This window comes from Pleurodeles waltl, chromosome 3_1 (assembly GCF_031143425.1).
Source record: "Pleurodeles waltl isolate 20211129_DDA chromosome 3_1, aPleWal1.hap1.20221129, whole genome shotgun sequence".
Classification (NCBI taxonomy): Eukaryota; Metazoa; Chordata; class Amphibia; order Caudata; family Salamandridae; genus Pleurodeles; species Pleurodeles waltl.
The window spans coordinates 711,180,894-711,325,072 of NC_090440.1; the positions used below are offsets into that span (position 1 = coordinate 711,180,894).

Consider the following 144,179-nt stretch of genomic DNA (forward strand, 5'->3'; position numbering starts at 1 on the left):
CCCTAGACAGCGGCAGTAGATGACGCTCAGGGACCGGATAGCGGGACAAGAAGTCAGCGTTCGTCATGTGGTTGCCAGGTGAGTGGCTGATCTGGAAGGAGAAAGGTTGCAATGAAAGAAACCACTGGGGGACCTGGGAATTAGTATCTTTGTGGCGAGCAAGCCATGTGAGTGGCGCGTGATCCGTGACCAGGGTAAATGTCCGACCAGTGAGATAGTACCGGAGCGCTTTCATAGCCCATTTAATTGCTAAGCATTCTTTCTCGATTGTGGGGTAGTGGATTTCCCTAGGGAGGAGCTTCCGACTAATATACAATATCGGATGTATGTGCCCCTCATCTTGAGGCTGGGACAACACCGGCCCAAGCCCCACATCCGAGGCGTCTGTTTGTAACAGGAACGGTTTCTGGAAATTGGGACAGCCTAACACTGTATCTTCAGTCAAGGCATTTCGTAGTTGTTCAAAACTATGTCGTTCAGTCCCAGATAGAGAGGAAAGTGTTTTGGGACAGGAATTCTTAAGCAGGTTTGTAAGGGGTTCTGCTACTGTGGAAAACTGAGGGATAAACCGTCTATAGTACCCTACTAACCAGAGGAATGCTCTTATATCTTTCTTTGTTCGTGGCACAGGTATTTTTGTGATAGCGTCTATTTTTTCAACTTGTGGACGGACCTGGCCTTCACCCAAGGCGTATCCTGGGTACTTGATTTTGGTGTATCCCAACCTACATTTTTCGGGGTTGGCTGTGAGACGGGCTTCTCTTAGTGCTTGAAAAACCTTCCCCAATTGTAAGTGTTCCTCCCAGGTATTACTATATATGACTATATCGTCCAGATATGCAGCCGCATATTGCTGATGGGGCTGCAAAATCCTATCCATAAGTCGTTGGAAAGTGGTGGCAGCCCAGTGAAGCCCGAAAGGGAGGACCGTGAACTGATACAGACCAGATGGGTCTGCAAATGCGTTTTTTTCTCTATCTTCTCTTTTTAATGGGATTTGCCAATACCCTTTTGTAAGGTCTACGGTGGACATAAACCGGGCTTGGCCTAGTATCTCGAGGAGCTCATCAATGCAGGCATTGGGTAGGCATCCAAGTGTGTTAACTCATTAACTCGTCTATAGTCCACACAGAAACGAGTGCTCCCATCGGGTTTCGGTACCAACACCACGGGGGAACATCAAGGGCTGTTGGAGGGTTCAATAATACCAGCCTCAAGCATAGAATGGACCTCTTGTTCAATAATTGCTTTTTTCGCTTCTGAGATACGATAAGGCTGTTGTCTGGAGATTTGGTCTATTTTCGTCCGTATCGGGTGGTCTACTAGCTCTGTTCGACCAGGTTGTTTGGAAAAAACATTATGATACTGCTGTATTACATGTGTGAGTTGTCCCTGATAGGGTTCTGGGAGGGCAGAGTTTGTCTGGGGAAAAGGACATTCCGTAGGGATATTCATGGGAAATGAAAGATGCGGTATTTCATCTGTGGCCACATTTGTAATACAACGAATGGGTTGTTCGCCCGTGGGTTCCTGCCATTTTTTTAGAAGATTTATATGATATATCTGTTCACTACCTTGCCCGAAGGGAATAGCCAATTTATACGTGGTGGGATTAATTTGCGCAATAACCTCATATGGACCTTGCCATCGTGCCAATAGCTTGTTTTCACAACTGGGAAGTAGGATTAGGGCCTTGTCTCCTACTTGTAGACTGCGGAACACACTTTTGGCATCATACCATTGCTTCTGTTTATTTTGGGATTCTCTTAGTGTTTTGTGGGCTTCTTCCCACACGGTGTGAAGATTGTCCCTTAATTCCTGTGTATAGGTCAACAACTCTTTTGTCTCATCCTCTGTTTCCTCCCATTGTTCGGCCAACATCTCGAGAAGAGTCCGGGGTTGTCGCCCGAACAATAATTCGAAGGGGCTATGTCCTAGTGAGGTCTGAACGTGTGTGCGAATAGCATATAGTACGAGAGGCAATTTATTTTCCCAATCCTTACCCCCTTCAGAGATGCTCTTCCTGAGGAGGGATTTGATTGTCCTGTTATACCTCTCCACTAAACCGTCCGTTTGAGGGTGGTACACCGATGTCCTTATCTGCTTTATCCCCAGAGTTTTGCTCACGTCTGCCATTAGTCTGGACATAAAAGGGGTTCCCTGGTCGGTTAGTATTTCTTTGGGACATCCCACCCGGGAAAATACTCAATCAGTGCTTGGGCAATGACTTTGGTGTGCATGCTTGGAAGGGGAATGGCTTCTGGGTATCGGGTGGCATAGTCCACCAATACCAGGACGTATTCACGTCCCAGACTAGAAGGGGTAAGGGGCCCAATGAGATCCATACCCAATCTCGAAAAAGGGGTCTCTATAACTGGTAAGGGATGGAGCGGAGCTGGTGGGTGTGAGGATGGGTTAAACACTTGACATTTAGGACAGTCAGAACAGTGTTTACGTATGTCCCCGAATACTCCGGGCCAATAAAACTGCCGGAGTACTGCCTCCTCTGTTTTTCCCTACCAAGGTGTCCCTCCCCTTTATCCCCATTTACTAGATATAGGACCTGTTGTCGGAGACTTCTGGGAACTACCAACTGTTTCTGTCACTCTCTCTCTGAATTCAGTACTCTGTATAACAGGTGGTTTTGCATTATAAAATGCAGACTTACCGCCTGCTCTTCCAGGTTTAGTGCTTGTTGCCATGCATTTTCAGGGAGGGGTCGTCTCTTTGATTCTGTCGAAACTCCCCTGGAATGGTACATACCCGACTGGCCATTCCTGACGTAGGTTTTGACTCATTAGAGTTCTTTTGGGCATAGTTTTGTCTCTGAATCCTTCTTTGCCGTTTACTGAGGGCTGTCTTTGGGGTCCGACTTACTCCTTCACATGCCCCGAAGGGTACTTCTTCCCACCAAGTCTTGAGGGTGTGTTCCTGCCCTGCTTGGGTTAAAAGGGTGAAGAAGTCTCTGTAATCTGTTCCAATGATGATATCTTCCTCAAGGTGGGGAAGTATTCCCACTTTTAGGGTCTCAGTCACTTCCCTCCACTTCAGGTGGATTATAGCTACTGGGTAGTATCTTTGACCCCCATGCACACACGCTATTAAGACCTGTGCCTGGGGTATCTCTTGCCCATATAATACTAAGTCCTGTCTTATCACACTCTGGCTACACCCAGAATCGACCAACGCGGTTCTTTCAACTCCATTGAGGATGAGAGAGAGAGTATAAGTCGGTTTGTCTCCCCCTGGCTAGAAGACTCTCCCCTTTGCTACCCCAATCTCCATGGGTTCTTCAGTATCCTTTTTATGTGGACAATACCGAGCAATATGCCCCCATTCAGAGCAGTGGAAGCACTGAGGCCCGGTGGTTGGGTAGTTAGTCTTGGATGGTGGGTTAGGCAAGGTACGTACCTGGCCATGCACTAACATCGGTCGTTGGGAAGGTCCTCTCCCGACAGTTGGGCGCACTGGGGAAGGGACTGGATGTCTGCTGGAGGTGGCCCTGAAATCAGGTCCCCTATGGTACGCACAAGCGAGGTCTATAGCGGTTTCATTGGTTAAGCCCGGGTGTTGTCTAACCCAGTTACGGGTGGTACTGGGTAAAGCATCCAAATACTGTTCCAACATTACAGTGTCGAATAATTCTTCCTGAGTTTTCTCGGTAGGTTGTAGCCATCTCCCTGCCGCATGTTGAAACCTATAGTAGAGGGTTCGCGGGTTCTCCTGCTGTTGCCACATGGTTTGGCGGAATCGGGAGCGGTAACTTTCGCTGTCCAGCCCTACCCGTTCCAGGATGGTTTTCTTAATCTCCTTAAAGGGGAGAGTTCCACTGGGGTTGATGGCTTGATAGGTGGCCTGTAAATGCCCTGTAAGTAATGGTGCAATATATTGTCCCCACTTTTCTTCCGGCCAGCTCGCAGTACTAGCGACTCTTTCGAAGTTGGTGAAAAAGGAATCCGGGTCTTCATGTTCCTGGTACCTTTGTATGAGACTGGTAGGTACGTTTGGATGCACTTTCATATGCGCAATAGTGTCTGTGAGCTTCCCCAGGGCGGTTTCGTGCACAAGTTGATTGTTCGCCTTTATCGTGGCTTGGCTTTTGAGAGCGGTCTGTAGAGCTTCCTGTCCTCTCTGGCTTCCTTTATTTGCTGTTCCTACATCAGTTGAAGGTGACGCTGACCTTCTGCCAACTGTGCAATTACGTCAGCCACTGTGGTTTTCTCCTCCATTCCGTTGTGTTTCAAATCCCACTTCTGACACCACTTTTTGCAGGAATGGCGCAAATAAGTACGCAAGGCTGCGTCTGATACTCTGGTAGAGGTTATTTTATTGGTTACATATGGTGATAAGTAAGAAAACGATGGCTTCTTGGGTAGTTCATGCAGTATTTATACGTCTTGTCCTGGTAGTGGTTCATAGTCTTCTCCTTGTTCTCTCTCTCTCTGTTTTCAGGTCTCTCGGGAAGCACATGTGAAAACAAGAAGAAATGTCTCGGTAAGTGCTTGCATTTTCCCTTGGTTTATTGTCTGGCTTTCCCTCTCCAGCTGCTGTCTCTTTTCTTCTTTTCTATCTGCACTTCTCCTGTGCTTTCCCTTTCTAACAGGAGGTTGCCTTTGCTTTTCTTTCCGTTTCTCTTCCTGCTCTTCTCTGGAGGTCTCTAGAGCACTATGTAGGTACTTTTCCTTTTCTATCTTTCTTTGTTCTCCCGATCAATACCTGCTTTTTCGTTAGTGTCCTTTTCTTACTCCTTTCTGCTCGTTTCCTCTCCTCCCACCTCGTTTTGTGTCAATGTGTAGCCCCCTTCCCTGCCCCGTGTCGTTTATTGTTAATGTGCAGCCCCCTTCCCTGCCCCGTGTCGTTTATTGTTAATGTGCAGCCCCCTTCCCTCCAGTCCCTCTTTATTAATTCTCCTCCCGTCCTCCCTACCCCTGTCCCAGCCACTAACACGCACCTGGTGATGCCATGCTTCTCCAGAAGCGTGGCGGGCTAATGGATTCCGCTTCCCGGAGACTGGTTCTTCTTCTGTCCTTGATCGGGACAACTGCCGTCTGGCTCTTCACCCTCCTCTCGTCCCCGATTGGGACACACGGTTCCTCGAGCTCCTGGGTTCCTCCGTCCTCCTGGTCTCTCTCTCCTCTCCGCTCCGTCTTCTTTTTCGATCTCTTCCTCTTTCTGGAAACCCGAGATCAGGTTCTTTAAACGTCCGTCTTCCCGCCATGACCTCCATGCCTTGCCTGGATTGGCGGGCAGGTCGAGGACTTCCGGGTCCTCAGTGGCAGCATCAGCACCAGTAGTGGACTCGTGCGGGCCGGCCTCATCCGGCCCGTCACAGGGCCCTTCACCAGAGCTCCACAAGCATCACCCTTGAGGTGTGTTCTCCCCCCGTCCCTTAACCGCCCTCCCCAACTTTCACGTAGGCTACGGGTCTGTGCCACAAAGACCATTCCTTGTTTAGCCACGCTCCTTCAGCAGTGTGGCATGGCTCTCAGGTCTGGACTCCTCCTCCTTTGGCTCCCCATCCCGCCTCGCGTAGCCGTACTCCTCCGTCCTCTGGTTCTGCCTGGTCGGGCTTTTCCTCTCCTTTCAGCTTGGGTCCCGTGTCTTCTCTCCTGCATGTCCCTGGCTCCTCTCGCTCGGGTCCTGAGTCTTCTTTCCTGCGTGTCCATGTCTCCTCTCGCTCGGGTCCCATGTCTTCTTTCCTGTGTGCCCTGGCTCCTCTCACTCGGGTCCCACGTCTTCTTTCCCCCACGTCTCTTCGTCTCTCTTCCTTTCCTCACTGTCTCCGTTCTCTCCCGCTTCCTGTCCCTGTTCGCCGTTTTCATCAGTCCAGCACCCGAAGCAGTTCTCTCTTCGGGTGGAGTTGCTCTCGGATGTTCCCCCGGGGCATCTCTCAGGGTCCTGCAAGTGACCCGACCAAGTGAACCTTGCCAGAGTCGCCGCTGGAGTCCCGTCACATATATGTTTTAAATTTGTCCACTGCCCAAACACAAACAAGTGCTTCCCTTTTAATTGTGCTGTAATTCACCCCTGATACAGTCAGGCTTCTGGAATCCAAGGCTACTGTCTTTCCTCTCCCTTCAACCCACTGTCCAAAAACAGGTGCTATACTTTCCAAGCTTGCATCTACAATAATGAAAGGTTTAGCATTAGGCTCACATGGTTGTAAACTTTAATATTCTCAAATGCTTGGCTCACTTGCATGGACCATTCAAATTGTGCCCCTTTTTTGAGGCAAGACCGCAATGATTGTACTAAAAGAGCATATCCAGGGATGAAGCAGGTGTAATATTCACATAGACCGAGAAAAGACCTCAGACAGTCCTTCTCCATGGGTGGAGGTGCCTTTCTAATATCTTCAATATTACAGGCCATTGGTTCGATCCCAGTTTCTGGAACTGTGTGATCCAGGTATCCTGCCTGCTGTACCATGAAATTGCATGTATTAAATTTTACTGTCATGCCACACCCTTCCACAATTCGGAATACTCTTTCCAGTATGACAATATGTTCATCCCCAGGCTCAGTAAAAACTAAGATGTCATCCTGGAAAGCCTGCACCTGTGATTCATTACAAAAGAGCTTGTCCATCTGTAACCGGGCGTCCCCGGCAGCTGCGGCTCATCATGACGCATCGGAGCAGGCCGATGCGTCATGTCCGCGTCTCCCCGTTGCCGGGGCGACGCGATCCGACCGAGGCAGAGGGAAGGCCGTTGCCCGGGAAACCGGATGGGTTTCCCGGCGCGGCATAAACAAAAGGGAGGACGGCACCGGAAGAGGAGGAGAGGAGCAGGAGAGGAGAGCCGAGGAGAAGAGACAGGAGACGGAGGAGGAGAGGAGAGCCGAGAAGAGACCAGAGAAGGAGGAGAGGAGAGCCCAGGAGAAGGAGCAGGAGAGGAGAGCCCAGGAGAAGGAGCAGGAGAGGAGAGCCCAGGAGACGGAGCAGGAGAGGAGAGCCCAGGAGAGGAGACCGGAGGAGCAGGAGAGGAGAGCCCAGGAGAGGGAGACCAAACAAAAGACGGCAGGAGAAGAGATCGCAGCAGAGGAACGCCACAACGCCAGCCACGACCCAGGAGGGTTGTGGCTCACCAAGGTACGGTCCTTGTGGACCAAAACAAAGGCCATATCAGACTAAGGGGGGGAGGGAGGGAATATAGAAGTGGAAAGGGAGGGAACCGAAAGGGGCACGATAACGAGCACATATGGTCACCCCACAAAATCTATAATTAGAGAGTGAGAGCACTTATTCCCCCCCCCAACTCCTCACAGACACCCCTCCTTATCGTTCCTACCCATACCCAGACAAGACTACAGAGAAAGAGTGAAATAATCCTTTTGGTTAAACCCCATACTTACCCGGGTGTTGTTTTCCTTTGTTTTCCGGTACCCGGGAATCCACCTGAGGGGATCCGCCAGACGTCTCCCGGGAAAAGAAACATTGAAACTAAATCAACACTACAAGAACTGAACCACAACACCGAAAACCCTAAGGAAACCCCGCCCGCTTGATTACATACTTCAAGTTTTTGTCTTTATTCCACCTAAATCTTAGAATAAAATCCACCATAAACTAAAACGCATATCTCGTCGTCATTTGTATATTGTTCGATCTGTCACAGTGGTGTCAGAAGTGGGATCAGACTCTAGATCCTCCTCGACAATCGAACAGTATACACAATGAGTGACACCCCCTCGCTGGAGGACATGATAAAACAGTTGGCCGAAGGCCAACGACACCTACAACTGGTGTGGGAGGCCCACCAGAGGGAGGCTAAGGAGGACCGTGAAGCCTTACAGTCGGCTTTGAAAAGTCAGGCAACCATACTGGCCAATAATCAACTAGTCCACGAGACGGCCATGAAGAAACTAACGGAGACAATTGCGACCACTAAGGTACACCCCAATGTCCCAAGTTCCGTCCTGCAAAAATATCAAGAAGGGGATGATCCCGACTCCTTTTTCACTAATTTTGAAAGGGTGGCCTCAACCGCACAATGGCCGGAAGATAGATGGGGCCAGTATGTCGCCCCTCTGCTTACAGGAATCCTACAAGCCGCATATCAAGCAGCGAATCCCGGGGGAACAACCCCATATTCCGAAATAAAGACCAGTATATTAGAGCGGGTGGGGCATGACACGGAATATTATAGAATCAAATTCAGGAAAATCAAATGGGGACCGAACGAGGATCCCCGAACCTTCTACTATCGGGTAAACGATTTGGCTTTAAAATGGTTGGGTCCGTCAGGGAATAGCCGGGAAGACGTAATCCAAACCATTGTCCTCGAACAATATTTAGATGCCTTGCCTACGGCCACAAAACACTGGATCCGTCAACATCCCAAGGTGAATACGGAGATGGCAATTGACTTAGCATGTGCATACCATCGTTCGGTGGATGTACGAAATATGCCAACCCGCCCCATCATAAAACCGGGGCTCCCCAACCCAAAAAGCACTCCCAGAGTCCTTCCTGAAGAACCCGTACCTCGCAGAACCTACGAGCATCCACCAGTACCGGGTCCCCAGTGTTATAACTGTGGGGAATGGGGACACATTGCCCGTATGTGTCCCAGGAAACAAGACACTAGTGAACCCATGGAGGTTGGAGTTACCCGACGACGGGTGCTGTGTACAGGCCAGGGCAACCCCAAATTTAAACAGTCCTTAAATGTCAATGGTCGAATGGTTTGCGCCCTTATAGATTCCGGATGCAGTCAATCCGTGATAAGGAAGGATCTCCTAGCCCTAGCAGACCGGGAAGTCGAACATTGGGTGACTATTTGCTGCATTCATGGGGATAAGGAGAGATACCCCTTACAGGCCCTGACAGTAGAGTGGAGGAACTACAGGGACAGCCTTTCTATGGGTATAATCTCAGATCTGATAGAGGAATGTATTATTGGGACGGATTACGAACATTTTCAGGAGATCCTGGATCACGTTCGACAACCAACCCTGACCCAGGACTGGTGGAAGGGTGCCCCTTTTTCGGACAGCGACCTAGAGCCCCCCTCTACCCGTAGGAAACTGTCACGTAGGGAGAAACGTGTTGAAAAAGCAAACCACCGAGAGAAAGAGGCACATAGCACACCCTCAGGTCTGATTGCCGAGACACATGAAGTGCCTGTTGGGTTTCCCCAAAGACAAAGAGAAGATCCTTCTCTCGCTCAAGCTTGGAAGTCGGCCAAATCAGAAGAAACCGAAGAGGTGGGTCCCTACTTCTTAATTAGAAAAAACCTCTTATATCGCATAACCACTAATCGCTCCGGGGACCGTAAGCAACAGTTGTTAGTGCCCGAGCACTATAGAGAACATGTTTTAACCTTAGCCCACTGTCAACCTGGAGGAGGTCATTTCGGAAGGGAAAAAACAGAAGAGTATCTCCTCCGGCGGTTTTATTGTCCGGGGGTTTTTGCCCACATACGAAAATTTTGCTCCCAATGTTCCAGGTGCCAACTTACCGAACCCGGTAGACCTAGAAAAGCGCCTCTCATGCCATTACCCATCATAGACGTTCCGTTTAGTAGGATGGGAATGGACTTGATAGGTCCCATAGTTCCCTCCACGAAAGGACACACATATATCCTAGTCATGGTAGATTATGCCACCCGATACCCAGAGGCCATTCCATTAAAAAGTATGACAACCAAAACAGTAGCCCAAGCAATGATTAATGTATTTTCTAGAGTAGGATTTCCACATGAAATACTCACTGATCAGGGAACTCCTTTCATGTCTACACTCATGAAGCAGGTGTGTAAAACATTAGGCATTTCCCAAATTCGCACCTCGGTGTACCATCCACAGACCGATGGACTGGTAGAACGGTACAACCGTACCATAAAAACCCTGCTAAGAAAAGTAGTAGAGGAGTCAGGTAAAGACTGGGATCAAAAGTTGCCCTTGGTATTGTATGCTATACGTACCCATGAACAGGCATCTACCGGACACAGTCCTTTTGAACTCGTGTTCGGAAGACAGCCCCGATCCCTGCTGGACATGGCCATAGAAGCTTGGGAAGAGGAGGCGGAGGAAGGGGGGAAACCCTTGTTAGAATATGCCCACGACTTACGGTCTCAGTTACAAGGGTTATGGGATACAGTCCGAGTAAATATGGAACATGCCCAACAGAACCAAAAACAATATTACGATCGAGGGAGTAGATTAAGAGTTCTACTACCAGGAGATCAGGTACTTATAATGCGCCCCACGTCTGAACACAAATTGGTAGCAAAATGGCAGGGTCCACATAAAGTACTACGAGCCGTTTCCCCGGTCACTTACCTAATTGAAATCTCGACCACGCCGCAGAAAACCCAGATTTATCACATAAATCTATTAAAAAAATGGGAAGAACCCGAGGGCTCTAACTCGACCGAAGCCGTGGGCCGGTTCCTATGTCCCAATGGGAGGGTTCAAATTGAATTTTGCCCGACCAAGACCACTATTGGGGAGAATCTACCCACAGTGAACGCCTCGTTAACAAAATTAGAGAGGGAACAGGTATTCAGTCTACTGGAACATTTCAGATCGTTTTTTTCCATAGTGCCAGGCAAAACCTCTTTGATTGCCCATAAAATACGGACTGCACCAGGTACAATTGTCCGGTTACGACCATATCGTATACCAGAGGCCAGGAAACAGATTATGGAGGACGAGGTCCAAAAGATGCTAGAATTAGGAGTAATAGAGCCTTCTACTAGTCCCTGGGGCTCCCCAGTTGTCCTGGTACCAAAACCTGATGGTACTATTAGGTTCTGCATCGACTTCAGGAAACTCAACAAACATTCCATGTTCGATACTTATCCGATACCCAGGGTGGATGATGTATTAGAAAAACTAGGAAAAGCAAAATACATGTCCACCCTAGATTTAACTAAAGGATATTGGCAGATTCCACTAGCCGCAGAAGATAAAGAGAAAACGGCCTTTGCCACGCAGTCGGGCCTGTACCACTTCACAGTGTTGCCGTTCGGACTGCATGGAGCCCCAGCAACATTTCAACGGTTAATGGACAGCCTCCTAAACCCCTTTCGACACTTTTCAGCTGCTTACTTAGACGACGTAGTTATTTTCAGTGAAACATGGAATGATCATCTACGACATTTGCAGCAGATATTCCATACTCTGAGACAGGCAGGGTTAACTGCCAATCCAAAAAAATGCGTTATCGGTCAGCCTGACATATTGTACTTAGGATACAAAATCAGTCAAGGGAACCTCCAGCCACAATCTAAAAAGGTAGAAGCTATTCTCAATGCACCTAGCCCTGCAACGAAGAAAGATTTGCGTTCCTTCCTAGGATTGGTCGGCTACTATCGAAGATTCATTCCCAATTATTCCACCCTAGCCGCCCCCCTTACAGATCTTCTGGCTAAATCTCGTCCTAATCAATTAGCCCCTTTTTCGGATCAACAGGAGACTAGTTTTGAACAGCTAAAAGCCTTTCTGACTAGAGAGCCCATCCTACGGTGCCCCGATTTCTCGAAACCGTTCCACCTCTATACAGACGCCTCTGATGTCGGGCTAGGAGGGGTACTGACCCAGCCCGATGGGGACGGTAGGGATCACCCGATAGTGTATATTAGCAGGAAACTGTTTCCTCGGGAACGCCATTACCCCACGATTGAAAAGGAATGTTTGGCCATCAAATGGGCTGTAGACACCTTACAGTATTACCTTTTGGGTCGCCCTTTTATTCTCTATACAGATCATGCTCCCCTCACTTGGTTGTCGGCTCATAAAGATACGAATTCACGGATCTTGAGGTGGTTCCTTGAACTCCAACCCTTTTCGTTTCAGGTCCGTCACATCCCTGGTCCCCAACAGGCCCCGGCTGATTATCTCTCCAGATACCCGGACTCTACCTCGGTCCTCGATCAGGACCGTTCTTGGGAAGGGGTGTGTAACCGGGCGTCCCCGGCAGCCGCGGCTCGTCATGACGCATCGGAGCAGGCCGATGCGTCATGTCCGCGTCTCCCCGTTGCCGGGGCGACGCGATCCGACCGAGGCAGGGGGAAGGCCGTTGCCCGGGAAACCGGATGGGTTTCCCGGCGAGGCATAAACAAAAGGGAGGACGGCACCGGAAGAGGAGGAGAGGAGCAGGAGAGGAGAGCCGAGGAGAAGAGACAGGAGACGGAGGAGGAGAGGAGAGCCGAGGAGAAGAGACCAGAGGAGGAGGAGAGGAGAGCCCAGGAGAAGGAGCAGGAGAGGAAAGCCCAGGAGAAGGAACAGGAGAGGAGAGCCCAGGAGAAGGAGCAGGAGAGGAGAGCCCAGGAGACGGAGCAGGAGAGGAGATCCCAGGAGAGGAGACCGGAGGAGCAGGAGAGGAGAGCCCAGGAGAGGAGACCGGAGGAGCAGGAGAGGAGAGCCCAGGAGAGGGAGACCAAACAAAAGACGGCAGGAGAAGAGATCGCAGCAGAGGAACGCCACAACGCCAGCCACGACCCAGGAGGGTCGTGGCTCACCAAGGTACGGTCCTTGTGGACCAAAACAAAGGCCATATCAGACTAAGGGGGGGGAGGGAGGGAATATAGAAGTGGAAAGGGAGGGAACCGAAAGGGGCACGATAACGAGCACATATGGTCACCCCACAAAATCTATAATTAGAGAGTGAGAGCACTTATTCCCCCCCCCCCAACTCCTCACAGACACCCCTCCTTATCGTTCCTACCCATACCCAGACAAGACTACAGAGAAAGAGTGAAATAATCCTTTTGGTTAAACCCCATACTTACCCGGGTGTTGTTTTCCTTTGTTTTCCGGTACCCGGGAATCCACCTGAGGGGATCCGCCAGACGTCTCCCGGGAAAAGAAACATTGAAACTAAATCAACACTACAAGAACTGAACCACAACACCGAAAACCCTAAGGAAACCCCGCCCGCTTGATTACATACTTCAAGTTTTTGTCTTTATTCCACCTAAATCTTAGAATAAAATCCACCATAAACTAAAACGCATATCTCGTCGTCATTTGTATATTGTTCGATCTGTCACACCATCGTTTTTTGGAAGTCACTTGCTGCTGATGCAAGGTCAAACAGCAGTCTCAGATGTTTAAGTGCACCATAAAGTGTGGCAAAAGTTGTTAATGACTGCAATTCTGGGCTGAGGGCAATTTGGTGGTAGGCTGAATGAAGATCTGTGGTTGAGAAATATTTGGCACCTCCAATATTGGCAACTATTTATTGTATGCTTGGTAGGGCATAACAATCCACAAGTATATTTTGGTTGAACGATCTCAGGTTAACACATCAAATCGCCGGACTGTTTAGTGGTAAGAACAATTGGAGATACCTGTTCTGAGGAGTCTGTAGCAGCAATCATACCCTCAGATAGTTTTCTCCAAACAGTTTTTAAAATGTTCTCTGACACTCATGGAAACAGGTTTTTCTTTAAGTGTAGCACATGCTCAAAACTTTTTACCATATCAATTGTGTTAATGAAAACACTGGGAAATTGTTTCAACATTAATTCTGTCAAATCATCCTTGGTGTTTACATATAAAATAGGCATTTGGCCTAGCACAATTCATACATCATGTCCCGGACGTAAATAGATGCCCAGTTTAGCCAAATCCATCCATCCTATGATACCTTGTCCTTTTACAGCCACACATATCTTGGTGTAAGTTTTCCTACCAAGATACTCAAGTGAAGACATAAAGTATCCTAGCAACTCTACATCCTGCTCACCAAATGCCCTGGAGTTTATATTAGCTGGAATCAGAACTTTATTACTGAGCCACCGTTTAAAGAATGTAGAATCTGCTAATATGTTCCTTAATTTTCGTATAGCCTTGAGTGCTAGACATATGAAGACTAGATTTGTCTATTGTTAAAATCACATTGGGAACCTATTGACACTTGAAAATCTTCTGAGTCATCTGATACACTTACACTGTTAATCTTCACTTTGTATGAACTTCCTGTTAAACCTTTGCATGTTGTTTGAAAGTGGCCAACACTTTGGCAACAGTTACATCTTCTTCCAACAGCAGGACATGAGGGGTGACTACCCATGTGGTTCCTAGATCTGCACCTATGGCAAGTATTATACCACCTCTTGAACTTGCTACCTTTACTAACAGCAAAATTTGAGGAATCCTCTATAATTCAACTAACTGGTGATAGGCCTCCTTGGTTACCACCATGATTGTTACCTTGATTTGACATGACCTGTATTGTTATAATGGATCTCTCAATGCTCTTGACAATGTAAATTTTCTCCAATAAGGAGGGATTCCTTCATGTTAAGAGCCTCGCCTGTTTATTCCCTGCCGCAGCCGTCTCCTCATTCAATTGTCGGCATTAAAAAAAAATGTGTCTCTCAAGGAGAATACTTGGTACCTCTGAATACTGTTTATGCATATGCTCATTTGGTTCTAAGGAGGCGTCCCAGACAGTATTTTCATCAGTAGGCTCAGGGACTATAGATAAGTTGTCAAACACCCTTTAACCTGCAATACCTAAGTTATTGAACAATAAAGCCATTTTCCTAATGAGTGAGTAACTGACAGCATCAATAGCAGTAATGTAATTTTCTAAAGTGCATTGACATTCTTTCAATTTAATGTCAAGTTTGCTAGCCCCCTGTAAAAAGGGAGGCGGTTGAATTGCACCTTGTACTGTAGCCATTGGGTACTCCCACTTGTAAACTGAAGCAAAGATTGGAGGGAAAACCAGCAAAATTGTTCCAAATGTTTCTGAAAGTATGTAGCACATGTCCTTTGGGACATACTTCAGTGACACAAACCACTCAGTGTAAAAGGTCATTTAGTTAGGACAGGATTGTAACAATAATGCATAACCTGAACTTTTCAACGAAAACCCAACTTTAATAAACCTACCCTTTAACATTTCCTCGCTCATCCTTTTACTCAAACCTCACCTTTTTTGCTTCTATTCCCCTTCACACTCCCCTTTCCCTTTCATGCCCTACTTGCTTCGTGCATCCCCCACACTGTGATCCTTCATCTGCTTGTTTTTTCCCCTGGAAGGGTGGCTGAGACCGCATCTGACTCTCCACCCTCTCGCATCTACTGCCATCCAGCAGAAACCCACTTGGTGTTTTGCTGCCCCACCAAAGAAAAAACACTACTGCACCCTTACTGCCTTATTCCTGCTCTCTGAGCCACATCTGCTAACCCCATAAATCCCTGACCAATAACCTAAGGTCTGTCAGGTAATATGCATGCCCCAATTCAGACAGGTGCACGCCATCTGCCCTGAAAAGAGCCTCATCCTGCTCTGTGATGTCCTCATGCTTTCAAATTTTTATACCATGGGCCCAACAGAAAACCCTCATAGCTCGGTTAAGCTTCTTGCGAGCCCGCTCCATGGCTCCGTGTTTCATGGCCCCTCTCCACGTTCATCGAGGCACAAACTCAGTTTAAACCAAGCAGGTACCATGCAACCTCTGCTTGAGTAGCTCCAAGTCTCTCTGCATGTGTTGCAGTACTGTAAGCCCTGACAGTTGGACAAGATCATTCTCACTCAGATGAATCAGTAGCAAATCAGGACAACCCCAGTTCGGCAAGCTTGACGTTATGAAAGGAAGCAGATTTCCCTACCTCATGCCGCTTTTGCCCCACCAAAAAACTTCATGTTGGTTACTAGGGAGTCCCAATGCCCGTCCATAAATCTGCTTCTCTGCAAACTTTGCTGCCCAGTGGATAAAGGAATGGCCGACCAGCCATGTGACCATCTTGTCCTTCCGTGGACCGGACAAACATCCTGCAAAGAAAAAGAACTGTAATAATGGTTTCAAAAACTGTTCCCACACCCCAACAAAATCCCAATGCCATCTCTGACTAACCAAAACAGTTGCAATAACAGACAAGCCCCTGTAAGGCCTCACATAAGGCTCACAGCATCTAGACCTCCATCGTCCTATAGCCCAGATCTTTGCCCAGTCCCAACCCAAGTGTGCCACAGCAGTAGCCGCCCCAATCCGAAATTAATGTGTGCCAAAATCGAGAGCTTGGTGACCCGTTCGCCTTAAAGCCATCCTTAAAACTTGCAGAAACTGGAAGCTTAGCACCAGACCTATGTACAAAAACTCCATTCTCTCTTGAATCACCCCGCACACTTCGGAAGCTCAGCCATTCCAACACCGGACAAGCCCCTTTATTCCCACCTTTCTCCAACCACACCCATTTGCCTTTCCCTAACTGATTAGTCTTGGATCGCCTGAGCCAAATTCCCAAACGTTCCTCATGCAGACAAACCTCCCCGACTTGCACATCTACCTCTTTCCCTACCCCCAATAGCTCGGACACTCTAAATGCGCCAAAGAACATCCACACCATGCATAAACGGAAAATCGCCAACTCGCACTCATCTGCGCAACATACCGGCAAAACGTGCAATAGTTCCAGCAACAAGTCAAATGTAATGGGCTCTCTTGTCGCCCTACCTGATACTGATCTGACCCTACCCCAGCCTTTCAGCATCTTCTCCAACAAATCATCCCTAGCTGGATCATAGCCAAAAAACAACTTGCCGTAAAAAGAAACCACTGCCAATTTACTACCAATGGTAGCGGGCGACAGACCTTTCCGTATCATGAAAAGCACAAAACGCAATGTGCGCAACTCAAGCTCTTTAGCCTTCTGTAACCAGAAATTGCCCAAAAACAACTCGAAGGATTGAAAATCCAACCATGCCAGTCATTAACTCCGCCGAGTGGATTCGGCTAAGGACATCTCCACCAGCCCAGTGATCATCACAGCCTCCCCCCCCCCCATCAAATGTCTGCCAGGACCGTAGTCTTGTTCTGTTCCGCTCCTGGTGCCAGGCTGCAAAATCGTTGCCACTGTGAACGAGACAGGGAATCTGCAACCTCGTTGTATACCCCAGGTATGTGAGCAGCTTTGAAAATAACATTTAATGACAAGCATCGAAGCATGAACTGGCGCAACAAGCGCAACCCTGAGGTTCCTCGCTCTCTGCCTGTTGACTAAATCAACAACTGTCATGTTGTCAACCTGAAAAACCACAGTCCTGTTAGCGAGCTCATGTCCCCTAACAGCCAATGCCACCAGGAGTGGAAAAAATTCTAGAAAAGCAATGCTCCTCCGTTGCTGCAACCATTGTCTGGGCCATGCTTCTGCGCACCACCTTCCGTCCCAAAAAAGCCCAAAACATGTGGCTCCTGCTGCATCTGAAAAAATCTGTACCTGCCAAACTGTATCTTCTTCACAGAAAAACATGGATACACCATTAAAATGCGTCAGAAAGGTTTCCCACACCCTGACATCCTCTCTCAAACCTACCGACACACGTGTCCTGTGGTGTGGCAGTACCGCACCAAGCATAGCTAGACTGAAACGCCTACAGAACGTCCTACCCCCCCCAAATCACCCTGCAAGCGAAGTTAAGGTAACCCAGCAGCTTCTGTGCCATGCACAGATCAATCTTGCGCAATGCCCGCACATTACCCAAAAATTCCAGCGTTTCCTACACCATAGGCACTGGTAATCTGGCAACCAAAGCATTTAAATCCAATTCAATGCCCAAAAAAGTCAGCACAGACTGTGGTCCCTCTGTTTTCTTGGTAGCCAAAGGCACTCCCACCTGTTGCGACAGTTCTTGAAAAGCAAACAGAGCCTTCCCACAAGCCCCGGAACTGGCTGTTCCTACATAAAGAAAATCATCCAAATAGTAAGTCACCACACGATACCCACTCCGTTTTACAAAAACCCATTGTAGAAAAGTACTGAATGCATCAAAGAGCGCACAACAAATGGTGCAACCCATTGGGAGAACTCTGTCAACATAAATTGCCCCATCTAATTGCATACCTAACAAATCATGGGCCAGATGTAGCAAAGGTTTTTCCCCATTCTGTGTCTATGGGAAAAAGTGTTCGTACATATGGCCCCAAAATCCTCCGGGTATATGGGCAGCAGCCTGAAGGCTGATTGGATGTCACATTTTGCCAACTCCGCTCCCTTGCCACACCCCCTGATCAACTTGATGGCATCGTCCACAGATGTGTATACCACTTCAGTATCCTCTGGTGCAATGAAATCATTAACAGAGGCACCCTCCGGCCATGACAAATGATGAATCAGGCGAAACTCACCTGGTGCCTTTTTCGGCACTACTCCCAAAGGAAAGATCATTAGGTCCTTACTTGGCCATTCCTAGAAAGGCCCTAGGATTCTGCCCAAAGACACCTCCTTAGCCACCTTGTCCTTCACCACTTGCAGCATTTCTCTGGCAGACTGCAAATTGTCTGCCCACCACCTCACTAGCGGACCCTGGTAACTGACGTGAAAACCCTCTCGAAAACCCCACGCTAACTTGCAAGCCGTGGCCTTATCTGGGTAGCTATGTAGCCAGGTCAGAAGAGCCTCCAGCCTAATTGGTGTAGGAGCCCTTTGGCGCAGGAGCGCCCTGCATGCCTCTTCCCCTGGATGCTCTCCATTGCTCAGCTGGGCTGGAAAGGGAAAAACATTGTGTAACCGGGTGTCAGCCCCCACACATGGAGCAATCATGTTCAAACTTGCAGGGCTGTCTGGAACAGAAACCCTTATTAAAGTTCCAACAGGTTCCTGTCGTGGGTACCAGGGTTCGTTGACCCACACCCGCCCCCCCTTGGGCGGGACGGGCCTAAAAAGGCTTGTAAACCACTGGCAGACCGATTGCAGTGTGTGTAGACGCCATGGACTGCGACAACTCCATCCACTGCATCCACAGTTCCGGATCTACATCTCCCCAAGGCTTATCAGGATTGACACTCACCCTTGCCCTGAACTCCTCACCATAACTCAGCCAGGCAAAACCCCAGAAGTGCTTTCCTTATAATATCTATATCTTATATATCTAAATAGCGCTATGGCCCTGTCTGGGAACTTCTCACAGTATATACTTGTAAAAATAAAAAATGCTGAAGTCCAGTTATCCATTGTAATTGGAACTCTCGGTCCAGGCACTAACTCCCACTCCTCTTCTTTGGATCCCTCCTTGGCTTGTATGTCCCTATGTAGGAGCTTAAAGACGTCCACATACTCATGCCTCCATATCCTAGCCTTCATTTTATCCGCTATATGCAAACCCAAAGGCATAGCCTGACCCATGTATGGAAGCCGCTTCATGTGCCGCCCCCCATCCTTGTCCTCGGACCTCGTAACCTCCCCAGTCGTCTTGCTTCCAGATTCACTCCCAGCTGTGGTATCAGCGTTTTTATCCTTTGCACTGTCCCCACCCTGAAGGACCACTTCCACAGGTGTGTCATGAACCAAAAAATCGCCTACCCCAATAGACTTACGGGTACTGGCTCCACTGAAACCAGAACCGTCCCCCCAAACCGACCAACATTGCCCCTTACCTCTGCCTTGTGCCCTCAAAGGCCGTGAAACCTTCTGTGACCCGCGACCATGTGCCAGACCTTGCCGCACCTCTTGTGGTTCGCCAACATACATACAATCCTGCAAAATAGAAACAGAAGAAGGGGTTGCGCCGCCCCTGCGTCCTCTCCCCCTCCCTTTCTTGCTGATCACCTATACCTCCCGAATCTCCCTATCCTCCCACTCATCCATTTCCTCATCATAATCGAGCTCCACCACATCCTCCTCATCCATCTCCCACCTGCTGTCAACACCACCACTCATCAGCATAGTATTCGACAAATCTTCCTCCAGACCCTCATGGCACACACCATCTCAGCGTTGACCCCGATCCTGCGGTGTAGAGAAGGCCTCCGAAGACCCTTCTAGTGCTTCAGACCAACATGCAGAAGCCGTATTGCGCCCCGTTGGCATCACCTTCTTTCTGCCAGTCTCAAACACTGACATTGTCCAGCCGCGCCTTTCATGGCCGTGTGCGCCACTGGTGCTCCGCGCGCCGCCCAAACCTCTTGCCGCACAAGCCTCCTGACCCCTCCCCAACTCTACCTGAGGTACCCAAACCCAGCTACCCTGACCTATTGCCTGAGGCGGTGGTCCCATACTCTCCAGCCCTTCAGCTGCCCTCTTTAGCTGCCTGCCTCTTGCCCCTGCCCCATCCCTGCACAGCTGGGCCCACCTCTCTTTAGTCTCCACCACTATATGGCGCTGCTCCTGTATTCTGGCCTCCAGGCCCCATGCCTCACCCAAGTCAAACCTGCCCTGCCTGGACCTTCCCAATTCTGACCCAACTGGCACCGCTCCGGCCCCTCCCCCAGCCTTCCTTGCCTGCCTATTCCCTGCCTTGGCCTTGACTGGGCCACCCCCGTCTTAGCAGAACTCTTGCCCTTCTTTTTCAATGAGGGCCCAGCAATCTTCTCGGTGGCTGTGCCATCTTTTGGTGGAGAAAGATCCAAAGGGGCCATCTCTATACTGGGCCCAGACAGTTCCTGAGCTCCCTCTTCACCAACCAGTACAGACCCAGCAGCAACCAGCTGTACTTGATTGTCCCCAGGGTCACCCTCTGTCTGTTTCCCCACCCCCTTGTCCTCAACTGTCTCTCCCTCCCCCTGTCCTGCTTCCCCTTCATCTAAATTGTTTAATGGGATGGATGCACCTTGTGCCCGCCCCCGCTGTTTTTTTGTGCTTCTTAGCCCTCTCAGGGGACACACACGCGGCTACTACAGCGCTACCCGTCCCGACGCACTGCGTGTCTGCTGCACCATGCCGACCCAGGCCTGGTCAAGTACACCAGGCCTGAGTAAGTCGGCTCGGCCAGCTTCGCCTCATACACAAAGCGCAGCCCTCACTGCCTCAGCTTCGTGGCTTGTTGCCATGGTGCTGAAGCAGCAATGCCCTTGGAAATGCTTGTAAGCTCACGGCAAAGCCAGAGGCCAATGCCAAAGCCGTCAGAAATCTTGAAAAACAAAACTTGCCTCCGCACGGATGTAAAAAAAAACCTCGTCTCCCCAGGGACCGACCAAATTCAGAACCGCGCGATGAGCGGTGCGGAAAGAGGCCGGTCCCTCCCCCCCACACCCTTTTTATCCCCCCTCCCTTAGTCCCATCCCCACCTACCTGCCTCCAATCCCGTCCTTACCTCATCAGTTCCTTTCTCCCGAAGGTACCCGCAGAGAGACTAGAGTGAGTCTCTCTCTCCGTGGGCCCCTCCATTGGAGAGTCAGTCAGTTGAAACTGATAGCCGGTAACACGTTTTTTATAAAACAGCAGGCTGGTCATCCACACACAAGGGAACAAGCCAAGATGGCCACCAAAGTAAGGCTGTCACGCATAGAGGATGCACAGGGGCTCCTGGGACACAAGGAGTGTTCCACAAGGGGTGTTCCACAGTGCGCTTTGGACATGGAGGACAACAGGCACTTGAAGATGACACTAGAGCTCGGAGCTCAAAAACAAACAAAGAGGGTACAGCGGTTGCACGTTAGCTGCACCATATGCAGTGCTGAGCTGTTGCAGAGCTCTGAAGACCAAAAGTCTGCCCCTGAAAAATAATACAAAGTCTCCAACCTGCACCATACAAGGAATCCTGTGGGACAGGAGGGGTTTCAGGGCATGATCGTATTTTCCTGTCAGCAACGCAGACCACAAAGAGTTGTCGGTGGGTTTGCAGTTCAACCAGAACTGGCATGTTGTCAAAGGCCCACCCCACTCCTGGTAACCACTAAAATGTAGCGAGGTACAGCAGGGCCAATAGACAAAATCCAGTGAGGCATAGTCAAGAAAATCAAAGTAGTCTTTTTATGCATGAAAGGAGCAAACTCACGACAGAAGGGACATCACACCAGCTCCAAGGACTGCAGGATAATGACATCCAACAGTTCTAAGACCTCACCAGCTGTTCTAGAGAACAAGTATGACATAAGAGAAATGACATAGGCATAAATACATAAAATGCTACGCTGCAACTGCACAAGGAGCACTTATCAGATCTTGGCCTAAATGCTGCATCTGTATAGGTGGGCATCTGCTGAGTTATCCTGCTGCGCTGCTCTCTAACTACAGCTAGCGTCTCAAGTGAAAATGCTGCAGCTGTCCTGTGTCAGTCAAATGCTGCTGAAAACACCAGCCCAATGAGTGCCCGCCAGCATCAACTGACTACAACAATGTGAGCAGGTACTGTGTTCTGCAGAAATAACAGTGACTGTTGCCTGAACAATCCCTTTAATTTAAATATGAACTCTTCAGCTTAACTAATAACTGCTCTGAGTGGAGATGTAGTAAACTGCACCTGTGTTTGATCTGCATCTCTGACTAGAACCAATGTGCTATACACACTGTACTACCTCCTTGAAAGGGGAGAAGGCACCTTACTAGGCATCCTAGTTGCAATTCCAATCTTGCATCTGAGCCCATCTGAATTGTGTTCTACTACATTTTGCTGTTGTAATAAATGTCATAAATAGGGATGTGGGAAGGGGGCACAGCAGATAACCCCTGTTTTTTAGCAGCCATAGGACCTCCAGCACCCAATACGAACATATAATGGACTAGGAAAGAGATGGCTGCGGGAACACAGGTAAGCAAAATAAGGAGAAAACAACAGGACCAGATGAAACACTCCAGGACACTAGACCACTTTCAGAATAGGCTACAAAAAGTTAATACATTTCAAAAATAAAAAAAACAATATAATAATCACTGAAAAGGCAGTGAATATTAGTCACCTCCTCCAAGGTCTGTGGACTGCTGGCCCAGAGGAAGTGAATAAGACTGGAGAAAGCTAGCAACTGGACTAATCCTAGCAAGGATCAACCTGAGGGATGGTTGTAAGGAATAATAACAAATGTGAGCAAAGAAGAACTTGTGAAAATGGTATCCTCATTTTTATTTTTGGCCCTTGAGTCATGCTAATTGTACGCAGAGTTGTAGGTCTCTGTTAATGTTAAGTTCAGAAATTGTCTGTGACCTCTCATAAACACTGAAATAGAAGGCAGCTGAAATGAACAGAAAGCACACCAACTCACAATGTTGCCATCCACCTTGATCCTCCCATCCTGGCCTTTTATACTGTCACAACCTGGAACAGGAATAAGAAGGTCAGACCAATTGAGTAGGTGCTTCATGGGTTGGGATCAGTCTGGGTCAACACTTTGCATTGTAATAGGGTTAGCTACCACATTGGAACATGTTTCAAAACAGTGCAACCACAAACCCAGACCTGGATGCCCTAACTTCCAACTCCCCAACCCTCTGACCTGGATTTCCTGCCAGGTCAAACCTCATCTTTAACCAACCAAGGCCCTTCTGTGGAGCATGAGTGTAAGGACTGACAATAAAGTTCTTTCTTTTTGCTTAGATCATTTAATTATAGTGTTTGTTGGTTGACTGTTGAATTCTGAGCTCTTGCCCCTCATACTACCACCCCGAGGAGCGTTTGACTGTTTGCTCTTACCACCCTGAGAGTCAAGAGTGGAAAGGGTTGTACTTGGCCCACTTTGCAGAGTCTTAGTGGTTTGGACCCAAGGACATTGGTAGCAAATTATTTCAACTACCTGTGACCTGAAGCGTATGTCATGAAGCATGTAGTTTCATTGTTGCTCGTCTAGTGGCAAAATCCTCCTTGATAGAGGAAATTATTCGGAAGGACCCAACAGAGAAAAAAATTATTCTGCCTCAAAGAAGGTTTGCTCATGATCTCAATTTGCACTTAATTCAGGTATATAGGGAGAATATACATCACAATATTTGATTTTGGACTTCAAAGCTTTATTTAAAGCAGTACAAAATGGTACACAGTGTTCTGATTTGCTAGATGGGATGGCTGTCAGTAATATAAAGGAACATTGTGAGAATGTTGTATATACAGCCATGGCATTGAAAATAGTATGAGAACTACATTTAAAAAAATTACCTTTTCTGCATGGTTACCTCCAGCTTTTTCACCCTTTGCTAGACCCTTTTCCCCTGCTAAGCAGTGGTGATTTGTTTGTACTCCTCCTTTCAATATGGCAAAACTGGCCTACTCCTAACTGGCAAATTTAACATACCTATAGCTTCCTAGTACATGGTACAAAGGGTACCTCGGGCCTGTAAGTTAAATGTCACTAGAAGAGTACATCACCCATTGTGCCATCAACCACAGTGACAGTCCAAACTGCAGGCCTACCATTTGTAGCCTGGTTGTACTGTTTTAATCTTCAAATTCGATCTGTCAAAATAATCTCTTTTGAAAGGCCTACACCTTCCTTTTAAATATTGCCAAGTCACCCCTAAGTAGGCCTTATTTCCAATAAAGCAGGGTGTATAGTAATTCAAAATAGGCCATTGTTGGAAATGGCCCTTTTTGCAGGGTCATCCCCAGTCTTTTTGCCTCCTTCCTCCTATTTTTTCTGACCTGTTTTTGTTGGCTTTAGGACTCTGGGCACTTTACCACTGCTAAACAGTGCTAAAGTGCATATGCTCTCTGTGTAAAGTGTACTGTTCATTGGTTTATCCATGATTGGTGTATGTGATTTATGGGTAAGTCCCTAGTAAAGTGCCCAGGGCCTGTAATTCAAATGCTACTAGTGTGCCTGCAGCACTGGTTGTGCCACACACAGTAGTAGGCCTGTAAACAGGCTCAGACCTGCCACTGCAGTGTCTCGGTGTGCAGTTTTAAACTGCCAATTCAACTTGGCAATTGTTCCCACTTGCCAGGCCTAAATCTTCCCTTTTACTACATGTAAGGCACCCCTAAGGTCGGCCCTAGGTAGCCCCATGGGCAGGGTGCAGTGTATGTTTAAGGTAGGACATATACTAGTGTGTTTTATATGTCCTAATGGTGAAATACTGCCATATTCAGTTTTCACTGTGTAAGGCCTATCTCTCTCATAGGTTAACATGGGGGCTGCCTTTAAATATCCTTAAAGTGCAGATTCCCTTTGAGAGCAGATACAAAAATGGAGTTTAGAGTCACTGAACTCACAATTTAAAAATACATCTTTTAGTGAAGTTAGTTTTTAAATTGTCTGTTTGAAAATGCCAATTTTAGAAAGTAGGCATTTTCTTGCTTATACCATTCTGTGACTCTGCCTGTTTGTGGATTGTCTGTCTGGGTCAGTTTGACAGTTGGGCTGTTTTGCACCTCTCTAGACAGTGACACAAAAGGGGCGGGTGTAGCCTGCATATCCTGATGAGCCATCCGAGCTAGAGAGGAGGGAGGAGTGGTCATTCACACCTGAAAGGACTGTGCCTGCCCTCACACCATGCAGTCTCCGACCCCCTGGTGTGGGTCTGGGACCTGGCCTGGACAAGGAAGGATCTTGCAAACACTTGAGACTTTGCCAACTTCAAAGGCAGAACTGGGTATTAGAAAAAGACCCAAAACTCCAGACTTTTAGAATCTTTCTGGAATCAAGAGGAACTGCCCAGGAGAAGAGCTGAAGAGCTGAAGGAGGAGTACTGTCCCTCCCTTTGCTGTGTTGCCTTGCTGGACTGGCCTGCAGTTGCTGCTTCTGCCTGAAAAGAGTGCAAAGGGTGAACTTTGCTGTGCGTCCTTCTTGAGAAAGTTCTCCAAGGGCTTGGAGTAGAGCTTGCCTCCTGTTGGAAGTCTCAGGGACACCAAATACTTCAGTTTCCTTGACCTGCAACACTGGGAACTGTGTGTTTTGTGCTGCTCAAGAGGAGAAACCACTGCGACACCGCCAATGACCTGCACCGTGACCTGCCGACACCGCACAGAGTTGTTTGCCCCACTTTGCACTGTGACCCTGGTCTCACCGACGCGCCATCGGATGACTTCACCGAGCCGCTGCTCACACTGCGACCTGTGGGCCCCGCACTCGATTGCCTGCTCACACCGCAGCCTGGCCATCCCCGACAATGCCGCTCCTGCTGACACCGGCGCCGCTGCCTGCACCGTGGCCTGTGGGCACCGCTCGTGAGGTACACGAAGCACCGTCCCGTCCCACACCGCAGCCCTGGTCCACTGGCGCCAGCATTATCGACTCCTGTGTCATCACCAGGCATCCTGCCTGCACCGTGGTCACAAAGCACCGTCCCATCCCGCACCGCTGGCTTGGACTTACCGATGACAGCACTTCAGCAACGACGATGCCACTGCCTGCACCGTGACCTGTGGACCCCGCTCATCGCACCGCCCCGCTTCACACCGCAGCCCTGGTCTCACTGACGCTGCTAGACGCCGTCACCGAGCCGCTGCCTGCACCGTGACCTGTGGGCACCGCACGTCGCATCGTCCCTCTTCGCACCGCAGCCCCGACGCCATCGACGCCGGCGCACCTGACTTCATCAGCCCAGAGTTCGATCCGCAACACATGTGAACTTCAAGGGCCCGACGACTCCTGCACCGACTCTGGAACAGACACCGTGACGTCAGTGACGCCACTCTCCGGAGCTCACAGGGAGGATCACAACGCCCTGCAAATTCAAGGTACTGTTTGCTAGTCTTTCCGACACCGTAGCTGGCCTGCGACACCGCGGCTGGCCTGAACTGTTGGTTTTGTTGCTCACGATGCCATGATAGCCCTAGATGGAGCTACTGACTTCAAGGAACTGTATTTTTGAGTAAATCTTGTAGAATTCATATTTTTGTTACTGTATGTTGGGTTTTTATCGTATTTGGTCTTGTTTTAAATATATAAATATTGGCTATTTTTCTAAAACTGGTGTGGTGTCCTTTTGTAGTGTATTCACTGTGTTACTGTGTGTTATGTGCAAATGCTTTACACATTGCTTTTAAGATAAGCCTGACTGCTTGTGCCAAGCTACCAAGGGGTGAGCAGGGGTTGTCTGAGTGGGTATCCCCCTTATCCTTACTAGAGTGAGAGTCCCTACTGGGACAGGGTGCAAACCGACTGCCAACTATAGACCCCATTTCTAACAGCCATGTAAAGGTTTAATGTTACACATGTTATTTCAGTGAAAAGGCCCCAAAAGTTATTTTCACTGTAGCAATACTGGCTGTTCCATAGGAAAACATGAGGATGCAATATTAAATACTAATGCTGTATCTCAAGAATAGGACTAGCTATAAGAATAATTAAACAACTATTTTTAATAGTTATTAAAATTTAAATTAAAAAAGTTACTTTTCCCTGTCTCTTGTTCCTCGAGGCTAATCTGCATTTTGCTCTCCCACTTTTGCCAGCCAGTAACTAGCCTTTAAATAGGTGTAAATGGGTGTGAAATGCCTACCAGGAGCAAATAACAAGCTGACCTTATTGGACCAAAATTACCATCCTAAAACAGAGTATGAAGTGGGACTCTGAGAATCCTTTTTAAACATTAAAGTGTTAAATCCTGGTTGAATCTCAAATGCTGTTTGTCAGGTCTGCTGGGTTTACATATACAATTTGGGGCTCTCTTCAAGGGAGGAAAACAGGATGCCAAAACAATTCTTGTGTATCCACTGTCTGGTTGCTGACAACCCTGCTTACTGATCTACAAGAGGTCTGTCGCAAAGATTATTGTTGGTCCTGTGGTTGCCTCAAACTGGAGTTAGTGCAAGATGTGGGAGAGCGATAGGATTAACATAGTACACTGCCCACACATAACCCCCAAAGCCCTTAGAGCCCCAGTTTAGTGTGGCTGAAGAATTTTGTCATCTTGAAAATGACCAAAGTTGGTAGGATTAGCCCAGGGAACCTCTCTCCCATTGGTCAGGGCATCCCAAAGGGTAATTCGCATCACTAGGCGTGCCTGGCATAAATGTGTCATCTCCAGGCACCCACTTCAGAACATTCCTAGCCCTGTGGAAGATCAGAAAAGGCCTGCTGTCTGTGAACTGAAAAGAGCCCTAAAGAACTGGACCTGCTCTCTCTCTCATAGCCAGGGGGTGGACTCCAAGGGTCAATTCAAGCTACAAGAATACAACAAACTAAAAGTGGACTTTCTTGCACCTGTTTATCTGACCAGTGGCAGTTGGACCTGGACTGGACCGTGCGGTTGGCTGCTGCCTGCCACCGATTGAGTCATTAGCGCCTCCCCTGAGTTCCTGGGGCTGCAGAAGTGTACTCCTGTGTTGCATTGGGTCTTAAAGGACTAAGGGCCTGATTTAGAGTTTGGCCGAGGCGCTACTCCGTCACAACGGTGACGGATAACCTGTCTGCCGAACTCTAAATCCCATAGAACATAACGGAATTTAGATTTTGGTTGACAGGATATCCGTCACTGCTATGACGGAGTAACCCCTCCACCAAACTCTATATCAGGCCCTAAGTCAGAAGGTAAAATCTCTTGCTCAGGATGAATCTAGTTGGTATATCCAAACATTACTCCTTCACGGTCAGTGTCAAATAAAGCCTAGCTCCTATTCTTCTGTGGCCATTGACTATCATTTGCCCTTTGTGCTTCTTGGCACTATTTTCACTTAAACTCAACTACTGAGGTGCGTCCCCCCCCATGTTATCCGCTTCCAAACCCTTGAGCGCTGCACACACGAGTATTGCAACCCCTCAGAAAACACATTGAAGGGAAACGTCCTGAACAACACATTGTAAATAACGTGGACGTTTCCCATGCAAGGGCAACCACGCTTGCCAGGACAACAACTGCCTTTTTCTGTGCCTTAACCACGCTTGTGCTGAACTACACATATCCATGCTTAAGGCACATAAAAAGGCAGAGTGGATCAGGCAAGGACGCAGTGAGGTAAGTGGGGCAGTTTTTAGGGTTGGGGTGGATTAAGGGCTTGAGGTGGGTGGGGGTTTCGGGCTTTTTTTTTAGGGGAGGGTGGGGGAGTTTGGGTGTTTTATTTTTTAATGTGGGGGAGCCGAGCTCTTTTATTTTTTAGGAGCCGGGGTGGGGGTTTTTTTTTTTTTTTTTTTAGGCTTAGGGTGGGGTAGTTTATTTTTAAAGGCGTGTGGGAAAGGTTTAAGGAAGGGCGGGAGGAGAGAGGAGGAGGAAGGATCGGGAGAGAACGCAGTGAGATAGGTGGGGTTGGGGCAGGGGTGGGAGGGTTAGATTTAGGGGTAGGAGTGAATTTAGGGCTTAGGGTGGGTGGGGAGTCAGGGTAGTTTACTTAGGGGGAAGGTTTTGGGCCACTGGGCAGGTGGGGGTGGTCGAGGTAGTTTACTTTGGGGGAGGAGGTTTTAGGGCTCACTGTGGGTGGGGTGTGTTGGGGAAGTTTTGTTCTATGGGGAAGGGATGGGGGGTCAGAGTAGTTTTTTTATTAGGGTTCAGGACGGGTGGGGGTCAGAGTAGTTTACGTGTGGGGAAGGTTTTAGGGCTCACAGCGGGTGGGGGGTTCGGGGTAATTTAGTTTTTGGGGGCGGGTTCGGGGTTGTGATAGTATTTTTTTTTTTTTTAGGGCTTAGGGTGGGTGGGGATCGGGATAGTTTATTTGGGGGGAAGGTTTTAGGCCTCAGGGTTGGTGGAGGGGTCGGAGTAGTTTACTTAGGGGAGGAAGGTTATAGGGCTCAGGGCGGGTGGGGGTGTCAGGGTAGTTTTGTTTTTTTGGGCAGGGGTTGGGGTCAGGGTAGGTTTTTTATTAAGGTTCAGGGCAGGTGGGGGGTCAGGGTAGTTTTGTTTTATGGGGCAGGGGTGGAGGTCAGGGTAGGTTATTTATTAAGGTTAGGCAGGTGGGGTTGGTCGTGGTAGTTTACTTAGGCTGGAAGGTTTTAGGGCTCAGGGCGGGTGGGGGTGTTGGGGTAGTTTTCTTTTATGGGGCAGGGGTGGGTGTCAGGGTAGGTTTTTTTATTAGGGTTCAGGACGGGTGGGGGTTAGGGTAGTTTACTTGGGAGGAAGGTTTTAGGGCTCACGGCGGGTGGGGGCTGCGGGGTAGTTTACATAGGGGAAAAGGTTTTAGGGCTCCGGGCATGTGGAGGAGTCAGGGTAATTTAGTTTTTGGGGGCAGGATAGGGGTGTTGGATTTTTTTTATTTTTAGGGCTCAGGGCGGTTGGGCGGTCAGGTAGTTTATTTAGGGGGGAGATTTTAGGGCTCATGGCGGGTGGGGGTGTTGGGGTAGTTTTATTTAATGGGGCAAGGGTGGGGGTCAGGGTAGGTTTTTTATTAGGGTTCAGGGCAGGTGGGAGTCGGGTCGTTTTCTTTTGTGTGGCAGGGTTGGGGGTCAGTGTAGGTTTTTTATTAGGGTTCAGGGTGGGGTGGTCTGGGTAGTTTACTGGGGGAAGGTTTTAGGGCTCAGGGCGGGTGGGGGGCGGGGTAGTTTACTTAGGGAGAAAGGTTTTAGGACTCAGGGAGGGTGGGGTGTGGGGTAATTTAGTTTTGGAGCGGGGCACGGGGATCGGGATAGTTTTTTTTTTAGGTGGGTGGGTGTGGGGTCGAGATAGTTTACTTAGGGGGAAAGTTTTAGGGCTCAGGGCGGGTGGGGCGGTAGGGGTAGTTTACTTAGAGGGGAAGGATTTAGGGCTCAGTGGGGGTTGTGGGGGTCGCAGTAGTTTTGTTTTAAGGGGCAGGGGTGGGGGTTAAGGTAGGTTTTTTATTAGGGTTCAGGGTGGGTGGGAGTCGGGGTACTTTAGTTTTCAAGGAAGGGTGTGGGTGTTAGGATAGTATTTTTTTAGGGCTCAGGGCAGGTGGGGAGTCGGAGTATTTTAGGTTTTAGGGGGGGGGGGGTTGTTTTGGGCCTTAGGGCAGGTGGGGGGTATATGATAGGGCCACGGATGCCATTTTGTGTGCCGTTTCCACACATGCCTTTACTAGGCATGCTTTTACAACAAAATTTGTTGTAAAGGCATGCACAGTAAAAGCATGCGTGGAAACAACGCAGTCATGGTTTCGACCACGTTGTTAAGGCATGCGTTATTCGTGCATGTGTGGTTCCATCATACACTCCACATTGAATGTTCTAGATTGGTCAGTATTAGTTAGGAGTGGGTGAAATATTCCGTTCTCGCCAAGGAATTTTCAGAATTGTGGCCACTCCATGTTACTCTTCAATGAGGAGTTCTGGCCAAATTCCACCAGAAACAAATTTCCTTTTCCTCTTATTGGATTGTGTCATTTTGATGTCATTTTCTTTATTAAATTTTACTCTATTTTTCTAATTCGTTTTACTGCTTTCATTTCAAGTTCATTACTGCTAAATAAATTACACATAGCCTCTAAGTTTAACCAATCTGCACTGTGCTATAGCTCCCAATGGGTTGAGCTCAAGTTTATTTAGTGACGTTAGTTGTTAACCCTGACAAGGATTGTGATAATTACTTGAGGTGGGTACTTACCCCCCCTCAACTTATAATCCAACTTCTCACATATGTGATCCTCACTTCCTATCATGCACTCACTGAATGTTCCCACAGGAGTGAGATGGACATGTGATGCTAATTCCCAACTCCCCTACTGGGATAAAGTCTCCCATCCACATTATGAATAATTAAGGCAACTGAAGCCCAATGGGGAAAAGGGGGGTGGGAGAGGCAAGACACAGCTTCGGATCCTGGACCTTCCTGGGATGACTGCCGCCTGGAATACATTGGGCGTCACTCCCTTGAGGACGAGATGTAAGATTAGTGTAGTAAAATGCATTTATTGCCTAAATAACACCCCGCCTAGTAATGGCTATACCTAGGTCCTCCCATTTCCCAGCCTATATGAAGATTGTCAAAAAACATTTACGGCAAAGATAAGGTATGTCTATGGGTAAAATAGTGTAAGTGTATCTAAAGCAGATATGGGAACCACACATTTATTATGCTAGCATGAAACAAGGTACATACCACAAGATATATAGACAGCACAGTGTACCTATGTTTCGATATTTTGTAGGAAATAAAAATAGACTGCAAACATAACTAAAACGTATACATGTGCTCTATTTCTCCACAGGCTAAAGCACGCTGAAACCTTCTGCGTTTGGAGAACCAGGATACAGTAACCAGGTAAGGTGGATTCACTCACCAGTCACTTGTTATGCTACACATATAAACAAACATGTAGACGTTCATTCGTGGCAATTACAGTGTTGCCAAAGCTGTTTTAGAATATATATTACATGCAGTAGATATGAGCAAGTATGTACATCTATGCTATGTCAGCAAATCTTTGTATTATGGACACAACTCAAAATGTCACAGTTTCTGTCTTCATTGAGCTGAAGAGCGTATCATCAAATTTGGTACCAGCAGAAAAAACAAAGCTTGCCAGAATTTGCAGAACTGAGAGAATGCTTCTGGATACAGATGTCAAGCTAGTGAGGTCGAGAGCTGCTATTACCTTTGAAGTGTTTAAATATCTTTGTTTCTGCTTTTCTTTTTTTAGCCTGTGAAACAAGTATATGCGACCGATGAATGAGGACGAGGAATGCTGCAGTAATTATTTAATGAAGGTAAGCAAGCGGACGAGCCGCAGAGGATCGCAGTCAAGAATGCCTCCGAAGACAGGAGGCAAATCAAATCAGGAAGTCTGCACACAAACGTGGTGAAAGACTGGAAGGACAAGTGTCACTTCAGCTTCCTCTGTGACTAAATATACTGCCTAAACAAAATGGCCGCTGTCTTGCGATACCAAGTGAGACTTCGACTCCGATCTTGCCTTGTTGACTTTTTCCCCATAAAGGCAAACATAACACTTGAAAGCTATAAGCAGTACTTTTGGGGCAATAAGGTTAGAAGCACTATGGAAGACTCCCATGAGCACTGGGTAGGTCCCTGGTAACATTCTCCAGCTGTTTCGGTTTTCACTGCTTCTGAACCAGTGTCACCTGGCCTGACAGCCTCACACTTTATTATTTTCTTTCCTTCACAGTTCCCTGTCCATTGGCTTGCCTCGTCATTCACCTACTTTGTTCCCTCTGGTTCCCCCTCCTCCTGAATTACAGAAGGTTTCTACTTCCTTACGTAGATTTTTGGCTGTTGTCTGGTAACTACGGTCAGTGTGCTGCCTTATTTCACCTTTGCAGTACTGCTTTCCTCTCCTTTGTGACTTCCATTCTGGGACTGTATTCTGGTAAAATCGGGGCTAGGCATTTCTCAGAGGAACAAGTGGCAAGCTGATAACACAATGTTCTTGTGGTGTGTATTGTAAATTGTTTGCTTATAAGAATCTAATAGTTCTTGTTTATATTTATATTCTGCCAAGATTACTGAGCAGTGGTTCTGAGATGATCCAAGGCTGCTGTTGCTGCCATTCTGAACCAGTGTCTTTGGTGTCCTAGCCCTTCCCTCATTTTCCCCGTAACCGGCGTACCAGTATTCGGTGCATTGGTTGGAATAAGTAGACAATTGGGACTGTCCGTTTTCTCTTTTGACGATTTCATCCTTAAACTGAATCTTGATAGTTTGCCAGACCTCTTATCCACCCCATAATCGATTCTGCCAACAATCCTGGAGAAGACATGGGCCAAGCCATTTCAAAGTTTTAAAAGGATCGGGACACCACTCGACAAGAAAGAACATTCTTGATGTAGATTAATTAATTAACCTTGACTACTTCAGAGACTATGACAAGATCCGAACAAGGCCAGTAGAGGTACAGAAGGGAGAACAAGTGGAGCAAATACACCCTCAATTCCTTAAATAGATATAAGCGTAATGAGTGGAGTGCTAGGTGTTTTAGTGGCACCTGATAACTTTGCAGGAGAACTACACTTATTTCAAACCGTCCCAGCTCAGTGCCAGTTACATTTCTAGGCAAGGAACAAATATTTCGTACAAACACTTCCTGGGTGATGTTTATATTAGCTCACTTAACAGAAGATGTCTTAACCTAGGCCACACTGCTAAAAAAACAGAGACAGCAGATATAGGTCTATTCACTCTTCATCAAGGAGATCAAGACTTGCCATCTACATCAGCTGTTTTCAACAATTCTCTCTTGGCTCGTTATGGACCTATGAAGCAGCAGCCTTTCATCAGAGATGAAAAGGGGAGCTAAAAGTAATGTTGTCTTTGTGTTAAATCAGTCCACAGCAGCTTCACTTATTGATTTAACCCTACAAATCAATGTCCAACAAGCAAATCATAAATGGGAAAAGCATAATGAAGGACTGTTAGACCTGTCAGCTCTTGGTGTGGTTCCCCTGTCGTTTTGCTTCTGACCTCCTGTTTTTGATCCTGTGCTTAGTTTCATTTCAGCTGGCATTAGGACTCTGGGCACTTTACCATTGCTGACCAGGGCTAAAGTGCAATTGCTCGCTGTCTAAATTGTATTGGAGATTGGTTTATCCATGATTGGTATATTTGATTTACTAGTAAGTCCCTAGAATAGTGCCCTATGTGTGCCCAGGGCCAGTAAATCAAATGCTACTAGTGGGCCTGCAGCACTGATTGTGCCACCCACATGAGTAGCCCTGTAAACATGTCACATCTGCCACTGCAGTGTCTATGTGTGCAGTTTTACACTGCCTTTTCGACCTGGCAAGTGCACCCACTTTCCAGGCCCAAGGGAACCCCATGGACAGGGTGCAGTGTATTTAAATGGTAGGACATGTACTGGTGTGCTTTACATGTCCTAATAGTGAAATACTGCTAATCTCGGTTTTCACAACTGCAAGGCCTATTTCTCTCATAAGGTAACCTGGGGATTGCCTTGAAATATCTTTTAAGTGCAATATCTTTGGTGAAGTCGTGTTTTTGAATTGTAGGTTTGAAAATGAACCTTTTAGAAAGTGGGCATTTTCTTGCTTAACCATTCTGTGCCTCTGTCTGTCTGTGGAATACACCTCTAGGCCAGGATGACAGTGGGGTTGTTTGTGAATTGAATCTAGTCAGTCACACAAAGGGAGCTGAGGTGTGCCCTGCATTTCCTGATGGGTCTTCCTCAGCTAGATTGGTGGGAGGAGCTGACACCTGCACCTGAATAGGGCTGTGCCTGTCCTCACACAAAGCAGTCTCCAACAACATGGGGTGTGTCTGGGGCCAGGGCAGGGAAAGGCGGGGTCTTGTGCACTACAAAAACATTCCTTTGAAGTTTGCCTACTTCAAAGACAGAAATGGGTATAAGTACTGGACCTCTGATACCACAGAGTTAGAACACTTCTGGACTGAGGACATTCTGCCAGGAAGAAAAGCTGTATTCCGTAGGAGGGACTGCCACTCTGCCTGTTGGTTTGTTGTGCTGGTCTGCTGCTTGCTGCTTCTGTCCTGGGAAGGAAAGGACTGGACTCTGCTTTCTACATCCTGCTTTCCAAGGTTCTCCAAGGGTTTTAACTGAGCTTACCTCCTGTTAAGAAGTCTCAGGGACATCTGCCAGTGCCTGGGCTCTTCTGCTGAGAGTCCTGACTTGCAACATGGTGTCAACTCCAGTCTCTGGGCCTTTGGAAGTGTAAGCTGGTGATCTGAAGAAGCAAATCCACTCACTGATGCGCTGGGCTGAAAAATCGACGCAGCACCTGTTCCGCGGCTGGAAAATCGATGCAGCGCCTGTCTTGCGGCTGCTGAATTGACGCAGCTCCTGTTTCACCTCAGCTCCATCAATACAGCACATCTGGATTTTCCATTCACCATCCCCGGTATGTCAATTTCTCATCGACCCCTCACCACAGTAAGGGACCGAGGCTGTGTGTCCGGAAATCAACGCATCACCTTTCCTGCGAGGATAGAATTGACACATTGCCTTCCCTGCCAGTAAAGAACATACACATCACCTCTCCTCCAAGGATAGTATCAATGCATCTCCTCCGCTGCGCAGTAAGAAACCAATGCATTGCTTTGCTTTTCGGCGCCTCACCTCCCCTGTGGCCCACACCGTCTTTGTGTTTGATGCATCTTAGGTACTTTGTGCTAAAAAGATACAATCATTGATTTATTTGGATTAAGACTCATTTCAACTTTTAAAAAGTGATATCTTTACTTGTGTGTGTTGAATTTTTGTCATTTTGGTCTTCTTTCACTCAGATAAATACTGGCTAGTTTTCTAAACTGGTATGGAGTACTTTTGTGGTGTTTTCACTGTGTTACTGTGTGTGTATATACAAATACTTTACACATTGCCTCTCAGGTAAGCCTGACTGCTTGAGCCACGCTCCTAAGGGAGTGAGCACAGGTTATGCTAGCTGTATGGCTCCCTTGCCCTGACTAGAGTGAGGGTCCCTACTTGGACAGGGTGCAAACCACAGCCAACTAGAGAATCCATTTCGAATAAGGACCTTCATGGAAAAGCTAGAGAGCAAACAACAAGATTCAAACCAGTGCAACTATGCAGTACTAAAATAACTTTTTCCTTTGAAGAAAGAGAACTTACGCATCAGGAAGGACTACACATTCACTCTGACAAACCAGGACTTTTTACTGTCCTATACTATCTGTAAATGAGAAAGCTCATCCTCAGAGGACAGGTGTAGGTCAAACTTAAATATAACCAACGTGTCAGTCAGCATGAGGGCACACTTTTATATGGTAGTTGTTTCCACAGCAAAAGCACCATTAAAGGCTTACTCTTTAATTCACTCTGATGCAACAGGATGTTTCATGACAAAATATTTGAACAAGTGAATGAAATTGTGACCTAAGGCGAGGAAAGACCTGAGGTCCAAGTAATAGATCAGATCACCCTTACTTCAGGAGCTGTGTGCAAATCTATAAAGACTCTTATAACGTCTACTCAATCAGGTCTTGTAGAGAGTATTGAATTTCATATCACTGATGCTCCAGCATTCTCTGTAGTCTTAGGAACCTCGTGTCTCTGCAGGCTTAACCCAAATATTGTTTGGACGATAACTGTTCTTAGTTTCTGTTCCAAACACTGTAGAATGTTGTTTTCCTTTAGAAGAGATGGTAAATACCCAGACATTAACCCGCCTCGTTGTAAAAAGAAAAATTAGTATCTCATCAACTATGGGATAATCTGGAGACAAATGTTCTGAGGCCTATAAAGACTGCCAAGATGTCTTCAATCACAAGTAAGCTGACACCCTTCTACCACTTTGTGCATATGACTGAGTCATTGACTTAATGCAGGAAATTCCCATTCCTCTTGGAAGGATATATCCATTGACCATTAAGGAAGATTACGTTTTGAAGAAATATCTCCAAGACAATCTGGAAAATGGATTTTTCTGCCATCCCACATCCCCTGCATGGCCACCACTATTTTTCATACCAAAACCAAATTCAGAATAATGACCATGCACTTATTTTTGTGAATTAAATTATATCACCACCAGTATCTGGTACCCTCTTCCCATCAAATCAGTATAGTTAGAACAGATCAGAGAAGCCCATGTCTTTTCAAAACTCAATCTCTGAGAAGCTTACAACATGGTACAAATTTATGAGGGGACGGAAAGACTACTTTTCAGTACTCACTAAGGCCATTAAAAATACTTATGTTCATTGGTTCATGCAACACCCTTGCAGCATTCCAGTGCTTCATAGATGATATTTTCATGGGTCTTTTCAATACCTTCTTGATTGCTTGATCTAGATGACATATTGATGTAGTCTAAATATGCACAACAATATTGAGGTCATTTAACATAAGTGTTTTCTTGAGTAAAAAAACACTATTTAAATGCATAAGCTGAAAAGTGTGTATTGAAGCAAGTGAAGTCATATTCCTTGGATTTCAGATCTCATGGAAAGGTAAAAGCATGAACATGGAAAAGCCAAATCTGTATTAGACTGGAAAGCCACCACAACAGTCAAATATAGAGATTCTTGAGGTTTGGCAATTTTGGCAGACTTTTTTTTATTAAGGACTTTTCTACTATCGTTTGACCCACAACTCAGCTCACTCAGAAGCGACTACACGTTATCTGGGAAAAAGAATAGGAATATGGTTTTCAGACAATTAGAACAGCCTTTACCACTGCTTCAGTTCTAATGTATAAAAATACTTTTTATGCATTGTAAAGACTGATGCTTAGTTTTTTGCTATTGGGGCAGGTTTGACACAGCAAGATAGAAGCAGGACAGCCAATGTCCTGCTACTCTTGAACCCTATTTTCATCAGAGCACAATTATAAAGTTTATGATTTGGATTACTAGCAACTAGGGAAGCTTTTATGCAGTGGAGACATTATCTGGAAGGGGCAATGAATGAGATCATTGTCTGGAAGGATTATTCAAATCTCTTGTACCTTCACTCTATAAAATGTCTGAATACAAGACATGCAAGATGCTCCCTGTTCTTCACCAGGTTCCAGTATAAAGTTACCGACAGTTACTGACAGACCAGGAAATCTTTATGGCAAGGTGCATGATTTGTCTAGACATGGAGAAGAAAAGTAGTAACCTTTATCCACTCCCTATATCTTTTTGGCCACTAATCATATTTCCATAACCATAGACTAATTTCAGGATGTAGCCAGCTTCAGACAAGGCAACAGATGGTTCATACATATCCTACAGAAAGGAGGAAAGTATGTAACTTTCTGTATTAAAAACAAACCCTTTTTTTCCACACAAAACAGCAGGCCATGAGGTGGTGTCATGATCCCCTCATAGCAGGACACCTGGGCCAAAAAAAATACTGGATCTTTTAAAGAGACATTTCTGATGGCTGAACATGGTTATGTTTAAAATAAACTTTAAAAGACAATATTATATTTGTGCTCAAGCTAAGATGGGTACTGTACAAACTTCCAGGCTACTACAACCTCTTACTATACCCACTCAACCGTGGCCCATGATATCCATGATTTTTGTGGCAGAATTACCACTAGCACAGAGATTTGTGGATTATTTCACAAAGTTGGGACATGTTGTTCTTTTTAAACGGTTGTCATCAGCAGTAAAAATGCCTGTAGGTTTTCCACAATCATGTCTTAAGGCTTCATAGTTTTCTTGATGTTATAATCATGGATGGAAGAGTATAGTTAATCACTAATTTGTAGAAAGAATAAATGAAAAGAACTGATGTCAAACACTCTCCCTTCCATTACTGATCATCCACAAACTGATGGACAAAGGGGAGGCTTAAATGAAGCTATCAAACAGTATTTCAGAATCTTCCTAATGGACCTTCAGACAGACAGGAGCAAATAGGTTTCCCTGGCAGAATCGGGATATAACAAATCAGTGCACACATTCATGTGAACCCCCTCTTTTTACTTTTACTCGGGCATATTTTCATACTTTACTGCATGCGTTTCTCCTATATCCATTCCCTCTGTCACACATCTCCTAAAGCACATGAAAGAGGTGAGAAAGACAGTAGATCAACACCTCCTTAAGGCCAAGGCATATTATAAAAGAAAGGCAGATCCTCAACATAGACCAGCAGAAATCATGGCTGTCCACAAGACACCTGCATCTGCCAGGGACCTATTAAAAGTGTGTATCCGTATTTGTTAGTTCCTTTGCTATCTTAATTCTGGTGGGTCTTTCAGAAGTCAAGTTCCACCTATTCAATAGAGAGAAAATACATCCTGTATTTCATGTGCCTTGTATTAAGCCAGCAGTTTCTGAGGAAAGAATACCACCTGCTCCTGTATTGGTTCATGGTTACCAACTGTATGGGGTAGAGGCTGTTACTTGACACATGTGTTTGTTTTGACCAATTACAGCATCTAATATCCTGGAAGAGATACAGTGCTTCTGAGAGATTGAGGGAACCTGCCTCTTTTGTCCATGCCCCTTACTTAATGTCTCGGTTTAATTTGCAGTTGCCAAAGAAACGAGGCTGCAACAAAAATTCAAGGGAAAGAGGTTGTTTAGGGAAGGTGGGTACTGTCAGAAATATAAAGGAACATCATGAGACTGGGGTACGTACAGTCTGGGTGTCAGACCCCCACACAAAATTAGAAGAGGTCAGGCATGAAAAATATAGAAGACGGGGACTTGGAAACTGGTATGAGGACTATGTGATCCTCACTTCAGGCTTTGGGGTCCTATTTCTGAGGAAATGTGGGTACAAGCAGTATAAAAGACTCTTACAGGAACTGGGCAGGTGTTTGGTAAGATTCCTCACTTATTTCTCTGCTTATGAACCACTTCATCTTCAGCTTTGCATCTCCACACTTTATTATTTTCTTCCCTTCTTGGTATCCTGTCCAACGATCCACCACAAAATACTCCCCAATGGTTGCCGTGGGCTCCTCTTCCTTCTGAATTCTATACTTGCATTCTTCTGCAATGAACTGCTGTCAGTGTGCTGCTTTTTTTACCCTGGTACCGCTGCTTTCCTCTAATCAGCATTTTTCAGCACTGGGCCAGTATTCTTGTGGGACAGGGAATAGTCACTGCACTCTATGGGGATCAATAAACGTCCTACCACCAAGCCTTTCCACATGTCTTCTGTTAATAGTAGCACCCCTCTTGTGTGGGTGGGCGTATCACACATCTTAGGAAAGTCCCCAAAATGCAACATGGAGATATCATGATCTTCAATGGAATTTAAATCTTTCTGGTGATGTGGGTGACTGCAGTACTTGGGCACAGAGAGTGCTTGCCTAGAAGGAAACACACAATAGCACATATTTTAGAAGGCTTGACATCTGGAAAAACCCTGCTTGGTGTGGCTTATGGGAATTCCACCACGTTGTTTAACCCAGAATTTCCTTCAAATATCAAATTTTGCCTAAAATAATATAAATTCCTCACATCTCTTTTCCTATACTTCTTTTTATTATTTATAAACTGTTGTCAGCACACGAAGCAGTAGATACAGGTCAACAGGACACAAGTACATGATCAATCACAGATACATCATAATGTTGGCTAACACCCAATACAATGACACAATTGCAGACTGTGGGTTTCGTTGGGAGTAGACTAGGAAAATTATCCCACCACTTTCCCCATATTGTCTTATGTTTTTTTCTGGACAACCCCAGCTTTTGTAGATAGACTTTTCAGCCAGGGCACTAAAATCCATGCCACAAACCCATACACCACTGGAGTGCTAGTTGCTCACCAGTGTTTGGTGATGTCCCTCTTTGCCACCAAATAACCAATTTGAAGTAGTACTTCATCTCGCACTGAACCATCTCATTCAGGTTCTATCCTCAGGATAACACTTTTGGGGTCCAGTGTGATCGGAACACCAATCACCTTTCACAGTGTGGCATGGATTTGGCAACAGTATACCTGAATTATTGGACTGTCCCACACCACTTGTAAAAATATACCTAGCGACCCATGGCATCTCCAACAACAGGGGATACTGGTTCTCCCCACCCTGTCTAATCTGACAGCATTATAGTAATCCCTATTAAAATATTTAAATTGGATAGGGCATGGTCTAGCTGAGATTGCTAACACTCTTGCAGCCATCTTCACCACCTGCCAGTCATCATCGTCTAGAACGCCCAACACTATGGACCATTGCTCCCTCAGGGTTTTTAGAGAGGCTAGTATAATAAAACACATGCTTAGTATAGTCTGGAGATTCCTATTTCATCAATCTTTTTCAGGACGACCTTAAGACTCCTTTGGACAGAAGTCCTGAATAGGATTTAGTGCATCTTTACAACACTCCAACAACTGTTGTATGTGCACGAAACTGAACAACTGCAATGTATGCAAGTCATATTCCGTACTTAAATCTCCCAAAATGAGACATACCTATTTTGTCCCAGGTTCAAAGCCCTCCAGTTTTGTCAATGCAGTGATCTAGTTGAAGATTGATAATGGAGCAAACTTTGAAAGTTTCCTCCCCTGTGCGATCTATTTTAAAGCATTGTATCAACATTCAGTGGGTAACCTCAATACTGGCAACAGGGAGAGAAGTTTTAATTATGTAGCTGTGTCAGCACCCCTTGTTCTTCTAAGGTGCCACCTCCAACTATCTTAGGATCCCTGCATCCCGACTCTCAGTCTATTGTTTTTCTAGAGTGAGGGTCAAACTTCAAGATCTTTGTGCTCCCTCTCCTCATCTGTACACCACCTCACTGAATATGAAATGATATTTCCCCATTTTGTTACTTTTACGGCTCCCATAGCTTAATGGCTGATGGAACCGCAGCTTTATTTGATTCCAGGTAGTCATTAATTCCCTCCCTAATCTTCTCAAAAAAGCTGCAGCCCAACAATCGCCAGGAGTTCACAGGCTACCCTTGGGAGCCCACCCAGTGAAATTTCCATCAGGGAATGGTCTGAAGGGGTTTATAAATAATTATTGAGCTAGATATCCCCAGTAGCTCCACTGCCAGAACAAACAATACTGGTACATACGGACAGACAAGAACCAGTAGGTGGCCAGCAGCTCCATACCCTTGATGAGTGTATGACAAGGTGCCCCTTCATCATGTCCAGGGAACGACGCTGAGGCAATATTGAGGTATTACCTAAAGCCAAATTGCATTCCTTAGCATGATACATGGCACAAATGTTTAGTAGGCAGGGATACTAATCTAGGGAAGACCTGATGAAGGCTGATGACCAATTATAGAAATGTAGTGACGCAGAAACAGGTTGGCGAGACAGAGTTGGAGGATGAGTCATTGTAATTCATCTTACAACTATGTTTAATGATTTTAATCAAATCCACTGTACCCAATTATTGAAAGGAATCCCAGATGAGTATATTCTGTGGTATTTTAACAATATCTCAATCCCTGCCATATCTAATATAATTTATTTGAACTCCTATCGGTTTAGTCCAATGAAGAAGAATTCCACAAGAATCAGTGAGTGAGGTAACGTATCCATTTCCTTGGACACCTGATGACGCGTCCCGACCTAGGTACTTTACTTACACGGGGACTCGTTTTAGGCCAACAAATCTTTTGACCCTGATTGGAGACACCTTAAGACGGGATCTCCATTCTGCATTGTAATCAATGAATCAATAATCCCATCAATATTCACAATAGCGATCAATCAAATCAATTAATAAGAAACGAAACACACTGTGACCCTCCAGCCTTGAATAACCACACAGTTTTAGTAAGATTTATGATATTTATTCCCTATTTGTTACACTCCACTAGCAAGTTTATTAGTCTCAATACCAGAAAACACATCAACAGTGTCACAATGTGGCAACTTGAATATGACTTAAACAAAGCAAAGATCATGAACATTAGAACAAAGCACGACGTCAACATGAATCAACTTTAGCAGAGTATCATTAGCACATTATTCAACAAAGCAAGATTCAGTTACTTGTCTATTTGCACCCGAATTAGTGAACTCCTTAACTATCCTCTAATTAGCATCAGCATGTTGGGCTTCATGCAAAACAATTTAGTAACACAAATTTAGAAAACATCTAACTATGGCCTCTATCAAAAGAGCAGTTGGTACCTAGAAAGGAAAGGCAAACAGACAATTACAATTCATCATCATATAGTTACCCTCCGTAATGGGTCAGCATACAGAGTCAGTCTTCGTCTTCAGGACAGCAGTCGATTCACCCTCAGCCAGGATAGAACAGCAAAGAAGAAGTGCGTTATGGGGCAAGGAAAAGATGAGGATGGTTTAAGACATCAGGCAACAAAGTCTTGAGGCAGAACAGAATGGCAGGATAAAAGGCACGCAATGGCTGATTTCTCCTTGTAACATGTCGTTACATTGAATTTGCCAGACAAGTATCTAATTTCCAATTGGTCAATATTTGGTGCATCGTTATCTCTGTCCAATAATCAGTTGATCACCCTACTAGAATTTTCACCTAAAACAGATCTCATGCAGTTTATTGGCTCCTGTAATTTACGTTTTCAACGGGTAGAATGTCAGGTAAGAAAAGTTACACTCCTCGCTTCAGTCAGTAGTTCCATTGTCTTTACCAGTTTGGGCGACCTTGTACCTGTTGCGAATTACACTGTTGCATTCAGCAAGAATGTCTCCTTGAGCAAGTCTGGTCTCATGAGAAAGAATTTACTACGGTTACACACACATCTCTAGCTTCTGGAAAAGTACAGTTTCATGTCTTTCAGGAAGACAGCACATTGCACGTAAGAAAAACACATTTAATATGAGACCAGGCAGCTAGGCCCAAACCCTTGCTACCTAAGGCCTAGTGAGTGATTTAGCAAAACCTTAACATATAATTCTTAGTGCTGATACAAAATCATACATTAGTACATTATTAATTCACTATTAGTCTATTTAATTAATCCTCGTATACACTGGTGGCCACTCCCCGTGGGCACAATTCAGACGCGTACATTACACTAAAACATTTTCTATGCGGCTTTAATACACATTATCTTGCAAGCTTTTCATGTTAATATTGAATATAAAACTACGCTCCAACATACCTGCAGATGAAACAGTGTGACTAAATAGGTTACCTCTTAGATTGATCCTCTTACCTGTAATGTTGAATAGAACATACAAATAGTCCAGTCTGAAGTGTGGCTGATGTGAAACATATATTCTTGATCAGCTGGGTGTCTTATTCACAACACATCACTTATGCTCAGTATGGCAACCCACCAGTGAGGTTCTCCGTCAAGAAGTCCCAAGATCTCTGGTGTCCACCACTGGGTCCATGACTATATTAAAGACCCCACAAAGGTGCATCCTACCTGCAGAGCCTTAACAGCAAAGTCATTCAGAGCCTGTAACATGCCTACAGCAAAACACTAGTAGAACACAGACACAGACACAGATGTTGTGTCGTTTTTTATATAAATATCTGCATGTATCTGGCTAATCCTCCATGTGCTGAATTCTAATAACTAAACTACCCTACTTCCCAAACCCCCCAAATCCATACTTTGTAACATGAAGCAACAGTCTTCCAAAAACACTAACAAGATAACTTTAATTTGGGATAGAGGCCCACCCGGCCACTAAGTTCAAATAATTACAGTCGTTCTATGGTATCCAGGAAAGTGTTGTTAATTACTGCTCCCCTCAAATAAAGCCCCCCACCCCTTCTAAACCAGTGCCAGCAATTTAAAATCTCTTAAAGAGAACTGCTCAGTGTGCTTGGCCCAGCTACCCTTCTATAGCACATCCTCCGCCTTTCACACTAGGTCCAGAGGTGGACCAACCACTGCTCTGCTGCCTTTTGCGCTGTTTCGATACAAGTTGATGTCTTCGCCCACTGCATGTGTTGTTAACTTTCATGGGTGCATAACCAGATGGTTCAGCAGAGACCTCCTCTCAGGGGTCTGCGGTCCCAGGCCCTCCCTGATTATCTGCATGTTTTTCCACCCACTCCTAACCATTTTCAGTGGAGTCAAAGAAGTATGACTTCCCTTGGTGAAACATGTTTAATTACCTTCGCTCACATTGGGCATGGAGCGCACCTGGCAGCGGTCTGTGCACTAATGCTCGGTGCACCCCCTCTGAAGTGAAGCATGGAGAAAGCTCCTGTTACTTGACACAGGATTTATACCAGTTCAGAAGGAACTGTGTGGGTCTAGAGCCTTTCTGATCCTCTGAGATCACCTCAGTTTTATGCTATTCTTTCAGGACCTGGCTGTCTGCACCCTCAGCTTAGCAGTCCAGTTGCAACAAGGTATCTCTTAGTGCCTTAAACTCTGCAGTGAGTGTTTGGAGCCAGCCTTCTGCTATGAAAATGTGATTTTCTGCCTGCTTGGTGTGGTCAGCCAGATTTCAGCCAATTTGATGCAATAAGGAAAACTCAATTAGACCACTCCCCCAATTTCCCATGTCTTTTGTGTGTCATGAATTGCCATTAGAATCATTTCTGGAGACACAGATTCCAAGAATGGTTTCTGTGGATCTAGTTTTCGGCTTTAGTTTGGGAGGGTTTGGTAAATATGTCAATCTGGCCCTGTAGGCCACACCCCAAAGTCTTATCTTTTCCCATTGGCAATGTCTAGCTAGGAATTCATTGGCAAGGAGGGAAGGAGTTAGCACCAGCTTCACAATGTTCTCGGTACTTGTTCCATAGGCAGCTTGACCTCTGTTTGGGGAGCAAACCGCATGTCACTGGCATGCCCCAGTTACTGCTGATGGCCAGATGGTTTTAGGTGGGGGAACAGAATCAATCAGAATTGGCACCAAAGTCTTCAGTTGTGAGAGCAAATATCATTGATTCCCAATGATGCCTCCCAACAAAGCACCAAGTATCATTCCTACTTAGTCTAGGCCCATAAGCAGGTGCGGTGCACGCAGCAGACTGCGGTGAACGCCAGGAGACAGGCCCGAAGGACGCTCCTTCAGCTGCTTCTCCACGCTTTGTAACAAGCAGGAGGGGGTGTGGGCCACTGACAGCACCTTCACACCTCCCCCAGCTGTGTATCAGGAATTTTATGTCCGGCATGTGTGTCTCGTGACTCAGCCCGTGCCGGCCTCGCTCTTCAGCTTCCACCCAGGCCTGTCACTGTCTGAGTCTGACAAATGCTGACCCAGCAACCCAGGGTAATTTATTAATTTATTTGTTTGGGCACTAAACCTTCATGGGGGGTAGGGGAGGCCAGGATTTCGTCAGATTAGTGCAGCCACTCAGGAGCCCTTCTATTACACTACCACCAGCATAGCCCCCAAACTGAAAGTCTCAATTGCTCAAATTTCTAAGAGGGAGAATTCCTGAATTTGTGAGGATTGACAAAAGTCCCACCCCCAGCTTTCCCACAGTTTTCCTATTAAATATGGTACTCCATATGGGTGGCCCTATCACTCGCAACAGGAGAGGCCCAAAATGCAATGTGGACAAATCAAGATTTTTCCTTGGAATTTCGATATTTCTGGGGGTGTGGTTAGCTCAAGTATTTGGGCCAAGGGTTGAACGGCATCCATAGAAACCAACCAATTCCACATATTTCTAAAAACGACATACTCTGGGAAGGTCGGGTTGGTGTGGCTTGAATGGGTATCACTAACATTTCTTACTCAGAAGGCCCTGCAAACGTCAACCTTTGACTAAAATAAAAGATTTTCTTCACCATTCTGAGTAGAAAAGTTCCTGAATTCGTGGGGATCGACTAAAGCCCTATCACCCAGGGCTCTTACACTGCTCCTTAGAAAAATGGCACCATACTTGTGTCCATGGGCCTATCATCCAAGACAGGAAACACCCCAAAATATAATGTGCAGACATCAAGATTCTTCCTTGGAACTTCAATCTTTCTCTGGATGTGGGTAGCTACGGTAGGTGAGCCAATGGTCAGCCAGCGCCCAGGAAAACCTACCAACTTCACATCTTTCTAAAAATTAGACACCAAGGACGTCAAGTGCCTTGAGCGATTGCTGCTAACATTTCCCATCCAGAATGCCCAGCAATCATCAAACTATGGCTAAAATGAAATATCTTCTTCATATTTCTAAGAGGGATGTTTCCGAAATCTGTAGATATCGACAAAAGTCCTACTCCTCTGCATTCTAACATTTCTTCAATGAAAGTGCCAATCTATTTGTGTGGGTGAGCCTATTTCCCAGAAAAGGAAAGGCTCCAAAATGCAATGTGGAAACATCAACATTTTCCCCTGGAATTTCAGTCTTTCTGAGGATGTGGGTGCCTTCTGCATTTCGGCTCAGGGTTGGCCAGCACCCAGGGAAACCTACCAACCAAGACGGTTCTGTAAACAGGACACCAAGAGAATTCCAAGGCGGGGTGTCTTGAGTGGATATCACTAACATTTTTTACCCAGAATGCCTTGAAAACTTTTAACTTTGGCAAAAAATATATTTTTCACACATTTCGGAAAGGAAAAGGTCTAGAATCTGCAGGGATCAATAAAAGTCCTATCACCCAACATTTCCACGCTCATCCCAATGAGAACAGTATGCCATTTGTGCAAGTGGCGCCATCGCCTGCAACAGGAATCGGTCAAAACGTGGACTGCGTGAATTCAATATATTCCTCACAGTTACAATTTTGGTCTGTTCCTTTGACATTTTAGAGGGCATCCCATAACAGGAGCTGATTTTTATTGGGAGAAGTGTGGCAACTTGGAGTGGCAAAGCTTTGTTCACTAGCTGGAGGTGCCTGAGATTTCTGTCACATAAATACCAGATAACTGTGTTTTTGACCCATAGTTTTATTTTTACAGGGTGTTGCACCTGGCCCTTTTTGCAGGGTCATCCCCAATCTTTTTGCCTCCTTCCTCCTAATTTTTCTGACCAGTTTTTGTTGGCTTTCGGACTCTGGGCACTTTATCACTGCTCAACAGTGCTAAAGTGCATATGTTCTCTATGTAAATTGTACTGTTGATTGGTTTATCCATAATTGGCATATTTGATTTACTGGTAAGTCCCTGGTAAAGTGCACCAGAGGTGCCAAGAGCCTGCAAATCAAATACTACTAGTCGGACTGCAGCACTGGTTGTGCCACCCACATTAGTTGCCCTGTAAACAGTGCTCAGAACTGCCACTGCAGTGTCTGTGTGTGCAGTTTTAAACTGCCAATTCAACTTGGCAAATGTACCCACTTGCCAGGCCTAAACCTTCCCTTTTACTACATGCCAGGCACCCCTAAGGTAGGCCCTAGGTAGCCCCAGGGGCAGGGTGCAGTGTTTGTTTAAGGTAGGACATATACTAGTGTGTTTTTTTATATGTCCTAACACTGAAATACTGCCAAATTCGGTTTTCATTGTGCAAGGCCTATCTCTCTCATAGGTTAACATGGGGGCTGCCTTTAAATATCCTTAAAGTGCAGATTCCCCTTGAGAGCAGATACAAATTTGGAGTCTAGGGTCTCTGAACTCACTATTTAAAAATGCATATTTTATTAAAGTTGGTTTTTAAATTGTCTGTTTGAAAATGCCACTTTTAGAAAGTAGGCATTTTCTTGCTTAAACCATTCTGTGACCCTGCCTGTTTATGGATTGTCTGTCTGGGTCAGTTTGACAGTTGGGCTGTTTTGCCCCTCTCTAGACAGTGACACAAAGGAGGCAGGGGTGTAGCCTGCATATCCTGATGAGACATCTGAGCTAGAGGGGAGTGATGAGTTGTCATTCACACCTGAAAAGACTGTGCCTGCCCTCAAACAATGCAGTCTCCGACCCCCTGGTGTATGTCTGGGGCCTGGCCTGCACAAGGAAGGTTCTGTCAAACACTTGAGACTTTGCTTTGAACTTTGCCAACTTTAAAGGCAGAAAGGGGTATAAGAGGAAGACCCAAAACCCCAGACTTTAGAGTCTTTCTGGAATCAAGAGGAACCTCTGCCAAGGAGAAGAGCTGAAGAGCAGGAGAAGGAGTACTGCCCCTTTGCTGTGCTGCTTTGCTGGACTGGCCTGCAGTTGCTGCTTCTGCCTGAAAAGAGTGCAAAGAGTGAACTTTGCTGTGTGTCCTGCTTCAGAAAGTTCTCCAAGGGCTTGGAGTAGAGCTTGCCTCCTGTTGGAAGTCTCACAGACACCAAAGACTTCAGTTTCCTCGACTGCAGCACTGGGAACTTTGTGTTTTGTGCTGTTCAAGAGTAGAATCCACTGTGGCGCCGCCAACAACACCGCTGGCCTACACCGTGACCTGCAGACGCCACACGGAGTCACATTGCCCCGCTTCACACCGAGATCCTGGTCTCACTGACACCATCATCAGATGACTTCAACAAGCCGGTGCTCGCATAGCGACCTGTGGGCCCCACACTCCGGCATCGCCTGCTCACACCACAGCCTGGGCCTCCCTGATGACGCCACTCCTGCTGGCACCTGCGCCGCTGCCTGCACCGTGGCCTGTGGACACTGCTCGTCAGGAGCACGAAGCACCATCCCGTTCCGCACCGCAGCCCCGGTCCACCGATGCCAGCACCATCGACTCCAGTGTCGTCACCAGGCATCCCTGCCTTCAACCGTGGTCTTTGGACACCGCTCGTGAGGGTCACGAAGCACCGTTCTGTCCTGCACCACTGGCTTGGGCCTACCGACGACAGCGCTTCAGCAATGATGCTGCTGCTCCCTGCATCATGACATGTGGACACCACACGTCGCACAGCCCCGCTTCACACTGCAGCCCTTGTCTCACCGACGCCGCTGGACGACCCGCACCGAGCCGCTGCCTGCACCGTGACCTGTGGGCACCGCATGTCGCATCGTCCCGCTTCGCACCGCAGCCCCGACGCCACCCACATCAGCGCTCCTGACTTCATCAGCCCGGAGTTTGATCCGCAATGCGTGTGACTTCAAGGGCCCGACAACCCACGCACCGACTCTGGAACCGAAACCGCAATGCCAGCAACGCCGCTCTCTGGAGCTCATTGCGAGGATCACGACGCCCTGCAAATCCAAGGTACTGTTTGCGGGTCTTCCTGAAACCGTAGCTTACCCGCGATGCAGCGGATGGCCTGAACTGTTGGTTTTGTTGATCATTACGCCATGATAGCCCCAGGTGGAGCTCTCGACTTCAAGGAACTGTATTTTTGAGTAAATCTTGCAGAATTAATATATCTATTACTGTATGGTGGATTTTTATCGTATTTGGTCTCATCTTATATAGATAAATATTGGCTATTTTTTCTAAAACTGGTGTGGTGTCCTTTTGTTGTGTTTTCATTTATTACTGTTATGTACAAATGCTTTACACATTGCTTTTGAGATAAACCTGACTGCTCGTGCCAAACTACCAAGGCGGTGAGCAGGGGTTATCTGAGCGGGTATCTCCATTATCTTGACTAGAGTGAGGGTCCCTACTTGGACAGGGTTCAAACTGACTGCCAACTAGAGACCCCATTTCTAACACAGGGCAATCTGGGTAAAACGTGCTGGGATCAATGCAAGTGACAAGACCCTGGACTCCACTCTTTTGCTTTTTTAAAGAAATGCTCAGCATTGGGAGGGATGCCTCCATGCCGATGACACAGAGCTGAATACTTCAGCCATTTTCCATGGGAAGTGAGAAGAACTTTGTATTTATTTGGGCATAGTTTTGATAGATGGGGAGGTAAATTTTCCATTCTATCATCTCTTGGGGACAGAAATTCTAACTAGTGCCCGGGACTTCTGATGCAGAGGGTCTAGCGCATAGCTCGGTTCCTTTTCTCACTTTTTCCCTTGGTAGTCAGGTGGGCTTTTTGCCTCCAGGGTGGACAGATTGGGACATTTATCCCTATCTGTCCAGAGGATGATTGTGTGGGTGGGTGGGAGGTCAGAAAATCCACTAGACCATCGGGGAAAAAGGTAAGAAAATTAATGGGATGCAGGACTTGCCCATCCTGGACCTCGACTGAAGCCCCCTTACTCAGGTACAAGACAGTCTTTCTGTGCCTTGGAAAAAGGATTGGAGGCACTTAACTTCCTGCCCCAGGGACAGAAAACCCCTACGCACCACTGGAACTGGTTTCCAAAAAGGGAATGGTGTGAGCTGTAGGCCTATTTTAGCATGGGCTCCTAATCCTGTGCACCAAATAGTCTTTCTGCCACCTGGCAGAGGCAGAATGGAGGCATTACTTCCTCTCTGCCGGCCCATATGTTAAAATTATGCTCAAAGAAATGCAATTTACCTCTCACTTACCATGCTAATAGCAGCAGAATTTGAGCTCTTGGCCCCCATGGGAAAGCAGCAGAAAGACTGTTGGGCTTCAGGAGACGGTATTGTTGACCTGTGGCAGGACAGACAAACCGCCACCCTGTTCTTTAAATAAAACTATCCTCGGTCCCAAAAATGCACACTAGACGCACTGTTTGTTTGTACCACACACACACACACACTTAATTGAGCACAGACTGCAACAATGAGCTTGATTACAAAATAAAAACATTGTCCTCAACTAAGGTGTGAACCTTAACAATTTGCGCCTGTGCAGTCGAAAGCACACTAGTGAAAGACAGGGCTGTGTATTGAAACAGCAGATTTGCCTTTCACTGAAGGTGAACCAGCCTCTTAGAAGAGGGGGATGCCTGGGTGGTCCCCGTAGGAGGGACTCCTAAGGGTGCCATTCAGGACCTCCTGACATGTCTTTTGCCTCTATTCCTGTGTCTATAACACAGTGTGGGTGCAAAGGTAAAATGTTCCCTCATTTGCAGGAGCCATGCCCCCTGAATGTAAGATGAGCACTGGTGCAATCCATATTCTGTTAACATCTGCAGCCCCTTCTATAATACCAAAGGTCTCCAGGCTGCAAGAAGTAGGTTCAAAGACTGAATGCATCCCCAGAACACTTTTTGCAATACTGCCCCTGGTGTCTACTGTGCTTTCTGCCCTCCAGAGGGTAGACTGGGGAGTAGAAAAACTGTGTTGCTCCACTGATGAGGGGTGTGGCCCAATGTCAGAACAGGCCAGCTGCCAAGTCGTTCTTTTTTATGTTTAAAAAATGTATTCCTGGTGAGTGGTGGGTTTTCTTGGAGCCCCTTCCAAGGAGAGCAGAAAGACTGTTACATTCTATGGGTAGGGGAGTGTGGCCTTATGTTGGGATGGGCTAGGCCTCACCCCCTTCTTTTTAGTTTCAATGTCAATTATATCAGTGTGCATTGTGCACTGTGTGCAACACTGAAACTAAAAGAATATATAGCTCAGGTTGCCAATGTGCTCTCCCTTTCTTAATACCCTGGTATGAGGACATGGAATTTAAAACAAAGTGATTGAGGTATCAGTTTGATGAATGGTTTTAATTGATTCACGAAAGATTTTAGGTTGCTCCTTATTTGGTTTGTGTCCTGATGAAGACCCTCTTTTGAGGCGAGAGTTGGCCCGATTTACTGTGCCGGGTCGAAACGTCGACGATCTAGATTGATCCTGGATTATTTTTGGGAACACCAAGGGGCAATAGTGATTTGGACACTTTACCCCAAATGAATGTGACGCATATTTTGTCTGTTGTAGAATGGTCAATTGAGAGGCTCTCATATATATAATTTTTATATAATTCATTAGATAGATTTCTTTAATTCTTTTTTTTTTTTTTTTTTCACAAGAACTTTTTCTCCACACATTATTTCTTTGGGTGTTTTGGGGCAACCATTTCTAAGAAATTTTGTACCAATAGACAAGAAATAAATTGTATATTTTCATATGACTTGGTGTATATCATTTGAGATAAAAATATTGGTTTGTGCTGCATGTGCATGTTGCAATTTATATGTTGGTAAAATCATTTTTGTAAAATTACCATTATAGTTGTGTAATTATGATTTATCCAAGTCCTTCAGTTATTAATGGGTTATTCTCTGTGTATTTAAAGGTTGCTCTAAAATGTTGGCCTGTATGGTAGTGTGGAAAATGTCAAAGGCACTATGCCTGCACTTAAGAGGTTAAGTGATTCTAATCATTTTTTACAGTCAAAGGCCTAGGGAAGATAGAGTTAATGGCCTGATTACTTAATGTAACCTTCATTACTCTTAGTCCTGCTAGTCCTTGTCCCAGTCATTACGATCCGACCACCTACCTTTGCTTCTCGGTCTTCGACTTGACTTTAAAAGATACAGAACGCTGGGAATGCCAGGTAAATTTTGACGCACAGCATAGGGTGAGAGAGAATGTATCTTTGGCATGATTGTTGTTTTGTGTCTAAGAGTCAAGATTCACTTCATAAATAAGGAATGATATGAGGATAAACTGGACTCGGAAAACTAAAGAGTATCAGTAAGTAACGGGGCCATTAATCACTTCACCAGCTTGCCAAAGCCAGGCATATTGCTCTTGTCAGTAACACTGTGTTGTCTTTAGATCAATGCAGTTGCTATGTGGCACACAGTGCGTTCATAGCTGCCAAGTTTCCCAGGTGCACGCGTAACTAGTTGGGCCGGTCCTGATGTTTTTTACATAGAATTCTGGGACTTATAGTCATAATTACCCAATATAATCAGGACTACAAGTCCAAGAATTCTAAGAAAAATGAGACTGAACTAACTTGTCACGCATGGCCCTGAAAAACAACCTAGCTATGCTGTATAAATGTACTAGTTAAGTATGTTCCCCCATTCCTTACAGCTGTCCACTGTGCAACAGTACATCCAGGAGCTTCTAGTGGCAAACATGCATAAGAAACAATAAGTCGACCGCAATGGAGTTGCTGCACTACTTCTCTTGGACCTCTCAGCTGTCTTTGATATGGTTGACCATGACACCCTAATTCAAAGGCTCCACAAAGCCGGCATACCATGGATTGCTCTCGACTGGATTACTTCCTATCTTCAAAAAAGATCTAATATCATCCACTCGCCCCCCTTCTCGTCCAAACCCTACCTCACAAAAGCAGGGGTCCCCCAAGGATCAATCATCTCACCTCTGCTTTTCAACATCTACATGATATCTTTACCAGAACTGATCAATGATTTCCATCTCACATGCTACAACTATACAGATGACACACAAATACTACTTAAATTAGAATGCCCCAAAAACATTGAAAACTCACAAATCTTCAGTTGCCTCAGAGCCGTTGATCAGTGGATGACCTGGAGCCATCTCAAACTAAATACCTCCAAAACAGAAATACTCATATGTGGTGACTGGAAAAATGATGACCCTCTGTGCGTCTGGCCTGACGATCTCGGACCACCTCCTTAATTATCCAAGGAAGTTAAAAACCTAGGAATCACCATGGATTCCAAGTTAACTATGAATGCCCAAGTGGACAAATTAGCACAAACAAGCTTCATCACCTTGAAGACTTTACGACACATCTCCCCCACCTCGGATTTCCACACAAGGTGCAAGCTACTATCTTGCTTGTACTATCCAAACTGGATTATGCCAGTGGCCTCTACCATGGATCATCTCTATCTATTATGAAAAAACTACAACATATCCAGAATTCCGCAGCCAGGCTACTATTACATGTAAAGCCGCAAGCCCACATCTCCCCTGCCTTGAGAGCAGTACACTGGTTACCCGTTGCCAGAAGATGCACTTTCAAGCTGCTTTGTATCACCCACAAAGCTATACATGAAACAGGACCGCTTTTTATCAGAAACAAAATAACCAAATACATCCACCAAAGAAACCTCCGCTCAAGATTGGCACCCCGCCTTAGAACACCACCATACAAGAAAAAGACTATAGGTGGTACATCCTTCTCCGTTCAAGCAGCCAAACTATGGAATTCTTTACCCCCAACTATAAGAGCCACAGATAACTTTCTTGTCTTCAGGACACTACTCAAGAGTTGGCTCTTTCCTTCATAACCACCATTTTCAAACAACTATGGACTGAATATGCCTATGCTGACAAATATTTTTTTCTGATTATGTGTATATTTCTAGTTATGTATAGTTCTTTAGAAAATATGTATCGCTACTATGTCATAACAATAAAATACACACACACTCTTTAAACCTGTTTGACTAAGTATATATATATTTTTTTATAAAGAAAATGTATTGATTTTGCATAAAACAATAATGTATACACTTCAACATGATGCCAACGGGCATCAAACAATAATGGTCAAACCATAGGCCCCCGCCACACACTGTGAAAACATTACGCATGGTCTAGAGCTTAGAAGCCCGCTATGCCCTCCCACTTCCCCCATATTTTACTATGTTTGTGTAAGCAACCTCTGGCCTCATATACAAGTCTTTCCCGCTGCGCACACCAATCCACCCCCTGTCTCCACTTAGTCAGTGTCGGAGCAATTCTGGCCTTCCACTCTGCCATTATGTCTCTCTTGGCCACTAGGCATGCCACCCCTAAGAAGGACCGATCTGCTCTTCGCAGCCCTGTGTCTCCCATGACCCCCAAAAGGAGGGGCAACGGCAACCTCTTTACTTCTACTTGTAAGACCCCAGAGATCTCCTGCACCACCGCTTCCCAATAAGCCACTATGGTCGGGCATGCCCATATCATGTGGAAGAAATCGGCTGTGTGACTCCTGCAGCGGGGGCATTCCGCTGAGGGGCGGAGGCCCGCTTTATGTAATTTGGCGGGTGTGAGATATGCGGTATGAAGAAAGTATGTTTGTATTAACCGGAGGCGTGTGGCCATTGTAAGGGAGCGTGGGGCCATCAGTGCTTCTGTCCAGTCCATTTCCTCCATGGGTCCCATCCAATCCTCCCACCTCTGACGAAGCTCTCTCAGGGGGCCTCCTGCGGTGGTAATCAGGGTGCGATATATCTGGGAAACCCCTCCCTTGCCCAGGTCTCCCATCAATGCTTTGGCTTCCATGGGGCTGTGCTCGGGTATAGTGTCCCCTGCCTGTAGATGAACTAGTAGGGCATGGCGTAGCTGAAGATATCGATGGAACTGTGTCTTGTTTAAAGAGTATTGTGTCTGAAGGTCTTGAAAGGACCGTATGTGTGACCCTCGCCAGACATCACCCAGAGTGGAGATACCTATGTTGTCCCAGTTCTGAAAGCCTTCCAGACCTGCTACCTGTGCCAGCTGCTTCCCATGCCATAGCGGGGTTTGTTGGGTAAGACGTCTCCACCACCCCGTCACTTTCTGGGCCGTCCGCCATCCCTGTAGTACCACTTTGGTCACGTCTGGGGTCTCTCGGGGGATCGGGCTCCCGTATAGTGCGCCAAAGATCCGTGGGTAGCCCATTGTCTGGAATTCTAGTTGGTATGCAGGGTCTGTCCACCCACCTCCCACCTAGTCGTTGATTACGAGTGCGTGCATCGCTAGATAGTAGTATTGGATGTTAGACATGCCCAAGCCACCCTCATATATGTCCCTCTGGCATGTTTTGAGCGACAGTCGAGTGTGAGTGCCGCTCCAAATGAATTGGCGCGCTAAGGAGTCCATCTCCTTGAACCATCTCATGGGAATGGGAAGTGGAAAGTTCTGCAGGAGGTATAGGAGCCTGGGAAGGATCATCATCTTGTACAGCGCAATTCTGCCAAGTACATTCAGGGGGAGGGCTCTCCAGCGTAGGAGATCGGACTTGATTCTCTTTGTTAGCGGTGTGACATTGAGTTCCCATGCTAACTCGGGCAGAAGTGAAATGTATATTCCCAGGTATTTGAAGCTGTTTCTCCGTACTGGGATGTTTGGTTGCCAATCTATACAGTCGCGAGAGCGATGCAGGGGAATTAGCAAGGACTTGGCTGGATTCAGGACCAGTCCCGAGGCTTCCGCAAAAAGTCTCAGGATCTCTAGGACACGTGGGCCGCTTTTGGGTGGTTTAGAGATGTACAGGAGCACATCATCTGCGTACAACGCCACTCGATCCTCCGAACCAGAGGGCCAGCGCCAGCCCTCAATCAGTGGGTCACTTCTCAGTAATATCGCTAATGGTTCTATTACTAGTGCAAAGAGTAGGGGGGATAGCGGGCATCCCTGTCGAGTTCCACGGCCAATGGGGAATGGGTCCGAGACTACACCGTTCACCCTGATCCGGGCAGTCGGGTTAGAGTAGAGGAGTTTCACTAGTCCTCGAAATTTAGGTCCGAGCCCGTTCTTATGTAGGACCTGTTCGAGGTAAGACCAATCTACTGTGTCAAAGGCCTTCTCAAAATCCAGTAAGAGTAGTGCCAAGTGCGTATGTGATAGGGTTTTGTGGTGCGCCAGGGCCAGATGTAACCGTCTGATGCAGTGCCTAGTGCTACGGGTAGGCATGAAACCACACTGGTCATGGTGTACCAGCGTGGGCATTACCTCCTTCAGCCTGGAGGCAAGGATCGAGGAGAGCACTTTGATTTCAATGTTTAGGAGTGAGATGGGCCGGTACGCTGAACAGTGTTGTGACGGAGGTTGGGTTTTGGGGATCACCACAATAGTCGCTTGATCAATCTCAGTAGGGAAGCGGCCTAGATTTTCTGCTTCATCGTACATGTTAAGCAGATGGGGACCCAGGATATCGCTGCATTTACTATATAACTCTGCTGGAAAGCCGTCAGGGTCTGGGGTTTTGCCTGATGCCAGGTTAGATATTGCACTGCAAATCTCTGCGAGGCTAATGGCCTCCTCCAATCTGTCTCTCGTCTCTGGGGACACCCCAGGAAAGGTAATGTCGTTTAGTAGGGGGGCCTCTCTTTCAATAGCAGGGCGTGGGTGCTTGGCATATAGACTAGTGTAATAGGAGGCGAAACACTGTGCAATTTCCACAGATGTTTTGACAAGAGAGCCAGAGTCCGATAAGATCTCAGGTATAATTCTGTTCGCCATGGGGCGGGTGGCTAGCCAGTGCAGCAGCTTCCCGTTTTTATCCCCCCATCGATAGATTCGGGCTGCTGAGGCTCTCCACATGTGCTTGGCCGACTCCAGCATTATGTGTTTGATATCCTCTCTCACCCTAGTCAGTTGCCTCATAGTAGTGGCCGATGCCAAGTTTACTTGCTGGCGTTCCAGTCTTAGGGCCTTGTTCTCCAGCTCAGAGATCTGGGAATTTTGGTCTCGTTCACGGGACCGAAGGATGCTTTTGGCGTGTCCTCTAATAGTGGCTTTACAAGCGGCCCATATTATCCCTGGGGATCGAACCGAGCCTTCGTTTACCTCAAAATATTGACCAAGATGCTTCTTGATCTCCTGGGTGTAATCTTTGTCTTGTAGGTGCCAGGCGTTCAGGCGCCACATAGGCCATCTGGTGGGATCCGTTCCGCCCAATCGGATACGTATTGGCGCATGATCTGAGACCCCACGGGGGAGAATCTCTGCCCCTGCAACGTTTAAGAAGTCTAGGGCGGGCATAAACACCAGGTCTATTCTGGATTGCGTCTGGTGGGCTGCCGATGTGTGCGTGTACCGGTGCTCTCTGGGGTGCCAGGTGCGCCACAGATCGCACAGACCGAGGCTCTCCGCCCAGTCGCTTAGAGTTGAAGCTCGCTTGGCTCTACTAATGGTGATCCCCCCAGAGACGTCCAGAGTTGGGTCAAGAACTGCGTTGAAGTCACCTCCCAGTAGGGTGGTCCCTTGGGGAAGTCCTGAGGTCACTTGGTGGAGTGAACGTAGGAATTCGTCAAGCCCTGTTGGAGGAGCATAGGCGCACACCAGGTTTAATGGGTGCCCTTGAAGAGTCCCTGCGACTACTACAAATCTACCCTGCGGATCGGACTGTGTAGCTGTGATCACCAAGGGTAGAGATCGGTGGAGGAGGATCGCTACTCCTCTGGAGCCTCTGGTGAATCCCGCATGGTATACCCTGTCATACCCTCCTCGCGCAAGCATAGGGCACCTGGACCCAAGGAGGTGGGTCTCTTGCAGGAGGACTACTGAGGGGGAGTATCTGCGGAGAGTGTTAAATACTGCTGACCTTTTGATCTTGTCTAATAGGCCGTTTACATTCCAGGAGAGAACCTGGGTCATTGAGGGCCAGGCGTGAGATGTGTAGGTATTATACAAGGTTGGGTGTGTGGGTGCGAGCCCAGGGATGACCATTTCAAACTTGTCGCCGAAGCCTTAAAATTACAAACCAGGCTAACTAACTTGTCGCCCTTTAAACCTAATTCAAACTTCCCCCCCCCCAAATACCCCCCCTCTCTCCATACTCCCACCCCGGAAGCATCTGTCGCCCAAATACCCAACCAGAACCAGACAGCCAGTAGAGCTGTCATGGGGTGGAGTGGTGGACCCCTCCTTTCATTCGGATCAGTGGCAATTAACGGTCACAAATCGAGCACCCAACGTCATACATTTGGAAGTCTCCGGTGCCATCAATGGCAGCCCCACTGTGGACTGCCCGAGCAAACCAAGCGTGGCCAACCTCCCCTCGCGTCCAGCAAAGGGACCGCTCATATCTTGTCAGCCGAGTACCGGAGATTGACTCAAGCAGTCGTTCTCCGCTGTTTGGGATGGTGTCCGAGGCCCCGGGAGGGCATCAGCAGTAATCTCGGTCTGAGGATTAGGGTCCTGGGTCGTCTCATCATCTGCAGGAGTGTTCGAGTTTTTCCGCCTGCCTCTCCGGGATCTGGTGCGCCTCTGGCTCCTCCGGAGTCCCTCCGCTGAGGAAGGTTCGATACGCGGGGTTTTCCCAGTAGTTTTAGGGGGACCCCTTTGGGCTCCGACGCCCTCCTGCGTCAGCCAATCCCATGCCTCCTCTGGTGATTCAAAAAAGTAAGCTTTCCCGGCCATGAGAACTTTGAGGCGTGTAGGAAAAAGGAGCATGTACAAGAGTTGCATTGCCCTAAGTTTTTGTTTAACACGCTCGTATGACCTTCGGCGGGTTTGGACCTCTCTGGTGTAGTCCGGAAAAATTAGGATTTTGTGGTTTTCCCATTGAAGATCTTCCAGCTGCCTCGCTTCCTTGAGGATATTGTCTCTGTCTTTGAAGTTAAGAAATCGTGTGATCATCGGATGTCTCGGGCCGCCTGGAGGGGGGCGAGGTGCGAGCGCACTATGGGCTCGTTCAACAGCAAACAAGGGCCAGAGGGACTGGTCCGGCATCCAAGTTTTGATCCACTTCTCTAGGAATTCGGCGGCCTTGTCATCCTCTATGCCTTCTGGGAAACCTATGAATCGCAGGTTATTGCGCCTTGCCCGATTTTCCGCGTCCTCTGCACGGCGGTGAAGCTCGCTGGTTCGGGTTTGTAGTTGGGCCACTTTAGTTTTAAGGTCAGATAAATCGTTTTCGTTCTGCGAGACTCAGGACTCCACTTCAGTAATTCAGTTCACTGCGTTTCTCAGGTCTTGTCTGATGAGGCCCATATCAACTCGCACCTCTCCGATTTTAGTCTCTACGGCCGTCTGCGATGATTGAATAGCTTGGAGAATGGCACTCACTCCGTCCGGGGCTGGTACTCCACTAGCCGTGTCTCCCCCTCCCCGTTGGCCCGTCGCAGTCGTGAACTGATCTATTTTTTGTTGGGAGGGCGGAGGTTGCTTGTTCCTTTTGTCTTTTCCCATCGCGGCACCTGGGAAGGGTGGGTCAGGCACCTCACACCCTCTTTATTGCGTTTTCAGGCCCGAGGCTTCCGTGTACTATCAAGTGCTTTGGACCGAGGAAGATTCCAACGTGCCGCTCCGTGCAAGGACGGCAGGAGGTCACTGTCTCAGGGGCTTCTTCTAGTCTCTTTTACTCTCTCCCGGGCCCTGTGGGGGCATCATTTGTCGGCATCGCAAGGGGCTGGTTCTTCGGTTTCTCTCCGCCAGTTCCCCTCCTCGCTCCCTCCATTGAGATGGGAGGGATCCTCTCACGGTCACTGCCCAGGCCCCTCCACCTTCAGGGTCCGGTACTCCAATAGCGGGTCCCACTCCGCCTCAAGTGGGCCCCCGATTTCAAAATTTGAGACCGCCCCGGGGTGCTTTCCTCCACCTCTCGGCTCCCAGCTCCTGCCATGGGCCAACCTGAGCCCCGTCTGGGCGAGGGCCCGAAGGAGGGTCGGAATCGGGCCACCGGGTCCCTGCCCTGTTGTAGCTGCGGCGGGGGGGGGGATGTGTCACCAGTCGCCGTCCCCCCCCTCCTCTCCCAAGCCGTCTAGCCTCGTCTTCGCTCTCCCGGGGCTCCACTCGGCTCCCAGCCGGGTCCCGACCTCCCGCGCGGCCCCAATGCCTGCTCTCCGCCAGAGGGGGCCGCGGGGGGGGGGGGGGTAGGGGCCCCAGCCACGTCGGCGGTCCTTACGTCTTCTTCCTGCCCCGCCGCTACAGCTCAGACTTGCGGGTCGACTGGGCGGACAGGGGGGAGTCTCGGCCCCTCCGGCCACGCCCGCGTCACTCCACACAGGAGCCGCGCCTCTCACCTGGTGCTTCCAGCCCCGTTCGGGGTCCCGCCGGTCCCTCAGCGACAGGGATCCGCGGGTGGGGCACGGTCCAGGCGCCCCCAGGGCCTCACGCTGCTTCCCCGGTCTGCCGCAATCTCAACCCGGCCGGGCGTTTCTTGCTGCGGCCGCCATCTTTGTTTCCTCTCCCGTAGTCGGCCGGATCACCGCACAAGCGTGAGGTGTCCGATCCCCGTTCGTTCGTGTCGGTCGACCTCTCTCGGGGCCCCAGGATCACAGGGGAGTCTAAATCGACGTCTTTCTGCTCCTTCGGACCGCGTTAATTAAGGGCGGATGACGGAGGGGTCCAGAACACTCTCAGAGTAAGACCGCCATCCTGACGCCCGAAGCCACGCCCCCTTGACTAAGTATATTTACCCATGATTCTAATTATGTATTGTATGTGCATTTGTGTGTGTATTCATGTGTGTTTGTGTGTACATATATATTTGTATGTGTATATGTTATTTCTGGGTTTGGAATGTTCGTGGGTCATTGCATGGCTCCTGGATGGGTTGTTATACTAGATATCTATGAATTCCTGCTCTCATCTTATCACACTTATCTACCCATCATCATATGTCATGTCTCTATCAAACTATCCTCCATTCCCACTCTGACTCATCCCAAATCCTTTCTACTACTTTCATCTCCTAAATAACTCTGCCTAAGCTCTTCCCTCCACTTCCACATCTAACTCACCAAACCTCACTCTACTACCATGACCTCCCACACAACCCTACTAAATTAACTCATAATACTAAAACTGTACTCATTATTTCCCTATACTAATCCATCACTAATTCTTGTTGGGTTTCAGAGTAGCGTGCTACTCACCGAAAAGCGCTTCGACGCATCGTCAGGGGTAGTAAGCGCTATATAAATACTATAACAATACAATACAATATTTAAAAAAAACAATTCCATAACGGCGGGCGCGCAACAGCAGCAAACTATCTAAAACCCTCTTCGAGGAAGAAACAGAAACGTGCTCCCATCCCCAGATGGTAACAGAGTAATCACAAAACACGTAATTTTCATGACCAAACCCTTCGTTATGAAGTGCTGTTTGAGCCCTTATAAGGGCCGAGGAGCTTTTCTGAGAGCCCGCCTCTGCAAAGGTGTACAAATGGAAAAAGGACAAGCGTCGCAGTGTCCTCCCAGCGGCCATCTTTAAGTAGACGGGGTGGGGCTGAACTCGATGCCTCCTAGTAGAAATAACATGTTTTAGTATTTTCTAAATACATATTCCCTATCTTTCCATTAAAGTACCTTACTATACAAGGCGCAGAATTCTATCCCTACAATAAGAACCTCGTCTCTCTGTCTACTATACTACATCCCGCAGTAAGGCAGACAGCCCATGTCGGCTCAGTTATCGAAGCATCACACAAGCCCTCCTATTTAAGAATGCACCTGGCCCCAACCATAAAATTCACCCTTGGTATTTCAATAGCTACTTCCCTGATGCCGCCCCCCTCCCACTCCCCCACTCCTCTTACCACCCTCAGGCCCCATATTACCGCGTCCGCTGCTTTCCGCCCTAGCCCCATCCTCCCTTCACCTACCCCTTGCCCCACCCTCCACTCCTCGCCGGGGATGCCGGGAGGGCGGTGGGTGCCGGAAGTGTTCGCAGTCTGAAGTAACAGCGACCGAGAAGGAGGTGAGGGGGAGATCAGAGGAGGGAGTGAACGCCGAGGGTCCAGGTGGAGGCGGGGTACGTGGCACGGAGCTGCTTGGGATCACTGGCTGGAGAGGCTTAAGGGTGGGTGAACAAAACTGGGCTCATACCGGGTGCAGTGCACTGGGTTAGAGGGTGGCAGTGGAGGCGTATATTTAATCAGGGTAAAACGAAGGTGCAGCCCGCAGGGCGGGCGTGAGGTGGCGGCATGCAGGAAGGAGACAAGTAAAGGGTGAGCTCAGAGTGGATGACATAATTGTGGGGATGTCTTGGTGAGACATTAGGATGAGGAGTAGACAGGTAAGGCAGTAGGAGAGGGCATGAGAGGTGGCGGTGGTACTACAAGCAGTGTTGGTTGGGCGGACTAGAAAGTAAAGGGTGTGTTCACTGTGTTTAAAGAGAGGGGAAATGAGATGGGTGTAGCACAGTGTGTAGACGAGAATAGAACGGTGCCCCGTAAAGTCTTCCCGTTTCCTGTCTTCCCTTGATAAATCTACGTAGATTATGGCATTATTCTTCATTTCTATTTTCTGTTCCTCCGTCATATCTCCTAGACACTATTAAAATATCTTTGTCTCAGTCGTTCTGAATCGTACTCCTGTCATATCTAAGCAAACTTTTAATGCTGTTACTTCTGAATTTTACCGAGTCTCATAGTGTCGTTATTCCAATACGTCTTTGCTCGCAAGCATTGTACCTTCCGCCCTCGTTTATTTCCTGTTGGTATGCCTCTGTCATGGTCTTATAATTCTCTTGTTTTGATGTTGGTTTCCGATCTCGCTTCATCGTTCTGGAGATGTATTTCACAGGACTGGACATGATGCTTCAGGTGTGCCTTTTAGAACGGTACACAATTCTCCCGAAGAGAACTGAAAGATATGCTGGTGATTCTTTTGCAGAACGGGACATGATGCTTAGGCCTCTGTGTTTGGATGGTGTACACCTTAGATACTGCCTCTATTGGTTTATAGAGGCCCTATGGCAGTTGTTCATTTTGGCGACAAAATGCATCTTTATAGGCATATGCTGGTATGACTCACTGCATGGTACAAGTACTATTGGGCGTGACCGTGTAATGAGTGCTTGTGGACTTAGATTATAGGTGTATCCCAGAAGGCCATGCTGCCTGCTTATAGTCCACTAGTGCATGAAGGTGCAAGTCTTGGGTGTGCCAGCGCCACAGTAACCAGATAAGCACACTGTATCGTATGAAATCCCATAAAGCGACCTGCAGAGCTTTTCAAAACTACTAGAACGGTGAAAACCATATAACTGCATGTCTGTCTCTTACACTTAATTTAACTCGCTGCTACGTACTTGTCCCATTAACACAATAACTGCACCTCGGTGGTTATCGCTCACAACATAAAAGCACTTCCCACTTAGAATCAAAACAACAACCTTCCAACCACACACCTACATGGTGTACTATGCTACTCCATGTAGGTAAGTGCTTCAGTGCCCCACATAGGGGAGATAAGGGTTATATAAATTATTATATATTTGACAGAGCTATGTTCTGTAGATCACTTGGCATGTGTGCACATTGTAGTGAGTAGGGGTAGGGACAAAGGCGAGTCAAATCAGTAGTAGTGATGCGCTGCCCATGTTGTTCCCTTCATCTGCCCACAATCCTCTTGACCAGGTTGCTATTATTTCAACATAAAGGGTGTAAGTCATTAATATATAAGTAGAGAATGCAACATATGAATCCTTGTACAAGACTCTAGATGAGGAAGCAAATTTGTTACATCTTGTTCTGTGCATGACAAGCTACTTTTTAGTTTGTTACACATAACACAGTGGAGCTGGACACCCAGCAAGTGGCATGCTGTAGTAATTACCCAGTTCCCCAACTACACTAGAAGCACCAGCATTTATAGTTTTGTGGCTGTTTGTCCAGGCCCTAGACCATGCAGTGCTGTTTAATCTACCTTACACCCTCCTTCACACACCATCCCAACCCTAGAAAATTCGTTGCTAACCGACCCACCACCAACTAAGACGACCACCTGACCAATTAGACAGTCCTCACCAGAAATGACACGTCAGCAGTCATGTGGACCATTCACTCCTGGACCCCAACAGACGCATGCCCTATCACATCCTGGGAACGTCACCAATCAGCACCATCCTGACCCACATTAACAACACCTCCATCTCGTCTTTCACTTTCCCGGATGAATGGATCCTTGCAGCACTCTACACTGGAATCTCCAAACAACTCCTATACAGGCTTCACACCATCCGGAATGGAGCTACAAAACTCACATTCGACAACCTATGCCTCGCTCACATCACACCACACCTCAGAAAGCTTCACTGACTCACCATGCACAAGAGCAGCCAATTCAAACTTCTCACGCACACATACAATGTCCTACACAATACAGGACCAGAATACCTGACCAGCCGGATACGCTTTCCCCACCTCACCGGACACTTATGCTCTTCCTCACTCGCACATACTCCCTGCACCTGCAAAAGCAAAACTGGAGGTCGCGCATTCCCCTACATGGCACCTAACACATTGAACAACCTCCCTCAACACATCAGAGCCTCCTCCTCACTTATTGAGTTTTGCAAGAAGCTGAATACCTGACTCGTCATAGAAGCACCTTGAGACCACACCTCTTGCCCAAGCGCCTGGATACCCTCTCGGCTGATTAGTGTGCTTTGAAAACCAACTTTATATAAACTCTGATTAGATCCTCCTGGCTGTATGGTGGAAGTTGTATGTTTGACAGCTGGCCTTCACTTTTTTTTTTATTATTTGCTGAGACAGTGTCTCAGATTTTCCGTTCATTCTGACGACTGGATATTTCTATTGTTTAGTGTTGTCCAACATCATTAGACATACAGGATGCATAGCACTATCATCCTCCATTGGCAGTCGTCTCAACCCTACCCCCCCGGTTGGAGGCCTGTTGCAGTACAGCAATGGGGGAAAGTGGGGGCGCACTGCACTTTGAAGAGGTCCGAAGCATCCACAGACACCCCATGTCCACGGCATTAGATGCCCTCCTTGACCATTTCCTCTCTCACCTGGGGTGACGATCAGCCCCCATGACCCTGAGAGCACAGCAACCCCCCCCCCCCCCCACCTCCCGACACAGGGTCTATACACATCACCATTGATCGGCTCACATAGCCAGATAACACTGCAGGGCCACTTGTTGCACACACATCTTGGACCTCCCCTCCCCAAATACAAAGTAGTGGTCACATGGACTCTTGAGTGGACACCATGATATTCACAGCCAGTCAATGTCTGTCCTTTTGTTGAAAGCCCCCCCCCCAAAAAACACTTGTTAAGAAAGAAGTATAGGGTGCATGGCAGTGACACCTGTGACAGTCCTTCTGTTGCATGTTCAGTGCCAACTTAGGAAATTCGTGTTGGTTACAAACGTAACTGTCTCTGGTTTGTCAGTGGATATTAGGGAAATTCTGTCTGCCATAACTGTCTGCAGGCCGTCCTTGGGCTGTCTGTGTGTGTCATGCTGGCCTTTGAGTTTGTCTGTAAATCTGTCTGCATGTCAAGTATTTGAGTTCCTGTAAATCTGCAGTCCGGATTTTCAGTATCTATACGTAGACCTCCAATAGGTGTATAGTGAAGTGTTTCAATTGGCAAGATTAATTGGGAGATCAAGAGGCTTGTCCTCACCTAAGGGCACAGTTGAACTGTGAGGAAGTAGAGTAATCCTATTTTCTGCTTGGTTTGGTTTCTAACCCACGATGTGATGCAGGAAATAGAAGCAATGGGAACAGGTTGTTGCAGTTGTGGGATGGGACGTGATAACGCAATACCAATAAGATTTAAACCTGTAACTCTATTCATTGTTTTTTTTTCCATTTGTATGTCAGCACTTGTCACACAGCAAAAGGATGTATTAGATTCTGTACTTGTGATGAATGGCTTGTCAGCTGAGCAAAATATATTTTTAGTTTGTATTTTTATTTTAGTTCCAAGTATTTCTATTGAAAATTTAGAGCGTGGAGTCAGTCGAGGCATTGATGCTGTAACGAGGATGTATTATTTTTCCATCATGTGTATTTATGTTAGGTGAAGTGCGTTGTTAGCAATAAAGAGCAACAAGATGCGGAAATACGTTTTGCCGTTTCTGGTGAAAAGGGAGATATATAGTGTGTGTCTGCGTATATCAACGTCGTGTACCCATAATTCAAGGTATTCGGGTATATTCTAGGCCGACACAGTAAATGTTTTTGGTGACTCGGGAGAGAGGAGGGGAGCTCCCCGGCAGGGAGCTTTGCTGTTCAGAGCGCTGCTTCGCAGGCTGAGGAGCTGACTGCACCTCACACTTAGACCGAGCAGCAGTTCCCGTCGGGGAAGGCGCGATTGGTTGTGCAAGGAAGTTCCAAGAGCAGGAAGTCAGATTGTGGTTTCCTTGCAAGCTTGCGACACTTCCCTTTTTTTTTTTTCTTGAAACGTTGCTCTTGTTGGGGAACCTCTCGTTTACTCTGGAGCCCGAGTGCCACGAGTGAAGCTGCTGCCCTGAGGTACAGGATGACCTGTAACGTGTTTAGATTTCAGAGCCCGAAATTGCACATGTTGTGCAGACGGCTGTCGTGTGGTACCTACTTGGCAAAGTTAGTATGTGCTAGGAAGAGAGGGCCAGCCAAGGGTGTGGTCTCTGTTAGGGACGCACGGTATTCATTCTGCACGGCCGCTGGTCGGCAGTGTTGCTGTGCTCTGGCTTGCCCAGTGTTGGGGTTGGTGGGTCATAATTATTAATTGGGTTTGTGGGAATTGAGCATCTAATGAGCAGTAGATAGGCCTGTCGGATGAAGTAAGAGCTTGTTGTGCTGAAGCCGCGAGCTAAGGATTAGGGATGGAAGTGTGGTAGAGCACAGTCCTTGAATTGGTTGCGGGGTGCGCTGTACCTGTAGCACGGCTTGAGGATGGGGGGGACAGAAATACTCTACAGTTAGCTTGAACCTTCTGCGTCACATGCCTTATTCTGCCCCTGTAGTTTGTGAGGTTGGGATAGAGACGTGTTGTACTCGGACCATAATGGGGTTGGAGCAGCTGCACATGGCTTGAAGTTAGAGCTTCATAACTAGTTAGTTGGGCTCAGTTTGTGAGGTTGAGGTGAAGGCATTGCATGCTCCCGGTGTGGTTTAGGACACGGTTGTGTTGTACATCTGATGTATCAGTTCTTCTGCCCGGGCGTGTCACAGCGCTGGAGGTGTGCTGCCGTCCCAGGCCTGATTTCTGTGGGACTGGACATGCTCTAGCAGGCCTTAGAATCCTGTGGTATGTGGGATTCGATATTGCTGCATCCCTTGAGGTCATGTGATACGCGAGTCTCTGTGCTGCAACGTGCTATGTGGTATGCGGCTCTTCCTGTCTCTTGTGCCCTCAGGCTACAATTTGATCCTTCCAGCCTCGAGCTGATAATCCAGATCTGCTCACCAAAGAGCTTGTCCTGGAGAGGGGTTAATTCTTGCGCTGGGCATCTGGTAAGGGTCCGGCTGCTGTGAGGCTTCCATACTGCACTCTTCGCTCTGCCTTTCTTGGCTGGGGAAGCTAGTCTCCTCTGCGGCCAACACGTGGTGCTATCAACCGAGCCAGTGGCAGGTAAGACAGCTGTTCTAGCTTCCATGGGCAGATACAACAAGGTCCCTGCTGATATCAGTCCAAAGATGGGCGATGCAGGGCACCATCTCTCGTCTAGGCCAAGCATATGTACCGACAGGGTCCATACCGTGCCCCTACGCAGATAATAGCAGTTGGCAGGAATTACAGACCCCTTCTTTATGGTCCATGGCTTAATATTACATAATATGTTTTTTAAGATAGATAGTTTATTAGTTAATTAAAACCATAAACATACAATTAAGCAAAAAATAAGTGATATCATAAAACATTAGACTAAAAAGAAAATGTAATGCATTCTGCTTATTTCCCCCCGCTTATCTCCAATTACTAGTACAGAACTTCCTGATTTCGCCTTTTCTTATTCATAGTATGTACCTTTTTGTTTCCCCTGGGACCATTCCTATCTGCTGGCTTGTTTTAGTGCAGGACATTTTGGCGGTAAAAATGGCCTATCTATCTACATAATGTTGGGATTCTGTCTACAGGCAGTCATTAGTCCTACCCTCTGGTCCTCGTGTAGTAATACACAGTCTCTGCTGTACTCTGCTCCAACGATAGGTATTGTACAGTTTCTGTTGTCCTCCATTTCATGGACAGGATTTGCAGAGCTCCTACTGTGCTTCGGTCCATGGGCTATTATTAGATCTTACCTATCCACATGCATATCTTTTAGTGTCCTCTGCTTCAGGGACGGAGTTACAGGGCCCTCGCTGTGCTGTCATCTATTAGAGGTATTACAGGCGCCACCTGCTCATCGGTATATAGGTTGGTATTAATGGGCTTTGCCGTGCTTCAGTACATGGGCAAAACACTGGTGATGTCAGTGCTTGCTGGGCTGCTCACGTTGGAGGGGAACAAAAGGCTGGTCCCCATGAGGAGTGGTACAGTAAGCAAAAACAGTGGACTGGACTGCGACCAAGCGTAAGATATAGTGAATAGGATGACATTGAGCATTGTAGCCATCACATTTTTTCACTTTCTTCAGCTTTCCTGTCTGTAAGATGCAAGCCTAGTAGTTAGTTCCATCGTCAGACTGACTGCCTTCTTGCTATATGGTGTTTTCTGTGAGACAAATTTAAACAGTCATTGGAAAAGCCAATAGATGTGGCAGTTTGTTAGGATAAGTGTTTGATAATAGTTGCACAAATTTTGTGTTTGTTGCCCCCACCTGGCCCACAAAGAGAATCCCATTGTCAAATGCCACTCAGGGTGGCTACAGGCAAGCAGGGGCTACTGGCGTCCGCTATGGAGGCTGGGGTCATTTACCTCTGATGTCCCTAGGTCCATCCCACTGTGCGTCTGCACAACTCGGCCTAGTAAAGCACTTGACTGTTCATGGTAGGGATAGCATGCAGTCACAGGTTTCTCAAACGGGTAGTGTGGTGGAATGCAAGCTCAGAACTCAACAATCACAAAGCAGCATAATAACCGATTTCCCAACCCAGTGTACTAAAGTATATAACAAAAACACTTTAATTGGCACATTTAAAACCTAATATTCACCAAGTAATGGGTATAAATAACACACTGGCACTTGAGCTACTGTGCCATGGATTCCGCCTCACCTCACCCCTTCTTATGAATGACCCGTGTCTCCTCCAGGGGTTTGGATTTTCTATTGGCCATATATCAAGGATCCTGTGCAGATCGCCTTTTAAATCAGTACGTAGATCTTGGTTAATCAGAAGTCCCCTTTTGCCAGAGTGTCACCACAGCACGGACATAGAAGTTCTTTTCTGGCAACTCACAACATTTCGTTCCTGCTTCTGGGAGAAAACGTGTCATCTGAGAGTAAAGCCTGTGATCCAGATGAGAGGACCAATAAAACAACAGCAGGGGCTCTGTCTGCAGGCACTAGATGATACAGCAGTTTCCGGTGAGCACTAGACTTAAGTATAGCAAATGGACTGCCAAGAGTCTGGGAGCACAGCTGCATGAGTGCGGCTGTGTCGGGGTCTTTGATTTCAGCGGCAGGGTTTACCTGAGTCTCAGTCCTTCATCACAGTGCACAATCCACCTTGGACACAATTCTTGATGGTGGCAGACAGTCTGCCTTGGGCAAAGTTTCTGCGCCTGGGGTTGTGGAATTCCTGTAGCCCATCGCCCAGGACATATTGTTTTAGGTCAAGGAAAACACGTTTTCATGTTTACTTTGCAACACAAACTCTTTGGCTGCCAGTTTAACCCCTTCGCTGCCAGGCCTTTTTTTGCCTATTTGGAATAGTTCTCGCTTAGGCCCTCATAACTTTTTGTCCACATAAGCTACCCACGCCAAATTTGCATCCTTTTTTCCCAACATCCTAGGGATTCTAGAGGCACCCAGACTTTGTGGGTTCCCCTGAAGGAGACCAAGAAAGTAGCCAAAATACAGTGAACATGTTTTTTGTTTTAATATTGGAAAAAAGGGCTGCAGAAGAAGGCTTGTGTTTTTTCCCCTGAAAAATGGCATCAACAAAGGGTTTGCGGTGCTAAAATCACCAGCTTTCAGGAACAGGCAGACTTGAATCAGAAAACCCAATTTTTCAACACAGTTTTGGCAATTTACTGGGACATACCCCATTTTTATTTTTTTGTGTTTGCTTTCAGCCTCCCTCCAGTCAGTGACAGAAATGGGTGTGAAACCAATGCTGGATCCCAGAAACCTAAAAATTTCTGAAAAGTAGACAAAATTCTGAATTCAGCAATGGGTAATTTGTGTAGATCCTACAAGGGTTTCCTGCAGAAAATAAGAACTGAAATAAAAAAAATAGTGAAATTGAGGTGAAAAAAACAGCCATTTTTCTCTACGTTTTACTCTGTAACTTTTTCCTGCACTGTCAGATTTTTGAAAGCAATATACTGTTACGTCTGCTGGACTCTTCTGGTTGCGAGGATATATAGGGCTTGTAGGTTCATCAAGAACCCTAGGCACCCAGAGCCAATAAATGAGTTGCACCTTGCAGTGGGTTTTCATTCTATACCGGGTATACAGCAATTCATTTGCTGAAATATAGAGAGTCAAAAATAGGTATCAAGAAAACCTTTGTATTTCCAAAATGGGCACAAGATAAGGTGTTGAGGCGCAGTGGTTATTTGCACATCTCTGAATTCTGGGGTGCCCATACTAGCATGTGAGTTACAGGGCATTTCTCAAATAGACTTCTATTTTTACACACTGTCTTATATTTGGAAGGAAAAAATGTAGAGAAAGACAAGGGGCAATAACACTTGTTTTGCTGTTCTATGTTCCCCCAAGTCTCACGATAAAAATGGTACCTCACTTGTGTGGGTAGGCCTAGTGCCCGCGACAGGAAGTGCCCCAAAACACAAAGTGGACACATCACATTTTCTCAAAGAAAACAGAGGTGTTTTTTGCAAAGTGCCTACCTGTGGATTTTGGCCTCTAGCTCAGCTGCCACCTGGGGAAACCTACCAAACCTGTGGATTTTTTTAAACTAGAGACCTAGGGGAATCCAAGATGGGGTGACTTGTCAGGCTCTCACCAGGTTCTGTTACCCAGAATCCTTTGCAAACCTCAAAATGTGGCTAAAAAAATACTTTTTCCTCACATTTCGGTGACAAAGTTCTGGAATCTGAGAGGAGCCACAAATTTCCTTCCACCCAGCGTTTTCCCCCAAGTCTCCCGATAAAAATGGTACCTCACTTGTGTGGGTAGGCCTAGTGCCCGCGATAGGAAATGCCCCAAAACACAACATGGACACATCACATTTTCTCAAAGATGGCCTTAGAAAAAATTTCCCTCCGAGGAGTGGCCCTTGCCCAAGGGGCCGCTCCCCTTACTTGAAATAGCCCACACAAAAAAATAATCCCTGGTGTCTAGTGGTTTCTGCCCCCCTGGGGGCAGATCGCAAGGCCGATCTGCCCCCAGGGGGTGCAGAAATGGCCTAATAATCATTAAAACCCCCCCTCCGCGGAGCGACCCTTGCCCAAGGGGACGCTCCCCAAACAAACAAAAAAACAATATTTTCCCTGGTGTCTAGTGGATTTCTGCCCCCCTGGGGGATGATCGGCCTAATAATTTTAGGCCGATCTGCCCCAAGGTGGGGCAGAAACAGCCAAAAACATATTGCCCCCCTCGAGAGCGGCCCTTGTCCAAGGTGCTGCTCTCCTTACCATGTAACCTAAAAAAAATAAAAAATTCCCTAGTGGCATTTCTGCTGCCCGTTCGCATCGCGATCGGGCAGCTGAAATGCTCAGAGAAGCCTAAAAGGAGAGGAAAGGCCTTTCCTCTCCTTTCAGGCTTCTCTGACCCCCTCCACGTGATCGGAGGATCGGGTGCTGGAAGCTGAGCTTCCAGCGCCGGAGGGAAGGCCTCTGATTGCTGACATCATCAGACGCCACAGGGGGCACACAAGGGGTTAAAGGGAAGGGAACTGTCTGCTGTTGAGGTAATATTTATGTCCATGTGCTAAGGTTGTTAGAACTTGTATATATGGTTCATTAATGCAAAGCCTGTATTAGGGTGAGCGCTTTAAAAAAATGTGGCAAACTCAGACTGCACAACTGACAGTAAAAAAAAAAATGTACACACACGTTTGAAAAGTTTAACAATTTGAGGCTGTGTAGAATGCTCTCTGATTAAATGCAGATGTTTGCAGAAGCTTGTAATGAAGATTGAGGATTACTTGTTTTTAAAATAAAATGTTCAGAAAAAGAATGTAACTAGGAAAAAAATGTTTTGCTAAATTACAGAGAAATTTTAGGTACCTATTTTTTTAAGCATCATTTAGTAAAATGTGTTGATGCATGCTACTAGTTCCAAAAACGTATTCATAATGGAAAACTAGTGCAACCAGTTTCAGCAACATTATGGGAAACATGAAAATAAACAAGCATCGGCAAAGCCAACCGATCCAACATTAGTGGTCAGTCCTTTGGTTTTGTCAATGCATGTCCTGTTTTGACATGGCTTTTGTAAAACTTTGTTGTGGGAGCTGCCAGGCCCTCACCATAGTAACAAGCATTGGCAAAAGCAATACACATTTTTTGCTTTTTCTCAAAAAGCACACATCGCATCACATTAAAGCCAGGCGATAGATGTATAGAGGGAGTAATAGAAAACAAACCGTCTTGGTTAATGCCTGACCTAATTAGGGGCTCAATTCTTAAATAAAGTCACAGAAGTGTACCCATGGTATATGTCTTTGCATTAGTGCAGAATTGTGGCTTTCTTCTCCACAGGGCAAGTAGATTTATGAAGCAACCTGTCCCTTGTAGATCATATATTAAATTCCACCCCCTGTGGGTACTGGTAGTCTGCCTCTGAAACTGTAGACAAGAGCTGTGCCCAAGGCAGACTGCCAACGAATCCAAGAATTGTCAATGACTGCTGTTCATGGTTACGACCCGAAACCACTAGAACTTTGTTTGATTAAATAGACTAAATGTTGCTCCATGTATAAAAAGAATCTAGCCCTTGTACGGGGAACACATAATCTATTATCTGCCTCTTAGTTTGCTAAAAGAATTGCTATTGGGGCAGGTGTGTTTCTGAGTTTATGTTTAAACACTGACTTTCAATAAATATATTACTAAAGCATGATGTGGTCGCACACTGTCGGACAGAACATTTCCACCATTTCCAAGAAATGTCCAAAAACCTTCCCACTAACTTATAGCTTTACTGATAAAACTATATAATGTATTAACAATCTGTGAAAATTGTGTTTCAGAAAACACACATATATTTGCACAAAACCAAGTAAAGTGTTCTGATTTATTTTCATCCTATTAAAATATGTTTTCATTGCACAGAGGTACAAATATTGGGCTTTCACAATTACTGAAATATACTTTGGAAATGTTTGTACAGTTGACTTAGCTATTTAAATGTGTGTTAGGAAAAACCTGAAAAAAATCCTGGAACTCTGCAGTGAGAAGAAAAGTTAATTGTAAGACAAACTGACTTTTGACCTCTGTCTCTGAACACAGACCAAATGTGACCAGAACAAGATGAAAGGCATATTTATTGCTCTTCCACTTTCTGAGTGAACAGGACACCTGTTCTTTGTCAACTTGCCAGAAGGGGCGAGTAGGTCCTAAAAATTACTTGATCTATTAAAATATGGCTTGCCGTTGCGAGTGGGCTGGTAGATTGTTCAAGGCCTGTCCACCAAGAGTTAACTTGCTTCTGCCACTCCCTGGACAGGCACACCTGCTGAGTTTGATGAAAGAAACTAACAGGTAATCTGACCACACTGTCTCTCGCATTGCCTCCTATCATCAAGCTGCCCCATATTCATTCCTTCTCTGCTGTGAGGCTACTAATCACCCTTGCTGTGTGTATGTATTATTCAGTTACATGTTTGCCTATTGTGCTTCTTTACCTCTGTGGACCGTGATGTATTCACTACTTGGCAAATGCATCTCAGGCATCCTTTTGTCATGATGAGATGCCTGTAGCACATTGAGGATTGAAACATTGTCAACATATAAAACAAACAAAGAAAACCGATATTGGCCAAATTGTTCAATATTAACCTTGTTGGTTTGTGTGTGTGTGTTTTTTTTATTTTTTTTTATTGTGATTATACCTCACATTCACTTGTCTTGTGACACTGGTTTGTGGTTTTTATTATAAGCTAATGATAATATATGATGTATTGATATTTATTTATACACTGTGCATTAATTGCGTACAGTCAAGATTGGCTGATGAATGACAGCAATGAGAACCCTTGTGAATAAGGAAATGGTATGTGCTTCAGGGCAGAGGACCATCTTCTTCCAGCAAGGCAAGACTTCAGATGTCTCTCACCTCTAGGAAGCTTGCTGCCATGCAAACACCCTCCCTGGTTACACAACAGTCCTCTGAGTACTTTGCTGAGCGCTGCCTTCCTTGGTGAAAGATTGATTGGAACTAGAACAACAAATGGGTCAGTGGCTCCCACTTTTGCATGGTCAAAGCAGACAGAAGATGTGAATTCACTGTCTGCACTTTCACAGCCTGTTTGGAGTAGTGGTTGAAGTGGGAGGGATCTAAGGGGTATGATTTGTCCATACTTTTATGATTTATGAAACACCCTTCCCCTTCTTTTCGTAAAAAGACAGATGTCCTGGGATGGTTAATTCTGAAAGCTTAAATGCCTCAGTTGAAGTGCCATTCAGTGAGTCTTCTGTGTTGTGAAACTGAAACCAGGAAAACAGCTAAACAAGCCTTCCTTCCGGGGTGCCTGCTTGACTGAAGGAAATGCAAAGGTGCGCTAGAAGTTAATCTGAAAATGGAGAGAGTCATCTGTAAATGTAAAGGATGCTTGGGAGCCAGTGCTGGCTTTAATTGACCTAATCATTCGAAGCTTTGTGATGACAAAGATTTATTCTTTTTGAGTGGTAGTGCAAAGAGTTGACAACTAGGCTGTGAAATGCTCTTAATTGTAATTGTATTTATACCTCGCTTACTGCACCCGGCGGCGTGGAAGGGACACTAGTGTGAAAGAAAGTTGCACTATGTACACTCTGAGTATTATTAAAATCTATATTTTGACATCTCCTATTTTATTTTTAAAAATGTGTGTATTTTGTAGCAGTCTATCCTATACTGTGCATTAATGCAAGTTAATAATAATTAATTCGATATTCACAGTGCTTTCAATCACAGGCTGTGACTGTGTAACACTAAAAATACACGTCACTTTTCTCCACTGTACCAACCAAGACATAATATTATTGTTCTGTGATTGCACATAGACCTCTGCAGTGCATAAACTAATAGAGGTTTCATAATGTACTATAGTGCCTTTCCCAATGAGTAACAACTTTTTTTTTGTAATTTATTTATTTTTCATTTAAGCTGCATGTTATTTTATATGTAGGTACCTGATGGTGAAAGACCAAAAAAAGTACAGAATATATATATATATATATATTTTTTTAAGCCACACCTATGACTTCGCCCCCACGCTCACCGCCCCCACTGTATGCAGCATCACAGTTCCCATACTTGTTTTTTTTTAATGCACTTCGACTGCTGGTTTGGGGTGGTTCTCCTTTCTGGTGTCCTTTCCAGAATACTCTCCAGGTGTAGCACAGTTATTCTCCTCTCAGCAGGGTAATCTTCAGCCTGGGGCACCCACAACAGACAGACAGACACAGTGTTGTGAACGTTTTAATCATGGCCATCAACAGCCACACTGAAGAGAGAAGAGACAAAAGGTTGGCATCACATAAAGGGGTCTCGTTCACCTTAACAATAGAGACTGTGCAGTCTCCCTCTTCAGCCCACATCTACCAATTGGCAGTGCTATAGGAAGACTAATCAAAAGCCCCCCTCAGCAAAATGCCTGTTTGAATTTCTGAAGGAGCCTTTCGTCCTTTTTCCCCACCTATGTGTCTAGGTCTTCCCCTCACCCCACCCCCATGTTCAGCAATTTCAGCGATGTACTTCCACTGTTTGGAAAACAATCTCACCACAATTTTGTACAAGATAGCAGGCCATTTCTCTGGCTCTCCCATACTCACAATCTATGTACTGTTACAGACCACATGCACATGGGATGTTAGCACGAGGATCTGGGTTAGCACACAGAAGTGGAAATTTACATGAGTGGGCTAGTAGGCATTCTCTGTATTGACAGGGATAAAAAAAAGTCGTCTCACTATGAATTTACAAATCACAATACGCTTCAGCCACTGCTTTACAAGCTAAACCCAGGGCCGGGACAAAAGCTGAGTGGAATGTGGGCAAACGCCAGTCACAAGCCCACGTGGTTGTGCACACGCTGGATCTCTGCTGTGGTGTGCTGTTGCATAGATCTGTCAGCATGTGGAGGTATTGCCATAGTGGAGGGTGCGAGTGTTTCTATTTGAATCACAGCGGGAGCACGCAGGAGAAACTGCTAAGTGTACATGATGGCGCTGTTGGGGTGTTTGCATGTTTCTAATTTCTGGCATTAGACATTCGTATTAGTTGGGATTTCTTTGAAACACAGAGGAGGGGTTGACCCCACTGAAAATTGCCATAGTGGGAAGGGGCGGGGCCTTCTCGGAAGTGGCAGGGAGGGTGTAAGAAGAAGGCAAAGAATGCCGCACCTGGGTAGGAGATGGGTTATAGCCGCAGGGCTGCAGACTTCGAAACCCGGAGACCTGGCTTTGAATATCGCCCTTGGCGGAAAGTTCCCCGATTGTCGGTAGAGAAGTGGAGGCGTGTTTTGATGACGTAGTGAGCCTTTTCAAGAGGTTGATTGTCAGCCAGGTTGTGTTGTGATTGTTTATTTGCATGCTCTTTGTGTGGTGGCCCGGTGTTACTAGTTTAGTTGTTGTCCTTATTCCCACCTCTGTTAATTTCTCTGCTTATTCAGAGTTGTCCGTGTGCTGGTTGGCCTTTTCATGCCCACTCGCCATGGTCAGTGTGCTGACTTGTACTGAAGACGCCGTGGCTTTACACACACTAAGTTATTTTTGCCAATTTTGTAAAATGTGCCTGGCGGTCCTGGTCTAACAATACACGACCTCTTGCACTCTGTAAGACATCTGAATAAATTACTTTATCTTTTTGTCCTTAGAACCTGAACGATGGCAGCGGACATGCAGAAGTTGGTGGAGCGCTTGGAGAAGGTTGTGGGGCGTCTAGAGCTTGTGGCTCAGTCCGCTGGGCCGCACAGCGGATCCGGCGGCGATGCCTCTTCTGCAGGTACAAAATAAAGCCTGTTGCCACCTGATGTATCTGGGTGGCGTCATTTATCCTTCAGACTTTGTCCATGGGTTTAGACATAGTGGAGGGCACATTCAAAGGTCTAGTGCGGAGGTGAGTATAACCGGAATTAGCTGCTAACGTGAACTCAGTCTTTTGTTCTACTGAAAGTTCTTCTGTGCATTGCATGCATGGAGCTGCTTTCCTAGGTCCCTGCACATCCACCATACTGCTATCTAGAACGTCCCATTCTGTCCCCCCTCAGTATTTACCCTCGCTTGTTTGGCAGGCCTGAGCTTTGTCAATGGAGACGGCACCAGAACTGAGGCAGTTGCAGGTTCTGAGGTTAGGACTGGGTTGTTTTTATAGAGCAATAGAGGTCAAGTGGTGGGGGGGAACGCTCAGTCCTGTCAAGTTTCCCAGGTCCCTGCGTGATGTGCTGCTCCAATCGAGGTTTCTTTGAATTCTGGGACTTGTAGTCTGGATTGTGCCATTATGAAACTGGACTACAAGCCTCAGAATTCAAAGGAATAAACCTGTACTGGAGCAGAACATCATGCATGGACCGGAGAAACTTGGCAGCAATGAACATTAATGCTACTTTCTGCTACTGGGGTGCACCTGAAGGACGAGGCTGCCCAGGGCTGCAGCCCCGGGGCTCAAGACAATGTACTTGAAATTCTGGAACATATAACTTCACGTCTTTACCTTTTTTAAATACAGTAGCCTTACATGCCTGTTTTGCTTTTATCAAAGCGAGCACTTTTAGTTCCAGCTGTTTTTAAAGACAACGAGTGCCACTTTTAATACAGTTTCAATCATTTGTAAATTCTGTTCCCAGCGAATGTCTACATGTGAAAACCACCTGCTAGCCCCCGGATTTCCAAATGTGCTTCAATCACAGGGAAATAAGGCTTGGCTGTAACCCTCCAAACCATGTTTTTTTCTTCTTTTCCTTAAGCTGCCTCTTCACTCTGCCCTTTTATTTACAAGACTGTTGTTACCTGTTAGGCCTGGGGTATGCTCTCATTGCTGTAGCCAGTCTGACTTTGGTGTTATTTCACACGGATGCTAGGCCCACGGTATGTTTGTAGGGCTGTGATAAATGAGGATCAAAGGGCTGCTGCTTGTCTGTAATATAACAGTACAGCTTGGATTTCCTCTGTGGCCAGTGGCTTCCCATTACGAAGGGACAGCTCACGTCCAGGAGGAAGTCTCTTGGCAGATATTCTATATCATTGGCTAGATGAGAAGCTTTGTCTACATTTAAGGCACTCTCTGCTCCTGTTTCTGATATGTATTTTTCTTTCCAAAGCAGCATTTATGAATTCTGCAGTGCCTATATCTCCAAAACTGGTGTGACTGATAAAGGGTGGGTTGCAGAGGGGGTTGTGACATGGTTGCTGGTGTACATGGCAAGTTACCGAATGTGGAAGGGATTTAAAATTGGAATTCATTCTATATATTCATAATCTTCAAATGTCCTGAAATTTTGAAAGCGTTGATATACTTGTGAAGTGTGTAATGATGAGAAGGCTTGATGTTTTGAAGTGATGTGGAGTCTGTTCCTTGAGCTTTCCAGCCTGAGTGATTGGTCTCTTATTCATAGATCGGAGGCAGGTTGTATATCCTCTCCGTTTACCTTTGTATCTTTCTGTCCTGTAGGATCTGCTCCCTACGTCCAGGCCTTTGACAGCCTCCTCGAGGGCCCTGTTGCTCAGTACATGAAGCTCAGCAAAGAGATTGGCGGAGACGTCAGCACACAGGTGAGGATTTCAAGAGATTCATTCAAGGCACTGCAGTAAATCTTCATAATTCCCACCCATCTACCTCGCAGCTACTGAATAAACTGTGCTGGATTTATTCCCCTCTGGACAAAGACAAGCAAACCCAATGATTAAGAAATATCTAGGTACTTAATGGAATAAACAAGTGTTTCCTCTTTATGTACTTACTTTTAAACTTGAGAAAAAGCTTCAGTTGAAATTAATCTATGTTACAATTTCAGAAAATACTAGTGATGCACATTGAGGGGAATCTTAACTCAATCAATCAAATATTTATAGAGCGCAGCAAATCACTCATGAGGGTCTTGTGGTGCTGGAGCTTTGTGGTGTTGCGTGAAGGAATGATCATTCGAACATCCAGGTCGTTAGTTCTCTTCTGAATTGCTGGAGTGAAAGTGCGGTCCTGAGGTGCAGGGGGAGTTTGTTTCAAGCCTTGTCTGCTAGGTGCGAGAAGAAACGTCCTCCACTGTTGGCTCAATGGATATGTGGGGTGTCTGCGAGGGAAAAGGAAGATGATCGAAAGTGTCTGTTCGGTTGGTGGAAGACTAGGTGTTGGTTGATGTATGCTGGTCCTTCGTTGTGCAGGGCCTTGTAGGAGTCGGTCAGCATCTTGAACTGGCATCTCTTCTGAATCTGGAGCCAGTGTAGTTTTTTTTAAATGGGGTATGATGTGGGTTCTTCTGAGGGGATAGAGTATGAGTCTTGCTGCTGAGTTCTGTATTGTCTGGAGTCTCTTCAGAAGGCATGCTGCAATTCCTAAGTAGCGCAAAGAGAAAGGGGAGTACCCTATCACCCCAACCTGCTTAGGGGACTATCTACATGTAATCACAATAAATAATAGCAGGCAGGGACACATCTATTCATTAATTAAATTAACCAACCCACTCACTTTTGGCTAAAAGGGTAAATTGCTTTCCCATATTTATTTTATTTATTTACAGATAGCAGTGTGTACCTCATCATGATAACATATAATTAAACATTTACACATCAATTACATATTACACAACACAATTCTAAAATACTAAACAAAATGGGTAATGCCCAACGGAATAACTCAAAAAGATCACTCTCGCTTAATTCACATTGTGATCATGCCTTAGACAGATGGCCAAGGGGTTAGCACCCAGCTGAAAACACCTAACAATTTTTTATGGTATTATGTAGTGCTTCTCATTATTTGATCTCTCAATTTCTTAATTATAAACCCTTGGTCCCATTAGACTAGTGTCGACGCGTTTCGGCCTCAAAACTCGTGGCCTCCTCAGGACAGTCGTAGGGCACTGGCACCTCTTTTTCTACAAAACGTAGTCAAACCTTGTCAACCTTCAAGCCACATTGCCTATTTGCCTATTTGTTTTACTCTGAAACTTCTGATTTCACTGAGCAATTCCTAAGTAGAGCTAGTTTCCGTAGTACAGTCTGCTGGTGATGAGTGCCTGTGTGACTGTCCTTGTGGTGTCTGCTGGGAGCCATCTTGCAGAGCATGCAAAGGGTGTGGAAGCCGGCAGATGGGACTGGGTCGACTTGTTTCTTCATGGATAGCTTTCTATCCAGGGTTAATGCCAAGGTTGCGGACATGGTCTGTTGGGGGTGGGGAGTGTGCTGAGCTTTGCAGGCCACCATTTGTCAGTCCATGGTGAGGGGTTGTTACCAAAATGTTGGTGTTGAGTTTGAGACAGTTGTCCTTCATCCAGTCTGCTACGTTCATCATGGGTTTGTGGAAGTTAGCTTTTGTGGTGGAGGGATCTTGGGACAGTGAGAGGATCAGCTGTGTGTCATAGGCGTAGGAGATGATGTTGTCCGTGTGATGATGGTGACAGCCAGGAGGGTCATGTAGGTGCTGAAGAGGGTCGGGCTGAGGGACGATCCTTGGGACTCCACAGATCTTCTTGAGCTCGGAGTTGAATGGTGGGAGACTGATCCTTTGGGTTCTGCCGGTGAGTTATGAGGTGATCCATTTGAGGGTGTTTCCTTGAATCCCGATGTGATGGAGTCTACTGATCAGGATGTGACGAGAGACGCTGTGGAACGCGGCAGACAGGTCCAGGAGGATGAGGGCAGCTGTTTCCCCATGGTCCATAAGGGCTCTGATGTCATCAGTGGCTGCAATCAGGGCTGTCTCAGTGCTGTAGTTGGCTCAAAATCCAGATTTAGAGGGATCCAGGAGGTTGTAGTCTTCTAGGTGTTGGGTGAGATGCTGGTTGATCGCTTTCTTGAGGACTTTTGCTAGATAGGGGAGCAGAGAGATGGTCTGGTAGTTCTTCAGGCCGGCTGGGTCAGCGGATGCTTTTTTCAGAAAGGGCCTCTCTTCAGCGTGTTTCCAACCTCTGGGAAGGAGGCCCCTTGATGGAGGTATTCAGGACCTTCCTGAGCTCGTTGCAGACTGTCTTGCTTCCGAGGTTGAAGACGTGGTGGGGGCAAGGGTCTGTGGGTGCTTCCGAGTGTACAGAGTTCATGATGGAGATAGTGTCTTGGGGAGTTCCCAGTGGGTGGGAAGGTGTTCAGGGTTAGTGTTTGTGCGTGTGAGCTGGTTGATTCTGTCTGCTGCGGAGGTAGGGAATAGGATAACCAATTTGACATATCTCCAGGGAAGCCCATGTGATGATCAAGTATGCAAAATAGCCGTCCTTGTTAGATCATGTGGAGGGCAGCTGTGAGATCAAGCAACACTAAAAGTCACAAGACTCCTCTTCCAGTATCCTGTGAATATATTTTTTTATTTTAGTAGCGGTTGTCTCAGTGCTGCAAGTAGAGCAAAGCCAGGCTAATGGTTGCTGTGAAGATGTTTAAAGTTAATGTAGGGATTCAGTTGTAGTGAGGCCCATCTCTCTGTGGTTTTGCCCCACTAAGGGGAAGCTGGTCTCAGGCCTGAAGTTGGGTGGTACGTTTGGGTGCAGATTTGTTTTTTGTTTAGAATGGGGTGATTTAGCCACATTTAAACTTGGCACAGAAGACTGCCTGGGATGAACACAACCCAAATTGAAGCAAAAAGAGTAAAGTTTGCTTTAGTAATGTTCTTCGGTAATGTAGCTAGCGGGTCGTTTTGAGCTTCATAATGCTCAGGTCCATAAATTTGGGTAAGCTTACCCTGAAGTGATTTCAGTTACTGGGGCTTTTGATGTGATGTAGGTAGCGCTGGAAAAATAGTTGGGTGATGGTTTTTGATAGAGAGAATCTTCTGTCGTATTTTAGGAGCTCAATACATGTCGGGTAAACAACTAGAGGCTGCTTTGGTGATAGAACAGATGTAGGAAAGAAAATATTAGAGTGACCTAGCGTCATTGGGTGGTGGCTAGTCCAGCTACTCCTAAATACATTTGGCTTTACATAATGTGATTGCAACTTTGTAATTTATTTCCTTGGGAATTTTCATCTTTGGCAAACAATTTGGGATTTAGAAGATCACCAGGCAGTTCCTAGATTGAGCCATGAATGGCATTATTCCAGTGGACCTACGAGTTAGTTCAGGAGTAGATGCAGTCATATGCTTTCTGAGGAGGACAGTTGGTTGATCAAGATGGGTTGCAGATGACTAGCTGGAAGGGAATCATATGGTGGTCTGACCAGTCAAGCTCAATGGGTTGCAAGAAATTGACGAAGCAGACGAGGCCTTGGATTCAGCCATTGTTTGTCAATATAAGGGACTGTTGGTCGAGGGCATGCAAGCTGTAAGTGACAATTTAGGGATTTTAACATTCTGCATTTGTTATTCCAGTCAGTAAGTTACTCACAGATAATGGTGTTATCCATAGATAATGTTTGACTTGTAGAAAAGTAATAAGTCTGCCTCTAGGCTGTCCTTATGCTTAGGTGGGTGATAAATGACGTGAAGATGGTGTAAGATTAAGACAGAGGACAGGCCATCTAAAGGCATTCAAAAGATATAGAAGGGTGCGATAGATTGTGAGGAATTTTATTCTCTTCGACTAATTAAAATTCCTCTGCCCTGTTTGATTTATCTATCATACTGGTTTATGGAGTAACCTTGAGTAACACGGTAGTCAGGAATGGACTGGGGAGGTACATTGAGACAGGATTTTCTGAAACAAAGGTCCAAGCTGTTTATTGTGGTGAGATTGGCAGTATGTGCATGGTAGGTGCTGTCCGATCTGTAATTGTGGAGCATTCATGAGAGGATAAAAGGGTAGTGATGAGAGCACTTCATGTTAAGATTACTGGGGTTGACCGTTGTCATGGGTGTAGACGGTATCAATAAGTGTTTGGTATCAAGAGTTCTTAATCAGGACACTTTCCATTGTACTGGAATGCTTTGGAGCTTATCATAGCTGGCAATGCCTTATAAATGGTGTTTTAAAAATCAAAGCCTGACTTTTACCGCCGCTGGCATTCTGTTGTAGACTCCACCTTCGACATACAGGAAATGGGCACACACAGGATACCATACGTTCACACTGTTTTGTTTGACAGACATGATGGACAACTTAGGCAACTTTGTTTGCTTGAAGGGTAAAAGAGAGATATTAGCCTACTAGTACCTCCAAGTTGCAGCCCTGTGTGGGCATGGGAGGCTAACAAGTGTAATGCCATTTGAAATTGTCACCCATGTGAAAGCCAAACTTGTAACTTCAGTGATGCTGGCCATGAGTTGTTGAAGTGAACTGGAGAAGAGCCGATCCCTGAGAAGTAACACAGTTGGTTTACATTGGCGTTTCCTGTTCTTCAGAAGACACAAACCTGATTATGGCTGCTGTTCGTGGTCTTGCAGCGGACTGGTCGATGCTATTTCAAGCTCATTGGGCATCCAGTTGTATAAGCATTGAAGTATGCATGCTGTCTTGGATAGTTAGAACCTCTTCTGTAATACTCAGTATGATGCTTCAGTCCTGGGATCAGATTGAGTATGGACAAATATTCTTGAAAAAGTTTACATTCTCCAGCTTTAAAGAAGGTTGAGTATTCACCATAGTTTGGAATTTTTTCCTAGTAAAGAGTTGGTATGATACTGGACTGTAGATGGACATAATCTCTGGATCTTCGTTCAGTTTTTTCAGGGTTAATGTGACAGTTGCTTGTTTAAGCATCTTTTGGGTGCTGCCGGATGATGATTTTTATGAGCTTGGTGCTTGTTGTTAGTACTGGGACAGACTTATCTAAGTTAGTAAAAACTCTCACTGCAATAGGTGTATTCCCGAGCACTGACTCCAAGGGATCCAAGGCCAGGCCCTGGACTGGATCGCCTCCTTCCTCGCTAACCGCTCCCAAAGAGTTTACCTCCCTCCGTTTCGCTCAGAACCCACCAAGATCATCTGCGGCGTACCTCAAGGCTCATCGCTCAGCCCGACACTCTTCAATGTCTACATGAGCCCCCTCGCCGACATCGTACGCAAGCACGACATCATCATCACCTCCTACGCCGACGACACCCAACTTGTACTCTCCCTCACCAAGGACCCCGCCAGCGCCAAGACCAACCTACAAGAGGGTATGAAGGACGTCGCAGATTGGATGAGGCTCAGCCGCCTAAAGCTGAACTCTGAAAAAACGGAAGTCCTCATCCTCGGCAACACCCCGTCCGCCTGGGACGACTCCTGGTGGCCCACGGCACCGCACCGACCCCCGCAGACCACGCCCGCAACCTCGGCTTCATCTTGGACCCTCTTCTCACCATGACCAAGCAAGTCAACGCCGTGTCCTCCGCCTGCTTCCTCACTCTCCGCATGCTCCGCAAGATCTTCCGCTGGATCCCCGCCGACACCAGAAAAACCGTGACCCACGCCCTTGTCACGAGTCGCCTGGACTACGGCAACACCCTCTACGCCGGGACCACCGCCAAACTCCAAAACCGCCTGCAACGCATCCAAAACGCCTCGGCCCGCCTCATCCTCGACGTACCCCGCAACAGCCACATCTCCGCACACCTGAGACACCTGCATTGGCTCCCAGTCAGCAAAAGGATCACCTTCCGTCTTCTCACCCACGCACACAAAGCCCTCCACAACAAGGGACCGGAATACCTCAACAGACGCCTCAGCTTCTACGTCCCCACCCGCCCCCTCCGCTCCGCTGGCCTCGCACTTGCTGCCGTCCCTCGCACCCGCCGCTCCACGGCGGGTGGGAGATCTTTCTCCTTCCTGGCGGCCAAGACCTGGAACTCCCTCCCCACCAGCCTCAGGACCACCCAGGACCACTCCGCTTTCCGGAGACTCCTAAAGACTTGGCTGTTCGAGCAGCGATAACCCCCCCTTTCCCCCCTAGCGCCTTGAGACCCGCACGGGTGAGTAGCGCGCTTTATAAATGTTAATGATTTGATTTGATTTGACTTGTAGGAGAATACAGTTTTTTAAAATGGTTAATTAAAGACTTGAAAAAGTTGTTTATGCCCCAAAGCAGGTGTCTCAGTTGGCCTAAAGTAACATCAACTGTTAAAGGGTCCCTGTAAACATTAACTGTGATTATCACCAATCAGACGTTGAGAATATAGCTGTACATTACAGTAAGGTAAATCAAGTCTTCCCCAATGCTCTTTTTTTTAGCTCTGACAGGATGCTTTCCCTATGACTGCCATACGAAAGATTGGAGATGCAAGAGGGTCACAGGGTTCTTGATTGCCACGTTGGTCATATTTTCTCTCACACTCCAGAGGTAGCCCTGTGCAAGTGCAGACGTTTGCTTGCATATTGTGGTACTGTCTGAGGTAACACCAACACAGTGGGACACCTTTTAATGAAGAGGTGCCCAGTAATTATCGACATACTTGGCCTTTAAGCTTTACCTGGGTGCTTCAGCTCTTGTAGCGCTGCTGGCTACAGGTCAATGGATAGATGTTTGTGGAGGGAGTCGGGGTAAGGCCAGTTTCGGCAGAAAGTATAGTCTGAACTTGCACAATAGTAAGTTCCATCGTCAGCGGGGGCTCATGTGCTGGATATTCACTCCATTGCACATTGTCAAGTTCACAGCTGGGCCCGGTTCAGATGAGCGGTGGAGAGGTTGGTTGAGTAGAGGTGGGTCTGCTACACTGCAGGCTAGTGCTTCTACAAAGATCTAGTACCTGTCTGGCATGTTTACCCATTGGCGAGTCGTCCAGGACTTTGTTCCGTAGATAAAGGTATGATTTCTTTACAAGAAGATATTAGCAGTGAGGCATCAAAAAAGTTCGAGGACAGAACTTTTTTTCTTTAATTTGGCTGTGTCCCTGCTTCAGACGTCCTTTAAACGTCTAGCTGGAGCTCCTAAAAAATCCCCAGGAGTATTCAATGCTTTTTCTTCTTCAGAATAATTTTCACAGAACACAAGCGGTTGGATCACATTCAGGGGAGCCAATCTACAGGGCTTGCGTAGTTATAAACTGCATGCAGTCGACCCACCAGCATTCCCTGGATGTCACATCGTGAGAGAACTAGTCTAGGAGTTTCATCTAACAACTTTACCAAACACTGAGTAATATAAGTCTTAAGACGATAAGGGATGCCAATTCTAGACGTGGACTAGCTAGTAGACAGTACAAAGGCTAGCACTTGTAGGAGCAGAGATACATTTGTGGAGCTTTACTATTGATGGTGCGGATAGTCGGGCAGGGTACTATCCTAGATCCTACCTAGTGTTAGGCGTTGTCAATGTCTTGGAGCCCTGAAGAATATTTCTTCTCTTTACTGTAGTTCCATACCCATCTACCAAAGACCACACTTTGCCTGTCGCAGCTGCCCACTCGGGTATCTCCAACCATTGCTTTTCTCTTCAGTCATTGTTCTAGCTCTCCATCCACCCACCACACACATCCCACCCCATACCTGACCCCTTCACCATGATTTTCCTTCCCTTAAGAGTCACCGTTTCTATAAAATAAATCTTTATTTCCTTATATAGCTGTCATTGTCGCCATTTTCTCCTGATAGCCAATGTCCTTGTGTTTCTAATTTGCTATCATCTGCCCAGCTGGGCAGATGTAATAAGGTGATATAGGTTACAGTAAATGTTAGCATTTCTTCTTCCTTCTAGGCTGACATGGTACTCGCTGGGCTGAAGATCGAGCAGGGTATCCTTGTGACAGCTTCCCGTTGTCAAAAGCCAGAAGAGGTGAGATCTGGAGAAGTCTGAAATCGTTTGTTGATTGGTATTTCTTTGCTGCTCCTAGTGCCCGTAGCCAAGCCGCTTCCTCTAATGTGATCACTGACATCCGTCTTATTCTCTCTTGATCCCAGAACGAACTTATGGCTTTGTTAAAGCCTTTGTCGGAGCAGATCCAGGCGATCCAAGATTTTAGAGAGAAAAATCGTGGCAGTAAACTCTTCAATCACTTGTCAGCTGTCAGCGAGAGCGTGCCAGCCCTGGGCTGGGTGACAATGGTGAGATGTGGAGCTGGAATGCTGGAGAATTGGGCAGTTTTTTTTTTTTAATGAACTTGGGTTTGAGGAAAATGTGAAGATGAGTGCCAGCTGTCAAACTGAGGTTTTGTTTGTGGATGACTTCACTAGCTCAGTATGCTTTCAAGATGAGCTGGTTGGCTACTTGAAGTTCACAACATAATGAGAAAGGGTGGGACCTCCAGTGTGGTTTCTCTCTGGTTGTGTGATTGTTAGCCTCCCAGTTGTCGGGTGACTGTGGTGGGATGCCAAGGAAGCTTTCTGTATGTACTGCAGTTGGTAGAAGTGAAACGTTTCAGAATGGAAGTTCTTGTACACCGCATGTGATGGTAGAATTTGTCTCTTCGCAGGTGTTTGTGATTGCAGCCACTATGCATGTCACGAGTTAGATGTTCCTTCCTGAATATGCATTTATACTTGTTCTTTATGTTCTGACTCTTTCTTTCTAAGGCCCCAAAGCCAGGTCCCTACGTGAAGGAAATGGCTGATGCAGCAATGTTCTACACCAACCGAGTGTTGAAGGACTACAAGGATGTGTAAGTTTATCACTAAGGTTTGGGTGGGATTTGATTCATCTGGTTTACAAGTGTGTGGTGTGGTTAATCACATTTTTGAGAGACCCTGTATTTATACTGCTAAGATCGCACTGACTCTGAGGGCCAATGCCTTCCTGGGGCAAGGGACTCGGCAGTATTCTACATTCTTATGCCAGCAAGTAAATGAGCAGAGTTTCTTCCCGATCATTGCGTGCTCGGAGTTCACAGGTTCCGTTCACGAAGCACACCGGAAACGAGAGGAAAGGGGCCCAGGTGAAGTAGAACTGTGCGAAGGAAGGTCTATGTCTGACCCCAAGTTGGCAAATCATTCTGGGATAGCAATAGGACCTGCTCTTTGCATTGCGATGGGGGTGTGAGGCCACTGCATAGCTCAGCGAAAGTCCAGAGCTGCAGTGTTTCTGGATCGTTTTAATGGTGTAACTCTTACAAGTGAGCCCAGGGCTTGCCATTTTCATTTGCAGACATGCATCCTTGGAAAACTCCTCCAACATCTCATGGCTTTTGGTAGAGATTGGCTCCATTTCTATGGAGTCCTTCAAGCGTGGCTGCTTTAAACTTCGGTGTGTGGTGGCTAGATGTTAATATTTATGCTTTCTTGGTTTAACGTGCTCAAAGTAAGGGGTCTGCAGTGCTGTACTTTTCAGTTTAACTCGAGCAGTGCCCTTTTGCAAGAGTAAATGGTTTGCTCACTGTAAACGTGAAGGGAAACAGTGAGTGGCTTTTGTAGTAGTAGGCCAGATTTGACGTGGCCTTCTTTCTGAGTAAGAATACAGACCCTCAGAAAATATTTTTGTATGCCATGGTCTCTGCATTAATTCACAACTTTCACCATTTCTTTCCGGCAGTTTGTCTGCATTCCGTATATGGCCTACTGGAAAGGAATGTCCCTCTCTCCCTCCCCTGTAAATGTAAGCATGTAGATGTTTGCAAGATGCACCCCTACATGATGGGGCATCTGAATGCCCTATATTGCCCCCCTGCCTTTAAATGGTAATGGTTTGGGCCTCTGTTTGTCATGGACCCCAGGAGCCAGCAAGGACCTTCAGCTTCTGCAGACCTTTTACACCACGCCGGTCTTGTTTCTTCCAAAACATTGAGCTTTTTACCCTAACTGCCTGTGTAGTGTTGTGAGATCTTTGTGACTAGACTGCTCCCTGGCTACTGATTAGCCCCCTATGCCCCCCCACATCCCCAGTGTAGCCACCACACTTGCAGAGCAATCTCCACACTGCTCTGTGAAAGTGCTGCCTCCTTAAGGACCCTATCCTCAAAGTGAATGCCAACCTGTCTTCAAAAGCTTATGCCACACTGAACTAGGGCTACAAATTCTGCTCTGGAGTGCCAGCTGTGGCTGAAAGGGCCATGAAGGAACATGGGCTGTCTATGAACGGTGCATGGGGCGGCAGCTTAATAAATAAGACAACCGGAGAATTAGGAGAACTGGTGGATTTTTCACTGACATAATGTAGCCAACATCTATTCAAGTATGTCTAAAAAGTTACACATTTTAGAAATATTGGATTTAATGCAAGGATCATTAACCATGCCTATTTGTAATGGGAGCAATGGTACAGGCCACTAGGCATGGCTGCAGACCACACTTTGTGCACTTGGCACAGCTGTAGGCTGTGCCCATCTAGGTACTGGGGGCAAGGTACGGAGCATATGCTTTGGCCATTCCCTTTACCCTTTCCAGTGGTTACGAAAACTAATGTTGTTCGAGTTGTAAATCATAATGTCCTTTTCACAATGGAATTCAAAACCCTTATGTCACAGGAATGATGCCATGCCAGTGAATTGTTATCTGAAACTACACTACCAATGTGAAACATAGACTTCAACCCATGTGAAAGCCAGAGAGTAGTATAGCACGTATAGCATACAGCAGCACACAACGGCACAATAGTAGTGATTTCAATAAGCATATTTTTGTTTCTAAGCAGCAGTATAAAAGCTGTGTAACGGCTAATATGTGATTTAGTTCTGGTGACGTCACAAGAACCCATACTGCGTTACAGAACCGGATGTGTGCAAGAAACCTTCCCCTGTGGTAGAACTAATGATGTGCGGATTTGCCGGCAGGAATGTGTATTCCGCGCGGTCACGCAGTGCACGTGGCAGCAGGGAAACGCGATCGCCTCATCCTGACAAGCTGCACACTCTCCGTTCCCAGATGCTAGAAGTCCAGTCCCGGGACTTCCAGGTTGTGAATGAAAGGGGGTTACGTGGCTGATCTAAACAAATTAAAGTGGCTCAGTTAAAAAATTCATGTTGCTGCTGCAGCCTACTTCTTTTTACCCCCTGTGAATTAAAAATCAGCTTTGCAGGTGAGAAACATGAAAGAAATATTCAAAGTTCTAAGCTTCACAATTTTGTACATCACTACGTGTAGATATAATAGTTTCCCATTTGTCATCCTGTATACAGACAGACCTGTATACCCTATAGTTGTGCCATTTTAGTTAAGAGTAAGTTACAATTTTCAAAGAGTTACAATCCTATTTTTTTCTAAACAATATACATATTTGACAAATATTCTCCAAATTTTGAGTAGCTTCGTGTGGTGTACACATGCCAGCACATACGAAGTTTGAACGTTGAGCAAGGTTTTCGTAATTTAAATGATGATGTTTGTAAGCCATCCTTGAATACTATTCTAAGACCTAGGTGGCCCAGCTGGCGACGACGGTCAGGTTGTTTAGCCTGATCTTTTAGGTTTATGCCTTTGGAAGACACAGGTGCAACTTGTGTTCATATAAACTTGTTACAGCATATTTTACCGTTTTATAACACTATACAAGTTCTCCTATAAGTTGATCCAGTAGTACCAATTATACCGCACAATGCTGCACATTTTATGATTGTAATATTTCCATGTATTGTCATTTTTACACTTGTTAACTCTGCTTGGGCATTGGTTGCTCCTCATTAGTACCAGTTTAACACCAAAGTATAGCAGTAAACAACAGAAAGATGACCAGTCAAACTTTACAAGGGCCCTTCGACTACATAACACATGTTGCTGCAATTTTAGTAACTTTTGAACCGTTTGAGCTGATTATGCAGCTGATGATGGATTGTGTGGCAAATGAGGCAATTCTTTGATTATGTGAAAAACGATGCAAGCTCACAATCGCATAATTCACTTGACTCTGCCTATACCCAGCTGCGTACATGCATTGAGATCATGTGAATCGAGTAGTCTGGTTCACTGAATGCTCATTCTTTCTGCAACATATAATTTGTTCACCTTTTGTTTGGACAGACTTCACTTTCCATCCTTCCTAAGTGGGTAAACTGACTGCCATAATTTTAGTAACATCTGTAACTTTTATAGCTGTTACAAATTACAGAATTGTGATATTTGGGGCTCTATATAACAAAATATTGTTACTTATTTTTATATATTGCGCTGCAAGTTAGAAATAGCCCAGCGGGAAGAAAATAAAACAAATCATTACTAAAATATATATGTTATAATTATATGTACATTATAATTTGCTTTACTTGGGAAGACAACATTTTTTTCAGATTTTCTTTCATATCACTGCTTTTTTTTGTATTAAGTATCTTGTGTGGGAGATTGCTGTTTCTTTTGCTATCATGGGTCTCAGGATGCCCTCTGTTCATGTGTACATTGCATTAGTAGTTTCCATCCTGCTGGTTTCAAATATTTACCCTAGCTCTTAAAACAAACGAATACGTCACAGTACTCACTTGGAGAATTAAAAAAGCACAAAGGGTAGGTATCTGTTTGAGAATTGTCCTTGGGTGCGCTAGATATCACTCTTTTGGGGCCTGACCCTAGACTAGGCCTGACCTGATGGCTAGAACGTGGACCCTGGGTACATACATGTTTACACTCCTGCTCTAAGCATGTGATCTTTCTCTTGATGCTCCTCTCACAATTTTCCCCCGGCTAGTCTAGTTTTTGAAAAAATAAAAAAGCAACAGAACAACTTGCCGTGCTGCTGCCACTTCATGCTGTGCGTTTGTGTAACAAATCTGGCAACTGTTGTAACACCCATTCTCTTTCTCACTCTCAGTGACAAGAAGCATGTGGAGTGGGCCAAGGCCTATCTAAATATCTGGGCGGAACTGCAGACATATATTAAAGAGTACCACACCACTGGGCTGACCTGGAGCAAAACGGTTAGTGCAGATTGCGTCTGTCGCTCAACCGCCATCTTCTTGGATGGGGAGGGGAACCTTCTGTGTTAGTTTGTCTTGTTCATTGATCACTTGTATTCTACAAAGTGTCTTAAGATCCATACATCATTGTTAATAATAATAATTGCTGATGAAAATGTATTTGTATTACATCTTTCAGGGACCCAAAGCTTCTGGAACTGCTGTGTGCCCTGCTGCCCCAAGAGCTGGGGCCCCTCCTCCTCCTCCTCCAGGCCCACCACCTCCACCACCACCACCAGCAGCTCCTACCTCTCCAGACAGTGGGAGCGCTGTCAGCCGGTCTGAACTCTTTGCACAGATCAACCAAGGAGAGGGGATCACACACGGTGAGCGCCATGATACGGGACTTATGAGATGGTTTAAGGGGAGAACGGGGGGAGTATTGTGAAACGGAGATGCAATTATAGCGTGACATGAGAGCTGACGGGGAGATGGTGTGAGTTTTGTATGATAACACTACAGCACATCCACTTCAACGAGGTAAGTTGCTATGAGGTAAGTTAAACAAACTACATTTACAGTGCATTTAAAGGTGGGTGGTGGTGTTTAGTGGCAGTGAGGTGATTAGAAATGGTTTTAGTCTTCAGGAATATGTGGTGTATATAGGGAGTCCATTTTTTTTTTTTTAGGCTTTATGGATGGGTAGTGATAATGGATATTAAAAGTTTTACACATCTACATCTGTCAATTAATTGAAACAAGGTTGCAATGCGTAGTTGTGATAATAGTAAATGTCACTGAATGTATGTAAATACGTTGAGTGTAATTGGTGTTGCAGCAAGGTGATGAATGGGATGTTTGACTTAATCTCAGCCACTCGGGCGGTATGCCAATCTATTGTTTTTCGCCCACCATGCCACCTCAGTTTGGACTCAGCCGTATGCAAATCAGGCTTGAACCAACCTGAACTGCCAGGCCAGGTCCTCCCTGAATAGGAACACAAGCAACTTAGGATTGGTTTTGCCCTAATTAGGCTCTTCAGTCAGGTATAACTTGGTGCCAGTTGCACAGTGAGCCCGTAGTCCAAGTCTGGTCATACCCAGGGCACTTAGGGCAGCAGATGCAAAACAAGGTGATGGATGGAACGCTTGAATTAATCTCAAGTAATGGCAATCACTCGAGTGGCATCCCAGTCTATTGTTTTCCGCTCACCATGCCACCTGAGATTGGACTCAACCATATGCAAATCAGTCTTGACCCAAGGGACCCTCAGCTTCGCAGAGAGTCCACAGGAGCAGAGCTGCACCCGCAGGAGTCCCACAGGACGGAGACCCAGGAGCCACAGAAGGAGCCCACGCAGCACTACAGAAAGGGATCCCATGCTGGAGGAGCATCCCAGGAAGGAGTGCTGGGACGTCACCTGAAGATCCCTTGGAGGAGATGCAAACAAGCCTTGGAAGCTGCAAGAGATGCGGTGCACAGGGGTACTGTCCTGCGTGGGAAGGCATGGGCTTACCTCCACCAAAGTTGGGCAGCTGGCAGAAAGGACCAAGAGGACTACTCTGGACCACCACCCGTGATGCAGGATCCACACAGCTCATGATGAAAGGAGATCCATGCAGCCAGTCGTTGCAGCAGGTGCCTGCGGATGCAGAGGAGTGACTCCTTCACTCCAAGGGAGATTTCTTCTTTCTTCTAGTGCAGACTGAAGATGCCATCCTCAGTGAATGTACAGCCGGTGGAAATGTTGCAAAGCTGGTAGGAGCCCTGGAAACAATGTTGCAGAAGAGTTCTTCTTCTTGGAGGCAGCTTGTTGGGTCCTGGATGTTCCAGTTACAGTTCCAGGGGCCAGAAGTCGAAGCAGAGGTTGCAGAGGAGTCCTGCTGGAATCTTGTAAGCCGAATCTTGAGGACCCACCCAAGAGAGAGACCCGAAATAGTCCTGAAAGGGGGATTGGTCTCCTAACCAGGGAAGCTTCTAACAGGAGAGGGCTCTGATGTCACCTGTCTGGCCTGGCCACTCAGATGCTTCCAGAGTTCCCTGCCAACCTTGGAAACAAGATGGCAGAACCCAGGAACCCTCTGGAGGAGCTCTGAGTACAACCTCTGGGGTGGTGATGGACAGGGGAGTGGTCACTCCCCTTTCCATTGTCCAGTTTCACGCCTGAACCTAGGTGGACTGGTTTATGCACGGAGGGCACCAAATGTGCCCTTCAAAGCATACCAGTGGCTTGGGGAGGCTACCCCTCCCAAGCCAGTCACACCTATTTCCAAAGGGAGAGGGTCTTATCTCCCTCTCTCAAAGGAAATCCTTTGTTTTGGCCTTCCTGAGCTAGATCAGATCAAGTACAGAAGGGCAGAAACCTGTCTGAGGGGTGGCAGCATCTTGGGCTGCTAGGAAAACCCTGTAAGACTGGGGGTAGCAATGCTGGGGGTCCTCTAAGGAGCCCCCAGAGTGCATGGAATCATATTTCTAATACTTGCAATAGTATTGGGGTATGATTCAGAGATATGTGATGCCAAACATGGCCAGGTTCAGAGTTACCTTTTTGTAGTTGGACATAGGTAGCAACCTATGTCCAGTACACGCATAAAATGGCGTCCCCGCACTCACAAAGTCGAGGAAAATGGATCAGGAGTTTGTGGGGGCACCTCTGCTAGTGCATGGGTGCCCTCACACAAAGGTACCTGCACCCTGCCCTCTGGGCTGAGCGGGCCTGCCGTAGGGATGACTTACAGTGACCTGATGCATTGACCTGTAGTGAAAACGGGTACATGCACCTGTTTCACGCAGACTGCAATGGGAGGCCTGCAGAACCCTTTGCATGGGCTCCCTATGGGTGGCAGAATAACTGCTGCAGCCTATACGGATCCCCTGGGACCCCATTGCCCAGGGTACAATAGGTACCATATACTAGGGACTTAAATGGGGGGACCAGTATGCCAATTGTGGGAAGAAAAAGGTACAATTTACAGGAGAGATAATCACTACTGGGGTCCCGGTTCGCGGGATCCCAGTAGACACAGTCGAACACACTGACAACAGGCAGAAAATGGGGGTAACCATGCCAAGAAAGAGGGCACTTTCTACAATTGTTCACTGTGAATCCAGGAGGCACAACATGAGTAATATAAGAGATGGCACCTGTGGAGCGACAGGGTGATTTACATGAGACCTGAGGCCTAGTTGGAGGCAGTGTTAGATGTTTCTCAGGGAGGTACATTGCAGGGTAAATAACATGTCTGATGGTGCCCAGGAAGGTTCATGGTGTTGGATCTCACTCAAAGAAAAGGGAGACATAAAATTGGTTGACCAAGCAGATTAGGCTTATGTTATAAGTACCATGCAAGATCAAGAGAATCGCTGTGTGTGTGTGTGTAGGATATCACCTGGGGCCAGAGAGTCCGAGGGCGAGTACCCCATGAGCTTGGGCAATGTGAAATAACTAAGGGGTGGGAGACTGGGGCTGTAAGATTGGCACTTGTGTCTTCACTTGTTCATTTGCACCTACCTACCCAGCCTTTTTTTTCTGGATATGGAATTTTATATGACGTTCTAACATGGTGTGTTAACGGAATAGCTCGAGCACAGGCTTCATTTTGAGATCTGAGTGGAGGAGAAGTTCACACACATTACTTTGGGGTGCAACAATGTTTGATTTTTGGGTGTTACATAGGGGCACAGTTCATATGCATCTGAATTTTTTATCAAACAGCTGTTTCCTGTGTTTTCCTCCAGCACTGAAACACGTCCCTGACACTATGAAGACTCACAAGAACCCTGGGCTGAAGGCCCATGGAGGACCTGTCCGGAGTGGGCCCAAACCATTTATCACACCAAAGCCTACTGCTGCTGCGAGCAGCGCACCCACTAAAAGTGCACCCAAGAAAGAGCCGGCCGTTCTGGTGCTGGATGGCAAGAAGTGGCGAGTGGTATGTGCCTCTAGATAGTTTGCCTTGCACTTGATATGTACCTTTTGACAGCATTGTAGTAAGAGTAGAATGTGCCTTGAGCAGCAGTGCCAGGTAAGTGTTGCATTTCTTTGACATTGGCAGAGGAGTGGGGTTTGTAGGTGGGGAGGATAAAAAGCTTTGTGTCGCGTAGTATCAACAGAGTAAGTTAAAGCACCGACAAATGCGTTTCATCATGGATCTGTGAGGGATACTTTGAATTGGGGTGAGGTAATGGTGGAGAAACTCATGAGCTGGGAGGAGATACTAGGACTCTCCTGTGGTGTGGGACTCTGGTGGGGCAGTACCAGACAAGTGGGAAGTGAGAAGTGCCATGGGAGTCCTATCATCTGATGTAGGAGATGGATGTGATCTCCCTTATAAACTCTCTTCACCGTCTTGTGCTTCTCAGAGGATCTCTGTTGTTGAATCTAGTTTCTGAGAATTTTACATCCTCCCTAGCATTAGGTAGTTTTACACCCAAACTGCATTGTAAACTCGGCACAAGACAACAGAAGTAATGTGTAGGAACCCTTGACAGGCACTGGCAGATATTCCCTCAAGTGCTTCCTGCACGAGGTAGGCCTAGTCTGTTGTATGGAGAGAGGTGTCAGAAGCACAAAACGCAACTGTCAACTTTTCAGTAAAGGACTCGATGGGGAATCCACCTTCCATGAACTACTGGAAGAAGTGTATTTTATGCATTTCCTTTGGTTTCTCAGTTTCAAGGTTGCCCTTTAACTGGGTTTACGGCGGCAAGCAGAGGTCTCGTTGTTCCGAGGTCATGTGGTGGGAAAACTGAGCGCAGCCTAACCCTTTCCTACAAGAGGTGCCATTTCGGCTAGCAGTGCGGTAGACACACGGCCCTGGAAAAGAGTTGGTAGATTCAATAGGTTTGAGCATGGCATGCGTAACTTAGTATTTGTAAATAATTGCATTAGTATTTGCAATTAGTCGAAAGCAAATGCTAAACGCTAAGTACACATTTGCTTTTAAGGTAAAGCACTTCTTTCTAATTCCATGAGTATCTCAGTGCCAGTTGCAGAATGCAGCCTTTTAGTTTGGCATGTAGGCAATAAAATAATGACACTTCGAAGTTATTGCAATGGACACTTTAGCAAGAGTTTGAGCAAAAGGCTTAGATGAGTAAGGTCAGGGGGAGCTTTCATAGCTGATCTAGCGAGTGGTTTTGGTGTGCCATCACATTGTGTTGGTGAGAGACAGGCAAATCTCATGTTTAGATGTCCTACATCTTTCCATGACACTTTAGGACATGAGGACATTACTCGAACTAAAAAATATTGCACATACAGTGTAGTTCTCGCTAGACCTGAGGCAAGTGTGCCTTTCTAAGCACGTTTTCAGCATCCTTCCCTTTGAAATGGCCTACAAACGGTTCAGAGCTATAGCCTCAACAATCGCTGTTTCAATCTAGGAGTGGGCCGTGATGTAGCATCTAAACAAAATGTCTGGCTTTTCCCAAAGAGGCTCCTTCCTAACACTCCATTATTTTCAGTGTCCCCTTCCTGGATGATAAGTGCATTATTATCATAGGTTACACTTTACATGGCATGCAGGAAGACACCATGAGATTAACGCTCTTAGTTTTTCATTTATGTAGAGATCTTTTTCCTCTTTGAAAGTTGTTTTGCATTTTCTGTTCATCTTTGTTGAATTGCAAAGGAAAGCAGATAGAGTACCTACCTGCTACCTCAGTCCTCTTGGGCGACATCCCCATAGTTCAGATATTCAAATATATCCATTTGCTGTATCGGTGTCTGCTGGACATGTCCACACTGGAATCCCTTTTCAGGTCGTGGTTGACTCCTACGTGATCACCTTACTTAGTTCTTGTTTTTAACTTCTTTGTGCCTCGAAAGGCAATCTCATGCAGGACAAGTTGAATGTTAGTTCACTGATAACAAAAGATGATATTCGTGGCTCACAGGCAGCCTTCCCTCCCTTTGGACTATTGTTGGTCATATAATTCTGTTTCTGTGATTCCTACTGTGCAAACTAGGGGCAGTGAATTGGGGAGCTATAACATTGGGTGTCTGCAATTTAAGACGCTGTATTTAAGGACCGATACAGTGACAATAGCTTGCCAGAGTTTTCTGGGATCCTTCTATCACTCGTTCTGTTTTAAATACTACATTCTTTCTATAGAGCCGGGGGTACACTTTTTCGTTCTGCAGTTGATGCAGTAATAACTCGTAACATTGTTAATCCGACCGACTGGTGAGACAATGGACCGGTGGCGGTGTGACTGAGCAAGACTGGCAGTGTGGCGATTAAGAGAATACTGATGGCAAGTGGGCAATACTAGATGACGTAACTGGTGCAGCGGGTATTCTTTCTGTCAATACTAGTGGTGTAGCAGGTGGTACCAGCATCCATTCTTGCACTAGTATGAGCTGTAACTGGATATTTCTCTTGACAGGAGAACTACGAGAATGCCTCCAAGGTGCTGATCAGCGAAACCGAGCTCAAGCAAGTGGTGTATGTCTACAAGTGTGTGAACAGCACTGTGCAGATAAAGGGAAAAATCAACTCCATTACTGTTGGTGAGAGCTGGCACCCTAAGAGATCAAAAGAGAGGGGATTGAAAGTGGGGTAAAATTCTAAAGCAACATTCTGGGATGCAGCGGAGTTGGGAATGGAAATCAGAGAGGCTTTCAAACAGAATTGTGCAGTAGCTAAATGCACAATGCTCTTTTTGAACACAATACTATATATGGTCTTGCAATTTCATCTCGAACTCTGTCCCAAACGCATTTTAATTAATTTACTGTTGTTCTTTGCACAAATTCTACAGAGATGTAGTACTGTGGATTCTGTCTTGGAATCAGCCTTTTTACAATGGTTTGGAAAGGTGAAGAGGGGCATACTAAAATTTGGCACACAGTATAATGTAGGATTATTATTATATTTTTTTTTTGCATGAGCGATTCTTGGAGGGCAAGACGGAGAGGATAATGCTGCAAAACAAGTAGAATTGATTCGTAGCGGTGTTGTGTGATGCTGGTGGATTCTGCTTCAATCCATAAGTAATTTTATACCTACAACACTCACCATCAAAGTCAGTTGAGGGGAAAGGAGAAGTTATGGCCAATGAGCCTATTGAGTTGGCTCTTTTTGAACTGGATCGAGCTTTGATATTAATAAGAGCGTGTGCAGCATCTGCTACTGTCTCTAATTTGTAGCATTTGTTTACTGTGTGAAATTAACTCCCATTGGGGATTCTTTTTGCATGTCCTCAGATAACTGTAAAAAGCTTGGCTTGGTCTTTGACGATGCAGTGGGCATCGTGGAAATCATTAACTGCCGAGATGTAAAACTACAGGTAAGGGTGCTTCAGCAGTTGTTGTTGTTCCACTGTGAAAAATCTGTTGCTGGTTTGTGTACTGTGATGGGAATAATGTGCTTAATAGTCACACCATGCAGCACTTATCTGCAATCTTCTTTTACAAGGAGCTGTCTTAGTGGTTCTAGTTCTCCTCATTTGATTCCTGGTTGTGCCTGCCTGTCCCTCATATGCCCCTTTTTGAGTCATGGAAGTGCCATCTGTGGTGGGGGTGTTTGGGACTAACTGCCATGGCCCGAGCAGCACAGTTGCAATGCTCCTCTCCTGACCTGGGGTCGACTTCCTTTCTCCTGAGGCCGGAGCGGGAGTGTATGGAGCAAAGGTAGTCTGTCCTCTGCCCGAACTACCCTGAGGAGTTTGGGGGTGGGGGATGGGGTTTACTTGGGCATTCAGTACACCATTTGAGAGCTATTGATTCAAGGCTGACTGTCCGTGCCCACTGGGTGTAGGGCTGACCCACAACACTTATCTTGCCTGGGGTACTCTGGCGCAGCCTGCCCCGGTGACCTGATTCTCTTGTGGAGGCATTTACTGGGCCACGGTATAGCACCAGACGCTGCACAAGTTTATTCCTGATTTCACATCCCACGGGGAAGTATGTGAGGGTGGTGGGCTGAAGATTTCTGAACGGCATTCGCCTCCCACCTCTCGCCTGGGCCTCTTGGGATCGAGCATGCATCATCATTGAGGGAACCTTGTCCTGCTCCCCCCTCTCCCGCTCTTGCCTCTGGACTGCCTTCTTCAAAACAATGCTACAATCTTGTTCTGCTGCAAAGTCTTGAATTTGGAGGTGCCCACATCTACCTGGCACCTTGGCCCTACCTACATATCTGGTCCCTGGGGGCCCCCCACTATTAGACCCATGGGCCAGACAGACAGGACCAGGGAGGATTCCCCCGGGGCCCTCTCTACAGGAGGACTCAAGCACATCTTCCCTCAGTGCGGAGCTAGGATACATCCCGGGGACCTACCCAGGGGGTACAAACTAGACTCCCTCCTCAACGTGATATGATCCATTACAGCAGCCCTGGAATCCAAGATTGATTCTGTAGTGGTGGATTTTGGCCTGCTCCAGGATTATCATCCATAAATGGCAGACCGAGTGCGTACAATTGAGGTGACAGTAGCAGACTTGGCCTCTGCCGCTAAGGAGCATGCCTCTGCGAACCCTGACATGTCTTGACCGATTTTGACACTGGAGGTCAGAATAAAAGATCAAGAGTATAGAGCACACAGCAGTAATACAAGAGTTGCTGAACTCCCTGAACGCATTGAAGATGACTTGATGATCTCCTGTCTCGAAGATTGGCTGTGGGAGGTGGCTGCCCCAGAGGGCCTGCCCAAGTTTTATGCGTGGGAGTTAGCCCACAGGGTCCTTGCCCAGCCTCCCGCTTTGGGTGCACCACCCCAACCAGTGGTGGCAAGACTGTCATTTTCGGGATTGGTATTATATCTTGTGTCATGCTTGCACAACAGGCCCCTATCATCTTGAAATTGCTACAGCGGCCTTCTTCCTGGATTTTATGTCTGCTGCCCAGCATCTCTGAGCATTATTTCGTGCAGTCAAGAAAAGGCTGTCAGACCTTGCTATTCTCTATGCATTGCTGTTCCCTGCCAGGCTCCGCGCCCAACACAATGAACAGTCACTATTTTTTGTCACCCGATGGCAGGATGGGAATGGCTTTATGCCCACAATGCTCTGGGCCGAAGGGACCCACCTGTCGCGCAGTGTCAAATGCCCCTGCTCCAGGATGCAGCCAACTGTTTGGCCATCTCAACAACAGGTGCGAGCAGGCAGCATCCCTGGCTCCGACTCCAGCAATCCCTTACCTGGGGTCACACCCCAGCCAGCTGATGATATTGTCTAACAGCTGTGTTTGTTTCCGGCCACCACTGTGATGGGGCAATCGTTTGTGGGAGCTGTCCGGAGGGGGGCACTTTATTACTTTTGGGACTTGCACCCGCTCCGCCTACACCTTTATTTTTTCCTGTGCCCTCGGTGAGGGTGTGAGCACATGAGAACTGAGAATGGATACTGCATGGTGTTCTCCCCTCTCGGTAACACTGATCATTTTAAGTGACACTGGAGGAAAGTACATGTTATAGTTTTTGCTGGTTTGGATGGAGTGTTCTGGCACGACTGTCCCTGGGGGGGTGTGGTTGGGGTTTGTTCTCGTTTGATCGACCTCAAACATGGGGAACTGTTGATGTTCAGTGTTTAGGTCCTACTGGGTGGGGGATTCTAACATGTTCTTTGGTCCTGCTGGCAAGGGGTATGAGGTGGGTGACGAAAAGAGATTGCACCCCCATTAAGTCTCAAACACATGCCTAACATAACGTTCACTGTTGGGGTGATCACCCGTAATGTGAGGCGACTAAATTCCCCTTCCAAGAGACACAAGGTCCAAATGTATCTTAAAAGGCCTTTCTGCATAGCCTTTCTTCAAGAGATACACATGTTGAAAGAGGAGGGCTAGGCGTTACAAAAACACCTGGAGGGGAAAAGTTTATGCTACAGCATAGTCTGATTTGCTAGAGGGCTGCTGATATGGTTACTACCCAGTACCCCCTTTCTCACAGAAATGGAGGGCATAGATGCTGAGAGCTGCTATATACAATTGGCGGGGAAATTGGTTGGAAGGGACATAGCGTTGGCAAATATCTCCGCCCCAAATACATAGCAGTCAGACTTTCTGGCCTCCCTGAACATTCAGATTACCCAACCACATCACTACCTGCTATTACTAGGAGGGGACTTCAGTTGTGTGGCAGACCACGCCTTTGCTATATCACTTCCACTGTTACCCGCATCCCCAATCCTTAGGGGTTTATTGATACCTGGAATGCTCTCAACCCCTGGGACAGGGCCTGTTCTGATTATTCGAGCATGCATGAGGTATCAGTCTGCTTCATCACTTTTCTATGCACCACAGACATACACATGCGGACTAAAGGGACCGAGTGCCTTGCAAAGACATACTCAGACTACAGTAGGTTGCTGATATCCCTTGACTGGGAGCTCATCTTGCGCTGCATCCCAGCTTAAAAACTTAACTTTGCCGGACTCGATGACCCAGCTGTTAGGCAACCCTAGGGGACACGATTTGCACTTACTGCAATACAGTAAAGGAAAATACAGACATGGCCTCATCTCCACTAGTGTAGTGGGAAGTATGTAGTATGCGGCCATTTTATATCGGCGACAGTGGGGACCCAGGCCCAATTGCACACTGGGATTGTGGCTCGAGCGTTGATTGACAAGCTTAGAACTACTTACTGAGGTTGCCCCGATACCACCAGACGAGTTGCCGAATAAAAGGGAGAAACCTTTTGAGCTTTTTGATCATACCTTACTAAGACACACCCTGAACATGATACATTTTGTAGCTTCCTGGCCTTATCAAAACAGAGCTCCCAAATACTCAGGTTGTGCACTGAGGAAGGCACCCTAGCTTGTAGTCAGGTGGAGATAAATGCAACTTTTCTGTCATATTACTCCTCTCTCTACAGCTGCCCGGACACAAACTCCTCTCATGGTCTTCGTGACAATATTTTGTCAGCGGGTATAAAGTGTCTATCGCCAACGGTGGCAGCCTCCACGAGGAGAAGGTGGGGTCTGGTCAGGGTTTCCCAGTGTAGACGGTTAGGGGAGCAATGAAGACTCTGGCCAGGGATAAGTTGCCAGCAATGGACGTCCTACCCCTGGAATTCTATGCACCATATGCAGAAACTTTGGCCCCAATTCTGACTGCAGCTAAGACAAGCAGAAGCCTCCCCTCCATACCCTCCTTATGCCGTTGCTTAAGAATGGCAGATGCAGAGTGAGTGACGTCTCATAGAGCGCTTTCTAAACTGAACGTGGACTATAAGGTACTTAATAAATTCTGGTTAGTAGGCTGCTCCCCCAAATAGGATTCAGTTCCCGTCAACAAAATTTTCTTTATGCTACAATGGCTAGGCTGGACCTGGGGAGCGGCTTTCTTACCTGGACACAGCTAAAGTACTCATCCCCGACTTCCCAAGTCAAGACTGGAGGCTGAATTTCTGCATCCTACAGGACAGAATGCAGCCCGCACCAGGGTTGTCCACTGTTGCTGGTTCTTTTTGCGGTGGCTATAGAACCGCTGGCACTGTAGGTTTGTACTGGACAATATAATCTGTTGTAGATAGACTGTTACCTCTTGTATCCCTTATCCACTTATACCTCTCTATATCCCTTAATGTGGACAGTTTACTGCCAAATCTCACGGAGGAGTGCTCAGATGTTAAGGGCATCTATTGTGCCCTGGAGGAATAGGTCTGCTTATCAGGTCTAAGGGTGAACTAGGATAAAACGAACGCCTTTCTGATGCATGCGCTGGCAACCACTGTTGGTGGCTCTGCTCTCCGGTGGGGACCTCACACCTTTCGATATCTGGGTGTGTGTATTTGTCACACAGTGGATGATGGTCTCTAAAGCAACATACGGTTAGCATTGACGTTCCTTTGCTCCATCATCTTTTGGCTGACTCTACCTTTATCCGTGGTGGGCAGGTTTGCGCTGTCTAAGTTGGTTTTCCTTCCTTGTCTCTTATATTATTTTGCACGCCATCAGATCACTATACAATGCAAATCTTCCAGAGGGTCCACTCTCCAGGGATGGAACAGGGAGCTATCTAAATGGGCTGCTTGCGATGTGAGAAAGTGATGCCTCATACTGAAGTACGGAAAGCATTACAGACCCCACACCACGTGAAAGCTTGAGACTCAATCCTCCAGGACTGTGTTCAAAGAGATCTGGCATGGTGACTTTTACTGGTTGTTGAAGATGCTTCCGTCGAGGAAGACTGACCTGTTGAGCCACAGATTACCCGATGATTTGAGTTACAACACCTGTCCCTAAGGACTTCCCCAAGCCTCTGTCGGACCACTCAAAGCCCCATCACACTGCTTGTTCCTCACTGACTGTTAAGTCATTCATCTCTGTCCTTAGTGTCACCATCCCCCCAGTATTGTTTAGTTGCTCTCTTTGCTGGTGAGAATGTTCTGCCCCACACACTGCTTCATCGCCTACTCAACTGTTCGGAGGTGTGGGGAATATTTTTACTTTTCATGTGAGATTGATTACATGCGGATGGGTGCACTCACAAGGGTCAATGTCTGGATATGCTTTGCCTTGTAGTGCTGTAACAGTTGCCACCCGAGTGCTGGTCCTGTGCATGGTTGTATGATCCTGTTCGCTGTGATTTGTATCACCGTGCTGTTCATAAAAAATTTAAGTACTAACTACCTGCTTCTTCTCTACTGTTTTGTACACACTTTTAGTCTGCCTGTTTCATTGTTGCAACACTGCTTGAAACACTGTATTCCATGTTATTGTTGTGCTGTGAGTGTTCGGTCTTACTTTCCATTTGCCAGTAGTACTGCAGTCAAGGCATCCTGGACTCTGCTGATCTTCCACTATGTTCTTTCCTTGCAGGTTTTGGGTAAAGTGCCAACAGTGTCTATTAACAAAACAGATGGCTGCCATGTGTACCTGAGTAAAGATTGCTTGGACTGTGAGATAGTCAGCGCCAAATCCTCTGAAATGAACATCCTAGTTCCGACCAGCAGTGGTGACTTTGTAAGCCACTGAATTTCTTCTCTTTATGACATACTTTGACTTTGGCTGTGGTGCTATAGTGGGCTGCTAGGTGGTGACACAGGAGTGAAGAAAGAATGTGTGTTCCTAAATTAGGTTTGGTTTAAAAGGAAAATGGTAGTGTTTTTGGATTGGGCACAGGAGGAGTAAATCTGTTTCTAGAGTGCTGTGGGCTTGTTACATAAGGAAGAGTGAGTATGCTGTGAGTGTTTTCAGAGGAAGGCACCACCGTTGTTTAAGGTATGTAAGGTCTACCAAAGCTGAACATCTGTTTTGGAAATGTTAGCACATAGTAAGAAACATTTGCTAAAATTGCAAATTGCGCACCATATATGCATGAAAAATGTGTGCTTATTTGCATCAAAGCAGTGACGAAATATTTTATACCAAACAGAAGAAAAGTTGGTAAAAAAAAATGTTAAGATTGGCAAAGTCGTTCCCATGGATACTTAATAAATGGAATGAGAAGTGGGGCAGTTATGGAGGAGGTGCAGTCTGTGCTCCTGGGTTGCATTTGGGGGAGGTGAGGGGGTAGGGGGTGGAGGGTTTGATAGGATTTTGTTTTGCAGCATTGACTTGTGGTAAATTTAGATGACTGAACACTTGTGCGTGCTAGAAGCCGGTTCCAGGATAGGTTTAAAGTTTGAAAAACAGTGGGTGTCTGAACAAGCACATTTTTAATAATCACTGTGGTTGTATCAAATATGTTGTTTCTAGTCCACTCATGTATCTTCCACAGACAGTTTTGTTATGCGGTTTCTGAATTGTGATGCACAAGATGATAGGTAGCATCTTGTGAGGACTGCCTTGCGTGTGGGTCATAGAAGTTTGTGCTTGACTGTTCTGATGGAGGCTTATTTTTATGGTTGTTCGCCTTCTGACTGCATAAACACGCTAAACAACGATGGATTTGAGAGAATTTCCATTCATTACGTTTTTGAATTTTAGGCTGGGAAGGGTGGCTGTTACCTGTTGTCTTCTGTGCTGTCCTGTGTCTCTGCACATTGTTGGCTTAGCGATGTTTTATTAACTGGTTCCTTCTCTTCATAGAACGAGTTCCCAGTACCTGAGCAGTTCAAGACTGTGTGGAATGGACAAAAGCTTGTCACCACCATGACGGAGATTGCTGGCTGAGAAGATGGCCCCAATGCCCCTGGAGTGAAGAATCCTTCTCTGCTCGCCTTACTGCATCTTAAAGCTTTCACTGCTTCTCTGCCCTTCCACCCTTCCTTCCTCACAGGCTTGGAACCTGGCTGCTTGCCTTCTTCGTATACCTCAGCATTGGGATTAGGGTTAAGATGGTGGTCCCCTAGCACACATTCCTGTACCATGAAAACCTCTTACTTTCCCTGCAGCTTTATTTACCGGCCGCTGCTTTTGTTATGCTTTTGTGTCTATGCCCATAGGTTAAATTTTCCCAGGTGCCGTGCGCTTGGTTAGCCTAAAAAGAAGAGGACTCTGCTTGTCCGCCACTAGGCTGTCTTCTTAGAAGAATTCTTCATCCAGGAACACTCGAGTGCCAAGCCTTGCACGTATTTCATGTGTTACAGATCGCTTCCACAACTTCTTAATAAAACGTAACAGGGTCTGTGCAAAGGGGGGTGCAGTCCCCAGCACAACGTGTTTTCAGCAAAATGATAATCTGAATTTAGGTTCTTACTGACCTCAAAGAACTCATCAAAGGGACAGAAAAGAGAGGCGCAAGCATCTTCCTAGCCACCGGACCAAAAGTGGAAGACATGGGTACAAAGCCCTCCTTCTTTCTGCTTCATTCCGCCGCATACAATAATGAGGAGCCCACTTAACAACTGATAGAAATGCATTGGTTTTAGGATCATCAACCCTTGGGCTTTACAGTTTCCCCACCTAGTCTCTGCTCTGGTTGTGAAGGCTGTGGGAAATTAATTGAGAGATAGGGTTGGTGGCTCCCATCACCACAGGGTCCAGTGATACATGGAGCTCTATCTTCTGGCTTTGTTTGCATCTGTTCACCCCACCCTCCTTTATCTCTGCTTCTTTGGCACTTTCTTTCCCCCCGCACAAGGATTTCTCTCCTTTGATCACGTTTGCCGTCTCTGTCCCAGGGATGTCCGACAGAGCGGTCATGTTTTGATGCACATGAAGGGACCAGCTTTTGCCAGTGCCATCCTCTGAATAAATCTGTCCCCACAGTGTTTCTTCTGTAAATTTTGCGAGACTTTTTTCATGAATACAATTAACAGATATATGCAATTTTTTTTTATTCTACTTTGACTTTAAAGTCTCTCTTGAGATTTGTGGGAATTAGCCTTCCCAATGTACGTACAGTGAATGAAACTAGAATAAAGTCAATGCCAATTGTTAAATATTATTTTCTTGTTTTAAATACCAAACAGAAGCAAGTGAGCAATTAGGATATTGTTGACACCATATTTGCACAGGCTGGCATAAAAAGGTTTTGGAACGAGGGCAGTGGGTGTATTGGTGTTGTGATTAATAATAGAGTTTGTGTTGGTATTGTACAGGCACGCAGAGCTGTGCTTACCTGCGCAATGGTAAGGTAAGCAGAAACTGGCATAAAGGTATGGCAGTAGCGGCTGGCTGAAATAGGTTGGGGAAGTGATGCACATATACTCAAAGCAGGCAGTCTATGCATAGTGAACTGTACCAAAGGTAAGGTTATTGCAGTTACCAGTGAGAAGTGTCTTCTCTGAAATGTATACAAAAGCAAAGTTTAAATATGTATTGCCAGAGCTATACCAAAAAACAAGAGTAAAAGCATCAGAGTCAACACTATTAAAAAAAAAAAAAAAAACATGCAAACACTAGTACTACCACCACAGGTCGATGATTGTGATCAGGAAGACGCCCTTGCCAGGGGAAATGTATTTATATACTGCCCTGGTTTCATGACATGGAATTTCCCCATACTTATCCTAGACCATTAGGTTGTTTATTTTCAGGGTTTGGTTTCAAGGGGTGGAGTCTCGTGATACGCATAATGGCACATACCCGGGAGTGTTTGCATATCCTGGTTTAGTGGTACACACATGGGCACATGCACATACACAAACACAGAGGGCTTATGAGTATAGGTCTGTATACTCTGGAGATAAAGTAGTTGAATCCCGGTTCACACTTTTGGAATATTCAGATCTCCACAAATGCCTTTTCCAGAGAACATGCTTAGCTTCTTCAAGCTCTACTTTGATACCTCTAGACTTGAAGCCTGGCATCCCAGTACCTTCTCCTTGTTAATTTGTTGCCAAGAATTGGGAGTACCAGAGGGAACGATAAGCAGGTAAGATCCAGGTCGCCCTGTACTTACTTCCTCTCCTGTTGTCAATTCCCTTCTGGGTTTCTATCACCAGTCCCGTTCATCCGGCCTTTCCCATCTATTACCAGCACCCCTGCCATTCACTTTTCTGGTGTTCCTCACCCCTTCGTATCCCCATCTTGAATACCTTCTGCGGGCCCTTTTCGATTCCCAATCCTAGTGGCTTTTTCCCCCCTGGGACCTATCTGTCCGCTATTATTGAATGTTGCTTCTGGGTCCTAGTACCCCTCCATCACATACTTGGATTACTCTAAATGTTTAGTAACCTATCCTAAATATTACAAATGTGTTGTGTTTAGTCAGTTTTAATGGATGGGGCTAATATCACAGGAAAAGACATAGGCATGGGCTATGGCTCCTGCAATTTCATAGGTCAACCCTGCAGGCTGTGCATGCGCAATGTCGCTTGGGGAGACTATTGTACTTTAAAAAGAAAAAAGTAAATTGAAAAAATGTTTTAAATAAATCTAAAATGGGCTTGTTGCAGGGAAATTTAAGATGAAGAAAGACAAGACTCCTCTTGGCAAGGCAAACACAGCTTCTTACTGTTGCAGCAGGAAGAATAGCTTTCTCCGCATAGTGAAAAACCTGGTCTCAATTAGCTTTTTCACAGGTAGCAACATATATAGCAACACAAACAGTGTTCATTACAGAAGGTAAAAAAATAAGTTACTTAGCAGTTACATGTTTGTTGCAATATGTTACATCACTGATGTCCCTAAACCTTTAACATATTTCCTACACATTCTTTGTTGCAGTTCTAACAATGCTTAACAAATATTTGCTTCTCTTAATGAATGAGTATTTACGTGCATGTTGTTTCGCTCTGCTCCCAAGACCTCCTATCAGAATCTATGTACCCTTGGCTAATTCGTTCTCCTGCTCCTATTCCTCAATCATGTTTTTAATTTACTGGGACAACGGAATACCTGCTGTAAATTCCTTCAAGCTTACAAATACGGGTTTTCCTTTGACTAAGACCTTGCTCGTCATGCATTCTATTTTCAAGTGAACTCTTCACCTCTTTGGTGTCAGTGCGTTATTTAGGCCTACAGTGCTCTTTCACCACATATAATTTTATATAATTTACAACCAATGTAACATAATTTCTTTATATTTCATTTCTGCTCCAACATTTCCCTCTCTAGTTGATATTTCAACTCCTGGGTCTAAACCTTGGGCTGCACTTGGCACGAAGTGATATATATGGAAAATGTCACTTACTCAGTGTACATCTGTTTGTGGCATGTTGTGCTGCAGATTCACATGCTATGCATATCGATTCCGACCAGTTTTTCTTCGAAGAAGTCTTTTAGAATCACGTGATCGAGTGACTCCTCTCGGTTCCATTGCGCAGGGTCATCGACTCCATTGTTAGATTATTTTCCCGCAGAGGGTGAAGAAAGGAATGATAAAGTATATAAGAGAAAAGAGATGTCCATGCAAATCTAAATATATATACATATGTACAAATGCATTAACTGAAATGACTACAGGATTCCCGAGGAGGAGGGAGGGTGCTTGTGAATCTGCAGCACAACATGCCACGAACAGATGTACACTGGGTAAGTGACATTTTCCGTTAGATGGCATGTGTAGCTGCAGATACACATGCTATGCATAGACTTCAAAGCAGTTTGTCCTCCCAAAATAGCGCTGGCTAGCCTGTAGGAGTTGAAATTGTTTGAAATAATGTTTTTAGGACAGCTTGTCCTACTGTGGCTTGTTGTGAGAAAACATCTACACAGTAGTGTTTAGTATATGTTTGAGGTGTTGACCATGTAGCTGCTTTACATATATCAGCTATTGGTAGGCTTCCTAAAAAAGCCATTGTTGCACCTTTCTTTCTCGTAGAATGTGCTTTAGGGGTGATTACAAGTTGTCTTTTTGCTTTGCTATAGCATGTTTGTATACACCTAACAATCCATCTAGCTAAACCTTGTTTTGATATAGGATTGCCTGTATGTGGTTGTTGGAAAGCTACAAAAAGTTGTTTTGTTTTCCTAAATTGTTTAGTTCTGTCTATGTAGTACATTAAAGCTCTTTTGAGATCTAATGTATGTAGAGCTCTTTCCGCCACAGAATCTGGCGGTGGGAACAAAACTGGAAGTTCCACTGTTTGATTGATGTGAAATTGTGAGACTACTTTTGGTAGAAACTTTGGATTTGTTCTTAGTACAACTTTGTGTTTATGTACTTGGAACAAAGGTTCTTCAAGAGTAAAAGCTTGTATTTGACTTACTCTTCGTAAAGAAGTAATTGCCACAAGAAAGGCAACCTTCCATGTTAGAAATTGAATTTGGCAACATTGCATGGGTTCAAAAGGTGGTCCCATAAGTCTGGTAAGTGCTATATATAGATTCCATGTTGGAACTGATGGTGTTCTTGGTGGAATGGTGCGATTTAATCCTTCCATGAAAGCTTTAATAACAGGAACTCTAAATAAAGAGCTATGTTGAATAGTTTGTAAATATGCAGATATTGCAGTAAGGTGTATTTTTATTGAGGACAAAACTAAATTTGATTTTTGCAAATGAAGTAAATAACATGCAATGTATTGTATTGATGCTGAGAGAGGATTTGTGGTTTTAGATTGACAATTATAAACCAATATTTTCCATTTGTTTGCGTAGCACTGTCTAGTAGTGGGTTTACGTGCCTGTTTATTAACTTCCATATGCTTTGATGGGAGTTTTAAATATCCAAATTCTATGACTTCAGGAGCCAAATCGCTAGATTGAGAGCCTTGGGGTCTGGATGTCTGATTTGACCTTTGTTTTGTGTTAACAAATCTGATCTGCAGGGGAGTTTGGAGTGAGGTACCACAGATAGATCTAGTAGTGTTGTGAACCATGGCTGATGTGCCCATGTTGGTGCTATGAGTATTATGTTGAGTGAATTTTGACGCAACTTGTTGACCAGAAATGGAAGGAGTGGGGGGGGGGGGTTGGGGGGGGGGGGGGAGGCGTAAGCGCATATCCCTGACCAATTGATCATAGAGCATTGCCCTTGGACAGTGGATGTGGGTGTCTGGATGCAAAGTTTTGGCATTTTGTATTTTCGCTTGTTGCGAATAGATCTATGTTTGGCGCCCCCACTTTTTAAAGTACTTTTGAAGTACTTGAGGGTGAATCTCCCATTTGTGTTTTTGTTGGTGATTTCTGCTGAGGACATCTGCCAACTGATTGTCTATCCCTGGAATGTGCTGTGCTAATAGATTAATTTGATTGTGAATTGCCCATTTCCAAATTGTTTGGGCTAGAAGGGACAGTTGAGAGGAATGTGTCCCTCCCTGCTTGTTGAGATAATACATGGTTGTCATGTTGTCTGTTTTTATAAGAACATTCTTCTGTTTGAGAAGAGGTTGAAACGCTTTGAGGGCAAGGAACACAGCTAATAACTCTAAATGGTTTATGTGTAGCTGTTTCTGTTTGACATCCCATTGCCCTTGAATGTTGTGATTGTTTAGGTGAGCTCCCCAACCGATCATTGGTGCATCTGTTGTAATTATGGTCTGAGGCACAGGGTCTTGAAATGACTGCCCCTTGATTAAGTTGCTGTGATTCCACCACTGAAGGGACATTATATGTTTGGTGGTTTACCAACACTAGATCTTGAAGTTGACCATGTGCTTGTTACCATTGTGCAAGGCACTGTTGTGAGGGCCTCATGTTTAATCTTGCATGTGGGACTATTGCAGTGCAAGACACCATCATTCCTAGTATTTTCATGACAAATCTTAGTGTATTGTTGATTTGGTAGTGTAAGTGGAATTAGATTTTGAAAAGCTTGTATCCTTTGTGTATTTGGATACCCCAGAGCTAGTTGAGTATTTAGGATAGCACCTAAATACGGTTGTATTTGTGCTGGCTGAAGGTGTGACTTTTGGTAGTTTATTGAAATCCCTAGGGTGTGCAGAGTTTCTATTACGTACTGTGTATGATTTTGGCATTGTGTACGATTGCTTGATTTTATGAGCTAATCGTCTTGATATGGAAATACATGGATGTGTTGTCGTCTTAGGCAAGCTGCTACTACTGTTAAGCACTTTGTGAATACCCTTGGAGCTGTTGTTATGCCCAAAGGTAACACTTTGAATTGGTAGTGTTTTCCTTTTAATAACAAACCTGAGGTATTTTCTGTGGGCTGGAAGGGTTGGTATGTGGAAATATGCATCTTTGAGGTCTAGGGCTGTCATAAAGTCTTGTTTTTGTAGCAGTGGGATAACATCTTGCAGAGTTAACATGTGGAAATGTTCCTTACATGATATAGAGATTTAGTGGTCTAATATTGGCCTGAGGGTGCCATCTTTTTGGGCAATTAGAAAGTACAGTGAGTAAACTCCTGTTCCTAGTTGAGACTGTGGAACTAATTCTATTGCTTGTTTGAGTACTAGAGATTGAACCTCTTGTTGTAACAGAACTGTATGTTCTGGGGTTAATTTGTGATACCTTGGTGGAATAGTTTATCAATTCTAGGCAATAGCCATTGCGGATAATTGGTAACACCCAGTTGTCTGTGGTGATATTTCCCCAATGTGCGTGGAACTCTTGTAGTCTTCCCCTCCACAGGAGATGTGTGGACCGGAAGGGAGTGGGGAAAGTCACTGTTTTGGTTGTGTTGCTGGTTGTTTAGAGGTTTGGAATTTACCTCTATTTCTAGAGTATTGTCCTCTATATGTGCCTCAAAACCCACCTCGCTGGTACTGGGTTTGATAAGTTGGTTTTGCTTGTGAGGTTGATGCATCTGAGGAGTGTGGTCTAAAACCTCCTCGAAACTGAGGCTTACGAAATGACCCCCTATATGGTGTAAAATAGAGAGCACCCATTGCTTTGGCTGTATCTGAGTCTTTTCGTAATTGTTCTATTGTTGTGTCCACCTGTAGGTCAAAAAGATGTTTCTTGTCAAAAAGGCATGTTTAACACAGCCTGTTGGATTTCTGGTTTAAAACCAGAGGAGCGCAGCCATACATGTCTTAGAATAGTAAGTTCGATGGCATCTGTCGCTGTAGATACGCATGTTATGCAATAGCTCGCCATCTGGTGTTGGGCCGGAGTGTTACAAGTTGTTTTTCTTCGAAGAAGTCTTTCGAGTCACGGGACCGAGTGACTCCTCCTTCTGTCTCCATTGCGCATGGGCGTCGACTCCATCTTCGATTGTTTTTTTTCCGCCATCGGGTTCGGACGTGTTTCTGTCGCTCCGAGTTTCGGAATGGAAAAATAGCTAAATTTCAGAAGATTTTCGTCGGTATTGTTGCGTTCGGGTTCGGCGTAGTTAGATTCAACACCGCGTCGAAGGATCGAAGAGCTCCGGTGCCCTTCGGGGTAGTTTTTTCGATCCCCCGTCGGGGCCTGGTCGGCCCGACCGCGTGCTGAAGAACGCCGATGGAACGGACCCCGTTCCGTTTCTGCCCCAAATGCCACAATAAATACCCCTACACAGACCAACACTTGGTCTGCAACCTGTGCCTGTCACTTGAGCACAGCGAAGACACCTGCGAGGCCTGTCGTGCGTTCCGGTCCCGAAAAACACTCCGAGACCATCGAGCCAGAAGACTTCAGATGGCGTCCGCACCGACAGCCCAACGGGAGTTCGAGGAACAAGAAGAGGAAGGTACCTTCTCGATTCAAGACTCGGACTCCGAAGGATTCGACGATACACAAACCGTGAGTAAGACGTCGAAATCCACTCAGAGGAACATTTACAAGGCCCAGGGGACGCCACTGCCACCAGGCCATGGCTCGACCCATAAATTCGGTGACCGACCGTCGGCACCGAAAAAGGCCCAAACAGTGCCGAGATCGTCCGACTCCGGTCGAGACACCGGCACACAGCCTTCTCGGGACCGAGAAAGTGCTGGAGACAGGCGTCGACACCGAGATGCCGGTGTTGACACGGCTCGACGCCGAGACAGCGGGCCCGACGAAGATCGGCGCCGAGAGGTTTCGGCCCCGAAAAAGAAAAAAGTCACCTCGGAGCCGAAAAAGGACGCTGACAGGGTTTCGGTACCGAAACAAGCTGCAACCGACCCAGCTTCAGGCTCTTATACAGAAGAGCACTCGCTAACCTCACAAATGCAAAAGCATAGGTTTGAGGAAGAGCTACAATCAACGGATGTGGACCATACGCAAAAGCGTATTTTCATACAGCAGGGGACAGGAAAGATAAGCACCCTTCCCCCTATTAGAAGAAAGAGAAGGTTGGAGTTCCAGACTGAACAGACACCACAACCAAAAGTGGTGAAAAGAGTTACTCCACCACCCTCTCCACCGCCCGTGATTAACGTCTCACCAGCACAAACTCCATCACACTCCCCAGCTCACACCACCATGAGCCAGGGTGACCAAGATCAGGACGCATGGGACCTATACGACGCACCAGTGTCAGATAACAGTCCGGAGGCATACCCTACCAAGCCATCTCCACCAGAGGACAGCACTGCGTACTCTCAAGTGGTGGCCAGAGCAGCACAATTTCACAACGTAAGCCTCCACTCAGAACAGGTCGAGGATGATTTTTTATTCAACACACTCTCCTCCACCCACAGCTCATACCAAAGCCTGCCTATGCTCCGGCACGCAAAAGAAATCTTTAAGGAGCCGGTCAAAAGTAGGGCAATCACACCAAGGGTGGAAAAAAAGTATAAAGCGCCTCCTACGGACCCGGTTTTCATCACTACACAGCTGCCACCAGACTCTGTCGTTGTAGGAGCAGCTAGAAAAAGAGCCAACTCCCACACATCTGGAGATGCACCACCCCCAGATAAAGAAAGCCGCAAGTTCGATGCAGCTGGTAAAAGAGTCGCAGCACAAGCTGCAAACCAGTGGCGCATCGCGAACTCCCAGGCACTACTTGCGCGCTATGACAGAGCCCATTGGGATGAGATGCAACATCTCATTGAACATCTGCCCAAGGATCTACAAAATAGGGCAAAACAGGTGGTTGAAGAGGGACAGACCATTTCTAACAACCAGATCCGCTCCTCCATGGACGCTGCAGATACAGCTGCACGGACAATTAATACATCTGTAACTATCAGAAGGCATGCATGGCTCAGAACGTCTGGCTTTAAACCAGAGATTCAGCAAGCAGTTCTCAATATGCCTTTTAACGAAAAGGAACTGTTCGGCCCAGAAGTGGACACAGCGATTGAGAAACTCAAAAAAGACACAGACACTGCCAAAGCCATGGGCGCACTCTACTCCCCGCAGAGCAGAGGAAATTACAGCACGTTTCGTAAAACACCCTTTAGAGGGGGGTTTCGGGGTCAGAGCACACAAGCCAGCACCTCACAGGCAACACCGTCCAGTTACCAGGGACAGTATAGAGGAGGTTTTCGGGGACAATATAGAGGAGGGCAATTCCCTAGAAATAGAGGAAGATTTCAGAGCCCCAAAACCCCTACTACTAAACAGTGACTCACATGTCACTCACCCCCTCCACACAACACCAGTGGGGGGAAGAATAAGTCAGTACTACAAAGCATGGGAGGAAATCACTACAGACACTTGGGTTCTAGCAATTATCCAACATGGTTATTGCATAGAATTTCTACAATTCCCTCCAAACATACCACCAAAAGCACAGAATTTGACAAAACATCATTCCAATTGCCTGGAGATAGAAGTGCAGGCACTATTGCAAAAGAACGCAATCGAACTAGTGCCAAACACACAAATAAACACAGGAGTTTACTCACTGTACTTTCTGATACCAAAGAAAGACAAAACACTGAGACCAATCGTAGACCTCAGAGTAGTGAATACTTTCATCAAATCAGACCACTTTCACATGGTCACACTACAGGAAGTATTACCATTGCTAAAACTGCACAACTACATGGCAACTTTAGACCTCAAGGATGCTTATTTCCATATACCAATACACCCATCGCACAGGAAATACCTAAGGTTTGTATTCAAAGGAATACATTATCAATTCAAGGTACTGCCTTTCGGATTAACAACCGCACCAAGAGTCTTTACCAAATGTCTAGCGGTAGTCGCTGCACACATAAGAAGGCAGCAAATACATGTGTTCCCATATTTGGACGACTGGCTAATCAAGGCCCATTCGTTCATAGAGTGCTCAAATCACACAAATCAGATCATACAAACCCTCTTCAAACTCGGGTTCACCGTCAACTTCACAAAATCCAACATTCTGCCGCGCAAGGTACAACAATACCTAGGAGCCATAATAGACACATCAAAGGGAGTAGCCACTCCAAGTCCACAAAGAATTCTAAATTTCAACACCATCATACAACGCATGTATCCAACACAAAGGATACAAGCAAGGATGGTGTTACAACTCCTAGGCATGATGTCTTCATGCATAGCCATTGTCCCAAACGCAAGACTGCACATGAGGCCCTTACAACAGTGCCTAGCATCACAGTGGTCTCAAGCACAGGGTCACCTTCTAGATCTGGTGTTAATAGACCGCCAAACTTACCTCTCGCTTCTGTGGTGGAACAACATAAATTTAAACAAAGGGCGGCCTTTCCAAGACCCAGTGCCACAATACGTAATAACAACAGATGCTTCCATGACAGGGTGGGGAGCACACCTCGATCAACACAGCATACAAGGACAATGGAACGTACATCAAACAAAACTGCATATCAATCACCTAGAACTTCTAGCAGTTTTTCAAGCACTAAAAGCTTTCCAACCAATAATAGTTCACAAATACATTCTCGTCAAAACAGACAACATGACAACAATGTATTATTTAAACAAACAAGGGGGGACGCACTCCACGCAGTTAAGCCTGCTAGCACAAAAAATTTGGCGTTGGGCAATTCACAACCAAATTCGCCTAATAGCACAATTTATACCAGGGATCCAAAATCAACTCGCAGACAATCTCTCTCGAGATCACCAACAGGTCCACGAATGGGAAATTCACCCCCAAATACTGAACACTTATTTCAAACTCTGGGGAACACCTCAGATAGACTTGTTTGCGACGAAGGAGAACGCAAAATGCCAAAACTTCGCATCCAGATACCCACACAAACAGTCCCAAGGCAATGCCCTATGGATGAACTGGTCAGGGATATTTGCTTACGCTTTTCCTCCTCTCCCTCTCCTTCCTTACCTGGTAAACAAACTCAGTCAAAACAAACTCAAACTCATATTAATAGCACCAACTTGGGCAAGGCAACCCTGGTACACAACGCTGCTAGACCTATCAGTAGTACCCTGCATCAAATTGCCCAACAGGCCAGATCTGTTGACACAAGACAACCAAAAGATCAGACACCCAGATCCAGCATCGCTGAATCTAGCAATCTGGCTCCCGAAATCCTAGAATTCGGGCACTTACAACTTACCCAAGAATGTATGGAAGTCATAAAGCAAGCCAGAAGGCCATCCACCAGGCACTGCTATGCAAGTAAATGGAAGAGGTTTGTTTGCTACTGCCATATTAATCAAATACAACCATTACACACAACTCCAGAACATGTAGTGGGTTACTTGCTTCACTTACAGAAATCTAACCTGGCTTTCTCTTCCATTAAAATACACCTTGCAGCAATATCTGCATACCTGCAGACTATCTATTCAACTTCCCTATATAAGATACCAGTCATTAAAGCATTCATGGAGGGACTTAGGAGAATTATACCACCAAGAACACCACCTGTTCCTTCATGGAACCTAAATGTGGTCCTAACTAGACTTATGGGTCCACCTTTTGAACCCATGCACTCCTGCGAAATACAGTTCCTAACCTGGAAGGTGGCATTTCTCATCGCCATTACTTCCCTAAGAAGAGTAAGCGAGATTCAGGCGTTTACTATACAAGAACCTTTTATACAACTTCACAAAAATAAGGTCGTCCTAAGGACCAATCCTAAATTTTTGCCAAAGGTTATTTCACCGTTCCATCTAAATCAAACAGTGGAACTTCCAGTGTTCTTTCCACAGCCAGATACCGTAGCTGAAAGGGCACTACATACGTTAGATGTCAAAAGAGCATTGATGTATTACATTGACAGAACAAAGAACATCAGAAAGACTAAACAACTATTTATTGCATTTCAAAAACCTCATGCAGGAAACCCAATATCAAAACAAGGTATAGCCAGATGGATAGTTAAATGCATCCAGATCTGCTACCTTAAAGCTAAACGACAGCTGCCCATTACACCAAGGGCACACTCAACCAGGAAAAAAGGTGCTACCATGGCCTTTCTAGGAAACATCCCAATGCAAGAAATATGTAAGGCAGCCACATGGTCTACACCTCACACATTCACCAAGCACTACTGTGTAGACGTGTTATCCGCACAACAAGCCACAGTAGGTCAAGCCGTATTAAGAACATTATTTCAAACTACTTCCACTCCTACAGGCTGATCCACCGCTTTTGGGGAGATAACTGCTTACTAGTCTATGCATAACATGCGTATCTACAGCGACAGATGCCATCGAACTGAAAATGTCACTTACCCAGTGTACATCTGTTCGTGGCATCAGTCGCAGTAGATTCGCATGTGCCCACCCGCCTCCCCGGGAGCCTGTAGCAGTTTGGAAGTTACCTTCAACTATTTGTATATGTATCATCTCAACCTTAAGTAGGTACATACTTAGTCACTCCATTGCATGGGCACTTTTACTACAATTCAACTCCTACCTCACCCTCTGCGGGGAAAAACAATCGAAGATGGAGTCGACGCCCATGCGCAATGGAGACAGAAGGAGGAGTCACTCGGTCCCGTGACTCGAAAGACTTCTTCGAAGAAAAACAACTTGTAACACTCCGGCCCAACACCAGATGGCGAGCTATTGCATAACATGCGAATCTACTGCGACTGATGCCACGAACAGATGTACACTGGGTAAGTGACATTTTCATTACGGTGTTGACACTCCTTGCAGCTGTATCAGCCGCATGAAGGGCAGACATTATCTGGTTGTTACTGATAGCTTGCTCTTCCTCTACTACCTGTTGTGCCCTCTTTTGGTGCTCTTTTGGGAGATGCTGTATGATATCCTGCATCTCATCCCATTGGGCTCTATCGTAAAGGGCTAGTAGTGCCTGGGAATTAGCTATCCTCCATTGGTTTGCTGCTTGGGATGCAATTCACTTTCCTGCAGCATCAAATTTCCTGCTCTCCTTATTGGGAGGGGGTGCATTTCCTGAGGGCTGGCTATTTGCTCTTTCGTGCAGCACTAACCACTGCTGAATTGGGAGGCACCTGATGGGTGATGTAATCAGGGTCAGAGGGTGCAGGCTTATACTTTTTTTTCTATTATAGGTGTGATTATCCTTGCTTTTACATGCTCATTACAAATTTGGTCTGCGTGCTTTACCATGCCTGGTAGCATTGGGAGACATTGGTACCTAGAATGTGTTGAGAATAAAATATTAAAAAGTCTTCCTCTAATGGTTCTGCGTGCATTGTTACCCCATGATAGGCTGCAGCCCGGGCTATAACCTGATTGTATACTGTAGTATCTTCAGGTGGAGACGGTTTAGAGGGGTAGGTGTCTGGGTCGTTATCTGGGAAGGGATCAGGGTCTTAAAGGTCCCATGGATCAACAGTGTCTTGTTGAGAATCAAAAGAATGTGTTGGAAAATGCAATGGTGTAGGGCTGGTGTGAGGAGAAATAGGTAGGTGTGGAGAATGAGGAGGAGAAGACTGAGGAGTTGCTGGCTTCTCTTTTTGCTTTGGCACTTTAGTTGGGGGCTGTGCAGTGTCCAAATCCTCTTGGAATGCCAGCTTTCTCTTTGTCTTCAGAGGAGGTGCTGTAATAATTCTTACAGTTTCTTTATGGATGTGTACCCTAGATTCTCTCATCCACAATTTGCAGGATTGGTTCAATTTCCGACTCTTCCTCAGAGGTTTTATGGCTTTCTCATAGTCTTTTGGAAAGTCCTTGCACCTCTGTATAACCTGTGTTTTTCGGTTCCGAAGTTTGATGTTTTTTCGGTATCAAATGATGAGGAAGGTCTTGGCTCCAAAACAGTCTTTCTAATTTTCAACTCCGAATTATTATTATTATTATTTTTTTTTTGCTGGAGTCTGAAACTGAGCCTATTTTTTGTTGACTCCGAAGTCGTCGGAGGTGTGGCCTTTTTCAGTGCCGAACTCGAGGGTCTGTCACCGACAGTCATTTTCTGGGCCAAACCATGGCCTTCCGGCAGTGGTGTACCCAAGGCCTTCTGCAAGTTTTTTTGTGGGGGGGGTGCAGGGGCATACGTACTCACATGGTTGACGGCTGTGATGGGTCTGTCACCTTCAGATTCCTGCTCTGACTCTTTGTCTTGGATAGAGACTGCTGTTTGCGTCTGTTCCTCTTCGGTAACGTTGAAATGTTCACTGCTCTTCGACGCCTTTTCCAGCCTTCTTGCTCTATGGTCTCTAAGAGTCTTTTTTGATCGGAACGATCAACAGGCCTCCCAGTTTTCCTCCTGATGGTCTGGAGAAAGGCAGAGGTTGCACACCAGATGCTGGTCTGTGTCTGGGTACTTAGCGTGGCACCGAGGGCAGGATCAGAATGGAGTTGGATCCATCAGGCTCTCCACGCGGTTGGCCCGAATAGGCCCGAGTTGGGCGCACGCGCGCCCCGAAGGGTGAACAAAGTGGTTTTCCGATGGTACTACTGTTTCGATACTAGATGGAGAATGCCATTGATTTAAAATACTGACGAATGGGAAGGTTTTCTAAAGTTTTCCGAATCGAAATCTCTGAGCAAGAGGAAACCCGTAAGAACCACACGCGGAAAGAAAACAATCTAACAATGCAGTTGATGACCATGCGCAGTGGAACTCGTGACTCTAAAAGGCTTCTTCGAAGAAAAACAACTTGTAACACTCAAAGCCGAACACTAGATGTCAGAATCTATATGCATAGCATGTGTATCTGCAGCTACACATGCCATTGAATATATTCTCTGAGCATCTACTACTCATGTTGGTGTCCCTTGTACTGATCCAACTACAACATGCTAAAACTAATTTAATACCAAAACATATCAATAACAGGCCCACAAGAGCTCCCAACAGTCCCAACATCCAGGATGGTAGTAAAGAAAAATGTTCTGGGGCACCTCCTCCAGCTACCATTTTCTTCTGTAGATTATGCAAAGTTTGTTTGGCCTGGGACAAAGTTCCATTGCCCGCATCATTTTGGGGGGCATAAGTACAATAAGCAGTCGCAATCTTTGCACATACCCCTCCTTTCATGGCAGTCATAAGGTCAAGTACACAATGGTGTTGCATTATCATTCTCATAGCATGCAGTGTGTCTTTTATGACATTGAATCCTTATTTCATAGTATTTAAAGACTTCATAAGTTCTCATCGAGTTATCTGAAGCCATTGAGCAGTTGCCTGTGATTGAACAAATGTTAGAGCACTTACAAAGAACAATTGTGCATCATTAAACAACCGGAATTCTTGGGGAGCATCATTCCAAGAGGCAATGCCATAATACTCTGCCATTTCAGTTCACTGGTAGCTGAGCGCACAGTAGTTATCCACACTGACAATAATAGTCCATTAGGCTACAGGTGCCCCCTGCGTGTCGGTGTTATCTATTGTGGTACTTCAGTTGATATTCCTGCCTACATTAATGGTGCTGTGTCCTCTGAAACATAAAGAAACAGACTTTAATCTCATGACTGTCTAAGGACTTAATGTACAATCTATCCAAGTGTAACGCACAATCATCATCATCATCATCACTCCAAATACACATACACTTTCTCACTGCATCTTGACTAATATCAGCTCCATAAAGACATGACCCTAAAAGAAAATTCAATATCAGGATACCATGGGCATATACTGATCCAGTAACTCTAAATTCTGGCATACGAATACAATCCTGGGGTAAAGGATTTACTAAATACCTACTACACTCAGTGGGCAGACATGTTACTCCTAAAAACTCTAAACCTAAGGCCATTTGATTCTAGTCTGCAGTGTTACGATGACCTGTTTTCTGCATTTATGTTATTTCATCCTTAATGTCTTGCCTATCTGTAAGGATGTACAAACCTTCTGCTGAAGAGTCATATTTTGTGGCATCAACTAGTAACTGTACTACCGTAACATGTATTGGCTGCATTCGGGCCTTAATCCTACGCAATAAGAGGTGTAAAAGACATAGAGCTGTGCTTGGTGGTACTTCCTTAGTTGAATGTAACTTATCCTGTAGCATGAGGAATTAAAGAGCAAACCAAACACGATTCATTAGTAATTTGTGAACCTATATCTGACATGTGCTGATACCACATGTTAACTAATAATCTGGTATGAATACTATGGGACACAACATGAGTAGAGTTCTCATCACAGGTGTATGATATAACTAGAATATACATTACTACAAAAGAGCAATAGTAGAAGTGATAGTAGTAAGAGACAAAAAAATGACGAAAGACAAAAATACATAACCTTCGCTTTGCTGGTTCAAATAAATTGTTCAAAGATGGAGGGGAGTATTTTTAAGGTCACAGTCCTCTTCCCACCTCTTATTCCATTTATATTGCTGGTGGTTTTTGGCGTGATGCAGGGTTCAGTCGAATGTCTGATAAATAAATCCAAGGCTTCCTGCCATCTACTTTGAGTGCAGAGGGGCTAGCCATTGTCACTGTGAAAGGCCCATCAACACTTGGCGCTCTCCATTTCTGGACAAAATGTCTGACAAAAACTGTATTGCCTATGTGCACAACTGGGAGGTTGACATCAGCGGTAGAAAGCTTCTTTGCCTTGGTTACCTGTTTGGAAAGGAACTTGGGTTAATTCAGAAAGATAAACATGCATTTCATCATTCAAGTTTCCAGCTGTACTTTCTTCCTGTACCTTGCATCTGGTGGTCGATATTTACGTATTCATAGGTCTCCCATGGGATGTCCGGCGATGATCAGAACTAGGTGTGTTCCTAATGGAGAATAGTGTTAATGGTAAGCAATACAACCACTTCTTATGCAAAGTGGTGCATAGCTTGCTGATCTTATTCTTCAGCTAGCCGTTATGGAGCTCAACAATGCCATTGCTCTGGGGATGATATATATATATATATATATATATTCGATGGCATGTGTAGCTGCAGATACACATGCTGTGCAGATCCCGCCATCTAGTATTGGGCTCGGAGTGTTACAAGTTGTTTTTCTTAGAAGAAGTCTTTTCGAGTCACGAGATCGAGGGACTCCTCCCATTTCGTCTCCATTGCGCATGGGTGTCGACTCCATCTTAGATAGTTTTCTTTCCGCCATCGGGTTTGGACGTGTTCCTCTTCGCTCCGTGTTTCGGTTCGGAAAGTTAGTTAAATCTCAGAAAATTCGACAGTATTGTTTGCGTTCGGTATCTGGTTAGTTAACGCATATTGACACCGAATTAAAGAAGAACTCCGGTAGCCCTTCGGGGCTTCTATTCCCCGGCGGGGCCTGGTCGGACCGACCGCGTGCGTCTTCAAGGCTCATGGAACGGACCCCATTCCGCTTCTGCCCCAAATGCCATAACAAGTATCCATACACAGATCAACATCTGGTCTGTAATTTGTGTTTGTCCCCCGAACACAAAGAGGATACTTGCGAAGCCTGTCAGGCATTTCGGTCGAAGAAAACGCTACAGGACCGGAGAGCATGAAGGCTTCAAATGGCGTCTGCGCCGTCAGGACACCATGACGTCGAGGAAGAAGAGACTTTCTCCATTGCTGACTTTGACTCGGATGAGCCCGAAACAGAGCAGCTGCCGAAAACCGTGAGTAAAACCGACCCGGCCAAAACTCGCGCCAAAATCATGAAGGCCCAGGGGACGCCACCGCCGGCAGGCCATGGCTTAACCCGTAAAATCGGTGACCGTCCATCAGCACCGAAAAAGGGCACACACGTGTCGAAGTCATCTGACTCCGGTCGAGATCCCGGCACAGAACATACTCGACACCGAGACCCTGGTTCCGACCAAACTCGACATCAAGATACCGGCACCAAGATAAGTCGGCACCGAGAGATCGGCACACCGAAACCGAAAAAAGTGGCTTCGGAGCCGAAAAAGACTGGAAAAAGTTTTGGTACCGAAACATCCAGTTTCGCTGCCGAAAACAAGCCCCTACTCTGAAGAACGAGGCCTTTCAGCATAACTACACGGCCATAAATTTGGACAAGAGCTAGAAGCAGGGGAGCCAGATTATACACAAAGAAGGCTCCATATTCAAAAGGATACACGGAAAATAAGAACTCTCCCTCCTATAAGGATGAAAAGGAAACTTGCTTTCCAAGACAAAGAAAATAACCACAAGCAAAAGTGGCAAAAGCAGTAACTCCACCTCACTCTTCGCCACAACCGTCACCACACCACTCAGCGCAACTGTCACCAATTGCAACACCCCCTATGATGCAATCTCCAACGCACACAGGGATGAGCCAGGATGACCCAGATGCATGGGATCTCTATGATGCGCCTGTATCAGACAATAGTCCAGACTGCTACCCAGCAAGACCATCACCACCTGAAGACAGTACTGCCTACACGCAGGTGGGGTCCAGAGCGGCGGCTTTTCACAATGTGGCACTGCATGCTGAACCCATTGAGGATTACTTTTTATTTAATACTTTGTCGTCAACACACAGTCAGTACCAAAGTCTCCCAATGTTACCAGGGATGTTGAAATGCGCAAAACAAGTATTTCAAGAACCCGTCAAAGGCAGAGCCATCACACCTAGGGTGGAGAAAAAGTACAAGCCTCCCCCTACAGACCCCGTGTACATCACACAACAAATGACGCCTGACTCAGTAGTAGTGGGCGCAGCATGTAAAAGGGCTAATTCACACACACCTGGAGATGCACCACCACCCGACAAGGAAAGTCGAAAGTTTGATGCAGCGGGAAAAAGAGTTGCAGCACAAGCGGCCAATCGATGGCGCATTGCCAATTCCCAAGCTTTATTGTCAAGATATGACCGAGCTCATTGGGATGAAATGCAGCACTTTATAGAACATCTACCCAAGGAGTTCCAAAAGCGTGCACAACAAGTGGTGGAAGAGGGCCAAAGTATCTCGAACAACCAGATACGATCGGCAATGGATGCAGCGGACACAGCTGCAAGAACTGTGAATACAGCGGTCACTATTCAGAGACACGCATGGTTACGCACCTCCGGGTTTAAGCCAGAGATCCAACAGGCTGTGCTTAATATGCCTTTTAATGGACAGCAGTTGTTTGGGCCAGAGGTGGACACAGCTATAGAGAAGCTGAAAAAGGACACTGATACAGCCAAGGCCATGGGCGCACTCTACTCCCCACAAAGCAGAGGCACATTTAGGAAGACACAATTTAGAGGGGGGTTTCGGGCCCAAACCACAGAACCCTCAACCTCACAAACCAGACCCACATACCAGGGCCAGTATCCTAGAGGAGGCTTTCGGGGACAATACAGAGGTGGACAATTCCCTAAAACTAGGGGAAAGTTCCAAAGCCCAAAGACCCCTCAAACTAAACAGTGACTTCAGTGTCACAAATCCCCAACACATAACACCAGTGAGGGGGAGACTCACAGATTATTACCAAATTTGGGAGGAAATAACAACAGACTTGTGGGTCCTAGCCATTATCCAACATGGTTATTGCATAGAATTCCTACAATTACCACCAAATGTGCCTCCAAGAACACACAACATGTCCAAACAGCACTTAGATCTATTACAACTAGAAGTCCAAGCGTTGTTACAAAAAGACGCAATAGAACTAGTACCCAACCATCAAAAAGGAACAGGTGTTTATTCCCTGAATTTTCTAATGCCCAAAAAGGACAAAACTCTGAGACCCATCTTAGATCTCAGAACACTAAATCTTTACATCAAATCAGATCACTTTCACATGGTGACACTTCAAGACGTAATCCCGTTGCTCAAACAACAAGACTACATGTCAACTTTAGATCTCAAGGATGCGTACTTCCATATACCCATACATCCTTCACACAGGAAATACTTGAGGTTTGTAATCCAAGGATGACATTACCAGTTCAAAGTGTTACCATTCGGGATAACAACAGCACCAAGGGTATTTACAAAATGCCTTGCAGTAGTAGCTGCACATATCAGAAGACAGCACATACACGTAGTCCCGTATCTAGACGATTGGTTAATCAAAACCAACACTCCAGAACAGTGTCTTCAACACACAAAATACGTCATAGAAACCCTTCACAAACTGGGCTTCTCATTAAACCACCAAAAATCACACTTACAGCCGTGTCAAATACAACAATACTTAGGAGCAACAATCAACACAAAAAAAGGGATTGCCACTCCAAGTCCACAAAGGGTACAAGCATTCCAAAACGTAATACAAAACATGCACCCAAACCAAAAGTATCAGGTAAAATTAGTGATGAAACTACTAGGCATGATGTCCTCATGCATAGCTATTGTCCCAAACGCAAGATTACACATGTGGCCCTTACAACAGTGCCTAGCAACACAATGGACACAAGCACAGGGTCAACTTCAAGATTTAGTGTTGATAGGCCGCCAAACACACACCTCGCTTCAATGGTGGAATCATGTAAATTTAAATCAAGAGCGGCCTTTCCAAGACCCAGTGCCTCAATACCTGATCACAACAGATTCTTCCATGGTAGGGTGGGGAGCACACCTCAACCAACACAGCATCCAGGGACAATGGGACACTCAGCAGAAACAACTTCATATAAATCAGCTAGAACTACTAGCAGTGTTTCTAGCGTTGAAAGTTGAAAGAACAATTGTTCTTGGTTAAAAGGCATGTTTAACACAGCTTGTTGGATTTCTGGCTTGAATCCTGAGCTTCGTAACCATGCATGCCTGCGAATGGTTACCGCAGTGTTGACTTTTCGTGCTGCTGTGCAGCCGAGTCTAATGCGGACCTTATTTGGTCCATTGGATATTGCTTGTCCTTCTTGCACAACCTGTTGGGCACGTTTCTGGTGTTCTTTGGGCAAGTGCAGTATGATATGTTGCATCTCGTCCCAGTGTGCCCTGTCGTAGCGAGCCAGTAGAGCTTGCGAGTTTGCGATCCGCCATTGATTGGCTGCCTGTGCTGCCACTCGTTTGCCCGCTGCATCAAACTTCCTACTCTCTTTGTCAGGTGGTGGAGCGTCTCCTGATGATTGATAGTTTACCCTCTTTCTTGCTGCTCCTACAACCACCGAGTCTGGTGTAAGTTGCTGTGTTATAAACACAGGGTCCGTTGGGGGGAGGCTTGTATTTTTTCTCCACCCTAGGCGTGATAGCCCTTCCTTTCACTGGCTCCTGGAATACCTGTTTTGTGTGCTTGAGCATGCCCGGGAGCATTGGCAGACTTTGGTAGGAAGTGTGGGTGGAGCCAAGGTGTTGAACAGGAAATCATCCTCTATTGGCTCTGAATGCATTGCTACATTGTGGAATGTAGCTGCCCTTGATAGTACCTGCGTATATGCAGTACTGTCCTCTGGAGGTGACGGCCTTGTTGGGTTACAATCTGGGCTGTTGTCTGATACCAGAGCATCATATAAGTCCCATGCATCCGGATCATCCTGTGTCATCCCTGTATGCGTAGGTGACTACACTGGAGGTGTTGTTACCGCCACCAGCTGTGGCGAGTGTAGTGGGGAAGGTTGTGGCGAAACCTTACACTACTTACCCTTCTACTAAACAAAACAACACTACCATTAACACACCTTATCTAAACTGCCAGCTCATAAATGCTCGATCACTCTAAAAAAACAAGCACCACATCTACGACCTGCTCACAGACACACAACCTGACTTACTATTCATTACGGAATCCTGGTTGGGAGATGACATGGCACCAGTGTTGCACGAAGCCCTTCCTCCGGGCTATCAAACCATCACTCAAAACCGTATAAGCAAGAGAGGAGGTGGACTAGCGATTATATTCAAACAGGCAATAAACCTCAGTAAAACAGACTACATCTCCATACAAGGTTGTGAAGCCCTCCTTACCAGATGCCACCCTACTCCAACTTCCTCCTGTAACTTTCTCCTCCTTTACAGACCTCCACCTAACAACTCCACTTTCCCAGATGCTTTTCTTGACACAGTCTCAAACCTTATTACACTATACTCCAATCTATGCATTCTTGGGGATCTAAACATTTGGTTTGACAAACCCAATATGCCCCATCCAAAAGCTATCACCACTGGCCTACTCGCATTGAACCTACATCAGATTGTACACAATCCCACACACATCGCTGGTCACATCCTAGATGTCATTTTTGCTAAGCCTGAACTCGTTACTATTCATAGCATCACACCAACCACCTGGTCAGACCACCATCTGATTACTTTCTGACGGACAACTCCACAAATAAACACACCCCACAACCACTTACATACATACACCTATCGACCATGGAGCAAACTCAATTTGGATCACTTAGAAACACAACTAACAGCAAACACAGATCTAGATACAATTCATTCTGTACCAAAACTTTGAGTGGCTACAGGAAGCTTTTGATGTCCTAATACCACTCAGAAAAACTAAACACGACAAAAGAAAACCAACACCTTGGAGAAACACAGAACCTAAAAAGATAAAGCAACAAATCAGAAAGTTGCAGCGGACCTGGCTCAAAACAAACAACAGTCAAGACAAACTGCAGCTACACAAACTTAACAGGATATACAAATCATCAATCAAAAAAGCTAAAAAAAAAAAAAAAAGATACTACTCAGACAGAATTCTAAATGCTCAATCTACAACCAAGGAATTTTATAAAATTCTCAATGAATTTCGGAAACCTACATGCATGGAAGGAAGTCATCCCACCACTCAAGATTTCACAAACAAATTGGCAACTCACTACACAACCAAGGCAGACACATTGGACTCTTATTTAAAACAGAAGAAAACCATCAGCACCAACCCCTTTACTAAAATACCCTTTAAGAATAAACCATCCCAACCTCTACAGTCCTTCAAACAAATATCCCAGGATGAATTTATGGATTTGGTCAAAGCAAGCAGACCTTCTGGTTGCCCTTCTGACCCTTGCCCACCACAAATCTTCAAGAACATCCTGCCATCTACTTCTGCTGCCACACCTGTAAGAAGAATCATCAACAACTCTTTAACTTCAGGAACTTTTCCTGCAGACCTGAAAAAGGCATACATACGACCATTATTAAAGAAAACAAACCTAGACCCACAAGACCCCAACAACTACAGACCAATCACAAACGGACCTTTCCTGGGCAAATTGATAGAAAGAGCAGCATTCGCCCAGATGTCACAATTCATTGAAGACAATTCTATACTTTCAGACTTCCAAACTGGATTCCGCCCAGGAAGAAGCACTGAATCGGCACTCATGGCAATCTGGGACGATCTTAAAAACACAGTCGACCGAAATGGAGTTGCTGCACTACTTCTGTTGGACCTCTCAGCTGCCTTTGATACGGCTGACCATGACACCCTAACTCAAAGACTCCACGAAGCCGGCATACAAGGGATTGCTCTCGACTGGATTACTTCCTATCTCCAAAAAAGAGCGAATATCATCCACTCGCCCCCCTTCTCGTCCGAACCCTACCTCACAAAAGCAGGGGTCCCCCAAGGGTCAATCATCTCACCTTTGCTTTTCAACATCTACATGATATCTTTACCAGAACTTATCAGTGATTTCCATCTCACATGCTACAACTATGCAGATGACACACAAATACTACTTAAATTAGAAGACCCCAAAAACATTGAAAACTCACAAATCTTCAGTTGCCTCAGAGCCGTTGATCAGTGGATGACCTGGAGCCATCTCAAACTAAATACTTCCAAAACAGAAATACTCATATGTGGTGACTGGAAAAATTATGACCCTCTGTGCGTCTGGCCTGACGATCTCGGACCACCTCCTCAATTATCCAAGGAAGTTAAAAACCTAGGAATCACCATGGATTCCAAGCTAACTATGAATGCCCAGGTAGATAAATTAGCACGCACAAGCTTCATCACCTTAAAGACTTTACGACGCATCTTCCCCCACCTCGGATTTCCACACAAGGTGCAAGCTACTATCTCACTTGTACTATCCAAACTGGATTATGCCAATAGCCTCTACCATGGATCATCTCTATCTGTTATGAAAAAACAACAACGTATCCAGAATTCCGCAGCCAGGCTACTACTACATATAAAGCCGCAAGCCCACATCTCCCCTGCCTTGAGAGCACTACACTGGTTACCCGTTGCCAGAAGATGCACTTTCAAGCTCCTTTGTATCACCCACAAAGCTATACATGGAACAGGACCGCTTTTTATCAGAAAGAAAATTACCAAATACATCCAACAAAGAACCCTCCGCTCAAGACTGGCACCCCGCCTTAGAACACCACCATACAAGAAAAAGACTGTAGGTGGTACATCCTTCTCCGTCCAAGCAGCCAAACTATGGAATTCATTACCCCCAACTATAAGAGCCACAGATAACTTTCTTTTCTTCAGAAAACTACTCAAGAGTTGGCTCTTTCCTTAATAACCACCTTTTTCAAACAACTATGAACAGCATATGCCTATGGGGATAAATATTTTTTTCAGATTATATGTATATTTCTATTTATTTATAGTTTCTTTGGAAAATATGTATTGCTACTGTCATAATAAAATACACACACACACACTCTTTAAACCTGTCTGACTAAGTATTTTTTACCCATGATTCTAATTATGTATTGTATGTGCATATGTGGGTGTATTCATGTGTGTGTGTGTGTGTGTGTGTGTGTGTGTGTGTGTGTGTGTGTATATAAATATATATATATGTGTATGTATGTGTATATGTTGTTTCTGTGCTTGGCATGTTCGTGGATCATTGCATGGCTCCTGGTTTTGGGTTGTTATACTAGATATCTATGAATTCCTGTTCTCATCTTATCACACTTATCTACTCATCACTCTTATGTCTCTATCAAACTATCCTCCATTCTCACTCTGACTCATCCCAAATCCCTTCTACCACTTTCATCTCCTAAATATCTCTGCCTAAACTCTTCCCTCCACCTCGACATCTAACTCACCAAACCTCACTCTACCTCTGTGACCTCCCACACAACCCTACTAAATTCTCCTGCATTCATGTCACCCTGCTACTATGCTCTCCCTAACCCTTCCACATACTCTTCCCCCTCCACCCCCTTTTATTCATCCCAAGCCTTTGGGTTGAGTAAATGAAGGATATAATCCCAATTAACACTTCTGGATTTCTTTCCTCCTCCACCCCTCCATTACTCCAGTCAATCTAACTAACAAACTCTCATATCCGCTGCTCAAATTAACTCATAATAATACTAAAACTGTACTCATTATTAAACAATACTAATCCATCACTAATTCTTGTTGGGTTCCGGAGTAGCGTGCTACTCATCGAAAAGCGCTTCAACGCCTCGTCAGGGGTAGTAAGCGCTATATAAACACGATTACAATACAATAATTATACTGTTTGTCAACAGTTCTCTCCAAATACCACATTAGAGGTTATGAATGATACAATTCCATAACCACAAGGTCCTTTTAAAGCTCTCCATCTTGGCTTTGTGTACATGTTAGTAAGGTGCAACAACTATTGGTATCTCATGTTTGTCGTTTTTCTTATTGGATTGAAGCAGGACCGTGCGCCCATTGTGATGCTAAGTCAGCTACTACTTTTCTTATTTGTGAGGCGATTCCCCACTGGGGTATTTAAGAAGGGATAAGATCTGGCAACACACACACACTTTGTTAATGCAATCTTCACACCCCTCACAATACAATGCTAGGGATAAAACATAAGCTATCTTCTATATGGAAAATGTCACTTACCCAGTGTACATCTGTTGTGGCATGAGACACTGCAGATTCACATGCTGTGCATATCCCGCCATCTAGTGTTGGGCTCGGAGTGTTACAAGTTGTTTTTCTTAGAAGTCTTTTCGAGTCACAAGATCGAGGGACTCCTCCCATTGCGGCTCCATTGCGCATGGGCGTCGACTCCATCTTAGATTGTTTTCCCCGCAGAGGGTGAGGTAGGAGTTGTGTATATAGTAATAGTGCCCATGCAATGGAGTAAGTATGTATGTACATAATGTGACTAAAAGTGTGATATTTACAAATGTACAAGTTTAATTTTCATCAACTTATAACGGCTACAGGCTCCCGGTGAGGTGGGAGGGCGCATGTGAATCTGCAGCGTCTCATGCCACGAACAGATGTACACTGGGTAAGTGACATTTTCCGTTCGATGGCATGTGTAGCTGCAGATACACATGCTGTGCATAGACTAATAAGCAGTTATCTCCCCAAAAGCGGTGGTTTAGCCTGTAGGAGTTGAAGTTGTTTGAAATAATGTTCTTAGTACTGCTTGTCCTACTGTGGCTTGTTGTGTTGTTAACACATCCACGCAGTAATGTTTAGTGAATGTATGAGGCGTAGACCATGTGGCTGCCTTACAGATTTCTGTCATTGGTATATTTCCTAGAAAGGCCATTGTGGCGCCTTTCTTTCTAGTGGAGTGTGCCCTTGGTGTAATAGGCAGTTCCCTCTTAGCTTTAACATAACAGGTTTGAATACATTTAACTATCCATCTGGCAATGCCTTGTTTGGATATTGGATTTCCTGCATGAGGTTTTTGGAAAGCTACAAACAATTGTTTTGTTTTTCAAATTTGTTTGGTTCTATCAATGTAGTACAATAGAGCTCTTTTTATGTCTAATGTATGTAATGCTCTTTCAGCTACAGAGTCTGTTTGTGGAAAAATCACTGGGAGTTCCACAGTTAGGTTTAAGTGGAACGGTGATATAACTTTTGGCAAAGATTTTGGATTTGTGCGTAGAACCACTTTATGCTTGTGTATTTGTATAAAGGGTTCTTGTATGGTAAAGGCTTGTATTTCACTTACTCATCTGAGAGATGTGATAGCTATTAGGAAGGCTACTTTCCAAGTTAAGTATTGCATTTCACAAGAGAGCATGGGTTCGAATGGTGGACCCATGAGTTGCGTTAATACAATATTGAGGTTCCACGAAGGAACTCGTGGTGTTCTTGGTGGAATGATCCTTTTTAGACCCTCCATAAATGCTTTTATGACTGGGATTCTAAATAGTGAAGTTGAATGTGTAATTTGAAGATAGGCAGAAATTGCTGTGAGATGTATTTTAATGGATGAAAAAGCTAACTTAGGAGGAGGAGCCAAAATGGCGGCCGGGTTGGACGCTTGAGCGAACGCTCCGTCCAGGGCCCGCCAGAAAGCATCCTCCAGGACGCCCCCCGACCCCCCTACATTTGATCCGAGTGCAGCGGATCGCCTTGGGAGCACGGCGACCTTGGGCGTGCGCTCCGGCCCAACCGTATTGCGAAGGGAGCTGCCGGGGGCTCATCGCGAGCCCTGGAGCTGCTGACCGCAGGAGCGAGCCGCGGCGGCACCCGTGACCATCGGCACACATCCTGCGGAGTCGAGAGGCGGGATCGCTGACCGGCAACGACGCTGCAGCTACACACGGGGCCCGCGAGGCCTAATCTGCCCCAACTCGGGCACAAAGGTGGAAGTCACACCGCTCCAGCGGATTCACTGGTGTGCTGGCGGCCCGCACTGCGTATCTCGGCTTGGGACGGCGACGCTCTCCAGGAGGGGACGAGGTGAGGGGAGAAAACTGCGGGGGTAGATGTGACCTGGACAGAGAGGCACCACCGTTGACCAAGCCCCCCCCCCCCCCCCCCGGCTTTCCTGCCTGCATATGTTGGGCTTCAAAATGTCGCATGGGGCTGCCTGACTTGGGGGGGGAGCGCCATCTCTGCGCGCACGGACGGGTTCGTGCCTGCCCCAGCCTCGCAGCGAAGCGCACCCTGGAGGAGTGCCTGCGCTGGGGGCAGAAGATAATTGCCTGGGCTCCCCCACGACATAACCCTCCATAAAGTGGGAGCCTTGCTCCCCTGGATTGCCATTGGCGACCACAAGAAGCACCACCGGGACTTGCCTAGAGGCCCAAAAATACCTGCTCCCCGCCAGCTGATTCGCTTGGCAGGGTGCTTCGCGAGTCAACAGCTGCCTGATGTTTCTGTTGCCCTGGGGGTAAGCTGAACTCTAACCAGACGCACAGCGGCCTCATCCTCGCGGCAGGAGCAGCAATCCAATCTGCAAGGGCCTGGCGCGGCGGACGTTGTGCGCGCTCTCTCCCCCCCAGGCTGCACTAGGAGCACTCAAAAGCCAAGAATAAGCCCTGCCTGGGCTTCACTAACAAACGCCATAACTGGAGCAGAAAAGAGCAAGCCACTTGGAGAACAGTAGCCAAGAGGTCGATTTCCCCCCCCCCCCCCCCCCTGAGTAATCGGCGCTGAGCCGCTCGCAATCACACGCTACAAGGACACTCCTAATCAGACACAATGGCTGGAAGGGCCAAATCAACCAAACAACTGGACCGCAACACTACTGGGACAATGTCCAACGACCAGCAGACAAACCTGTCCTTACAATCCTTGGAGAACACCCTCATGGCGCACTTAGCGCAATTTGAGAAAGTGCTACAGGCGATAATGGACACTAAATCATCATTGGAAAACAGGATAGACGGAGTTTCACAAGACTTGAACCTCCTACGAGTGGCTCACTGCAATTTAGCCGATAGAGTGAAATCAACTGAGGAGGGGCTATCCGAATTAACCCCCATGGCCCAAGATAATCGAAAACAGATCCAGCGCATGGATGCAGAGCTGAAAGTGCTCTGGAGGAGATCGGAAGAGTCGGAGAGCAGGGCACGCCGCAACAACATACGCTTTTTAGGGTTTCCAGAAACTATGCGGCAACCCGATGCGGAAATCGCTCTGGAACAATGGCTCATCAAAGAGGTGTTGAATGGAGCCCCATCCAAGTTCTTCTCAGTAGAACGGGCGTACAGAGTACCGGGCAGACCACCGGCCCCAGGCCAATCACCTAGACCTCTGATCGCCAGATTCCTCAACTTCAGAGACAGAGACGCAATACTACAACAGTTCCGCAATAAAGGCCCTTACAAGTACGAAGACTTGACCATCAATGCCTACCCAGATTTCACGCAGGAGGTACAGAACCAACGGAATTCCTATGCAAAAATTAAATTGCGGCTACGAGAACACAACATAAAGTACGCCTTGCTATTCCCCGCGAAGCTGAGGGTGGTGTCAGAAGACCGCACCCACATATTTACCACACCGGAAGACGCCTGGACTTGGCTACACGCCAAGGGCCTTGCCCGAACAAGAGAGGACTCGGAAGGTGACGAGGAATGGCAGTCACCAGCCTCAAGAAAACGGACCAAGAGGCGAGCCAGAGGCCAACCAAATGACCGACAGGCAGCAGAAGAAAGAGCAAGAATATTGAAAGAGACCCCCCCTGCTTATGCAGTGCAGCTTCGCCTCGGCCAGAAAGCCCTCTGAGACTGGCACGGACTCGGACGCGGCATGCTCCGTATCCACAATAACAGGCGAGCTGGGAGGGCCGAGGATCACCCCCAGATCAGCTGACGAACTCTAAACGCACTCAACTGTTATATTGACTGGCGGCACCAGCATTGGAGGCTCCACAATGCCGGGCGGGACCAACCTCCCCCCCCCCCCCCCCCCCCCAACCCGGGACGTCGGCGAACGCCGAGTCGAGGACGCAACCAGTAATGAGCAACTTTGGTATAAAAGTATAAGTAGCTAGGGGGGGGGGATTCCCAGGGGGGGCGAGGGGACGGAGCGTAGAGCACACACAAAACCGGGGGGCGCCCAATGATACTAGCAGACACAGTCTGCGGAAAGATGCGTTCACCACAAAAGAGCCACATCTGGTATATATGAATACTCCTCCACGGAAATCCAATCGGATACGGGTTTTATCACACACTTATAGGTTTAGCAGTTGCGCACAAATAGTTAGAGGGGTTGGCGATTCATTTGGGGGGGGGGGGGTTGGGTTTAGTATATACACACACGCCGGATTCACTTAAAACACAGAGAAAAACGCTGTGCACATCCCCTCTAATAAATAACAATGCTATTAGGGGCAATGTTAGACTGGGCTAGGCACAGGTACCACACCCTAAGCACAGCATGCTACCCTAGGCACTCTGATGGCGCCACATAGGGGAAACAATATAAACCGGTTAGTCATGGTGACATGGAATGTGAGGGGACTGGGAACATCGAGCAAACGGTCCAGAGTATACGCACGCCTCAGGCGATTGGGAGCACATATTGCCATACTGCAAGAGATGCACATACTAGAGCCGGACCTGCGGGAGCTGCGCGTGAGGTGGGGGGGTGGGGGGTGGGGGGGGTGTCAGTTCATAGGCACCACGTATTTGGCTTTTGCAAGGGGGGGTGCTGATTTGGATCGCACCAGGGATCCCATACCTCATATCAGCTCACAAGATAGACCAAGGTGGGAGATACGTGGTAGTGGAGGGCCAATTAGATGGCAGACAGCTGGCGGTGGTTGGAGTTTACGCTCCAAATACCGGGATCGCAGGGTTCCTGGGCTCTCTCACACCAACACTATTGACAAATCCAATGGTTCCTGCCCTCTGGGGAGGGGACTTTAACAGCACTCCGAATGCAACATTAGATAGATCCAACGCTCCGGCGAGCTCTATGGTAAACAGGAAATCCCCAGGCCCATTGCAGGAATGGGCAGGCGCTATGGGATTACATGACCTATGGCGCCTGGGACATCCGCAACAGAGGGAATACTCATTCTACTCCGTTCCACACAAAACCCACACTAGAATAGACATAATATGGGGCACCCAGGATTTAGGAGCATTGCTTGGGGAGTCAGAATACTTAGCAAAAACCCTGTCAGATCATGCACCACTGAGAGTAATACTGAACTGGGGCAAGACGCGGCAGGCGATTCCCACTTGACGATTGCAAGTAGAAGCCCTGCAGGACCAAGCATTTGCTGAAATCCACATTAAGCCAATACTGGGAGGTAAATGCCATGACCGCAACGTCACGTGCAATAGAGTGGGATGCACATAAGGTAGTGGTCTGCGGTTTATGCATATCGTCCACGTGGGGAGTAAGACGCACACTACAGATGGAAATTGGCAAACTAGAAAAAGAGCTTAGAGCGGCAGAAATAGCAGTAGCACGAGGTGAGATCCCCCACACAGTCCTAAAAGAAAGGCGCACAAAATACAATGAGGCTGACAGCAAACTCTGTTGCCATGATTATAACTATCACCTAATGCATTTACAAACAGAAGGGGACAGGTCAAGTCGAATGCTGGCGTGGCTACTACGTGAGGATAGACAGCAACCCCCAATCAGTGCCATCCGTACCGACACACACGACATGGCCACTACACAAGCCGAGATAAATAAAAGGTTCAGAGAATACTACTCATAGTTATACACCAAACGCACCTCGTGCACCTCCTCGCAACTTGAATCCTTTCTCTCTGGATCTTTCCTACCACAGCTAACACAAATCGACAGGGAATTGTTAGAAGCCCCCTTAACACTGGGAGAAATAGAAGCAGCCTTAGCGCAGATGCCCAGGAATAAAGCACCTGGCGCGGATGGTCTCCCACTGGAATATTACACTACTTATTCGTCCTCCCTAAAACCCTACCTGCTGAAGGTATTCGAGGAAGCGTGGGCAACCGAGAACCTCCCCTCATCACAGAGAGAAGCCTTGATAGTGGTGCTCCCCAAACAAGGGCGCAACCCCACAGATGTCAAATCCTACAGGCCACTATCGCTCCTAAATTTAGACTGTAAAATTCTAGGCAAAATTCTAGCAAACAGACTAGCCCCTATCATACACACTATAATACATGACGACCAAAATGGCTTTATACCAAGGCGCAACACCTTCTTAAATATCCGTAGATTATTGTGCATAATGGGAGTCACCCCACCAGATGCACACGAAGAAATGGTGCTCTCGCTGGATATCGAAAAGGCGTTTGATACGCTTGAGTGGGACTTTCTGCTGTCCACAATGAGCCGCATGGGAATTGGCCCCAACTACATACGCTGGGTTCGGACACTGAACTCGGGCCCACAAGCCAGGGTGAAGACGGGGGGGGGGGGGGGTGATCTCCGATAGTTTTCCGATCACTAGGGGCACAAGACAGGGCTGCCCACTATCCCCACTGTTATTTGCAATAGCAATGGAACCACTAGCGGCAAGCGTATGCTCCATGGCACACTGCAGGAGAATAGTTAGAAGTGGAGTCCATCATACAATCTCACTATACGCAGATGATGCATTAATATATGTTCGGAAAGGGCATGAGGCTGTCCCCTCAGTAATATCACTACTTGCCAAGTTCGGAGACCTATCGGGCTTGGTGGTGAACTGGGAAAAGTCATGCGCGTTCCCACTTGCAAAGTGGCTGCCCGAAAGACAAAGGGCTCCCCTGCTCGGGCGCTTGAAATGGTGCCCTGCAACGTTTAAATATCTAGGGATTAATATATACCATGACACAGAAGATCTCATAGACGGTAACCTGGGCAGGGCGCTGGTCGCTATAAAAGGCTTGCTGCAGTTTTGGAATAAATTGCCGCTCTTCCCACCGGGGAAGGTGGCGATTGCAAACATGCTGATCCTGCCCAGACTATTATACTATTTCGTGGCTCTACCGATCATTATTCCCAAAAGCTTCTTTGGCAATTTGAATTCAGCCCTGCTGCGGCTTATCTGGGGTGGAGGCAGAGCCCGTGTGGCTCTCCACACGCTGCAACGACCGGTGGATGCGGGAGGCCTAGGGGCCCCCACTTTGAATGTTACTACGCAGCCGCACAGCTTCAGTGGGTTCAGAATTGGATCCACAAACCGGCGCTGGCGGAAGCCACGTGGATGAGGACCTGTTTGAAAAGCACTCCCTTGATGCAATGGCTGGCGTCCAAACACCCCAAGACAAGCAACGCTAGCCCACTGCTAGCGGTAGCGCACATCTGTTGGGTCAAATATGTACAGAAAGGGGGATTCGTGCTCCCCTACTCCCCATATATCCCACTGGACCACCTCCCGGAGTGGCCCGGAGCGAGCACGCAGATATCGGCAGTATGGACAGAGGCGGGGGTGCAGACAGTGGGTGACTGTTTTGAAGACGGTAGGCTCATGCCGTTTGAGGCCATACAGGATCTCACCAAGATAAGTTCTGGCCAATTCCTGACATATCATGCCATATGTCATGCAATTAAAAAAAATGGGGTGAGGGCAATAGTGAACCAGAACCCTCTCCTACAATCCACCATATCCTACAATATGACGCCCAAATAAAAGTAATATCTAGCCTATATAAAATCCTGAATAAATCCCCTGAACCACATGTGGAGAAAGCCAAGGAGAGATGGAACTCCGTCCTCCCTGTCCCGATCACACAGGCTGAGTGGCGAAACGCCCTGCACCACGCCCGTGGAGTGTCAAGGAATCCCAGATTTACATACACCCAGTTCAACTACACACACCAAACATATCTGTCCCCTGCTAGGATAAAGCGCATGTTCCCGGACTCTGACCCGACCTGCCCTAGATGTAAAGCGCCGCTAGCTCACTTTTATCATATGGTCTGGGAATGCCCCAATATACAAAAAGCTTGGTCGGAGGTGGTTCAGGAGATCTCCGAATTAACAGGGCTAGCACTGATAGCAGAACCCAAATCCTGCCTACTGGGGCTTAGGACAAGATCCAAAAAACAAAGATACCTGCACAAATTTGCAGACCTAGCCTGCTTAATGTACAAAAGATTAATAGCTATGCATTGGAAGGCGCCCACGGCACCCGTTCGAAAAACTTGGAGCATTTTATCATTACGTTGGGCCCGCACAGAACATCAGGTATTGAAGAAGATGGCGAGAGAGGGACAACAGCATACAGGTTGTGCTGCATGGGACACACTAGTAGCTAAACTCGAGGCCAAAAACGATGATAAACCCCCATGAGATGGGAATGAAAAGATAGAATAGACAGCACATTTACATCTACGCACCTCCCGCAATCAGCACAATCCACGCGCGGCTCACACAAAGCTGTAGCTAATTGCACACCCCTCCCCCAACACGCCAGTAGCCCATCAGCCCGCATGCACGCGAATAAACACAACACAGTGGGCCAACACCCACTCTCTGATATTACTGACAGAGGCAGGCCCTACTCCGTGCCACCATCGAGTGTCTGGTGATACAGCCCCAGCAACAAAAGGCCCACACTAGCTACAAACGGGGTCCACTAATCATCTAATTGGCACATGATCAAGTACTTAGCTAAACGCAGTAAGGAACGATACTGAAGGTTTAACAGTGATCCGAGTCGTGTGTGGTGTGTGGGGGTTAGGGTTATCACATGTTTTCTTTTAAACAGATACATTGGAATCCTGTGGTTGATAATGATACAGCTTGTAATGTATATCTGAAATATAAAATCAATAAAATATACCCAAAAAAAAAAAGCTAACTTAGATTTTTGTACGAACAGATGTACACTGGGTAAGTGACATTTTCCATATATATATATATATATGTGTTCGGTGGCATGTGTAGCTGCAGATACACATGCTGTGCATTATCCTGCCATCTAGTGTTGGGCTCGGAGTGTTACAAGTTGTTTTTCTTCGAAGAAGTCTTTGCGAGTCACAAGACCGAGGGACTCCTCCCTTTTGGCTCCATTGCGCATGGGCGTCGACTCCATCTTAGATTGTTTTCTTTCCGCCATCGGGTTCGGACGTGTTCCTCTTTGCTCTGTATTTCGAATTGGGAAAGTTAGCTAAATATCGAAAATTTGACGGTATTGTTCTTGCTCGGTACCGGGTTAGTGTTATCGTATCGGCACCGATCGCAGAAGCGCTCCGGCGGCCCTTCGGGGCTTCCGCTCTTCAGCGGGGCCTGGTCGGCCCGAATGCATCCGTCGACGAAGACTAATGGATCGGACCCCCTTCCGCTTCTGTCCGAAGTGCCACTCGAAGTATCCTTATGCAGACCAACACCTGGTCTGTAATCTGTGTTTATCACCAGAACACAGGGAGGATACATGTGAGGCCTGTCTAGCGTTTTGATCAAAAAAGACCTTTCGTGATCGACAAGCGAGAAGACTACAAATGGCGTTGACACCGAGAGAACAACTCGACGGCGAGGAGGAGGAAAGAATTTCCATCCAGGGGACGGACCCTGACAATTCCGAAAGTGAGCGAACCACGACGATGCAGAAAACAGTGAGTAAAACTGCCCGTCCAAAACTCACACAAAGATCGTTAAGGCCAAGGGGACGCCACCGCCAGCAGGCCATGGTTTAACCCATCGAAAAGAAGGTGACCAAACATCGTCACCGAAAAAGGCCAGAGAGTTGCCGAAGACTTCCGACTTAGGTCGAGATTCCGGCACCGAACGCTCTCGACACCGAGAGTTCGACTCACCCAAGGTGAAAAAAATAACATCGGAACTGAGAAAGACTTTATCGGAAACATCGGTACCGAAAAAAGCGGCTTCGGAACCGAAAAGAAGCTCTTACACAGAAGAGCAAGGACTTTCCAGCCAAATGCATGAAAAACACAGATTTGAGCAGGAAATAAGTATGGTTGAGCCAGACCATACGCAAAGGAGGTTGCATATCCAGAAGGAAACTGGAAAAATACAAACTCTTCCTCCAATTAAAACAAAAAGAAAACTGGCATTTCAAGAGTCAGAAATGCAGCCCAAGGCGAAGGTGGCCAGAGAAAAAACAGCACCACCAGGTTTTTCTCCACTACACTCACCACAGTTGTCTCCGGTGGGAACACCTCCTATGCAGTCACCTACGCATACAGGGATGACGCAGGATGAGCCTGAGGCATGGGACTTGTATGATGCACCAGTATCAGACAACAGTACGGACTGTTACCCAACAAAGCCGTCACCTCCAGAGGACAGTACTGCATATACGCAGGTACTATCAAGGACAGCTACGTTCCACAATGTAGCAATGCACTCTGAGCCAATAGAGGATGATTTCCTGTTCAACACCCTGGCATCCACCCACACTTTCTACCAGAGTCTGCCAAGAGTCCGGGCATGGTCAATCATGCAAAACAGGTATTCCAGAAGCCAGTTAAAGGAAGGGCTATCAGGCCTAGGGTGGAGAAAAAATACAAGCCTCCCCCAACGGATCCTGTGTTTATAACACAGCAACTTACACCAGACTCAGTGGTTGTAGGAGCAGCAAGAAAGAGGGCAAACTCTCAATTGTCAGGAGACGCTCCACCCCCTGACAAAGAGAGTAGGAAGTTTGACGCAGCGGGCAAACGAGTGGCAGCACAGGCAGCCAATCAGTGGCAGATCGCAAACTCACAAGCCCTACTTGCTTGCTACGACAGGGCACACTGGGACGAGATGCAACACATTATACAACACTTGCCCAAAGAACACCAGAAACGTGCCCAACAGGTTGTGCAAGAAGGACAAGCAATATCCAACAACCAAATAAGGTCTGCATTAGACACGGCAGCACAAACAGTCAACACTGTGGTAACCATTCGCAGGCATGCATGGTTACGAAGCTCTGGATTCAAGCCAGAAATCCGACAAGCAGTGTTAAACATGCCTTTTAACCAGGAATAATTGTTTGGGCTGGAAGTGGGCACAGCAATTGAAAAATTAAAGAAGGACACGGACACGGCCAAAGCCATGGGCGTGCTCTACTCGCCAGAGGCACATTTAGAAAGCCACAATTTAGAGGGGGGTTTCGAATGCAAACACCAGAGCCTTCCACCTTGCAAACCAGACCCACCTATCAGGCCCAATACCAGAGGGGAGGGTTTCGTGGCTCCTATAGAGGTGGACAATTCCGAAGAGGAAGGGGAAAGTTCCAGACACCTAAAACAAGCCAAACCAAACAGTGACTTCAATGTCACAGAACCCCAACACTTAACACCAGTGGGGGGGAGACTTACTGCATACAATCAAAACTGGACACATTACTACGGACGCATGGGTCCTAGCCATTATCCAACATGGTTATTGCATAGAATTCACAAATTTCCCGCCAAATGTGCCCCCAAGGGCACACAATATGTCCAAACAACACTTAGACCTATTACAAATAGAGGTCCAAGCTTATTACAAAAACAAGCAATAGAGTTAGTACCCTACCATCAGAAAGGAACAGGCGTCTACTCACTATATTTCCTAATTCCAAAGAAGGACAAAACGTTAAGACCTATA

General features: G+C 46.3%; 1 protein-coding gene across 6 annotated transcripts; it reads left to right on the forward strand.

The window, feature by feature from the left end:
• The first annotated feature begins 31,636 nt into the window (after positions 1 to 31,636).
• CAP1 (cyclase associated actin cytoskeleton regulatory protein 1) lies at positions 31,637 to 108,062 on the forward strand. 6 transcript variants are annotated; one of them, XM_069223440.1, is made up of 14 exons: positions 31,637 to 31,689; positions 32,069 to 32,135; positions 77,857 to 77,984; positions 79,650 to 79,750; positions 87,731 to 87,808; positions 87,934 to 88,077; positions 88,546 to 88,631; positions 92,699 to 92,804; positions 92,983 to 93,169; positions 96,522 to 96,715; positions 99,174 to 99,297; positions 99,994 to 100,076; positions 105,556 to 105,699; positions 106,768 to 108,062. In XM_069223440.1, the coding sequence occupies exons 3-14, from the start codon at positions 77,867 to 77,869 to the stop codon at positions 106,849 to 106,851; spliced, it is 1,449 nt and encodes a 482-aa protein (XP_069079541.1). In that variant the 5' UTR covers positions 31,637 to 31,689; positions 32,069 to 32,135; positions 77,857 to 77,866; the 3' UTR covers positions 106,852 to 108,062. The 6 variants fall into 6 exon arrangements, with proteins under 6 accessions (XP_069079541.1, XP_069079540.1, XP_069079538.1 ...); XM_069223439.1 differs by lacking the exons at positions 31,637 to 31,689; positions 32,069 to 32,135 and adding an exon at positions 62,434 to 62,718; XM_069223437.1 differs by lacking the exons at positions 31,637 to 31,689; positions 32,069 to 32,135 and adding an exon at positions 62,572 to 62,820.
• The last annotated feature ends 36,117 nt before the right edge of the window (positions 108,063 to 144,179 follow it).

Excerpts from the sequence above, each read along its gene's own strand:
- CAP1 (XM_069223440.1), top strand. The coding sequence starts at position 77,867 with ATGGCAGCGGACATGCAGAAGTTGGTGGAGCGCTTGGAGAAGGTTGTG. Across the intron at positions 77,985-79,649 it reads CGGCGATGCCTCTTCTGCAG|GATCTGCTCCCTACGTCCAG; the intron begins GTACAAAATAAA and ends TCTGTCCTGTAG. Across the intron at positions 99,298-99,993 it reads AATCAACTCCATTACTGTTG|ATAACTGTAAAAAGCTTGGC; the intron begins GTGAGAGCTGGC and ends GCATGTCCTCAG.